A 144179-nucleotide genomic window follows, 5' to 3' on the forward strand; every position below is an offset into this window, starting at 1 on the left:
GCCAATGCTATTTAGCATTCAAACCAATATATATAAACAGGAGACTGTGTTTTTACAGAATTTTCAAGGAAATGGATTCTCATTTTCTGGATGCTTACTAAATTATCTGTTCGAGCAGATTGCTGGAATGGAGATGAATTCACATATTTTGCACAAGAGCCTAAGAAGAGCCTTGCAGCATCTGACCAGGGCTCCAGCATACTAACTCAGAGCATGGGGATTCCATTTAGTGATCATGGCTAACAACCATTAATGAATCTCCCCTCCATTGATTTGTTTACTGTCACCATGTCTAACAGTGCAGTCCTAATTGGAGCCAATCCTAAACAGGGTTACACCCTTCTAAGTCTATTGGCTTCAGTGTAAAAGGTGTAACTCTTTTTAGGATTGGCTGGCCCCTGCGTGAATGAAGAAAGCAGTCAAACCAGGCTACCTGCAAACAAAATAAAGGTGGGGGGGGCTTTACACAACTGGGAGAATACTCAGGTATGCAAAAAGGTTGACTTAATTTACCTTAAAAATCAAAGCCTACCTTATGAGAACTGAAAATGGTTGACAGCTGCTGAACATCAGTTAAAGGGATGGAAGCAAACCTCATGCTTAAGCCCCTGAGATATCACAGAGGGGGTGATACTGGAAGGGGGGATTTCCACAATGTCCCCCCCCCCCACCTCGGGGTTCCAAGACTCCCAGCTTATGCCCTTTTAAAACCATCTGAACCAGTGGCCATCTTGTGGTAATGAATTCTGTATACTGATCATGCATTGTGCAAAGAAATGTTTTATGTGTCTTAAGCAGTGCAAAAAATTACAGGCAGTTATGCTCACATGATAGGAGAAAAATCAGCAACAGTAGCAAACTACTTTTTTTCTGTAAACAGTGAACCAGCTTTGAGTTCCTCAGAACTCTTTTACAGGAGGAAAAGGGAGAAAGGTGTCCAAGGAGGAAATGGAAAAGCTCCACAGTCGGCAGTTTACTTTTCAGCAGTCTTAAGACTGAGTTACAAGAATTACAAACTTAATGGGTTGACTGTTCATACGGGATGCTCATTTTTATAGCAATATGTACTAAGTGCATTTGTAAAAACCAATATGATAATTTAAAAATTCATAGTTCATAATTTAAAAATAAGATGAAGAAGTACTGGAGGAGTTATGCAGGATTACATTTCAGGTTGCTTCAAGGGCTTTTAGAACAGAGAAGCGAGCAGTGGCCTTCTTCCTCTAAACACATATTACAAGCAATAAGTGAATCTACTGCCAGACAATTTCACCCTTTTGACTGAGGTGTAGTACCATGAGAGAGGGAGATTAGTTTGAAAAATCTGATTCAACCGTGATGTAGATCCAAAGATTGTTTGAAGGGTTTGCTTGAACCAATTAGAATCTGTTCCCTTTCTGGAATATATGGCGGGACTTTTACTTCATGCCTTTATCTTATTCCTAAAGCTTTTAAATTTTCTAGTGAAGTTGCACTTCATAACTTTTTAAGGATCTGAGTCCATCCACCTGTGACCTGTGGTCACAACTACACTAGGGAATCTATATATGTATGCACTTGGTTTCCATTCTTCTTGACTGAATCAGGAAAGTACAGATCTGCATGTTGCAGGGCAAAGTCTAATGCTGGCACTGTGATGGAATGTAATGCAAACCTCCTGTCTGTAAATCATTAATAGATCTCTGAAGTAGTTAGGCAAAGTAAACTCCAAGAGCCTTTGGTCTCTTCCAAGTAAGTCTGTCTTCTGGAACACTTTGACAGGTGCATTTACAAACCCTTGAGAAGAGGACACCTCTAGCTAGAGCATGTGAAGGAGAAATTTCACATGCTTCCCACGATCTGCATATCCTGTAGCAAAAGAGGCTGATAGAGGGCTTGCTTTAATGTAGAAATGTTTGCCTCTTTGTGTCAGAATGGTTTCAGTACTCCTTGCTGAATCAGTTGTCTGGGCCAAATGTCTTATTGCCTATCCCTCGCTAGCCAATTGAGAACAAATAGGGAAGGGTTTATGCTTTTTGCCAACTTTGCCACTTTTTTGTTTCACTTGAATGTTAGCATGTACTGACTATTTATTTATAATAAAGTATAAATTGGGATTAGTGCACAGCTGGAGTTTAGTGCCTTCGGTTTTATGAATTTCTCTGTGATTGTACTTTACCTGCTTATTTGCGTTGGTTATTCATGTTACAAACTTGTGTCATAGATAGCAATCCTGTCCACACCTTTTTTAAAAAAAGAAAACGTTCCTTTGATCTCATTAAATTAAAAAGGGGCGCGGGGATCATGTTGACAGGCTGATCTTTCACTTTAGATGTGAGCTATAATCATCCTTTTCCATAAGTAGCTGTCCTGCAAAGGTCAGTTTTGTGTATCTTTTGCTATAAACCAGACAGTACCATCTGCTCCTTGGTTTACTGGCAATACGTATTCCTCAGCAGGGCCAAAACCTGTGAAGGGGGGTGATTTTCAAAGAGGAAAGGTGGTTAGTGGAAAGGATTAAATGTGTTCCCACAGTGGTCATCTCCTGTGTGTTTATGGACAAGTGGCAACCCACAAGAAACTTGCAAAGCAGCTATCCCATTCCTAACCCCTGCTTTTTATTCCTTCCCAATCCCCCTGTTCTTGGATCTCTCACTCTCTCTCTCCTACCACCCCTTTTCTTTCTCTCTCCTCCATGCCCATCATTTTTTCTCTCTTTATGCCCCCCATCACACCCTCTCCCTCCTGGCCTCCCCCCCCCCACCACATAGGCCTGGCCCCAGTGAGTTCTCCCTCCAAATCCAAAATAGGGCTGGCAAGAGCCATGCCCTCTCCCTCTGCCTTTTACTTGCAGAAACTGAAATCTGGAATGTTGTGGTTGCCACTGAAGAAATCTGTTACTTAAAGCCCCAGGCACTCCTTTTATCAATTTTTATCATCATTTTACCTGCCCCCGCATGTTATTTTTTCCAGATTTTATCTTTTCCTGCAAACCTGGGCCAATTTTCAGCATTGTAAAAAGATCTGTCTTGCCCATTTATTATAGCTCCAGTCACCAAAGTTAAGAATCCAAAGATTTGGCCAAAAATATATATGTGTATACACAGAAAGTTGTTAAATTATAATGGGACTACCCATAACATGTAGTTCCACCCTTAGAATAGTTGTACTGAATTCCAAGAACAGATAAGAATCAACTTTGCTTTGGATCACACAAATCCAAATGCTTAGACAATAGCCTACTCTTACAAATGTTAATACTAACTGCATCCTATAGTGGAATAGCAGGGCACCTAGAATTGCCTTCTTGGGATTATATTCAAAATCTGAGTTCTCTTAGAATTCATAGTTAACAAGAACCTTACTGAAGAGACATCAGTATGCCAACATGGCCACCATAACCAGTTACACTGTGCCAGGCTGTCACATACAAATCCACCTGTCTATTACATTATCTCACAAGTTCTCTAAGAAGTCAAGCACAAAGTCTATATTTTTCTCTTCTTCCATTTTACCCTCACAACAACCACGTGAGGTAGAATAAGCTGAGCAAATGATTAGGACAAAGTCACCAAGTGAGCTTCATGGCTGAGAGAGGGGATTTAAACTCAAGTCTCCTTCCCCTTTGCTGTTTACTATAATTTACACCATGCAATCCAGTCAGGGAAGGCTGGAAAAGAGTAGACAATCGCCATTTCCCCATATAATCAAGGGATTGGAATATGTTTGGCATAGAGACCAGTGCCCCCTGCTGACTGAGTTCCCTTTCAGTCTTTTATGCATTCCTTTCCCTATGCCAGCTCAGACATGGAGCTGTTTGTTCTGAGGTCTGCTGTGAAACCAGCTCATGGAAGATTGCCAGCTGTTTTGAAGAGGCAGGTACAACATGCCAAAGAATGTCTGTCTCATGTTATTATAATAATAATAATAAGCCTTTATTTGGCATATTATTATATTGCATTATTACGGCTGAGCAGTGGTGCAGTTATACTTTAAAGAAGGGGGGGAATGCTCTTTAGATTAGATTTCTCTGTAATTAACATCATATTTCCAGTCTTTTTTGAATGATGGGGTATATCTATGTTGCAAGTTTACTGCATTTACGTAGTTTAGGCTCCAATTTTAAGAACACTTTCCTGGAAATAAATTCTTCAACAAAATGGGACTGGCTTCTGAGTAGAATTAGGGTTATCAAGTCCTGGATTAGACTATGAAGAAAACTACACATAATTCTGATGATCCATGGGTGGAATTCCAGTTGTATATTTGACCATAAACAGCAGTTTTTTGGGGGGAATGGACAAAGTAAATTCAGGACACAGTGCTATTTTCTCAGCTGGAACTCTTGCATTCCTGGAGTGTGTGCCTTGCTTGGTCGGTTCTCAGTTACAGAACCTTAAGTGACATAAAGTATTAAATGGCCATTTGTCACCTCTTTTCCCCCTAATCTCTTCCACTGTCATTTGTTTCCCCCTCCCCCCTTCTTCTACAGTGTGAAACCAGAACTGGCCATGTGGGAGGGATGAGAGAGTGAATACGCAACAGCAGTACCTCTTTGAGGGGAATTGAGGAAATGCTGTTTGGCATGCGCAGTTTCCCTACAACATGACTCTTTTAAAAAAAATGTTTTAATAAATTTATTAAATTTCACATAATCATAAAAAACAAAACAAACAATCACATACATACATATAACAACAAAAGTTATATAATTATCAAGAAGTTAATTAAAACATTTCAGGTTTGGCTGCAACGTTTTTGAAAAGGTAAGAGACTGTGGATGTGGTTCCTATCGATTTTCCTATCATCTCTACATAACTTCTGTCTTTTCTGTTATTATTAAACTATTGTTCCATATTCATTTTTATTAATCAAAAGGTCCCCAATCTGTCAAGAAAAAAAAGTTCTGGTTGTTGCAGACCATTTGTACTGTTTTGAGCTAGTTCATTTAGAAAATAAGAATTAAGGTTTCCCCATTATTATACATTCTCTTATCTTTTTAATGATAAATAGCTATCTTACAATTGTTTTATTATAATAAAAAAGAAACATTACTATTGGGGTGGCTGTATGGGAAAGGATATCAATATCAATATTGATTCTTATTTGTTTCTTTCTAATATCCTACAACATGACTCTTAAGGTATTAGAGACCAGTCTTCATCAAGATCTGTTAAATTATAGTCCCAGGAACCACAAGATACAAATAAATTCTTACAGATGTTTTTGTTGTTGTTTTTGGTTATTATGGTATGCATGTGGTGAACTTTTTACATTACTTATTACAAGTTGAATGAGACTTGACCTCTTATCTGTTTGGACCTTGTGGCTGCATCTACACTAGGGGTCTGCAACCTGTGGCTCTCCAGATGTTCATGGACTACAAATCCCATCAGCCCCTGCCAGCATGGCCAATTGGCAGGGCAATATTGCAGACCCCTGTACACAGTTCCCTCATATGCATTTCCTACATTTTGTGTTACCCTTTCCAGTCTCCCTGTTTGCTATTCATGCATTTTTACAATGCCTTTTCAGTTTCACTCTCAACTGAGAACAACCACCCAGGAGTATCAGCAATGAAACTGCAAATGGGTTTAAGGGTGGAGAGGATTTGGGAAATGCTCTCAAGGGAGAAAGGGATCAAGAGACAAAATGCGATTGAATTTCATTATTTTATGCTGATGGGGTGAATCTAGATTCTGTGGAAGTATGAAGTGCATTAATGTAACATATCTATTAAACAAGTTAGGTTTCAGATGCTTAACAGTCTAATAGAGATTCTATCTAGGATCCAAGCTTGATTTTGTGCAGTATTGTGGTCACAGTATCACAGAAGAGTTGGAAATTCCCAGTCAGTCATAAAATTCACTGGACAACCTTGGGACCAGTCATTCTCTCTGCCTAACCTACACCACAAATTTGGTGTAAGGATAACATGGAGGACAGGAAAAGCATGTATGCCACCTTGGAGGTAGGGCAGGATAAGCTGTTCTACAGGCATGATTAATAGATTATAACTTTTTAGTCCTTCATGCTTGTCGAAGCTGTTTCTTTGGGGAAGGTTAGATCCTACCCAACAATTGAGTAACAATTGCATTTGTTGTGCTTTAAAGTGACTTCTGGAAAGCCTTACATTGTTCTGGGCAGAAAAGGACATAGTGCTACCCATAAACCAGGATAGCACCCAATTAATCGCCTAGGTATGAAGAATAATTCTTGTTGTGGTAGCTGAAAAAATCTGTGCTGCTTCAGTCTGTTTATTCAGTTCTCATAATACACAGTGACTGTTTTGTGGTACCCCTGTTTTTTGATTAAGGACCTGCTTTGCAAGTTGAAGAAAGGACCTGTTCTGCAAGTTGAAGAAATATGAATGATGGCTCATTTTGCAAGTGAGCTGATACTTGGGAAAGACTAGATAAGAGAAACAGGCCTCCAGAATGGTTTAAAAGATGATGGGAAGCAGGTACACCAACCCGTTATTTTGTTGTGCATTTGGTCTGAAAAGAAACAGGTGGTGAATTGCAACTGGATAAATTAAAAAAAACACTTTTGTTAACCATATACCTTTCTGGGGGTAGGGGAAGTACTTTGCCAGTCTAGCTGTTACTGATAGATGACAAAAAGAGGAATGTCTTTGCCTAATTTCTAATAGATGGCTTTATGTTTGAACTTTTATTGGGTTTTAGAAGAGAGCAAAATGGTGCACAGGGAAGGGAAAGGCTTCCTAAAATGTTATAATGCTCCCTCTCTCAAAATACTAAAATTCAGGGCCACCTGATGGGGCAATAGATTCAAGACAGACAAAAGGAAATACTTTTCGACACAGCAAATTATTAAAATGTGGAATTTGCTGCCAGAGGATGTAATGATGGCCACAGGCTTTAAAAGGGAATTAGACAGATTTATGGAGGATAGGTCTATCAGTGGCTACTAGTCCTGATGAGTAAAAGGAGCTTCCACATTCACAAGCATTAAGCTTCTGTATCCCAGTGCCAGGAAGCAACATCAGAGGAAGGCCTCAGACTCTATGGTATTCCCTGTTGTTGAACCTTTAGAGGCTGGCCACTGTGTGAGACAAGATGCTGGATTACATGGACCACTGATCTGATCCAGCAGGGTAATATTGTTGTACAAGAGCTCAAAGTATCGCATGAATACCATTGCATGGGCAATGGATGGAGTTCCAACAAAATCTGAATTCTACCCTACATATTACATCACTGGTAAGACTGGGCGCTTGGAGTGACAATATGGAATGTAGCTTTCATTTAAGTGGCATCTTGGAGAAACTTCTTTGCATTTAAGGGCCAACCTAAAAATGACTTTAGGAAAACAGGTGACTGGGTTTTTTAAATGCTAAAACCATCTCGCTCTCTCTTTCTCTCTTTCTCTCTCTCTCTCTCTGCGTTTGTGCGTGCGTGCGTGCGTGCGTGCGTGCGTGCGTGCAGATATAGGTCCATGGCATGGGGAAGTTAACTCTTTCACCTCTGCCATTTTCTAGATCACCCTACCACAACCACAGCGGCTAATTAACTCCTAGCCCAGGTAAACATATCTGCACATGTTACCCAACAGAACTATGTCAGATCTCTATTGGAAACTGGTGGTGGTGGAGGGATTTATAATCAATACAATGACAGCACCCTTGTAGCTTGGTAAACAAATGTGAAATTGCTTCAATCAGGAATAGCAACATTCAAGGTAACAAACATTTAATATAAACACAACTTTACAACTACAATTAAAACCAAATCATAGTGGCTATGAAGATAGCACAGCTGAGATGTACAGGATCTCAAGTGCTTTTCAAGAAAGGCACTCAGAACAATAACAAATACCAACTGTACCCAGTAACAAAAATAAGAAAAAAAGAAATCCAAAATATTAACTAGAAGTGCAGGGCTGCTTCTTCCCCATCTGCTCTTCTGTTGCGGCTGCTACTTCAGGTCTTTCTCTGGCTTGCGCCTGTAAGGAAATTATCAGTTCCCTCAGTCAAGCTCTAGGCCTTCTCTCTCCTGCTGCAGGCCAGATTGACTTAGGAGAAGTGTTTTAAATGATATCTTGAACCATAACATAACAGCCTGATAAACCCTTTTCTATTGTTAGGCCGACCACATACCTGTAAGGAAATTCAAGCTCTGGGCCTTCCCTCTCCTGCTGCAGGTCGAATTGACTGAAGCACGTGGGGGGGTGGGGGGGGGATGCTCCTGCTCAGTGGATTTAAAGTCCAAACATCACAATGGAAATAAAATACAAATTTAAAAATGACATCGGTTACACACATAATATATGAATACTTGTGTGTCCCTCTATCGTTGGGTTGCATTTCTGAGTTGGCAAATTCCTGGAAATTTGTAGGAGGACCCTGAGGAGGAGGGAGAGACAGCCTATCTGCCAAGGTTGGAGATCAGTTGAAATCCCAGGAACTGTCCAGGCCTGACCTAAAGGCCAGTCTGGAACAAATAACAACTATAGGTAGATGACTCAAATCTTCAAAATGACACAATTCAAAAAGATTATACATCTTCCCTATCGGGTGCAGCCCTGCTTGGGCTCCTCCATGGCTGCTTGTAGCATTTAAATAAAAAAGAAGAAGATCCTGATCACAGGAAGTTTGGCTCTAGAAGTCCAGGGCTCAGAGCAGGTTGTCTGCAGCAGATAGGAAGGAAGCAGGCCTAAGAGAAACTGGTCGGTGCTTGGAAGAGTGAGGTAGCATGTCTGATGCCTAGATAAGAAACAATTGGAACTCATTCATACCAACCTGGGAGGAAAGGCCAAGATACAAGCTTGGCTTGGTGATGTTTTAGTTACTTCCCATGTGGTTTATTTGGGTTAATCTGAGAAAACAATCCCCTTGTATATTATCAAACACATAAGCAATTTTTTCAAATAAATTGAAAATAATAGATCTGTTACTTTAATGTACGTATTTGAGGAGCAACAGCCCTCTGGGGGAGGGCAGGGTATAAATACAAATATAAATAAAATATAATAAATTAAAATGACAGCATACAAAAAAGAAAATGAGGAAGTTCACTCACAAACGATTAAATTCAGCCAGTATTTTGGATTATTCTGTCAGCCATGACAGACAAACTTCCCACAAAGACTGAAATGCAATTATGGCTTCCACCATCTCAACAAATGAGAAGCCAACCAAATTCAGCTCCTGCATCTTCCCGCCTTCAGTGCTTTCCCTACAGTTCAGCACATCTGCCTGCCATCATACAACTCAAACTTCATTACACCACTTCCATGAAACTCTTCCTCTGCCTGTTGTGAGAGTGTGTAGTGAATAAAACTGTGCAGGAAATACAGCCAACTTAGACAACTCTGGAAGTCTCTGGAGATAGCTGCCCATCTGTAGGGTTACAGGACTGCAAACAGATGTCATTAGCATAGCTGATCAAATGGAATGGCAGGAAGGAGAGAGGGTGAATAGGACAGAATTTCTTGGCTGTGCTGTTTATAGGCAATGTGGAAACTATTGTTGCTTTTGCAGCAATCTGGACTCAGGAATGCAGGAAGTGTAACCTTCCCCCATGAGCTTTTCACAAGACCCATTTCTGATACTGTGACCAAGCATGTAATTTGGGGTGAGCCATTTCTTTTAATCAAATCCTAAAAAATCAGATGAGTCAAAGGTGTTTTCTTAATTTATATATCACATTTTCTCCTTGAATGGGACTTAAAGAAGATTTTTTTTCGTTCTTCCCTCCAACTTATTCTCACAACAACAACATTGTGAGGTGGTTAGGTTGAGAGATTGTGATAGGCTCAGGGTCGCACAACAAGCATCCATGGCAGAGTTGGAATTTGAGCTTGATTGTCTGAGATCTAAGTGATGTAGTCACACACTGTGCCACACCAGCTCTTGCTGGGACAACTCTCCACATGGGGGGACGGGGTTGTGTGGTTTCCCTATTGCTGCCATGGCTAATGATATAACACCATAGTAATGGAGCTTTCACATAGCACTTTTCCCCACATTTTGTTTCTGCCTCAGTCTCCCAGCAGCGAGTATTTTCCACAACAACAGCAGTGCTTATTTTCAGGCTCTTTTTTTTTAAAATCAGCAGTTGAATATCATTTCAGCAATCTGTATACTAGGTTCTTTGAATTTTCTGCTTCCATTTTTAAAGTAACTATCTAGCCTTTATTATCACCTTTCCCCTTATATCTCTGTGACAAAAGAAACTAGAGACTTACTCAGAATTCCCAGCTTACATTTTAAAAGTATCTGATAAACAGGTGGTTTTAAAGATATTCAATTGCTGATGAAATAAAGTTCTCTGGGAGATAAAGAAGGAAAATGGCTGCCTTGTAGGAAAATCTCAATATTTCACCCACATGGTGGACAATTTTTCACAGCAAAGCCAGTTTAGGAGAAATCATTTTTTATTTTTTAATTTATTTGTTTATTTGATTTAATATACCGCCCAATCCCCGGAGGGCTCTTTTAAAGCCAGTTATACCCCAGGAGGTGCACGAGTTCACCACAATGCTTTGGAGAAGTAGGAAAGAAATCTACTTCCTAACAGCTTCGAACTCATGCAGAAATGGCCACAGTCTCTCCGCTGCCCCACTGATGCTTTCATGATACATGCTATTATAGGTGAGAACGGTTGTAGACCCCTGAAGACATGTTCACACTGCTGTTTTGGAATAGTTTGAAAGAAAAGATTTTTATAAATTGCCCGTAAGTCTTTCATCAAACTTGGTATTTCCATCTTCCCCACTCAATGTATGAGGGTGTCAGTCTAAGTAACATTACATTTTAATATTTTTAATCTCTTTTGTTTTCTTCTGTAACGGCAATGGCAAACCACCTCTGTTCATCTCTTGTCAGCTGCGACTTGATGGCACTTTATACAAATACACACTAACACACATAGTTTGTACCCATCTTTTACAAAAGATCCAGTCTGGATTACCTTTTAGAAGCCATATGCACACTCAGATTACCAACAGGAATTTAGAACCTTGAATGGGGCAGAGAGGCAGCGCTAGGCCTTAATTTTCTTCCATATTGCTCGCATTTATTTTGTGGCTTCTCTGTTAGTTCTAAACAAAGCAGTTAAGTGATTACAGTTGGGAGACATGAGTTCTTGCCAGTAAGTTAAAATCCTCTGCAGGCTCAGTGGAATACTTTAGTCCTACATAAATGTGCAGGGGGAGTGGGGTATGTTAAAAGCCATCCAAAAAAAGTGTAAATGTGTTCTAGCTAGCTGTTCTAAAGAACATCAACTGTGTGGTTCTTCCCACCAGTTGCTGCTGGACAATCTCTGCTCTGGACTGTCTGAAAGAGAAAGAACATCGTGGAGGGATTCATATCACTCAGCAGGTGCATGGCTTGCAGCAACAGAGAAACTGCCAAGGATCCACCATTTGTAACCCTTGAAGACATGTATCATGCAGTGCTCCAGGAGATCTCACCCCACAGTTTGAGAACATACCCTCTTTGGAGAGTTGTAGATCTCTCTGTATACACAGAAGGTCTTGGGGGAAATGACCAGACTCCTCAAGTGCCATTTTTGTGCCTGTTACAAAACTGCTGCTGATTCTTTTATAAAACACAAATAACTTGAAATATGATTAGCTTTCTAGTAAGTGCTGGACTGATGTGGACTGATGTGAAGCTTGGGCAGCCCTTTTAAAGTGAATGAGCTGCAGCTATGGCAAAGTTAGTCCAGTGTTCTGTTAGGACTGGCAGAGCCTTTCCTGCTATTGGTACCAGGCTCCTGAAGGTTATCATTTTGGCTTCCTTGTTCTATAATGTTCCTGTTCTGCTGGCAAAGTCTGGACATTGCAGAGCAAAGAGTTCTTTCATTGCCAATTTGACAGGCACTGAGCAGCTATTGCATTTGGTTGTAGGCAAATTCTGAAAATAATGAACGCATAATGGATGCATTGATGGACATTGGGGCAGCTTACAACTAGTTTTGAATTTAGGACCATCTGTAACAGGGAAGAAGGGGACTCTTAAGGGGTGTGGATGGATGTGATTGATATCTTACCCTGTTTACAGTTCTGGCTCCCCCCTACCCCAGGCTTCCTTTCCCAGGTGGCTCTGTGCCATCCTTTATTATTGGCATGACTGCCATTCACAGACCAATAAGCAGCCTCCACTCCACATTCCAGTTCCTTCTAAACACAGCAGTGTTATTCTGTTAGAAAGTGACCATCTCTGCATGTGGCATAAATTCATTACACAGGTACTACTATATCAAAAAGTACCAGGATGGCTAGGGTCCATATGGGAACCTCAACACAGACACTGATTACTGCAATTAATCCCCTCACCAAAGTCTTCAGTGTACTTTATTTATTTAAATTTAATTTATATCCTGCCCTTTCCTCATAGAATTCAGTCTTCCTTGATAAAAGGACACAATGGTGTCTGTTGTGAAAAAGAGGACGTTTCTGTGGTCACCTGTCGCCACTCATTCAAATTCAACACAGACTACAGTTACTTCTTTTTTCATAGTATTTGTAAGTATTGCTTCTGAAGTCAATCCAACAGGGCTCAATTTGGTTGAGGATCAAGAATTTAATACCAGGTCTAAACAAAGTCCATAACTATTGGGGAGGGGGGAGAGATTGTCAACTCCTGAATGCCTTAGGGCAGTGGTTCTCAACCTTCCTAATGCTGGGACCCTTTAATACAGTTCCTCATGTTGTGGTGACCCCCAACCCTAACATTTATCCATTTTACAGAGGGAGAACACTGATGCAGAGAGTCTTAGGTGACCCCTGTGAAAGGGTCGTTCAACCCTCAAAGGGGTCACAACCCACAGGTTGAGAACCGCTGCCTTAGGGTCTTCTAGATCCTTGCTCTGAGTTTTCAGCTTAAAAATGAAATACCCTCTAAGGGCCATTTTGTCCAGTCATTGACTGAGGTTTAAATCTAGCCTTACCTTCCAGCTTCCATATTAAAATTGTTAAACTATGTCAGTTCTTAGACTTCTTCTATTGAAGAAGAAGAAGAATAAGAGGAGGAGGAGGAGGAGGAGAAGGAGGAGTTTGGATTTATATCCCCCTTTCTCTCCTGTAGGAGACTCAAAGGGGCTGACAATCTCCTTTCCCTTCCCCGCTCATAACAAACACCCTGTGAGGTAGGTGGGGCTGAGAGAGCTCAGAAGAACTGTGACTAGCCCAAGGTCACCTAGCTGGCGTGTGTGGGAGTGCACAGACTAATCTGAATTCCCCAGAGTATTAATTAGATTTCCTCCCCTCCACCCCCCAGCAAATTTCCAACTTTCATCTTGACTGAAACTTGAATGCTATGCAAAATAATGTGCATCTTTCTGTGTATCTTTTTTTTTACTGTCAAGCCATGTCTGACCTATAACAAGCCCTGTGTGGTTTTAAAAGCAAGACATCCCGAGGTGGTTTACCATTGTCTACTTCCACCTCATGCTTGCCTGGGTCAACCCTGATTAGCTTTTGAGATTTGACAAGATCAGAATAACTTGCAGCATTCAGGTCAGGACGAGGAACATATGTGGAGGACCATATGATTACTTGGGAAGAGGTATCCAGGGCAAAGGACTTTCAGACAATCCTAATGTCCAACATTTTTCATTATTACTAACAGTGACGGGATAAAGTTGTTTGCCACATAGTGTAGATTCACTGCATGGTAACTGCAACTGTACGGGGAAAGGAGCCCCTTGCCTGCACAGTCCAGTCTTCTACACCCCCACATCTATTCAGAAGTCTAGGGCAAGCTTGAAGCTCATCTCACCATCTGTCTAGGTCAGGGGTAGGGAACCTGCGGCTCTCCAGATGTTCAGGAACTACAATTCCCATCAGCCTCTGTCAGCATGACCAATTGGCCATGCTGGTAGGGGCTGATGGGAATTGTAGTTCCTGAACATCTGGAGAGCCGCAGGTTCCCTACCCCTGGTCTAGGTACTGCAAACGACTACTTTCCTGCATGACTATAGTAACACCACAGCAAGTTGCAAGCACTAGCATTGTATCTAGCTTTTTTTTATCTAGTCACTATTTTAGCCTCTCTCTTGGAAAACAAAGCTGTCATCAAGCACTTTCCTTGGAACTCTCTCACTTGCCCTTACAAGTCTGTCAGTTGCAAGAGTTATTTGCCTTTAACGATACTCTGTTTCACAGAAAGATGATAGTTCGGTCAGTTGAGGTGCAGCAGTTGAGAAAGTTGTATGTTTCCGCATTAGAATATAATCCTAAACGAATATGAGAATTATCATTCTTGTTCACGCACTGCCTTTATCAAAGCCATTCTTTTGTGCATTATTGAACACGGCACAAGGGCATTTAAGCCAAAATGTATTTTTACTTTCAAATGGATTAGGGGAGCAGGGCTAAGCAGGGCTACAAAGGCACTAGGACCAGGCGGAGCATTCTACAACAAAGATGGCCCAGCATGCTTTGTTCTGGGGCAGAGGAATATACAATCTACTATCGTCTTTTTGTGGAACAGCAGAGTGGAGCTGTATATGCAAATATCCTAAATGTCTAAATGGGTGGGGAGGGGGGCAAGGGAGGAGAGGCCTTCTGACAGCAGATACACTGCACTTGAAGATTGGTGGGATGCAATGGGAACTTGTGGGCCATGCCACTGGCTCTGCCAGTACCTCTGACCCAAATCCTTCCCCCTTGTAGTTGCTTCAGAGGCAAAGTAATGTTGCTTTTTCCCTTCTTATTACTTCACATCTGAATCACTGTGGTGGGAGGGAGAATTGAGCTCAGAGGAAGTGTTCACTTAGCCCATCCCTCCTTGTACAGGTCCGCTTATGGCAGAAGTGAGAAAGGGGGACGAATCATTTAGTCCTCCTTTCTCAGATCCTTCCGCTACACTCTGAGAAGCACAAATGAGTTACCTACTCTTGGAGGAGGAACTGCAGCTTTGCTCAAGTCCCCTCCTCCTCCTGCTGCCATTAAAGGCTCATGTAATTAGGTCACTCATTTAGACACATTCATTTGTTTATTAGAACTTAGGAATTGGCTTAGGATGACTGCTTAAACCACAAGGATAAACACAGTTGAAGTTTGCTGACAAGGCTGAAAAATATTGCTCCAGCCAATCCATTCTGGTGCCAGCAAAGATGGGATGTGCCACTGGCCACCACTACTGGGTCTTGGTGAATTCTGGTTCTAATCCTTCCTTTCCAGAAGAGCTGCAGAGAAGTATCCAGGCAGACTCCTTGGCCTATTTCCTGAGCTGGGCGAGGTGGGGTGAGCAGTGCTATGGTTCTTTGCAGCTTCTTGCATTTCTGTTCAGTGAGCTCAACACAGGTTTTGAAGGAATGTTCCCTTAAAATAAGGATAGCTGACAAGACTACTGAGATCAGGATCATACCCTATGGCACGTTTGCCAACACGTGCAGCCTAACCTCACCTCGGTATACGCACACAGGTACATCCACCGTGCAGGCGCCAGGGCTGTACAGGCCCCAGCAGGCCCTGGCAACCAGCACCTCTCCCACCCTGAAAGACATGTTGGCACACCCTTGGCTTGTTCCCAAAGTCTGTCTCCCGGGGGCTACTGCCTCCTCCTCCACCCAACAGACAGGCTCATCAGGTGTGCCACTGTTGTCCTATTGGATGGTACTGCAGAGGCATGGCCCATTGGTTGCCTAGTGCAGTCCAGCATCCTCAGCTGACCTGAAACACAAGCATCTAGAAAGAAATGCTCTTTCCCTGAATTATGTCAGCAGCGTAGCTGTGTGGACTATCCTACTGTCACACTGGCATTATATGGCTACAAAGATGTCACAGATGATCCAGCATCTTCCCTCTCCTGTGCCCTGTCCTAAATCCAGTTTTGCATGATCCTGTCCTGTATTTACTTAGAACTCTTGCAGGCATGCAATCTGTTTTAATCAGACTGCAGGGGGCAGAGAAAGTTAATCCCCTGGCATGGGGTTCACATTCCCCAAAGGCTCTGTACCAGCCATGTGATATACACACCCGTCTAAAAGGTAAGAGGATTAAATGGCCCAGACATGTCAAAGCTCTATGAGCAGAGAAAACATTGTGATGGGAAAGGTTCCCCAGAAAGCAACAATCTCACAGCCCAATACCCAGATTCTGTCCAAAACAAAACCCCTCCTACCCCTTCAAGCTATTTTTTTTCCAGAGCACTTAAAAATCCCTACAGAATCGTGTTGGATCTCTTTCCCTAGTTAGCAGCTTTGCAATCTGAAGGTTGGATGGAAAAGTTACCTTTTCAGGTCACTGATTCTGGCGTTAATAAAGCATTTTAGACACACATCCTATCTCTTCACCCCTTTTGAACATACACCATTGAACTTTAGTATGCTAGTTTACAGGCTGTGATTGCTAACTCTCACTGAAACTGGCTAACAAACTTATACAACTGGTGAGGACGGGTTGCTGTACAAATAATATGTCTGAGCTTAATTTTTTACAAATATGATTTCCCAGACTGCAGCAATTTTTTTTCATCCCTTTTATTATGGTGGGGGGAGGCAACGATGGTGTTGTATGAAATGTTTGCATATATCTGCATACATGAATGATCCAGCTGTCACACAATGTCATTTATGTAGTGACAGGAAGGCACGTGTTCCTGACTCCTTGACCTGTCGGAGGTCACTGCTGAATGTCAATCAGTTCTCTGAACTGAGCCTGAAAGGAAGTTGAAGATCAACATATCCCAGAGACATAAGCAGTCTTGTGGGAAGGTTCAGAGGTCCAGATATGTAGATGTCAAAGTTTTAGAGAGGAAGGAGACAATGGAGGACCACCACCTGAAGGTCTATTCAGAGCCTTCCAAAGCGCAGCGCTCATCATACAAGGAACCATTATGCAGCTCGAAAATTTTTTTACAGTAGGACAGAACAAAAAGTACATTTGTATGCTCTGAACTTGTTTATTTGTATCTTGCTAATGTAAGTGTTTTTATTTTGTAAATAAAGACTCAAGTACTGAGGTCAAGGATGAAAGCCAACTCTTTTATGCTGCTCAATTTCCTTTATATAAGTCTCTCACCCTAAAGTGTTATCTGACTGAAAAAGTCTGGCCAAGTTGCATTGTGGCTGCCATGGGTAGTGAGTCTCTGGTGGTCACCAGAGGGCCTGTCCCTGGTGAGTCCTCCTCCATCAGGGGACATGACAGGGGAGGCATATCCACTCCTTCCAAACTTCTGCTTTACAGAAACAAAAGCTTGGAAGACTAGGCAATATTGTGTTTGCCTAGCAACCCCCAAAGCAGCCATGCAGGTCTGCCAAGTGAGCACCCCTCCTTCAGTCCTGAAGGTCACTAAGCAGCCTTCTCCAGTGACACTCGTGCGGTTCAGAGGATGGAGGGGAGCAAGCTGGAGCTCTTGCAGCTGATCTACCACCAAGAGGGCTTCCAAGTTGGTCCCTGGCTGTGGCTCAGCATCTGATTCCACAACCAGTGGTAGGATCCAAAATTTTTAATAACAGGTTCCGATGGTGGTGGGATTCAAACAGTGGCGCCGCCGCACACACACACCTCCAGTCCCTATTGGGCAGGGAGGTTGCTTTAGTAACCCCTTCTTGGCACTCAGAAAAAATAGCAACCACTTCTAGAGAAGTGGTGAGAACTGGTTGGATCCCACCTCTGCCCACAACCTTCATGCTGGTTTCCAGTTGTGGTCCTGCGTCTATCTCCTCCTGCGCCGCCACTGTTGCTGGCCAGGGTGGAGCATCCTGCCACCATCTGGTTTCTCATCTGAACAGTCCTCCAAGTCCCTGGCTGGGCCATGACAGCAGGTGAAATGGAGCACTCAGGATAGGCCCATGCCATAACTGGCTACTACAGCAGTGGGGATTACGCTATGCATGACTGCATTAGGTCCGGGCAGCCCATCCTTCAGGGCTCCCTCATAGGGTACCCCCGTGGATATCATTCCACACGCTCTCATTCCATCACTTCATACAGGATGCTGCTGTCTGTCAAGTATGGCCAAGTGCTGACACCTGCTTGGTGGCCATCTGCCAGAAGTCACGACTGTGAGCCATGGGGCCGACTGGCCTGTCCGAGGCCAGGGCTACACTGGAATTGTCCGCCACCAGACTAAAGGAGTACTTTCTTGGCATTTGCCCAGTTGGGCAGGCACTGGCCCTCAGTGCTCATCTGCAAGGCCACAATAGTGAAGGAATACCAGGAGGGGGGTTGAATGGCTCTCTATGGGAAACTCTCCTACCCACAGAGCTGCTGCACTGTCTGCAAGGCCACCATGGCTACAGCCGCTGAACACCTAGAACAGTGGTGGCGAACCTTTGGCACTCCAGATGTTATGGACTACAATTCCCATCAGTCCCAGCCAGCAGGGCCAATTGGCCATACTGGCAGGGGCTGATGGGAATTGTAGTCCATAACATCTGGAGTGCCAAAGGTTTGCCACTACGGACCTAGAAGGACCAGGGGGCCAAGAACCACCACAGGAAGAATGGACTGATGGGACAGGGAGTGGGGAGCCCCCCAGGTAAGCAATTTCCCCCTGTCCAGAGTCTAATGCCCCCTCCTGCTTGCCCACACAGGGTTGGCATGTCAGCACCGTCTGCTTGTTTGATAGCTCCTGTCTGGACCATTTCCAATTGGACAGGATTGTTATAGAGAGAATTTGTGAGGAAGTTGGCCACTGCCTTCAGGGACAGACTATGGCTCTGCAAACCATCCTCATGCTGCAGACGGTACTCCTATCCCTGCTCTTCCTGGCAATGGAACAGAGGTGTCAGAGGTCCTGGATGTCACCCAGTCCTCAGCCAGCCACTGCCTGCATGGGTTCCTCAATATCACTGGGCCATGCAGCCAGAGCCAGTCACCAGGGATGATGCAGGCATTGTTCCTGTGGCCCAGGGCCTCCAAGAATATGGCAGGTGTCGACCACCCCCCCTTGGTTCTCAACCTTCCTGATGCTGCGACCCTTTAATACAGTTCCTCATGTTGTGGTGACCCCCAACCCTAACATTTATCCATTTTACAGATGGAGAACACTGATGCAGAGAGTCTTAGGCGACCCCTGTGAAAGGGTCTTTCAACCCCCAAAAGGGTCATGACCCCCAGGTTGAGAACCGATCTCTGTCGGCCTGCAGCAGGTTGTTGGGAATGGGCAGCCACTCTCCCATGGCCACTCTGCTCCCGTTAAGTCTGTCATGGACTGGAGCAGGCTATCCTGTCTTTCCGTGATGGCTATTTGGTGGAGGCCACGCTGCCCTGACAGGGACAGGTCCATCCAGAGTTTATCCTCTGGAACTGCAAAAGACTTGGGCTGCCTGGTTGTGACGGGCTGGCTGTGTTGCTGGGCAGTAGGGAAGAACTGTTCCCCTGGCAAGCGAAGCCACATTAGTGCGTGGCCCCAATGGCCGTTTGCCCCATTGGAGTCCCTCCATATACCTATCCGTTTTTCTGCCCCAACCCCCCAGTGGCTGCCTTCTTTCCTGGCTCATGGTTGCCAAACTAAGCACATATCCTGGCCCTCCAGGGGAATGGGGGCTTTGGCCCCAGAGATCTGCTTGCCATTGTTGTGTTAGCTGTGGGCCATCTGCGGCCTGCCCCCACCCATCTGCCCTTCCACCCTGACAGAAACACACACACACACTTTTTCCGCTGACAATCTTTTATTAGGAGGGAGGGAGCAGCAACGGCAATTGTAGTGGGACTCCTCTTTCTACACCTGCGGCCCGGCTGGGGAGACCCACTGAACTCATCTGCTGCTGTTTCTTATATCCTCTGTTCTTCAGGTGATGTTAGTTGACAGGTCCATGCTGATGGGTGGTAGGTATGCAGCTGAACCTGTGGGTGTGGCAGTGGGTTGTCAGACTCTGCAGCCCTTCACGTGCTGTCGCCTCCCTCAGCACCCTATTGGGAAGAGGCGATGTGCATGGCCACTTGTGGGATCCTCTGGGATGGTCGGCCTGTAACATCAGGTGCCAAAGGAAGGTGGGGGTCATGGAATTGCTGCCACAAGTCCCACCCTCTCAGCCTTTCTGGTTGCATCTCGGGCCCCTCAAGCTCCTGCCTGGTAGTCCTGTGGTGGGTCCTCCTTGCTGTCCTCTCACAGGGCGCTGGAGCCCCTCTGGGACATGACGGCTGGGTGTTGCCTTTCTGTACACAAAACCCAGGGATTTAATGGGCACTGTTGTTCACCTCCACATCCTCTCTCCATTGCCACTGTCGGGGGCAAATCACTGCAGGGGTTGATGCTCTCCCTGTGCTCTTGCTGTCCCCATGGTTGCCCCCCCCCCCTACAGCTGGGAGCAGACAGGCAGTATCTGGCGCCATGTGCCCTACGTTTAGAGTTTTGCAGGCTCTGGTTGCGTTCCCATGCTGTTCCCCAGCACCAGTGCATGTATGTGCCCCTGCTCTGATGTTCATGCCACTTGTGCCAGTGCAAATGGGATTTGCACCAGCACCTGGGTCATTCTGCTTCCAAAGCCCTCCCTCCTTGTGGACTGCACCCTAATCACTTTATTGTGCCTGAGCATCTGCCACTCAGACGCAAGGGCCATGAGGGAAAGAAAGACGGGAGATCCCTTCAACCTAAATTGATTTCACTAATCCAAATCAAGCTTTCCCCTTTATTATAGTAGCATTTCAAAGACACTGTTTTTAAAATGGCATCTTTCTCCCCTTTTAAAACTACTAAGAACAGCATTGGGAGCTCAGTTTTGACTTGTGAAACTGAGCAGAGGTTGAAGAGTTAAATCCTTTCTAACCTGCACGTGCAGCCTCACTTCAAACTGTGCTCATGCGCACAATTCATTTTGTTGCAGGCTGACGGAGATCAGGCTTGCACAATGTCTGTTTTGGTCCTTAGATGACCCCTTCAGGCTTCTCCCAAAGTAAATTCTGTCCTGCAAAACTTCATGCCAAAATAACATGGTATTGATGGTGCTGCGAGACCCTAAATTATTGAGCAATGCTGCTATTTGTATTTTATGTGCTTAAGAAAGTAATAGTAAACTCTGTGGCTGAGAACAATCTGGCTTGGAAACTTTGTTATCTTTGCTGCCACACAGTGGTGAGCAACTGCTGCGAGCAGAGCTGGAAAAATTAACAAGGAAGAACCTAAAAGACTAGGGACTGGTTGATGGAAGTAAATTAATAGCAGGCCCTAAAAGAGAAGCAGAATTTTGCAAGCCTTTTTCCTTAGAACATTGGGTATGGTTCATTCACAGAAAAAGGACTTGGCCTGATGGACAGCCTTTGATTCTTGCATCCACTGCTAATCTTCAGGTGCAAAGTTCACTCTCTGCAACTTCTTTAGAACTGTCCAAACTGTTTTGGTGGATTGTATTGAAAAAGCACACCAATGGCCAGCTGCTTGGCCAGTAATGTTGCAGGGTAAGGAGGGCAGGTAATGAAGTTGTTCAGATGGTCCCTCCTTTAAAACAAGGGAATGAAATAATCACTGTATCAACAAGCAGACCGCTGGAACCATATATTGCACAGTGCCCGTCTCTTGCTGCATCTGAACTCTGAATGCCAGACCCATTAATCTTATTTCCACATTGCCTTCTATGCCATTTCCTGCTCTGCACAGCAGAGAGAATTGTGGTGACAGTGTGAAGTACTCAGAACATTATAAAGTGCTATACTGATTTTATTATTATTTGCCTTTTGTTCTAATATCTTAGACATGTCCCCTTCCCCTGCTGAATTAATCCAGGCTAATTCATCTGTCATTGGGTAACTGATGTTTGATTGAGCCGTTGCTTGTTGATCACTTTCCTAAACGAACAAACGCACAAAAAACCAAACGCTTTGCTTGGGAAGATTTTACAAAACTGATTATTCAGAAATTCAGACCAGTATCTTGATTGCAAATTATCATGGTTAGGCTAATGCTAAAGTGAAAAACAAGAGAGGGAGTGACCAAATGGGAAATAAATTCGGTCCAAAATGTTGCTTCTTCTATTGAAAAGGGTAAAAATTGAAAGAGGGTACAAGGAATGTGACCAATTCAAACGTCTATAATGCTGGAGTTTTACAGGAATGTCATTTCCCAATATGACACCAGGGCTACTCCACATGGTGGGACCATGTGAGACTACCATATTCTCACATTACTCAAGTTTAACCCTATTAAACTGCAACTGTAGAAAATCTGTAGCTTTGAAGATATTAGAATAGTTTCTCCAACTCAAAACAAATCTTCTGGGTAATATTCAACAAACCACTAGTGAATAGTATTTTCTCTGCATTCCTCCCCCACCCACCCCCACCCCCACCCCACCAGCAATCAGCAGTCCCTTTTGATCCCAGGAAAATTATTCTTGAGATCATTGTTGTAGCACTATTACGGATTTGTAATTAAAACATTTACTATTTACTTGATTGATAAAAGTGAAAATATAGTTCTTTAAGACTCTTTCCCCCAAAACAGCTTATTTTCTTTAAAGGTCAGAGTCTTTTAGAAGCTTGTCAGAGGCCCGTCCATAAAAAGGCCAGAATTGTTAAAGGACAAAATTCCTTAAATCAGAACTTGTCCACAACTGTCAACGATCCCCTGCAACATATAGGTACGCAGGATTTTTCCGGCCTGTTCAAAAGCACGACTGGTGGGTTGTCAGCTCATGGGGGACAAGGTCAGGAAGGCTTGGTCAGCGCTGCACACAAATTGTGTGTGTACCTTGGAACCAGTCAGATGTTATCAAAAGAAGCATCTGAAGGAAAGGAATGACAGTCTACCAATGCAGATTTCACGATCCATCTTTCTCAGCAAAACTGCTTTTCTTCCAAGATAGCAATCTTTTTTAAAAATTCCAGTTGCATCAAGTGGAATATTTGTTTACATTTTTCATGAAACAGCTCCAGCCTCCCCCCTCCCCATGTTAAAAATCTATCAATCAAATAAAACAAATGACACATGGAGGAAGCGGAGGCCATTTCCTTATTAGCTATGTTTATTATGCCGCGGCTCAAGCCGCTCTGTACACAAAGCACCCAGCTGCTTTAAAGCTACTTGGTATACACTGGATTTATTTTTTTAAAAAAGGTTTAAAATGAGCTAGAAATGGTCCTTCTATTGCAGAGGGGTGACTGACCCAGGGCCATTCCCCCACTATGCTACACAGCATCGGAAGGGAGGAGGGAGCAGCAGGCCACACGGGACCAAGGTCCTGCCTAGCCACTGCACCCAACTGCAGTATTTACAGCCAGGAATAGCTGGAATGTACAGGGCATGAGGGGGTGGGGGAGAGAGGCAGAGAGTGAGGAAAACAGGTAGTTTACTGCTGGGCCAGAAGTCTTGGAGAGAAATATTCTGTATTCTTTCAGTACCTTTGATGCGAAAACAAAACACTTGGTGTCGGCAACTGCCCCCAAGATCCTAAAGTACCACAGGGCAAGGAATTTGCCATACAGCCACAGCTAACTTAGGCTGAAGGAAGATTCAGACCACAGTAGGGAGGGAATATAAGTAGGGGCCAAGCATAAAAACAGAGTGGCTCAGAATACCCTGGAGACTGGAAAATCCCCATGACCGTAGCTACCATGAGCTGAAGCTGCTCCCGAAATGGAGGAGTTCAAGGGGAATTTGGAGGAAGGGAATGCTGCAGAATTTAAAATGAATAAATTAACCTGGAATGTGATGAAGTGCCCAGTGTGGAGAGGAGGGGGCTGAGGGGGCAAGTTTGGGGCTCAGCCCTCTGCACAGCAGTGCCAGTCTGGGCTAACGCTGTGTACCCAGTACACAAATACAGTGAGCAGAATCCCACCCCAACATGGTGAGGGGGAAGCGAGTGCTCAACCCAAGAGGCAGCACCACACAGAGGGGGGAGCGAGGGATGCATTTCTCTTTCTGGTCTGCACCGCTCCAGGCCCACTGAGAGAAGAATGGCACAACAAGGCATGACAGTGAATACATTGTAAAAAATAAAGCGTTTGGAATAAATGCAGAGTTTATACAAAAGGGGTTTACTTTTATTTTTTTTTAAAAAAAAGAACTCCCCAGAGACCTAGTTGCCATGGCACTAGGGATGGGGGCAGAGAGCCAGCCTGGACTCTGTGGCAGTGAGGGAACGGGGAGGCCAGGCCTTTCCCCTCCCAGAGCAGGCAAAAAAATTTAAAAAATCTTTTTACACTTAAGTTTTTTTTTCTTATAAAAAAACACAATCTGGGGAACAATAGATCCCCTGAGGCAGGCACAGGCCCCAATGGGGGCCACAGAGGGACACAGGCCCCTGGGATCTGCTCCACCATCCAGCATCTCATGCAAACACCTGCATCTTGGTGGATGGCTCCAGCCAAGCCCAAGAGGAAGCTGTGTGTGGCCAAAAGGGCCACCAGCACTGCACGGGCTGGGTGTTAGACTCCAGACCAACTGGGGACAAGGGGGAGGGGCTGCTCCACTGCTCTGGAGATTCTGGCGAAGGAGTCAGGTAGGGGTGCTCGCTAGGCGGGTGGAGGAAGTGCTTGGGTGTTGCATCTTGCCCCTGTGTGTAACTGTGTTGAGAAGGTGGGGTTGGGTAATCCTCCACCCCTGCTGCCTTTAAGTACTGTGGGGGCCCTGGACGTGGTGCTCCCTGGCCTTCCTGGGGTGAGACAGGTTGGTTGCTACGTATGGTGGTTGCTGGTGGGGGCATGGGTTGGGTTGGCTCCTTGGTTGGTGCAGGAGGTGGGTTGGGCAACCCCTGGGAGCTGTGCCCCATAGTCATGTGGTTAGGCAGAAGCAGGCCTGGTGGGAAGACCTGGCCTGGCTGGTGCAGGTTAGGATGGGAGGCAGCAGGGTGTACTACTCCAATGATTGGTTGGCACTGGGAAGTGGGCACACGGGCATGCCAATCAAAAGGCATTGCCACAGGGCTTACCATCCCCAGGCTGAGCCCCATGCGGCCAGGTGGCACTGAGAGGCGGTTCATGGAAAGAAGAGTGCCATCTCCTAGATCGCTGAGGCGTGCCAAACTGACGGCAAAGGGTGCCTCCATCATGCCATGGACCATGGGAGTGGAGGGCACTGACAGTGAGGCACTGGCTGTGTGGAAGACCCCAGGTGAGACAGGATTGGGCACATATGGGGAGTCCAGTGAGTCAACAGGTGACAGAGTGACCGAGCTCTCCAGGAGAGCACCTTGGCACTCCAGGTTGAGCTTCTTGCCACGTGCCTTGGCCTCTTTGCTCTCTCGTGCCAGGCTGGCACTGCTGCCTGCCGCGTTCTTGGCGCTAGGCCGTCGGCTCTTCTTGCCCTGGGGAGTGGCCTTGAGACTGGGGATGAAGCTATGGGGAGGGCACATGAGAGGGGAGAGGGTGTGGCCAGAAGGCAGTCCCCCCTGTGGACTGCGCACAGTGTTGTAGTCATCCAGTAGCCGGACAATGTCATGGTGCAGGCGCTCTTGAGCTACATCACGTGGCAGACGGTCCATGTGGTCGGTGATCTCACGGTTGGCAAAGTGATCCAGCAGGATTTTGGCTGCCTCGTAGCTCCCTTCCCGGGCTGCCAGGAACAGTGGTGTTTCCTCCTGTTGACCAAGGGACAGATTGACAGGCACATACAACAGGAGTTCTAGAAAAGGGTTGCAAATGAGCATGTGTAGCTTGACCTTTCTCCTCTAACCCTTACCATTAGGACTAGCAAGGATGCATGTACAACAACAGAAAGAACCTGTCCTGCTGAGGGCAGGAATAAGCAGGGTCCTCCTAGCTCAGTGATGGCGAATTTTTTTGAGACCGAGTGCCCAAATTGCAACCCCAAACACACTTATTTATCACAACACGGCAATTTAATCTGAATACTGAGGTTTTAGTTTAGAAAAATCAGTTGGCTCCGAGGCGTGCATTACTTGGGAGTAAGCTTGATGATAGTCAGTGGCTTTGCTTTGAAGCAACCATGCAACTCTGCCAACAGGTGAATCACGACCCTAAGAGGGTTTACTCAGAAGCAAGTCCCATTGCCAGCAATCGAGTTTACTGCCAGGTAAAGGATCGCACTTTAATTCTTCGCATGAAAATCAGTGGGGTTTAACAGCGCTTAACAGGGTTACCTACACTCCCCAAAACTAGGTCTTAGGTTTAATGCTAATAATTGAGCCCAGCGGCCCAGGCCAGCCTAGATGGTTGGGGTGGGCGGGGGTGACTCTGTTTGTGCGTGCCCAGAGAGAGGGCTCTAAGTACCACCTCTGGCACTCTTGCCATAGGTTCGCCACCACTGTCCTAGCTACAGGGGACATATGAAGGTAGGAAGGAAATGAGTGCAACCAATAACTTACTTTGCTGTCCTGCATATCCTTGTTGGCCCCGTTCTTCAACAGTGCAATTGTGGCCTCTACGTTGTTGACTGCTGCTGCCCAGTGTAGGGCTGATTTACCTGTCAGAGAGAAACAGAACACAGTCATTTCAACCTTGCTGGTGACTCTCAGAAGCCCTTCTACTCTCCTAATATTCCTACTTTCCCAATATTCCTAAATTATTTCCCTCTCCACTATCATGACAGATAGTCTCTTCCATGCCTCCTCCAGCCTAGAATTACCCTCTCAACAAATGACAGCCCCTTCCACAAGACAGATATCCAAGCAAACCCCAAGCGATTATAAAGTTCCCAGCCTAAAAAAGCATCCAGGGCACTATGGGTTTCTATCCCAGAATCATATCCAATCAATTGAAGACCAAATACGAAGGCATTTTTGTAGCAAGAGGAATGGTCATGTTGTCCCCCACCACCACCACCACCTCGCCCCACCCCCATCCTGCCTGGGTACATACAGTGCCTGGTTGTGGCCAAGCACAGCCCACCCCATAATCAAAACACATCAAAGCTGGAAGCAGGTAAGTGAATTGCTTCTGCTAGACTAAGGATCTAGGGTTAGACCTAGATAAATTTTTCTACTGCCAGAGAGGGGTGATTTTCACCTCTTCTGGCCGCAGGACACCATTTCCCACTACTGCTGCTACCAAGAGTCCCTGTCCACCCTGGAGCAGCATTTTGGGGAGATCAGGGTGCTGCAGCTGGAGGAGGAAGGCAGGAACTTTATGTTCCGGTGACAGATGGAGGCAGAACTTTTAGTCTAGATCCAATCCCTGGGGAACAGGTGTGTGTGGCTGAATGTATGCCGTCAACATGAGAAAAGCATGCTGTGGCAAATGCAGATAGGAGAAGATCTGCTGAGAACTTGCAGTGGGAAATGTTAACAGAACATAGTCAAGCAAAGGACCCCGCCTGACTGCCACCCAGGCTCTGGAATAAGCCAGTTGACATACCCAACTCATCCACAGCATTGACATCCGCATGGCAGGCAATCAGTTCCTCCACCATTCCCTCTACAGCCAGCCTTGCTGCCAGGATCAGCGCAGTTGAACCATCCCCCATTCGGGCATCCAAGTCTGTAGACCGATTCCGGATTAAGATCTGGTAACAGTAGCAAGGCATTAGACAAGAGTAGTACTAAAATATAGCAAAAATAGACAGGTGACATAAAAAAACAACTCTGAGGTGCTACTAAGAGAGGCAAAAGTAGCAAAAGGGGGATAAATCCTGGATTTAAGATTCCTCTGATCTGCAGAGGGTGGAAAGAATGCAGCACATGCATAGCTCACCTGGAAGACTCCCTGGGCATCAGCAGTCACAGCTGCATGCAGTGGCGTACGCCCTGTGTTGTCCTGTGCGTTGGTATCAGCACCAGCATCAAGCAAACGCTTGGCAGCATCCGCTCGTGCATATCTGGCAGCCAAGTGTAGTGCAGTCTCGCCTGTGCGGTCAGTCTGGGCACTCAGATTAGCCCCCTGGCAGATTAGGTCAGAGATTATATTGGCAGAGGAGTCATCTGCTTCTTCTTCCTCAGCCAGATCACTCTCCATACCACCACCACAAAAGGAGGCCAACATAAGAGGGGTGAAACCATCTGAAAAAGGAGATAACAATAAGGGGTTGGGGGAGAAAAGAGATCCACACACCTATCATAGTACTATACATCTAGTCTGGAGCAATTCATGCTGCACTTCTTGACTGAGAAAGGAAGTCAAACCTATCAGATGTCATCTACAAGGATTACATTCCCCAGAATGCAGAATTTCACACTGACTGCACTGCAAATTGGATCTTGTGGTCTCTGCCCAACACCCCCATTTGTACTTACCTGGCCCACGGACATTGACATCCATGCAATCTGTATCGAACTCGCCCTGGGGTGGTGTCAGGGCCATAGAGGGTGGCATGCGGATATCTGCTGCCACCAAGTGATGCTGCGTCCATTGACGGCAGTCCACTGCGTCTTCACAGTCTATGGCTGGCTCCTCCACCTGGTGGGAAGGAATACAGACTATTCTTACTGGGGAAACCAGGTCTCTGGCAGCATGGAAACCCATGCATGGACTTAAGTATACAGGAAGAGAGAAGTAGGACAGCTCCAAAGATAAACTGGAATCCTTCAGTGATTCATATTTTCAGTCCAGGTAAAAACATGCAGTACCTTCAGTCGCTTGGCCTCTGTGCACTCTGCTTCTAGCCAGTCTTCTGAGTTATCCCCTATTAGGTTCTCCTCTTTGCCAATATTCCTGCAGGGGAAGGAGATGCAGAGTGAAGACAATTCAGGACATACACTGGAGAATTTTGATCTATACCCCCAGGGCCGGTTTTAAGCCAATTGGACCAATTTCTTCCAATTGGACCCCACACTACGGTAATCTACTCTATTCAATTTCTTCCAATTGGACCTCACACTACAGTAATCTACTCTACTCAATTTCTTCCAATTGGACCTCACACTACGGTAATCTACTCTACTCAATTTCTTCCAATTGGTCCCCACACTACGGTAATCTACTCAAGTACACACAACAATGAAATTGTAACATATGCCTCCCACCACATTGCAGGTTTTACAGAGAACAGCAATGATTATAATTTTCTTCTGAACTCTTAAAAAGTCAGTAGTATTTGTTAATACTGTTTATATTTTTGAATTTTTATTACTGTACTTGAATTAAATAATATGTTTATTACAGAGGGATTACCACTTTCCACAAATAAAATGGTCAGCTAGTTTTTTGCAGAGAAAAATATCAAGATAACTTTTTCATAATAAAAGGCAGTAGTTATCTGACTCACTTATGATTTATTAATGTTAAGCATTAATAATAATGTTAAGCAATTTTTAGAAATTTTAAAAAGATAATGTTTCCACAACAATGCTGTTCACTTGCTTTTTGAATAGCTTTTTTCTAAACAAAAAATATTAATATTTCAATAAATCATTTCACACTCACTAAATTAAAACAAACGGTTTTGCAACTATGTACTTTTCAAAAGTGATCTACACATTTTGTTCATTTACTTGCAAGCTTACATGCATGCAATTTTATATTAAATTGTTTGGTTCATCAACTCACAGCATTTTTAAGAGTACATTTGTATTTCTTTTCATTCAACCATAGAGATATGGTTTATATCTCTATAGACTTTATATCTCTATAATTCTCCTTGATTGTGAATCTGGAGCCCCACAAAAAATGTTCCCAGCTGGGTCCTGCAGCTCCTAAGACTGGCCCTGTATACCCCTTGGACCACTCCACCTATAGTTCAGAGTTCTCTATCACCTAATTGAAGAACCAGTATTCAGAATACAATAAAAGAAAGCTGTGACTCCCTGTTATCTGAATATTGGGGGCTGCCTTATAATCAGACTCTTGGTCTATCAGGGTCAGTACTGTCTAGTTTGAGCGGTAGCAGCTCTCCAGAATCTCAGGCAGAGGTCTTCTACCACCCCATCATTTTAACTTAAGATGCCAGGGATCAAGCATGGGACCTTCTGCGTGCAAAGAAGATGCCCTACCACTGCACCACAACCCCTCCTCAAAGTAGCTGCAAACCAATAGAGGGACAGAGGACAGATTTTGGGTAGCACGTCAGGGTAAAGGAACTCCTTACTTCATGCCCAGAGCATCCTGGCCTACAGGCTCACGCCGGTTCTTGTTGCTACTCTCTTTCTTCAGGCCGAAACCCTCAGGAAACCAAAGGGTGCTGTGCTCTCTTTTGCGCCGTGCCACCAACACACCCAGCACGAGGATCACCAGGAGGATCACAGCTGCTACCACCAGCAATGGCAATAGCTTGACAGTCATACCATCCTCAAGTGGCAGCTTTTCACCTGCAGCAACAATATCACCAAATGTAAGAATGTCAACCACTTGCTATAAAATTCCACTAGACATCCCATTTTCAATTTGGGTTGGGGATGGAATCCAGCATTGGATTCACCATGATGGTTTCTTCACACCTGTGGACTGAATTGGAAGATATCCTTGAATAGGTTATGCCTCCTACTGTCAGGGGCTATGCCAATTTAATTGCAAAGACATCTGGAGGCAGACCTCTGGTTCATGGTCTGCCAAGCTATTAAGGTGTAAACACTGAAGAAAAAACTCAGTGAAAGTTGACAGAACACTGTAAGAACTGTTATAAAAAAACTAAGAGGTGTAAAATGAAAGGCAGATAAAGAAGTCTTTAAATAACTGCTTACTTGAACAACCAGTAGCCTCAGATAGATGAAAAGCAGGAGGGAAAGGATACCTGCCAATCTACTGATAAGAACCAAAACCAAAATGGGTCAAATACTTTGTTCTCTATCAGCAGAGGAAGGTGTCACTGAACAGGTTGTGAAAAACCGTTTCTTCCCAGGTGAAAGCATCATGTAAAGCTTGTGAGGAAATGTCTGACAAAGGCAGTTTTAGCAGAAGCACAATAATCTAACTTGCAACGTCTCATGAAAGCTAAGCAAGAAACCCAGGTTTACCCTACGTATCTCTGCTAGAGGAGCATTTGTGGAAAAGGTAGCCAAGACAGCAGCTTCCTTAGCAAAATATGAAGTAATTCTAAAAGAAACAGAATACTGGTAACAGGGGCTTATCTGCTCGGGGACAAAGGGGAACCCCTGTTCCCAGGGGCAACTAATCTGGTCATGTGGGGGTACAAAATCGGCCTCCCACGTGACCAGATGCCTTCGCAAAGACGACAAGGCAGCAGGAAGTCGTCTTCAGAGCCCCTCAGGCCTGCCAACGTCATGGGAGCAACAATGTGGGCAGGGTCAAGGCAGCCCAAAGATGACGAGGTGGTGGCACCCTGCCCCCCTCCCGGCTCGCTTCTGCCCTTCCTAGGCCATGGAGAGAGCAGGAGCCGACGGGGTGCACCGCCCCCAGCCCCCTCCAGGGACCTGCAGGGGGGCACCATCCCCGAGCCCCCTCCAGGCCCCCTGCAGCCCGACCTCTACCCTCCCCAGGCTCTGGGGAGGGGAGAGGTCAGGCTGCGGGGGGCCCAGAGGGGGGGCAGAAGAGGCTTGTTTCCAGGCGCCATTCCCCCTCCCCCATACACCTCTGACTGGCAATAGTTAGTTTTGAAATCTTTTTCTTCCCCCATTAGCAGTAGGATTGTGGGAGACTAAGAGAGTGTTTGAGCTTCTGAAAGGAGCTGTATACCTGAGGCAGATTTTGAAGGAACCTGTTGACTGACATTTGTGCTACTCCAGCTTTTGAGATATGGCAATATGACTTTCTGGTTTCTGTGGAACCAACAATTTACTTTTTGGGATGAAAACTGGATCACTTCGTACACTGAGTCCCTTTAGAAAATAAAGAGCTTTTTCCTTGCTGACTGGTCACCAAACTCTGACACATGGAATAGATGTTATGCCTATCCTACCACTCCCCTGATCAAAGTTTATTAAAATATTTATATTTCCCCTTTCCTTTTGGCCAAAATTTACGCCTTCCTCCAAATTAAGTTCAAGAAAGACCCTTAGGTGGAAGAAGAGTACATGGGGGACAGTTGGATCCACACTTCTGATCCACTAAGAAAGCTATCTTGAATTCTTTTCTTAAACTAAGGTTTAGTGTTTAATTTCCATTCCTCCCTATCTGCGCCTAGGATCTCTGAGCAAGATGAAGAGACTAAATCCCTCTGCTGTCCACTAGGGGCAGGATAGAACACTATACGAACAAGGTCAAAGCAATATGTAGATACTTGGACCCTTCATAGGGGTGAAGTGCTGGCAGAACTCAACCAGGATGACCAGAGTGTCTTTTGGAGCCCCTGATGCATACAGTGGCTCTGGTCAGCCATATGGGCTTTCTGGAGAAATCTAAATTGCAAAACTTTCCAAGTTGACTGAGACAGTTTTGTTTGTGTTGTTGTTGTTGTTGTTTGCATTGTTTTCCAAGCCTGAAATCCTAGTCCTACTCCATTGTCTATTGAAAATCCTTGCTATCTCCAGCCTGGGGCATGGGAAAGTGAAAGGCTTGTACTGGTGGGATCACATTGCCTCTGGTTGTGGCCTGCACAAGAGCCCTCGAGACCATCTTGAGAACAGCACTTGAGGTGTTTCAGCATCTTAGAGGCAGAAAAGACTGGAGGAGAGAAAGAGCCAACAGGCCTAATGAACAGCAAGTTCTAGAAGAAAGTCCAAGCCATAGAGCAAGCAGGGCATGGACTCCACCGAGCTCACAGGATGTGGAAAACTCTGCAATTAAATTTGCAATATGCCATCTGTGGAAAGAGTAGGAGGCCTAACCCAGCAATCCACTTATAAAGATATTGTTTTCTCCAGTGGCCCAACCCACAAGGAAGTATTTTCACCTTTCACAGCCTTGAGGGGGTATGGGAACTCCAGGCGCTCGACGGCTGACAGGGCAGCAAGGTAGTCGGCAGCAGTGTCGGCATCAGGGAAGCACTTGTCTGATGCCTGGTAGCAGAGGCGGTTATCAATCTCCAAAGTAACCACAGACCTGGGTGGAAAGGAAAATGTTATACAGTGCTAAAACTTCCTCCCTGAACTTCACATATATCTTTAGGGCAAAGTAGGGCTGGTTAGCTCCCTATACAAAATCAGCATTTCCTATTTAGCCCCTCTTTCACAGAGCATGGTTTTTTACATTGGTTGTTGTTAGACATTCTGAACATTTGTCAAGGACATCTTTTTAAAAGCACATTATAGAGAAGATTACTTATCCCAGATTCATCTATAGCTTTAAGTGTTCTGATGTATTCATGAGGCATGATTCCTTTCACAAAGTGATGCTGAGGCTTCCTTAACTTATTACAGGTATCTCATCTGTCCAGGGATGGGGCTGCCTCCCAGCACCCGACAGCCCACTCCACCCTCCTCCCTGTCACAGAGGCCCATTCAAGGATTGCAGGACGCTCCACAACTGGCAGCCCCATCCTCAGATTTACTAGCAAGAGCAATGACCTCCAGGAGGCCAGAAACCAGGAGAAACTGCAGAGAACTGGCAGGAGGGCCTGAGCAGCAGGATCAGGCCTCAGCAGTTCCATGGAGAAGAACAGAGCCAGCACAGCTCTGACCAGGATGCAATGAAGGGAGAGGGCCAGGAAAACTGAAATGCCAATCCCAGGCCGGGAAAGCTCTACAGCAGGGGTCTGCAACCTGCGGCTCTCCAGATGTTCATGGACTACAATTCCCATCAGCCCCAGCCCCAATTGGCCATGCTGGCAGGGGTTGAAAGGAATTGCTGTCCATGAACATCTGGAGTGCCACAGTTGGCCACCCCTGCACTAGGATCAGTATCTGGGCAATGTCATATCAGAGTTCTCTGAGAATTCGTCCTACTATTGCAACCCCTCTACTCAATTCTAAAACCTCATCTGTTATCTCTTTTGATCTGTAGAATTTCCTCAGGAACGTCAGACAAACAGTTCAGTTATATACTTTCACAGTTATCTTCTTTTGTAAAGTCAACTGACAATAATGTAGCCAGACCTCTAATCTGCCTCCCTTGCCACTGAGAACCCTACACAAACCCTCCTCAGTGTTCTTTCAGCCTAGAGAAGAAGACATCACAGGAGCTTGTTTGATCCCCTCTCAAACTATGTCAACCTTTGGCTCATCTGTCTACTCACCCAATAATCTCTTGCTCCAGTTCCCGGCGATGTCGGACCCCTGACCCATAATATGGCTTGATCATGTAGTTGCCATTCTCATCAAGGCGGAAGCGCAAGGAGGTTCTCAAGATCGCACTAAGCTTCTGCAGGAAGAGGGTACTCGTGCGCAGCAGCTGGTCAGGGTGTAGCAGAACAGTGATGACCAAGACACCGTTAGCCAAGTTCGCAGGTACTTCCTTGGCACAGTCCAACCCATCCCAGCCGCATTCTTCCTTGTTACAGCCCTCATCACAGCGCCCATCAGCAAAGTGGTCAGAGCAATATTTCTCATAAAACGGGCTGTGGAGGAAGAGAATGGAAATGTATCATTCTTGCTTATTGTATGCTATACCATAATACAGTCCATTTGTGCAATGGAAGCATAGAAACAACAGAACATGCTCTATTTGTGTGCATGATTTAGGATCATGTACAGAAAGGCCCACTGTCACCAATTCTCATTGATTGCTCTGTCAATCAGAGGAAACAGACTGAAAACATTACTATCAGATATGAACCAGGAGTTAACTTATAATGTTGCCAACTATGCTTGGCTTGCAATGAGGATTAGAAATAATTGGAAGAGGATACCCTGATATAATAATCATTGAGTAAAGTTAGATCTCTCCACACTGTTGAGGCACTGCTTATCGTATTTAAATGTAACAATCTGTAGTAGCATTTTAATATTTTGTAGAGGTGTTTTAATGTATTATGATATAGCCTATTTATTTATTGTATTTGTTTGGGTCAATGACCGCAATTAATAAATTAATAAATCTATTTAATTCAGTTTACCTGTGCAGTGTCTGTAAGGTGCCACCAAGAGACACTGTGGGTCTGGACACACAGTGTCTTCTACAAAAATTCCACACAGCTAAACATCAGAGACTCAACCATTTTCTGGCTGGGTGCTAGACTGAAGAAACCACATCAGCCCATTTCTTCCTAGTAGGAAATAAAGAACTACAGGCCTGCGCCTGGCATCCATGTAGGATGTATGGTACTCATTTTGTTAATCAAAGATCAAGCCCAACATGTATGGTAATGTTGTACTTAAGAGATGCACAGCTAGGCCCTCCCCATGCCAAGATATAGGTTAAGGACTCACTTGCAGTTGCCGTAATTGGGCTTGCAGTCAAAGTTGTCATAGAGGCATTCAACACTGTTGCAGAGCTCATCACACTGGCTGTTGTTGAAGAACTGCCAACACTGGCGGAACTGGCACTGCTTCCAGGGATCGTCAACCAGCAAAGAACAGTCACCCCCATCCCAGTGACAAGCGCGGGTGTTGCACATTTTGTCACAGACGGAATCTCCAGCCTTTGCAGCACAGTCCTCCAGGGGGCAGTGAGGTTCTGGGGGTACACGTGGGGTCTGGCAGTGGGAGCCAGTGAAGTCATTGATACAAATGCACTGGAAGTAAGGTGGCCTAGAAATCTCATGGCAGGCAGCTCCATTGTGGCAGGGAAAGCTAGAACAGCTACTGTTGGCACGGAGGCGGCAATCGGGGCCAGCCCACCCAGGCAGGCAGAAGCAGCGAGCACCCAGCTGTGTAGTCCGGCAGGTGCCACCATTGAAGCAGAAAAGTTCACGGCAGGAGAGCACACTGCGCTCACAGTTGATACCTGAGTAGCCCTGGGGAAGGACAACACAGAAGGTTAGCACAGGAAGACAGCCACGTTCAAAAAACCTCTTCCACCACTGATCTAGCAACAGAAAACCCTTCTCTCTTCAACAAGTCTGAGTTTCCCCGTCTTGTCCTCAGAAAGGACAACTTTCATTCCCAGCGCTGATAAATGGAATTTTTCTTCTGGGCTCACCAGTATTCTTAAGAGAGCTACCCTTTTTTGCTGCCCTTTGTAAGGAGCTATTATGCAGAGAGCAAAGAAGCCAGCCTTCTTGCTCCTCTCTGCATGCTCACAGAACGGCATGATAGCAAGATGATGTCACATTAGAGAGAGAATTTGTTCATGACTATGTCCCTTGGCTTGGTCCACATATATGAAACCTCCTAGTACTTTGCTTCTGTATCTTGTCATCAGCATTCCTGATCCACTCACTGCCCATGATCCTAGCACTGAAACTAGAAAGGTAATAATTCTTCCTTATCACATGACTTCCTTATCTCATGACTTCCTGTTATATGCTTGCTGCTCAATGGTTCCAAGGTTCAGAGGATCACAGATCCTGAAAGACTGAAGACCACTGTTATAGATGCTCCACCCCAAAACCTGATTATCAGAATGCCTTCCTAACAGGCACTGAAACACTGCAACAAATCTGCTATGTGGGTCCCCACCAACCAGCCAACCCACTGTCATCATCACTTTAATATAGCCTCATGTGAATTTTGTGATGAATCTCTCCTTTTGCACACCTCCATAACACTTACCGGGGGGCAGTGGCAGGTATATCCTAGACGCAGATTAACTGCCAGTTTACATTGCCCACCATTCTGGCAGGGCTGAGACTCACACACATTCACAATGTTCTTGCAGTGGCGGCCTGAGGAAAAGAAATGTAGTGCATCAGTAGTGGAGACCCGTTACACACACTAGAGGAAGGGCATGGCAAAGCACTCTATCCCCTTCTCTCCACACACATATTGTATTGGCATCTCAGTACCAACTCCAGCAGTTGGCTCTCTCTCCCTTCAGCTAATGGTCAGGCCTCTCCTACAGCCATTACTCTCTTGCACATTCTTCTTACAAGAAGCCCAACTTAGCTTATACACTCATGGACAAGGGCACAAACTCTTCGTCTGGCTTGCACACTCCTGACCTCTTGTTATATGCAGCATGACTTCCCCTAACGTGCAGTTGTAATGTACATGTGAGACCTTAAGAATATGGTAATGGATGACTATAGAACATACTAAACAAGATTCTAGATAAAAACAGATAGGATTTGAAGCTGTGGATAATTTTGAATGCTGTAATAATTACGTTCTTTTCAAAATATGTAAAAAATAGTCAAGAAAGTTGGAATTCCCACCCAGGGCCAAAAAAAAAATGCACATACATTGCAAGGAGATGAAAATATCATTTTGGCACTACTGACTAGTATTATTATTAGAGATGGACTTAACAGAAAAGCAAATCAACTAGAAAGGATTAGAAAAATACAGGACAATTCACACAGCATCTAGCAAGCAGTAAGGTAAGTATATTCATCTCCTTCCATTATACTGCGAAAAACTGACTACACTCAAAGCTGTTGTTTTGGGGTTTTGTTGTATAGGCAACCAAGTCATAGCTGGCATGTTGGTATGATTCACAGTCTGCTGCTGCAACAATTCAGCTCTAAAGAATTCAGCTAGACTAGATGACCTGGAAGGTCCCTTCCAGCTCTACGCTTGAATGTTTACTTCCTCCTATCACACTCGCCACTGTGGTCCACATCACACTTTCTTCCTGCACCCTATACACATATCACATCACAGTCTTCTTTATACCCTCACTCACCCGTGTAACCCGGTTTGCAAATGCACTGGTAATCACTGGCTTCCTGTACACACGATCAATTTATTATTATTTAGCGTGGGTGGCAGCGATGTGGTTTTGCCCGGTAGCATTCGTTTGCCCATGTCCCCTCTGGCAACGCTTCGCCTGCCATAACAAAGGAAGCCTGGTGGGCAGCTGCATCCATAGCCACCCACTCTGTCCACACATGTGCCGTTGTTGAGGCACTTCGGGGCCCAGTTGCCAGGAGTCATAGCACAATCATCCTCATTTATTTCACACAGGACACCTACAAAGACAACAAAGTCTTCACACCAAAATCTAGGAAGCGAAAGCCATGTGCCCCCACCCCCACAGAAATGCTTCTCTGGAGAGACAGAAAAACCCAAACAAACAAACCCCACTCTTTATGAAAGGATAACAGATCGCCCTTCTACCTTAGAGGAACTTATTCTGAGAGTATCTTTCTTCAAAAGCTGCCCTGGGAAAGTTCATTTTCTCTAACCTGCGCTTCAGGAGAAAACCCAGAGTTCCTCTCCATGCTAACTAAATGAGAAAGCCAACTCAGAACCTAGCAAAAAGGGACACATGGAAATATGCCACCAGACCTTCCCAAAGTGTCTTTTCTTAAGTCAGAGAGCAACAGTGTAGTTCCCTAATTCAGACTTGGAATAGTGGCGGCGGCTATCATCTCTGCACAGTTTTGCAGATCAGAATCAACAACCATCCATGCCCACTCCCACACACTCTATTAGCCCTGAAAGGGACAAAAGGCAAGCAGAGAGAGGATGATGGGAGTTCTTTCACCTTCCAATGCAAACAACAGTAAAAGGAAGGATTTGTTTTGATTAACGCTACCGTCAACCCCCTTCTCAGCCCAAGTCACACCTCCAATCCAAATAAGATGTCCTTGCAGGTATTACTGTTTATTTAGACATTTATACACTTTCTTTTTAACAGGGACTCAAAGGAGCTTTAAATATTGCTCCTCTTTCCTTCCTTTTTATCCACACAACTACAACCCTATGATTTTCAAAACTGCATCACTCGAATCCATAGCTACTTCCCTTATTCTGGCGCTGTTCTGAAACAGGGAATATAAAGCACACACTTTCATAGCAGAGATCCCCTTGCTTAGGTGCCAGTGAGCACTTACCCAGAGTCCCTGGAGGGCAAGAACAAATGTAGCGGCCAGTGAGGTCAATGCAAGTCCCTCCATTTTGGCAGGGGTGTGACTGACACTCATCAACATCATATTCACAGTTTTTGCCTTCAAAGCCCAAAGGGCACTACAGTAAAAGAGAAAAACAGAGCCTGAAATTAGGTAGAAAGGACAAGCAGGACTCTGAAGTCTGAAAGGAATCCATTGAAATTACAGGACATGTAACTTAAAACTGGTAAAAATAACACTAATTCATAAGGTAAGGAAAGACCTTTCAAGTCATCATCCTGTTCTTTTACCAGTCAAGAATACTTTTTCATGTTAAAATCATGTACATATAAGTCTGTACAGCTTTATAAAGGCAAGGAAAATATCAGATGCCATACAGAAATATTTCTGCCATACAGAAAATATCAGATGCCATACAATATTTTGAATGGGATACTGATTTGTTTCATTTTGGAAAAGACTTAAGAGTTATCAGAAGAATCCATTGTGTCGATGACATTATGGCTTTTGCCATAAGCCTATCACAGGAAGATTAATTCACATGATTGCAGTTTTAATGATATATGGTAAAAATAAGGTAACTTAGAATAATTAAGAATTCATATGAATACACTAGAGCTGTATGCAGACATCACAACAAACTTCTGTTCATGATTGGCACAAAACAGTTTGTCATCATCCTCCAACCCCACCCCATTTGTCATGATGTCTGAATGGAGTCAAGATGTGCTGCAAGAACTTATGTAAAAATTGACTGATTTGACAAATAGTTTCAATAAAACTGAAGAATTATAGAATGCTATAAACAAATCAAAACTGTCAAAAATATCTATTGTAGAAAGTATCCAAAGCACAAAAGAAGCATCATAGTGAGAACTAAGAGACTCAATGGGAGAAGTGAAACCAATAATTACATTATTGAAAAAATGGGAAAATAAAATTCTGCCCATTTTAAACTCCCCTCCCTCCACATTGTACCATTTTTCAACAGCCAGTCAGTAAGTTGGAGCACAACCACTGCACATCACTCATCGTTCCCAGTATTTTAACAAGAGGCTGGGAATACTAGCCTGACACAATCCCACAAGCCCTTCCTTACCTCACAAACATAGCCTCCAACAAAACTGCGACAGGTGCCCCCATTCCGACACAAACTATGCTGGCAGTGGTTAACTTCACTTTCACAGTAGCTTCCTGTGTAGCTCTTCTTACAGATGCAGTAGTGAGCATTACCAGCATCCACACAACGGCCACCATAATGACACACCTGCTCCTTAGTCACACCTATCCCACAAAAAAAAGAGAGAATAACACACTGACAGTCCAACCACATTTTCCTCCATAAAAGGAATGGAATATGTTGCTGAACAGGATGGGAGGAGACAATTGAGGGTGTATTGTAAGCTGCAGGAAAATATACCCAGTCTCTTGCTTTGTCCTCACTACTACATACAATTCCCTACCCAACTTCAAACAAAAAGTAACATTTTCTCCAATAAATGTTCCTAAGGCTCCCACCCAGAGATGATTCTTTCTGCACCTCTTATTGCTGCTGTGAACTCAGAACCATTCCTAATGGCAATGGAACATCCACATAGTAGTTTTTTTTCCAAGTTTTCCTTGCCGTGTCCTCTTGCAACTGCTATTCTACTTTCCACCCCTACCAGCAGAAGGAGCTTTGGGCCTTTTTAAAAAAGGAATTTGGCAGATAGCTGTAGCACAATGACATTATGATCTATAGAAACAATGACATCCCACTGTTCATTTTAAGACTTTTTGGTGCAAAGGGGAAATATTCAGCATGCACCAATTCCTTTATAACTCCTCAAGGAAAAGGGCTAATTGGTATTTTTAAATGAAATCTAGGAACTAGAACATAGATCATTATAATGTTATTCACAGAACTAAAATGTCAGTTAATAATTTTTAAAGCTCAAAAGAAGTCCTTGGTTGTGTGCAAAGTGGTGGGCGTGGCAGCTAAGAGAAGGAAAATGTACTAAGTACTAAGAGAAGGAAGTACTAAGAGAAGGAAAATGATGTTGGTGTGGGCTGGACATGCAAAAATACACAGTCTCTACGATCTACACTGGTTCCAAGGGTGCGTTGACCATGACCTTTCCAAAAAAGATGATACCAAACTAGGTTTGGGAAAGACTGCAGCAAAATGGGGGTGGGGTGGGGGTGGCACGGGAGGACAACATCGCATGGATACTTTCAAAACGAGCATGGTAGAAAGGGAGCCAAGGCAGAGCAGAACATCTCATTTTGGCTAACAAAGCATATTCCTCATCGTCATTGTACAGGAAGTTTAAAAAGTGAAAAAAATGCACTAAAATTCTCTAACGCAACAGTTGGACTAGAAAAACCAGAACATTTCTCTTGCCTACTAAGCTCCTATTCTTTCTTCATCTTCCTCTGTGATCACACCACTTTGAATACAGGACAGACTACCAACGACATCATGAGAAACACTGGTGCTAATATTGGCTGTGGTGGCTGGCGTCTTCAGAGGCATGTCATGGTTTCTCTCCACGGCACAGGGTGACCTGGGTATCTGTTTTGTCCTCTTCTCAGATGAGACAGGGTAAGGGGCATTTGCAAGTGTCCAAGTAGAATTCATTTGCAATTGCACACTGCATGCGTCCTGGTGGGCGAGGCACATTTGCAAGTGTCAGAATCAAGATGCGAGCCATAGATGCTGGCGAAAATTTAGGAGCAAACTCTACCAGACCACGGCCACACAGCCCAGAAAACCCACAACAGGCAGTTGATTCTGGCCGTAAAAGCCTTCAACAATATGCTGATGCTAATAATTAGCTGGTGTTAATAATGAATGTCACAGAGAAACAAATACTCTTGGATATTGGGGTGTTGTGGGGTTTCCAGGCTTTATGGCCGTGTTTTAGTATTTTCTCCTGACGTTTCGCCTGCATTTGTGGCTGGAATCTTCTGAAGATGCCAGCCACAGATGCAGGAAAAACGTCAGGAGAAAATGCTACTGAACATGACCCTAAAGCCTGGAAACCCCACAACACCCCAGTGATTCCGGCCATGAAAGCCTTCGACAAACCTTGGCATCTTTTATTCTGCCCTCAGCAAGGAAACCCATGCAACACTACATGTAGCATGTTTTTTTAGTTTTTGACTTCCTGGAAACTGCTTTATGATTAGAGCACCAACGACCCAAGAACATTGTCCCAGCATCACTAAAAGCACCATCAGTGTTGCTTCTTCTCTCGCTCAGCTCTGTGGGAGAAGGCAAACTGATGATGTCAGAGAGGGGAAGAGAATACTCTGGGCAGATCCACATGCTCAAGCTTGCTGCACGCAGCCAAGACCAGGAAAGGTGGCAAGATTTATTTATTGATTTGATTTTTTTACCCCACTCTCACCTGCCACAGCAAGCTCAGAAAAGCTCCCAATAATATAAAACAATAACATTTATAACACAACAAAGAATAATGTTCTGAAAACATCTGATAGCACTTGATCTAACTAGGATGCAACAATTCAGAAGTCCCCAACCCTACAACTTAAAAACAAGAACTCAGAAAAAAACCGAACAAGGGAAGGGGGAGAAAGGGCCAGCTAAAATGGAAACCTAATTTTTGGCTCTAGCTGAGGACAGCCAGACACACTTGGGCCAGGGACCACCAGCATAACGCTCTCTGGGGGACCTACTGGAAGAGGCAATCCCACAGGTTTCGCAGATTAATGTACAAGAGACCTTTTGTATCTCTTTTCACAGGAAGAAAGACTTTGAATCTACTGGCCAAAGAGAAGAAGAAATCCTTACCTCTGTTTCTGGCCACCGCTTCACAAGAAACATTGGGGATGTCACAGTAACGACCAGTCCAGCCTCCCGGGCAGTCGCAAGACAACATGGTGCCTCTCTGTAAACAGCGGCCTCCATTCTGACAGGGGGAGTGACTGCACAAATCCAGCAGAGTCTGGGGAGGTCAGGAGTAGCCAAGAGAGTTAGGGGCAGAACCCATGATTTTAAAAAGTCACCCTGCTGCTGCCACTGAGAAAATTCAGACCCCCTCCCCACCCCTTCCCTACGGCAGGTTTCTGTGCTATGTCTCCCATGCTCCCCCCAAGATTGCGACCATAGTCCATCAAACCCAAATAGATCACGACCATTTGCAGATGTTTTGACATAAGCCCAAAATACCTTGAAATACCATCTACATCCCCTCCCAGCAAAGCTTGGTACAGTTACCTGGCACTGAGGACCTGTGTAGCCCTGAGGGCAGACACAGCGATAAGACTGCACACCATCCTGGCACACACCACCATTGAGGCAAGGCTGAGACTGGCATTCATTGATCTCATGCTGGCAATGGGAGCCCATGAAGCCAGCACGGCAGTAGCATGTGTATGAATTCACTCCATCCTTGCATGTGCCACCATTGAAGCAGGAGCTGCCAGGACATGACGTAAGAGCGTCAGGAGTTAAACTAACAAGTTAAGCCTTCATCTAGCACAGCCTAGACATCCCCTCTAGCCTGTATTTGGTTAAATATGCCATGCTGCAGGTTTCACTAAAAACTACTTTAGGGAAGTCTTAATCAAACAGAGGCTACTGTTGGAAGAACCCTTTAACAATCACACACACACACACACAGATCCCTCCTAAAACTCTACAAATCGACTCAGTGATCTCTCACCCCAGTGCAAGTGTCTGAGTCAAGATGCCAGCAACAGATGCAGGTGAAAAATTAGGAGCAAAATCTACCAGACCAGGGCCACACAGCCCAGAAAACCCACAAGAGGAAGTTGACTCCAGTCATGAAAGCCTTCAACAATTTCCTCCTTGCGCAGCACTGGGGCATGGTTTCCTATTGGATTGTTTGGCTGAAACTGACGGCCTGCGGAACTTTTGATCAGGCCATGACAACATGAATGCTTAAGTCACTGTAGCTATCTCGTGCTGTTTTCTCTCAGAGAGGCATTAAAAAACAGGAAACGACAGAACATTCTCAGAACCATTTCTTTACATATATATTACCAGAATGGGGCCAACTGCACATCTTGCCACAGTGTCTGTGTCCCCTGGTTCCATTTCTTTTTAGAGCTCTCTCCTCTGTCTTCATCTGACCTAATTAAAATCCTATGCTTCTTAAAGAGAGAGTGGGGAGTCCACACCAATATTCAAAGTATGAGAACACTGCAACATAACCCCCTACATAGCACTTTCTGCTCTCCCATCTGACTGGCCCCCCTAATCATCAGTTCTGCAAGAGTGGGGTCTGCGACTAGACCCTGGCAGACACCCAAGGGCCCTGTCACTGGCCTTTTAATGTGCTTGCAATGCAACCTCCTCCCACATGAACCTACATCCTAGTCATCTTCAGAGGCCGCGTTTCAGCTGCCCCTACTGCCTGAGGGTGGGCAAGTGGCATTCTGAGAAAGGGGCTTCTCAATCGTAGTGCCAAAACTTTGGAACTCCCTCTACTGTTGTGTCGTGGTTAAGAGAAGTTAGACTCTAATCCAGAGAACTGGGTTTGATTCCCCACTCCCCCCCCATAAGCAGTGGTCTCTTATCTGATGAACCAATTTGTTTCCCCACTCCTACATTCCTGCATTCATCCAACTTTGGGGGCTAGTCACAGTTTGTTCAGAACTCTCCCAGACCCACCTGCCTCACACAGTGGCTACTGTGGGGAGAGAAAGAGAAAGGAGTTTGTAAGCCCCTTTGAAATGCCTTATAGGAGAAAGCGGGTGGGGGGGGGCATAAATCCAGAACTACTTCTTCTGCCAGCAGGTGATTTTTTTTTTTTTTGGAGTTCTCTTATCAGCTCTCCTCCAATTTGGTGTTTTTAATGTGTTTATATTATGCTTTATTTGTTGTAAATATTTGATTTTTAACATTTTTAATGTATAAAATGTTTCCAAGTTGGCCACCCTGAGGGCCCAGATTTGAGAGAGGAGGCAGAATGGAGATGTTTTAAGTCAGTAAATGAATAATATTGGCACAGTTCGGCTTACCTGTCAGTGCAGTCCTGGACGTTGTGCTCACAGTGTAAACCAGCCCAGCCTGGCGCACAAGTACAAATGTAGCTGTTGACATAATCTGTGCAGGTGCCCTCATTGCGACAGGGGTTGCTCAGGCACTCGTTGACCTCAGTGGCACAATGTGGGCGGCCGCATAAAAGCCCTGGCAGACAGGTGACACCGCCAAAGGAAACTGATGCCTCACTGGCAGAGAAGCCACCATTCAAGCAAGGATCTGTTGGCAGAGAAGGGCACATTCAAAAAGGTCTGGTTAGGCTGTCTACCAGCAACTCCTAATATGAACAAGACATGTTTTCCACGAGTGCAAAATTGCATAAATAAATCAAAGAGTGTCTGACGGTCAAGAATGGGGACAAACTATCAAAATGACATAAGTAATGGGCACAGAACAGGAAAAGTAGGACATTTCTAAATTTCTTTGGAATTAACAGGATGCAGCATTCAAACATTTACTCCCAATAGGACACTTACGCCTGCCTAACTTATTCTTGACTGCAGGCTTTCTCAACAAATCTCAAAAGCATTATCAGTGCTAGCCAACAGGAAAATCCAAACATGGTTCAAGCTTATATAAAATGAGCAAGTTTACACAAATTCTTATTGGTTTTTGGTTCTTTTGTTGCCAAGTCACAGCTGATTTATGGCAATCCCGTACGGTTTTCAAGGCAAGAATACTTCAGAGATGGTTTGCCATTGCCTGCCTCCATGTCACACCTCTGGGGTCCCTTGGAGGCTGTTCATCCAAATACTAACAAGGGCTGACCCTGTTTGGGTTCTGAGACCTGATGAAATCTGGCTAGCCTGGGGCTTTCCATGTTGGCAGTGTGCAGACATTTACATTTTGTTATAATTTGAACTGTAGATCAATGAAGTATAACCAGCCAGGCTCAAAGAAAATATAATCTTTTGCATGATTAATATACTAATGGCCAAATTGGGGGGGGGGGGTCTTCTGGAGGCGGCAAAGTGGGGCTGCGCCAACACATTTGCCCTCTCCGCCAGCAGAAGGGGCAGCCGCACTGGCAGAGGGGGCAAAGGCACTGGCTGCCAGCCGCACCTCAGCTCAATGGCGGCAAAAGCCAGATGTCCAAGCTTGTGCAGTTGTGCTGGAATCCTGATTGAATGCTGCTGTGGAAGGGGGCAGGCCTGGGTGTTCCCAAGGTTTGTGGCAAGCTGACCTGCACCCCAGGTCCTGAACTTATGCCAACCTATTGGGTGTCAGAAGTCCTTTAAGCCCTATGGATGTTTTTCAGGCAGTGGGGCTTTTTTGCCTTTTTCTCTTTCCCCGCACTGCTGGAAAGCCCTCTGGAGGCAGCGGGGCAGTCCCATAGCTGAGCCATCCCCAGTTGCCAGGGGCTCTGGATAGGGCTGCTAGAACTTAGCTTGGAAAGTCAGGCAACCACTAACCTTTCTAAACGTCTTACCCAGCACTTTTCAGGATTTCTTATTCCTTTAGTTTTGACACAGAACCCCCTACAGATCTTCCACCTAGGTTTCCTTGAAGTATAGCCCCTGTAAAGCAGCCAACAATGGCTCTACCAGTAGTTCTCGCTCTTATTTCCCCTCTGATTCCTCAGTGAACTCACTAGGTGTGCAGTCATCAATATCTATCTCGCAGTTGGTGCCAGTGTAGCCAGGTCGGCATGCACATCTGTAACTGCCAAGCGTGTTGGTGCAAGTGCCCCGGTTTCGACATGGATTCTGGTCACACTCATTAATGTCTTGGAGGCATCGTTGCCCTATGAGGATAAGCGGGGGAAAAGATTAGTGTTTTTTTTCTAGTTTACTGCTGTAACGTTTGTACCACAATGTCATCCAATGGCAGTCCAGACAGCCTATTCAATTTGAAATTTTATTGCTACAAATAGTGCCCAAAAACCACTAAAACAATGCTAAAATATCAAACAAGAATGTAGGTTTTAACTCCATGATATGGAAGAGAGAAGGAGAAAAGGGATGCATGGTTTACAGCCACCTTGCCAGCCGGGTGCACAACCGCAGGTAAAGCCCTCGTAGTCGGGCGTGTGGTCACAGACGCCGTAGTTCTCACATGGATTGGGGAAACAGGGGGCCAGCACGTTCTCACAGTTCCGGCCTGTAGGGAGAGAGACATGGGACATTTGTTTCTGCCTGTCCAACTATTCTGTTGTAAAGATGGATCTTGGATTCAAAATTGAACACATATGAAGAGCAGCAGCACAAAGCAAAGCAATGTCATGTGTTGGGCATCAATGGGTATTTTGCTTCGACACAACTCCAGGGCCTTTCCAAACAGAGCGGTAAATATTCAGCTGTTACTCATCTGTTGTCCAAGATCCAAATGCCTTTCTTCAACTAAGTGCTTCCATTTGTGCCACATTTACCCAATACACAAACACTGCTTGAACAATGCAGCTCTTTCCACAGTCAGTGGATGCCACTACAATTTGCAATACAATGTAGTTGCCAAATAACAGAAACTACTAAGTATTGCTATGACGCAAATGTTCATAATGAAGTTTAGCTGCAGAAGAACAAAACTATGGGGCTACATGCTTTATTTTGAAGTGGCATTTGCGTTTGATTACATCAGTTTTTAAATCACATTTTAGCAAAAAAAGGGAGCGATTTTTCAGGCAGTTTTGATGCCAGTATACTGGAATTGTGAGTTTTTTTCTGTATACCTCAGGCACATCCCACCTGTTCACCAATGGAAATCTTCACTCACCAGTATAAGGCAATTCACAGTGACAGTCATAGCTGGCAATACTATCAATGCAGGTGCCCTTGTTGAGACAGGGGTTTGATGCACAGTCGTTTATGTTCGTTTGACAGTAGGTCCCTATAGAAGAAAGAAAGAAAATCTTAGGCACAGAGGTGATGGATCTTTCTCCCACTTCTGATGCTGCCTCACAAAACTAACTGTGCAGAACAAAGTAGAAAAGGAAAAAAGGATCTGCCATTTTGCCAGACACAGGTTATCAATACAACCAATTCTCAACATGGCCACATTTGTGGATAGTTGATAGCCGGAAGGGTGTGGTGAAGTGATTAGTTTCAAATTAGGATCCAGAAGACACTGCCAAGGAAGCTCACTTGGAGACTTTGGCCCAATCACACAATCCCAGCCTAACGTACATCACAGGATTGTTGTGGATAAAGTACAGAGCAGCAGAATAATGTCAGTTGCTCAGGTTCCTTCAGTGGACAAAGGTGCAGTATAAATGAAATAAATAAATAAATGATAAAGCTGAAGATATGGGGGATAGGTTAAAAAAAGGCTGGCTCTTGAGTGAGAAGGACAGAGGAGGTGGGTCCCCACTTGTTCCTCCCCAATCCCATGTAAGTGATGTGAACACAAAATTTGAGGTGCAATTGCCTGTCATTCAACAAAGAACTGAACAACTACCAAACACTAATGGTTATAAATGTGAAAGGGAAGGCATGGCTATGAATAGCAAGCCAAGTGTGATCCAGAAGGTGAAGATCAGCACATAGGTAGGTTATGTATCCTGGGGTAGAGGAACAATAGATGGAACTCAGGTACAACATAAGGCTTAGGGTAGGGGTGCCCAACTCTGGCGCTTCAGATGGCCAATTGGCCATGCCAGCAGGGGCTGATGGGAATTGTAGTCCATGAACATCTGAAGCGCTATGCATTTTAGGGCTATACATAAAAGATACAGGCAAGCATACCCTGGAAACCCTCCTTGCACTTGCAGCGATAGCCATTGACATGATCAGTGCAAGTGCCGCCATGCTGGCATGGATTTGATTCACACTCATTGCGGTTCATGTCACAGTTAGTGCCTGCCCAGCCTGGCTCACACTCGCATCTGTACCTAAAAGGAAAGGAGGGAGAAAGCGTAGGGTTCAGATTTTGTATCTCTTCCAAAAAACTCTACCTACAGGTAACTCAAGGCCATTTGACTGGCCTATGAGGAGCAGCGGAACCATCTCCTGTCTTCACAGCTACTCCAAGACAACAACAGTCCAGCAACATCTCTGAAAGTCAGCCTGCTGTGAGATGTACTATAGGGATCAGTCTCACCCGTTGATGTCGTCGTGGCACGTGCCATGCACACAGGGGCTGCTGCTGCACTCGTCCACTTCTGAATAGCAGTGTGGATCATGGAAGCCCTCAGGACAGACACAAGAGAACCCATCTTCACCATCCACACAGGTACCACCATTCTTGCACGGATTGGATGCGCATTCATTGATCTCTACATTGCACAAAGGGCCTGAAGGAGAGAAGGGACTGCTCAGTCATGAAATAGACCCTTTCAAGCAGCCCTTATAATTCAGTTGAGCAGCAGGTGGCTTATGGGTTTTTTGTGTCAACTCAGACAAAACCAGTTTGGCTCCCAGCTGCTAAACAATTTTTTTACCTGTTCAGACAAAGCCACTGACATCCTGTAGGCATCATGGGGTTCTGCTGCTTTTAATGAAAACTGCTTTCTCCCATTTTCAGTTTCCCCCTGAGCTTCTGAATTCCTCCAGTGTGCTGTACGAACTATCTGGAGCACTTCTAAAAGGACCACTATTGTTTTCTTACCTTTTCTGGCAGTGCATTTTTTTGGCTTTTTTTAACATTCTGAAATTTGCACTATAGTACCATAGCAATTAGCAATTCAGTGCTTTATCACCAGCATTTGGATGCACTGTGTTGCTTTAGCACTACACAAATCTCAAATGTACCCCCCCCCAAAAAAAGAACTTGTCACCAAAAAAGGGAGGAAAACAAGGGCAGCACTATCTGAACAGGCCAGAGTACTTTAGAGATGGCTCGCAGACGGATTGAAATGAGCTGTATGAATGCCCTCCACTGCATTATTTTACTTAGAAAAGGACCAATGACAGATGACATCCAGTTTAGAATGGTAATCTGAAAGGGGCCTCAGCTTTGAGGCCCGTTGGATCAGCACAGCTTTGCTTTTTATGCCCAATATGAGCTGAGTTCATTCATATTTGAGCAACGCCACCTTAAGATCTGCCTATGAAGATTCAAGTCCAAATATGGCACTGCTTCTGAATCTAGTGTTGCAAATGTTGAAAAAGCGTCTTCTCTCCATTTCCTCTCTCCACCCCCTAGCAATAACTCTACCCAGTCATCACCTGTGAAGCCTGGTTTGCAGATGCAATCGTAACGGTTGATGCCATCACGACAGATGCCATAATCACAGGGGTTGCTGGCACAATCATCAAAGTTCATCTCACAGTTCACACCTTAGGGAGAAAAGACACATCAGAGGCCTAGGCAACACTACAGCCACACCAGCAGAACTCACAGCAAACAAAGGAATCCCTTCCTGTGAGGTACGGCATGCAGGTGAAGGAAGGAGACACCTCATCATCTACTGCCTGACAATGCAGCACATGATGTAATGGTCCACAACAGACAACACACAAGCAAAAACAAGGACATTCTCAGTAAAGGAAAGAACAAAGTCCTACCTGAGGTACCTGGTTGGCAGTGACACAAGTATTTATTGACTAAGTCAATGCACTTGCCACCGTGCTGACAGGGATTGCTGTGGCATTCATTGATCTGATTCTCACAACGGTAACCAGTATAGCCAGCTGCGCATGTACAAGTGAAGCTGGCAATGCCATCCACGCACTTGCCATGGTGACAGGGGTCTGGTGAGCAGTCATCAATGTTCCTCTCGCACAAAGTCCCCTCAAAACCTGCACAGGGAAAGCAGCACAAGCGTGGTACAAAGCGAGCTAGTTGTGCACACAGCACATCAGGTTAAGCCCATTCCTCCATTTTTCAAAAAGAATCCACTTAACAATATTTTGCCAAAGTCTGATCTCTCAGATCTAGAAGCTGCCGCCTCTCTGAAAAGTAGCATCCAAACATCTGAATTCAGTTGGTCAAGTATAATAACTGTTTGTTCTGAATCAGTTACAATCCCTTAGCAGTCCTGAAGTTTCTAAAGACTGATAGACGTTGTCTGACAGAAAGCAAATTAAATACTGAGCGACTTCACAAAATATGTTCCTCTTTTTCAGTTAGTCAGATGAGAGAAATGTTTTACTCATCTGTACTCCTCTAGCTGACTACTGGTTGAATTCCAGTTCGTCTTCAAGGTTTTGGTGTTAACCTGCAAGGCCTTGAGAGGTCTGGGGCCTTCAGTACTGCGTCTCCGCATATGGCCCATGGAGGACCCTCCATTCCTCCGGTGGCAACCAACTGGTAGTCCTCAGCTCCAAGGACATCCGGCTAGCCTTGACTAGAGCCAAGGTTTTTTTAGCCTGGCTCTCACCTGGTGGAACTCATTTACCAGTAAACATTACGGCCCTGTGGGATTTTAACCAATTCTGAAGGGCCTGTAAAACTGAAACGTTCCGCCGGGCCTATGTCTGAGGCTGCCGTGGAACTGGTACATGGAGTTGGCCCCGAGTCTTGCATCCCCCTCCTTCCCCTGCCCTGACAGTAAAGATCATATAATGGAACAGGGTTGATATACTACGGGCTATAGGAGAGTCCTCTGACTAGTCACCATCTGTGAATGTGTTACTTTTAAAAAAAGTTTTAATGTCTTGATTATGGTCAGCCTTCCCTGAAGCGTGCTTAAGTGATGCCTGGGACAGGATCAGGCCCCCAAAGCCAGAGCTTCTCATGGCTAGAATACGCATGTCTTTAAAGAAATGCAGCTGTAAAGGGCGATTTAGGAGAGGTCTCCCATTGCTCTGTCATGGTGTAATAGTTCTTGGACAAATATCACCACAACGTTTTCTCCTGGTTAGACTCAGCTCCACTCCATCAGTACAGGAGCAGATTGCCAGACGCATATTTCAACCTATAAAGCTGCCTTACATAAAGGCAGACCGCTGATCCATATATTTCACTCTTGTTTGCTCTGTCAGAGATTCTCCAGGGCCTCCAGCAAAGAAAGGTCCTTCCAAGCACCTGTTACTCAAGATTCCTTACCAAGAGAAGCCAGAGGTTAAGCCAGAGGTTCCTTACCAAGAGATGTCAGAGGTTAAACGCAGAACCTTCTGCATGCAAACCATGTATTCTATCACTGGGCTATAGTCCCACCCCTCAACTAAGGTCCTGCTTTAAGGTATCAAAAGCAATAAATTACTGAAGTCCAAACAAATAAAAGTCACCTTCTGTACAACGGCACTCATAGGCATTGGGCCGATCCACGCACTTGGCACCATTCTGGCAGGGTGTACTGGCACACTCATCAATGTCAATCTGGCACATGGAACCAGAGAAGCCTGAATTCACACAGAGAAAAAGAGGTTAGACACATTGGAAGAGCCAATGAAGCAGGAAATGTAACCAATTCTATCGCTGTCATAACCCAAAATAGGGAAAAAAACAGCCTGCTGAGTGTGGAACCACTGCAACTATTTGATCCACTTTGATCCACAAAATCCTGAACCAGCTATGCAAAGGAACTATCTATGCTGAGTGGATCAGTACTGCTCTGGAAATACTGCCTCCCTATTTCCTCAGCTGAGCTCTGTATAGGGCTATGTGAGAAAAAACAAAGAACTCAGAATCTTCCAGCTGTCAGCAAGAGAAAAGCAGTTTGAAGATAGACAAGTACTGTCTAGGGAGAAAAAAAAGAAAAAGAACGAACTAGACTGCCAGGAGGGTTGGTGGGGAGACTCCAAATTAGGTATAAGGCTGGTACAAAATGGACATTTGGACTAGAACTTACAAATACAGAGAGGTAAAGTAGGATCACACTGAAAGGAAAATTTATGTGGGACAGATATTTTTCTCCTTCTCCGGCCAGCTTGCACAGCTCAGCCCTACCACCAGAGGCCCATAGCAAGGGCTCTCACTGCCCCCCCCAACTCTCCACAGGGGGCTTCGTGGTGTCTGCCCCACATGTAAATTGGGTTCAGGGGCCTGTGTGACAGCCTAGGGGAACAAAGATACCATTGTCCTGGCTCCCACACAGCAAGCTATAGGCCTGTCTGTCAATCAACCCTAGAAGCAACTGAATGGAGGACAGGGCCCCCCACCCACTCAGTAACAGAGAGGCTAGGCTGGGCCTAGGGAATGAGCTGACTGTACTTCCAGAGGGCTGCGGCTGTGTCCCAAACACCAACGACAAATTACTCAGTGCAAGTTCCTAACTCAGAAAAGGACTCCTCCGCAAACTTCCCCACAATGCAAGGGATGAGAGGAAGCACAAGGGGCAGTGTGAGACTACGAAAACATCATAAGTCTGCTATGACACTCAGATCCAGCACACCCAGCTGAGTTCATGCCAGAGGCAGACACACCCGAATTTCCAGAGGAAAAAAAATGGTGAAAAGAAGGAACAGAAACCAGCTTCCCTACAAAAGGGAAGACCTTTCCCGGCCTTCTCAAAGTAAAGATTGGACTGGCTTCAGGTGCATACAGATATTCTCATTCTCATTCTCTCTCTCTCTCTCTCTCACACACACACACACACACTCAGAAAGAGAGAGAGAGAGAGAGACAGCGATAACACAGCATTTCCATTCATGTAGGATTCAAGCTTACCCAAGAGGAAAGAAGGTTACTTCTGGTGCTATGGGTCCAGGTTCATTCTTTCCACGGCCAAAAGATGAATCACCAGTTGGCAAAAGGCCTAGGCTTACCTGAGGGGCAGGTGCAGCTGAATCCATTGACAATATCCTTGCAGATCCCCCCATTGACACAGGGGTTACTCTCACACTCGTTGATGTTGATTTCACAGTAGGTGCCGCTGAATCCTGCAACCCAGATTAACTGTGTCATAAACCGAGTCTCATCCCAACAGGGACTCTTTCCACCTCTACCACACAATACTGCGCACAGCAATAATGCTACACGGACCCACCTGGCAAGGTCAAGTCCAAGGGCACTAAATTAGTATATGAAATATAGGCATTCCCTAAACTGTGAAATTTCACTTCCAGTGCAAAACTCACGTCATTCAACAAATCCTTGAAAATCTGAGCCTTTTGCCACACAAAGCAGTTGTGAACCCTCATGACTGCAAGATTAAATTCTAAAAGGTGACGATAGTTTTCACCCTTGGAAAGTCACAAATCCAAATAGGCAGAAACACTTTCCCCCTATTTCAGCTCCCTGCCCTTTTCCATGACTTCCCAATCCCCTCTTCCCTGTCGTTGCCCACTAACTGCCCCTGTGCTCCATCCTTCCCTCTAGGATTTTATGTTCTCACCATTTTGTAACCAGTTCAGAGAGTCTAACTTAGCAGAATTGTGTCATGTAAGCTGTTGCCGCTTCTACTGAGGCAGATTCTGCATGGGCCAAAAACAGCACTGCGGCTACGGTATAAACACCGTTTGGGGCGAGCGCTTCGTGTGGCTGTGTTCCCCAAAACGGGGCTGTAGCACTGTTTTCGGCCCAAACCGCTCTATTTGAAAATCACTGAACAAGCGAGGCATTTCGAATAGAGCGGTTTGGAGCCAGTGCCGTGCGAAGGGACAGGGAGGAATCGTTCCCCTGAAGCCCTCCCCCAGCAATTCCCGGCCCCACCGGTGGGGACCATGCCGGGGAGGGAGACCTCTCCCATCAGCCATGCCAGTGAGGCCAGGCTGGCTCCCGCGGCTGGTTCCCATGGTGGTCAGCTGCCAACAAGCCTTTCCAGTGGGCGGCAGGCTGCAGCTCCCTTTTTTTGATGGTCCTCCGTAGCATACCTGTGCAAAGAAGGAGGAGTGTGGCATAGGTGGCATGGAGGCAGAGCACCTGGAGAGAATCCCGGCTGGGCAAAATGCCCAGGCTGGAGAGGGACCACAGCCCTGGGAGACAGGGTCACAGCTGGTGCTGGCAGTGCCCACCAGTCAAACCCATCTGCAGCCACCAGGGATGACCCCGGCCCTGGGAGGAGTGTCCCAGGGGAGGGGAAAGGGGCCTGAAGGACCACGAAGTGTGCTTGGCAACTGCGGAATGATTGCCCGGGTAGGACAGTGCCAGGTCAGTTTTGCAGAGCACAGACGAACCTGGGCACCCCTGTGCCACCCATGGCATCCTCCAGAGCAAGTGAGGAATGGACACCAGGGCATGGAGTCGCCTGGAGGGACCCAGAGACCCATGCCCTCCTTGCAATCTGGGGGTAGCCAGATATCTAGCCAGAATTGGGCAGCAGCCACCGTAACCTACAGGTCTTTGAAAGGGTAGCCCGAGAGATGAGGCAATGGGGCCACCAGCGCACGGCCACCGAGTGCCGCACAAAAACCAAGGCCATGAGGAATGAGTTCAAGCATGTACAACGGCACAATAGAGGGTCGGGCAACGAGAGGAGAACCTGTCCCTACTACGAGGAGCTGGAACGCATACTGGGGGGAGACCATAGTGTCCAGCCACAGTGCCCTTCAAGATCCTATCGGATGAGGATGAGAGTCATGGACGAGTCCATGGCAGGCCCAGCTGACCAAGCCTCGGTCCAACCTGATCCTGCAGCCCCCACCCAACCAGGACCACCGTCTGCCAGGCCACCACGGGACCCTTACAGCCCCCCGGGAGTAAATTAAGGGGGGAGATGCCCCTTAGCAACCATTCCCCCCCACCTTGGGATAGAGCCCATTCCCATGCCCCCCACCCCAGTCCTGAAACAGTGGGAGCCCAGGATGCTTACATGCCCTGTCCCAGCCGCTCCCCTGCAATGCAGCTGCAGATAAGGGCTGTGAGCCGCGAGGTGGTCAGGAAGGGACCGGCCATGGTCAAGGGTCATGCAGGTATCCAGATCCAGTGGCTGGGCAATGACAGCTGCCACCCCTGCCCCATGCCACCCAACCCAAAGAGCGGCCACATTCTGCACAGCAGATGTACCAGCAACACAGGAGACAGATCCAGATGCCACTCAGATCGAGGGGGACACCCTGCCATCCACCTGTTTGTGCTGCTTCCCCCTACCCCGCAAGCACGAACAGGGTGGACAGGGGTCCCTTCGGGACAGGGAGTCACATGCATGGCATTTCATAGTGGCGTTCCGATGTAACCACCAAGGAGACATTCTCTTACAGGGGGATTATCCGATGAGGAGGAGGGGGCCAACACGGTGGAGGAGGACCCTGGCGCAGGCACCTACTCACAGGCACAACCACCAGCTACAGTGGGGGGGGGGGCAGCTTGCAGGCCCCTGATACAGCAGGCTCCTGGCACGACCATACCTTGGGGTGGGGGAGCACCTAGGCGGCTAACCCAGCACCCCTCCCCCCATTAGAGGGGAGACCCAGCGCCCCTCCCCAGGCACCACCGCCTCCCCAGCCCAGCCATCCCTTATCCCATGGTGGCTGCTGTGGCGGCAGAGGGGGCCAACTCAGGTAGCGCCCTGCTTGCCTGGGCCTTTTAGGGCAACTGTCAAATGCTATGGCATCCCCTGAAGGGCTGGGTTGGAGGGGTGGCCTTTGCAGGCCTACGAGTGTCTAAGCCTTGGAGAAGTAAACATTGGAGCTTCCCCTGTGTGATTATCTGGCCAGCTTGGCCAGCTGGTCGTGTAGGGCATTGGACTGGGGAGTGGGTGCTTAGCATCCTAGCAGGGTGGGGGGTTGGGGGGGCAGGCTGGCGCATGCCAGTCACCTGGAGAAAGAGAAGGCAACACTGGTTAAAGAAATGGAGAACGTTTATTCTGGAACAGAACCGCCCAACAGCAGCAGCGCCCCCATTGCCCAACAGTTTCAATGCCCCCTCCCCCCTACAGCAGCCACAGTGATGTCCCTGGAGGGCCCTCCTCACGGTGCTGGCCCTGGTTCTTCTTTGTCAGTGGCGGCCGACCCTCTCCAGTGCCCGCACCCGCCTCAAGAGGTTCCAGGTGTGCAGCTCCAACCGGCGCATCCGATGGTGCAAGCTGCCGACTGCAAGGGAGGCAGGGAGGGGGGGTTACTGGGGTCCTGGGCATGCAGTCCACCCAGGCCCCACACAAGCACTTGCACTTACAGAGAGTCAGACACCTGTCCTGGAATTCCTGGGCTGGCATGGGGGGCTGCCTCTCCCCTGTGGCTTCGTCCAGCCTCTGCCATTGGGCATGTGGGGCTGGCTCTCTGGAGATCCCTAAAAAGCATGAAGGGAGAGGTTTGGGGGATTGCCCTGGGGGCCGGGGGGCCTGAAGGGGGGGAAGATCTGAAGGGGGGTCTTGCCAGGCTGGGTGGGGAGGGCCGGGTGCCTGGCAGGTGCAATATGCCACCCCTACATGGGCATGCCTCCCTACCACCATCTCACCCTTTCCAGAGGTGCTCTCATCCTTTGCGCCCTTCTCACTGGCCTCTGCGGGGCTGGCCTCATGGGACTGACCGGAATCCCCGGGCGGCACTGGTGCCCGCCGATGTGAGGTCGCACCTTCAGGGAAAGAAGAGATGCACTTCACCTGCCAGGCGCTACTGCCTGTGGATGGTCCACGGGGAACCCAACACAGCCAGGTGTCACAGGTGAGGGGGGAAGAGGCAGCTCGCCCTCCAGCCAGCAGCATGCCCATCGCAGCTCCCCTACCTCCTGCCAGAGCTGCCGCAGCTCCCGGTAGTTGGGGGGAGGTACCTTGCTTGGATGCCCCCCCGCCCCCAAGGCCTCCATGGCATCGAAGAATACCTACTTCAGGGCCTTCCATTTTGTTTGGACCTGGTGGGGCGTCCTGGGGAACCCATTCTCCCAGAGTGCCTGGGACAGGGGTCTGCAACCTGCGGCTCTCCAGATGTTCATGGACTACAAATCCCATCAGCCCCTGCCAGCATGGCCAAACTGGAGAGCCGCAGGTTGCAGACCCCTGGCCTGAGAGATCACACCATAGGCCCTCCTGTTGGGGAGGTGGGTGATCCCCATGAGCAGCAGGGTGAGATGGTTCACCCTGACTGTCCAGAGCAGCAGGGCCACCTCCTCCTCCTGCCAGAAGACACCCCGCCACCAGCAGCCATGGCTCTCCCGGATCGTCTGTCTGGGGCCTGGAGGCCTGGCGTGTCGTCTGGAGTCCTGGCCAGTTGCCCAATTTAAATCTAACAGTTTTGTGTGGCTACGTTGCTACGACGTGACAGAGGCATGACTGCGGGTCCTGTTAGGATTCTGGGCCACTGCAGGCCTTGGTCATTGTACCCCACTCCCAGGCGTCTGCTAGGATCAGGGTACGAACCCCCCCCCCCCCCCGACAGACAATGGACTCCACTGTTTCTCTGAGTCGCTTTTATTGGAAGCCAAACCATTACAGGCGTGCTTAATTGGGCCAGCATCCTGGCCATCGCCGCCATTATTCCCGGGGGTGGTGATGCTGGGATGGCTAGATGGCCTGAGGAATGCCTGCAGTCCCCCTCAGTGCTAGCTTCTTTGGCTGGGGCGCCTTGGCCCCTCGCATCGGTACAGGATGCCTGGCCATACAGTACCTGGCCATGGTGTCCCTGACAATCCAGCCCTCCTGCCGGTGTGCTGCATTTCAGGCTCTGTAGCTGCGAAGGGAGTCAACTGTGATCTTGACCTCCTCTGGTTCCTCCTCGATCAGTTGTGATAGCAGGGGCGTGCAGTTCGGGTCACTCTCGCAGATGTTGTGCAAGGCCTCACACGCCACTATGATTGGGGCCACATTCTCTGTCCTCCTCATCATCACCCACGACGGGATGTACCACCACCTGGCCTTCAGCTGCCCAAATGCACGCTCCACCACATTCCTGGCTTTGCTCAAGTCGTTTGTTGAAGAGAGCCTCCCTGTCATTCTCGGGGGGGGGGGAGTATGGCTTCACTAGCCACTTGCGCATGGGGAAGGCGCCATCTGTGAGCACCAAGGGTGGGATGGTGACCCCATTGATGGTTAGTGTGGTGCTGCCAGGAATGTAGGTGCCCCTGTCCATTGCTTGGCAGAAGTGTGTTTCTTGGAAGACAAAGGCATTGTTGTGGTGGCCGGAGTAGCCTGTCTCTGAATTGAAGAACCTCCCTGTGTGGTCACAGGTCGTCATTAGCAGCATGGAGGACACGTTCTTGCAGTTGATGTATTGGCCAGGGGCCCCTTCGGGTTGGCATATTTGGACATAGCAGCCATCTATGGCCTCAATGCAATGCAGGAAACGCAGGCTTGCAAATCCAGCCATTACCTGCACAGGATGGGGGGGCAGATTGGGGAGTGGCAGTCGGGGATGGCTGCTGAGCCAAGCTTTGGCCGCCCTGCCCCCCACCCACCACCGGGCCTGGCCATGCACTGCGCAGACCAGAGAGTCCACCTATGCAGACCAGAGAATCTACCTACCTCCTCGGTCCTGCGGCCAAACCAGATCACCCTGCTGAACAGGACAGCTTCCACAGCCACACAGAACTCTGGGACCCATTCTGGCATTGTGGCCAGGCCAATGCCGAACTGCTACCTCACTTCCCTGTAGCTGTTGGCGCTGGCCAGGTACCAGAGTGCTATGGCCACCCTCTTCTCAGTTGGGATGGCCCGCCCCATATTAGTGTCATGTCGCTTCAGGCATGGGCGGAGGATCTGTGCGAGGCATATGAATGGGCTCCTGGCCATCCTATGCTCAATGTCCCAGACTTGCAAGACAAACTTTTCCCACCACTCCAAGCTCATGGGGGACACCCAGTACCGAAGCGTCTGGGGGGTGCATGCCAGGGAAAACCAGCACTGTCTTGCGAGCCAGTGGGGCTGTGCCCTTGCGGCTGGCTTGGACGGGGGATGGCAGCAGCAGCAACCCCTGCACACGGAGGGGTTCTCGTGTGATTCGGACACTGGCCGCCCACATTTGGTTGCTCTGGCGCTTACCGAGGGCTACCGCCGCTTCCAGCAGCTCTCTTGGCTCCATAGCTGCAGCTGCATTCCTGTCCGAGCAGCTCACAGCACAGTCACTGAAAGCGCCCTGGCTCAGGGGAGGGCCATGGAGGGACTGAGAAGCACTGACTGGCTGCTGGGGCGGTTTCTGCCAGATGTTGCCAGTGACCCCATCCTCAAGGAGGCCGGCCAATCATTGCGCCAAGCACCCATGTCCCCTATGTTGGGTCAGTTCTGTGTGGCTATGTAGCTGCACAGCCGCAATAGATTTTAAAAAACACACTTGTACGGCATCGCCATGCGAAGCCTCGCAGCCCTGGCAAGGACTTGCTGGGCATGGGAAGGCTGCCCGTGCGAACAGGTTGGAGCCGCGCCAGTGTCATTTACACCATTTATATTGTGCTGTTTTTGGCCCATGCGGAATCTGCCTGACAATGAATGGAGCCTCAGTTATCATATTTGATTAATTAATTTTAAAAGTTTGCATAATCTGTGTAACTGCTTAGTTTATTCTGCGTTTTAATGTCAGATTTGCAGTAAAACAAAGGTTCTTTTCATGCTCTGACCAAAATACAAAAGGCACAACCCTTTCCACTAATTACAACCAGTGACAGAAAAGGAAACTAACAAACATCTCAAACAGGGTACACCCTTTTAAACCTGTTGACTTGAATGGACTTAGATGAGTGTAAGTAAAACAGTTTATTCTTGCTCACATGCTCACAACATTATACACATACATTTCACATGTCTAATACCAAGCAAGGCTACTGGTCACTTTAGTTCAGCACTGTCTACTCTGATTAGCCACAGGTTTCTGAGTTCATCTCCCTGTCTTGCTGCCGCCACAATCCAATTTGTAGTTGGAGATTCTAAGGATTTAGCATGCAAACAAAGAATGTACTCTAATGACAAGGTACAGGCAGCCTTCCTGCTGTAGAAGCAATGGGGTGCTATGGAGATGGCAAAAGCAAGATGGCATCATCATCATCATCAAAAAGGCAAATCACAGGAAAGAGACAGCACGGGTAAGTGAGGGGCAGACTACTGAAGAATGGAAGCCCACTGCAAGACATCCAGTTCTGCTTGAACAACCAGTCTGCCTGCCAGTCTCTACAAATACCAGCCAGGGCTGCTCCAAAGAGAAAAACTCCACTTTAAGGCACAATGCCACATTTCAAGATTTACCCTTCCAAGCAACTATAAAAATATAAAGTATGTTTCTGCTTTGGTTCCAGACCAGGGAGAAAAGCAGAATATAAATACAAAAATAATCTATTAAAATAAACAGGAAGAGTCTGCCGCTAAGCAGTATGACAAACATCTTTTGAGGCACAATCCTTTCCTTTGGCTACTTGCGGAGTATCTTGGCAGACAACTGCCCTCAAGTAGCGATCTAAGCTTCCAAGTGGGACTAAATCACACTTCCAGGCATGCTTCTTTCCATGTTTAACACTGTCAAAGCAAAGTGACAGAAGAGGCAGAATGTTCTCACTTGGAAAATGGACAAAGGCTGCAGTGAAATGTGTAAAGTTTGCTCAAAAACCACAGCCATTAAAACAGCACATACTTCTGCTGTCCCCTCAGAAACTAATAAACAGCCAGGTTCCTGGGGCCACTTTATCCATTACCTTTTTCCTACCCAATATACACTCTCATGCAAGAAAAACCAAACAAATCAACACTATGTAGAGGCTTATATTTGAATACTATGACTAGTAGCTAATGCGAAGAACAGTTTCCAATAACAGGATTCAGGTGAAAAAACACTCAGGCTTATGTCCAACATAACAACACATGTGCTTCTTTCCTACTTCAATTTAGTGAGTTAGAAACAGCACATATGAAGAAGCTCCATCCCGCCTCTTCTGGCGTACCAGAACCATGCTGCCTAAAGCTTGGAGAGAACATAACAAAATCTAAAATGATAATGATACAGCATCTCGATACAGTGCATAATCTGTAATCTCACCGCCTAGAGAATCTTCTTGATGCAGGCATCGACAATGAACGCGCGCACTTCTTGTCTTTTCCAGAAGTGTTTGGAAGAATGAATGAGATGGAAAGAGAAGCCCCATTTCCCCCACTGACAAAATAACCAGTGCTGGGAACTCTGTCAGAGGTTACAGTGACCCACAGGAGGGAGGCAAGAGGTGAGTCCTAAAGATCATATGGGCCTACGGTTTGATGGGGCCATGTGGAGACTTGGGACAGACGAGTGACACTTTTTATTTGTCTTGATGAACAGGGCTGAGATTTGAGACAGACAGAGGAGAGGACAGCCGAAACTGCAGCAACCTGCAGACCATGAGGACCATAGTTCACACCACAGGAGAGCGAGAATTAAATACAAGAGACTAATACATATGTGGATTCACGAAATTAGGGGTAAATACGCAAGGGTATATAGTGTGAGAAAAATATTGCAATGGCAACAGTGAGATCTTGCACAGACTTACGCTAGTCAATAACTCAACGCAGAATTGCACGGCTAATGGCCCAGTCAAAAACTGCCCAGCTTGTGGATGCAAAAAAAGGATTGGCTGGGAGGGAACACTGAGATATTTCATTCCACCTAAAATTTCTTAAGCCACTTATCAAGGCTCTAGACTGAGTGCTCCATATTTCTCATTGCATCCTAATCAGACTGGTTTCAGGACACTGCATTGCTGAACTGCAGCAGAAAAACAACACTAACCCAAATTTACTAACCATTAGTCCAAAGCCATTCCCAGCTAGTAGGACCCACCCCTCCCCCAGGTTTTCACAAAACAGCCAGCATTAGCCAATGAGTAAGCAAGCAAGGAGAATGTTCCTCCCCATATGGGGTAACAGAAACACAAAGCACAGCGAATTCACAGTGCCCGACAGGCCAGCCCCACCATTAATATTCCAGGCACAATGCTGCACTCCCACTGTCTGTATGAACACTGCACTGCTTTGCACAGCACCCCAGTTCCCATTGGATAGTCACAATGGGGATAGCCATACACCCATCCGTCACTTTCCAAGGACTCCTCCATGCAGCTCTCAATACTTGTCTCAGCCCCATAACTGCACCTGAGGACCTCTGAAAGGCTGTCAGCAGAAGCACTGCCCAGTCACTAAGGTGGAAGGCAAGAGAATGGCAGCAGTATATACTCCTCTCTAGCTGTATGTGAACAGCTCAGTATTCACAGTGTTGGTTTCCTCCACTACACAATCCTTCTGCATGGACTCGAGATAGCATTTTCCATTTAAACCGAAAATACTAACCACCTACACAGTGTAGCCAGGAAGATTCCGATTAAACCGCTTCTAAACACCATGGCCATTGCCATGACAATCTACTCGTCCACTCTGTTTCAATTACATTTTATGACTCAGAAGTGCCAGCTTTCAAAACCGTATCTGCTCTTTTCACATTGTTACACAGAGCTTTACAACATCTCGGGAACACGTTATTGACAGTGAATTGAAGCAAGGAAATGAACTGCCTTAGCTCACTCAGCAATTCAAGGCAGGAGAGATTTGACCCCAGGTCTCTGACATCCACGTTCAGCTGCATGCCTGCCTATCCTTCCCATCCATCCTTCTTTTCCCTCCCACTCGTTGCCCACAAAACCAGAGGCTGCACCTCAGACACTCTGCTCCAATGACTGAAGGAACCCACCTGACATGCAGATACAGGTAAACTCGCCAATGCGGTCAAGGCAAGTAGCATCGTTCTGGCAAGGCATGGAGAGGCACTCATTGATATCTGTTTCACACCGTGGACCTGTGTAGCCACGCCCGCACTGGCACTGGAAGGATCCTTGTGTGTTCACACACTTGCCAAAGTGCTCACATGGATTGGCTCCTAGAGATGGTAAAGGCACACGAAGTGAACACAACTGGGTCAAAATGGTATCTCCTCAATGTTCACCTCAAGGACAAACCCAGCCTGGATGAAAGAAGCTCGAATGAATGAAGAAATATGGGAGAAGAGGCTACAGAGAATCAACTTACTGCTGTTTGTGTGACAAAACTATGAGGAAGATGAAACGGGGGGAGGGAGAAAAGGGGGAAAATGTATTGTTTGAAAATGTATGAAGAAGGAAATTATTATAAACTGTAAAATTCAAATGATACAATAAAAAATTAAAAATAAAGGACAAACCCAGCCAAAAAATGAGAAAAGAATTCCCGTTAAGGCCAGTCCCTGTAAAATTGTTTTACTAGCTAACATGCCAACTAGGGCCCAATTCAAAAAACCCTTGAACATCCAAATGGTAGCGTGGTGGTCCTCCCACTTTTCCTTTTTGATTCTGCAAAAATGAGAGAGGGGCATTATTCTTACCAATGGAGCATTCATCTACATCCTGGTCACAGGCTCCTCCTGAGAATCCCGGTGGACAGGTGCAGATGGCACGGCCATTCATTGGGTTGGTGTCACAGATGGCATCTTCATGGCAAGGGTTACTGACACAGGCATCATCCAGGTGACAGAGGAGGCCTAGAAGAAAGTTGCCATGAGAGGTGACTACATATCATGAGCAAGTGCAAACCGGTAGGGATTCGTGAGAGGAGCAATACTGACTTCTGCACATCAGCTGGGCAGCCTTCCTCCTTTCTACAAAGACACTCCATTCATGTTACCCAATGTCCCATCCACCCATTCTATTCTTTTCACGATACTGTCCACATCCTCTAAATGCTGCTATGCATCCGCTGAGCAGAACAAAAAATACACAAAATCAGTACATTATGTGAGAAAGAAGCCAGCTACCTGTCTTGCCCATAGGGCAGGCGCAGTAGAAGGAAGCCACACGGTCGTGGCAGGTAGCACCATGGAAGCAGACCGCTGTCTGACAGTCATCAATGTTCTCACTGCAGCTCTCTCCAGTCCAGCCATTGACACAGACACACGAGTGGCCTCCATCTGTATTGAAGCAAGTGCCTCCATTGTGGCATGCATTGGGCTGCAGCTGGCATTCATCCACATCTTCAGTGCAAAATTGGCCTAGGGTGCCAAACAGAGGACAAGTCTGTCTGTATTAGAAATCTTCCAGACTAGGGCAATAGCACCTTATCTCTCTCTCTCCCTCCTTCATCCTCCCAATTCCAACCTCCCTTTGCTCTTCTTCACCCTGAAATACCCAAGGCTAGAAATACCCAAATCTCATCAACTGAAAAACTGCCTTGCTAAGATTCACAAAGAAACTCTACAGAAAAGAGGAACAGAGGACATGAGCTCCCAGTTCACGAGCAGGACAAAGGCAATTCTTTCAAAACTGTACTCTTGTACTCCAGGCAGAACTCCTGACTTGGAGGCTTTTATTTAGCCAGGATCCCAGCGACAAGGAAAGGAAATGACATTCATCTAAGCCAGAACACCCTCCCCCACATTTCAAAACTCTAGATAGTCTGAATCAAGTTCGGGTTCTCAGACTATGTCAGTACCTGTCCATTCTGGGGGGCACTGGCAGTTGTAGGTGTTGACCCCATCCACACATGTCCCACCGTTCATGCACATGTGGTCCGGGCAGTCATCTATGTTGATCTCGCAGTTGTGGCCTTCAAACCCTGAGGACAGAAAATTTAGCCAGGTTGGTAACCATGGAAAGGCAAAATCCACAAACTCCACACCTATACTGTGCAATCAGGTCTCAAAGTTTTTTTAAAGTTCCAGGCTCAAGCTTTCCCAGCAACTCAACCACAGCAGCAGCGACAAAGAAACCCAATTTGGAACAGAATTATGCAGGTAGTCCCAAGTGTTGTGAGTCACACAGGCAAAGCTGCAGCTTCAGAGACTCCAGCTGCCATCTGCCAGTTCTTCCCAACTCCCCCTGGATTGCTTCCTTCCTGCCTCACCAAAGCCTTCAACAGCTTCCCATGAGCTTCCTGTCCGGAGAACTGAGAAATAAGATGCAGCACAGCATAACAAGCCGGAGAGTTTGGCTTGCATCCCAAGGGCCACTCTATATCACCTAACTCTCCGAATGGATTTCTCACCTTGAATCTGCCTATCCAGCAGTCCTCCCCACTTCCCCATAGTAACATTAAACAACGAATTGCACAAGTTGTTCACTCACCAGGCAAGCATGCGCACTCATAGCTGAGTTCTCCCGTCTGGCGGCAGGTGCCCCCATTAAGACACTGAGAAGGGGCACAGGGTGTAGAGATGCTTTCGCAGAGCTGCCCTGTGTAGCCAGTCTGGCATTGGCAGCGGAAGGAGCCAGGTGTGTTGAGACAAGTGCCCCCATGCTGGCACAGGCCAGGCACTCGACATTCATCCACGTCGCTCCGGCAGTTCCGGCCCTGGTAGCCAGATGGACATGTACAGTTGTAACGGCCATTCCAGTTAGTACAGCGGCCGCCATTGAGACATGGCTTGGTGGCACAGGCATCAAGCAGAGAGCAGTCCTGACCTGAAGAAGGGAGATGAAAAACCTAATGAATCTTAGGTTTGGAAGGATGTTAGGTCTTCCCTAGAAAGCCCACTTCTCATCAATAGTCTGCATTGACCTACTCTGAAGGTCTTCCCACAGTGGGTCGGTTTTTTATCAGGAGAAAAAAGCTTCTAGGACACACACATGAAGCTGCCCTACACTGTATCAAAGCCAGTATAGTCCACCCAGACTGAGAGCGGTTGTCCAAGATCCCAGGGCAGAAGTCTTCCATATCTACTTGATCCTTTCAATTGAACATGCCAGAAATCAAACCTGGGACGTTCTGCACGCTAAACAGCTGCTCTGCCACTGAGCAACAGGCCCTTCCCCCAGAACTTCTACGGGCAGCCCTCTCTCCCAATCCACCATGCTATGGGTCCTTACCTCGGAAGCCCTTGGGACAGGTGCACTGGTAATGCACTGTGCCATCACGCAGGGTACTCTCACAAGAGCCCCCATTGGCACAGGTTGACTGGTGGCAAGGATCCTGAAACTGACAGTGCTCTCCAATCAGTCCAGGCTGGCAGCTGGAAGAAAAGGGAGAGAAAGAGAGAGTTTATGGATGACATCAGGCATTCATTCTATGCCCACAGTATATTAATGACACCCTGGAACCTGAAGTACCAAACCCTACAACTGCCAGGGATGGTGCATGGAAAACAGAAGGGAGCAAGGTGGAGAAATTACACGCAGGATAGTGGAGGACTGTAGTTGGAGCTGGAAGCCTTTGAGAGGAACATGTCCAGGCAACAGCCTAATACTCTCCTACGACACTCAAATTTCCCTTGCTGCACCCCATCTACATTTATCTCTCTGGGAGATAGTAGGCAAGGGAGTTAACATTGCAAAGCTTTTATGTGATGCTGGAGCGTAGGGCAAATGGTTTGAGACAGGAGGCATGGAAAGAGGAGAATGCAGATATATCTCCAACGGGCTCCAACCTGAAATGACACCAGCTCCAGCAATTCTAAAAAGAACTGTCGCAAGAAGCCCTGAACACCCATGAACCCCAGTAGCTTCTTGATACAGAGACTGTCACACCCAGGTGATGAACTAATGTCTGAACTTTCACCTGGCTCCATGCTCCCCTTTCTAATGTCTCATCCGACCTCGTAGGATTCAGCAGCCCCACCCAAGCAACTATAGAGCTCCATACAGTGATCCACTTTTTCCTCTGTTGAGAAACAATTCCCTAAAGACAACTCTCTCACTAGTGTACTTCACTTGTGTCTGTCATCTGCAAATGTATCTGCCCACATTCACCCTTGCCCAGCTGAAAATAGGTATCTTAAACATTGGCCTTCTTTCAGGGTCCTACCCAACCATTTCCTCTCACCACCACATTCTAGGCAGATCTAAGAAAAGACTACTTCCCACCCAGTATAAAATTTCATCAGCAGAGTTCACTGCAAAACACAGGGTGAAGACGGGAATTGAGTGTGGCTGAAGGAAGGACCAGATGTTTATACATATAACAAATTACTGAACCTCACACTATTGAGCACTGCTAACACGTTGGGAATGTGTATGACTTGATGCAGAACTGAAGTCTAGCTTACAGAGGGATGGTAACAGTGACCAATTCATCTATAATTACTACCTAATGGTTTCGGCAACTTCTTTTACAGTGTACAGTATTGTTACAGGACACAAAGCAATACACAATTCTTAAATCCAAAAGTGAAGTATATATACATACAAATATTGAATCTGGCAGCAGTTGCAGAATCCTGTTAAAACAAATGTCTGAGCTTCCAATGAAGGAATGTAGATTTAAGTCGCTTGGGGATGAGTGCCTAGTCTGGGGTTCCCCAATAGGGAAGCCGCCAACATCTTTCCCAGTGCCCAATAAGTAATTTTAGAAAGTGAGTGAGGCCAGGTAGGGCTTTTGATGAGCAAGGCTTCTGATTGGCTGTACTGATTTTTTTTGAAGATGTTGCTTTGGCAGCAGCTGCCACTACAGCCCAAGGATTGTAACTGTGTGATTGAAGCTAAGTCGTGGCAGCAATTTTATGGCGGGTTCTACTTTGTGTGGCTGTTATCATGATGTGACAGAATTTTATTTATTTATTTATTGTTAATTTTCTATAATGTCCTCCCCCGAAGGGCTCTGAGTGTACCCACAAGGTCAACAAGCTTTAGCTGCTTCTCACCCAGCAGAATAGTCTCACTACCCAGAACAGTAGATAGAAATATCTTACCATTGGCCCACACATAAACAATCCAGCAAGGAAAAATGCTGCCCAAGCCTGGAAGAGCAATCCAATTTTAATTAAATCAGTTAAAATAAAAGCAACTTGCACAAATCTAAAGAATGAGGAAGAACAGCCAATCCAAGTGTTCATTTCTCTCATCTCTTCTCTGTAAATCGCTCTGGAAGGCTCTGGCAACTGGCTGCAAACAGGCTCATCTTGACACTCCACTAGTTTGGTTCCAGGAGAGACAGGAAGGTGATGGGTGGCAAAGGAGGGCTGGTGTGGATTACACAGTTCTTCTCCTTAATCCTTGGACAACCTGGAGTGTTTCAAAGAGTCCCCTGATCCAGGCTCAGCAGGCTGCCCCTGTAAATGCTGTCTCCCCAGATCCCTCTCCCCCACCCTTTGCCCACAGTCTTCAATTGCCATGGCAACACAAAAAGCCTGTTTGTTCTTCTGGCCTGAGCCTGAACAGCTAGTCCTGGGCACCGGCTGAGACAACAGCCAGGGCCTTGCAGTCCAAACAGGGATCAGACATGGAACAAGAATATCCGACATGACACCTCTTTGCTGTCAAATGAGATGCGCAGCTCAGTGAGCAAAAAAAATCCAGCCCTGCTACAGGGATTTGTCAATTAACCAGTTTCTCAGAAGCCTAAATCTAAAGTATGGGTTGTGAATTTTGTGTGAAGATGTGGAAAACTAAAAGTTAACCCAGAGTAACAAGAAAACGTTAAAGAGGGACAATTCAAAATCATCAGCTGGGGAGAGATCTGTCTGAACCCAGTGGAGGCTATGTCTGAAAGCTGAGATGATCCTTCCTGAAAATCCAGAGGGAGGCATGGAGAGAGATCTCCACCTTCAGCCTGTGGGAGGAGCCCAGAAAAGGGGCCCAGCATCTACACACAGTAACTGAGAAGAGAAGACCCTCTGCAGACTTCAGGAGCTGTACAAGGGACAGTCACCTCAGAGGAAAGGTGCCAGCAGCACCCAACCCTTGAGAGAAGCCTGCCCTGTAAAAGGAGCCATCAGAAACAGCTCTTCTAGGTGCACATAAAATATTGGGATTGCAGTCTGTGTTGTCTGAATTTATTTCAAAAATTCATTAGGCAAATTGATTAACTAACATATTAGCCATAATATGCGATTAATCTGTTCTTTAGCAACTGAATTATTATACTAGTGCTTATTTACCCAAACCCTGAATTCTAACTTCAAAATAAATCTAACTCCTTTTGTGTAAGCTTCCAGAAAAGTGTTCTTGTCCGGATGGAATCCATTAAGCCTTTAAAAAAAACAAACAAATCCACATAGTGAAGGTTTGAATACTTTAACTGAGGAACTAATACCAGCAAAAATACCATACATATTCTTCTCAAACACTGCACCCACTTTGACAATGGAACTACTTTTCCACAGCATCCACTTCCTCTGCTCAACTAAACCACAGCAGCAGATGTATCCTCAGTCAGACACTCCAAAGTCTGCACAAGTCATGGTAGGTCCAGACCTCCAAGTCACATTCAGATCACTCCCTTATATACACCTCAGACCCAGACAAAATGCAGCAGGCATGCCTGCTTTCCTCTTCCAGCTGGGGTGAATTTATAGGACTTAAAAATGAAGCCTTGTGGGTACAGGATGTTTTGAAAACAAGTGGTTTCTATGATGGAAGAAACCAGACCAGAGGTCATTGGCACAGTTTCTTGTAACCATTTCATATAATGTTTTCATTGGGAAGACTGGTAATTCCCCCAAAACAGAATAGCTGGGTTTAAAGTATCTTCTACTTGAAGGGGGGATGCTGACAACAAACTATGATGATTTAATATAGGATATACTGGGCCCTGGGAAAAAATAGATAGCCTTTGACAAGTCAACTGTACATCTCAGCAAGCAAAAATATTTGTTCATATTTGTCTGCCAGTCCATACTAGACTGCAATAGATGGAGAGTTCTTGCATCCTACTGAAAGACTATCAGTGGCACAGAGGAAGTACATAGGTATGAAGCAAAACATTACCCTGTATAAAAAGGTAAGACCTTGCTCATCTGTTCAGCACTCCCTCTTGCCCTTGGGCAATATGAGGGCAATCTCTCTTACCAATCTGGGGAAGCTAAGTGCCCCAAAGAAGAAGCCTCTTCTTTCAGCACTGGGAGCCAAGCCTTGGCATTGTGTCCCTGAGATTACATCCGAGGAGGAAAACTTCATTTCTATACCTCTCCCCTGGGGTAGTGAATCATCAACTTTGTCTGCACATGTCGCTCAAACTCTGTGACTCAGCCCTTACCCCAGGCCTGCACAGGCAGCAATAGCAGGCCTACATGCCAGAATCAAATGTCTTGGAAGTTTTCTTGGACAACTAAAGACAAGAAGACATTCACACACCCATCCAAGCAAAGGAGAAAGCAGTTTTTCCCACTACAACTCACTGAAGAGAATTTGAATAAAGTCATCAGAATAGAACAGCCACAGGGCAAATAAGAATGCAGGGAATCTTCCAGCCTCCCACTTTCCTTCCCTGGGCTCCTGGGTTTATTGACAGTATTAATGAGTTCATACATTGTATTCTCAGGTATACCATCCCAAGGTATACCATCACAATTTCTAGAACCCTGCTTGCTGGGTGTAGCAGGGAAATACCAGGCTCTTTCTGTCAAGCCATGAGCTGGAAACATTTTCTCAAACCTTGCTAGCCAAGTGAGACCAGTGCTTGACAATACAAGCACTGTTTTCACATGGGTAGTTTGCTACCCATGTGGTTGTGGAATGGGTTTGGGTTTTTTTGCTGCTTCCCCACTGCATTGTAGTGCTTACATGCATCACAGGGTTTTCTTCTTGCTATCTTTCCCAAGCGTGTTTTGCTGCATTGTTAAAGGAAAAATCACAGCCAAGCTGGTCTGGCTGTCAAGTGTGTGGGGAATAGGGCTGACAAGCCCCTGGAGGGGGTGGAGGATACCTTGCTCCCAGCCCCGAAAAATTAAAAAGAAAAATAAGATTTTGTTTGCTTACAGGAAGTTCTTATCATAGAATTCTGGTTGATTCCTAGAGCTAATTGGAAGTGACAAAGATCAGCTTTCAGCAAAAACTCTACAGTAAAAATTTCTTCTTTTGTCACAGAATTTTCAATGAGTCCTAGAGCCATCCTTTGTCACTTTGGAGTACCTCTAGGAATCGCCAAGAACTCTACGATATGAACATGCTGTAAACAGATGAGGCTTCATTTTTCTTGTTAATTTTTCTTCTGGGATGTTGCTCCTGCCCCCACAACTCTCTAGCTGGTTGCCAGGCATAGCAATGGCAACTCTAGTAGGCAAGAATGGATTTTCCTGGTCTAGAAGGACAATTGGCTCTTATACCCTTTTCTCTAGCATAAGAAGTCTCAAAGTGGCTTACAATCACCTTCTGTCCCCTCCCCTTCCAAACAGGCACCTTATGAGGTAGGTGGGACTGAAAGAGTTCTGAGAGAACAGTGACTAGCCCAAGGTCACTTGGCAGGTTTCATGTGGAGGAGTGGGGAAACAAATCCAGTTCTCCAGAACAGAGTTCGCCACTCCTAACCACTATACTCAAAGCCATTTTCCCTGCCCCAGTGCTCACAACAACCATCCTCCCCCCTCCCCCCTCCCCCCCAAAAAACTATCAGGGAGCTTCTTTGAGGGTTTAAAAAGTTATTGGCAACAGGTATATTGCTATGATGATATATTGGTATGTCCCTACAGGTTCAAAATACTACCTTTAAAAAAAGCTCTCCCCACCCCATGGATGGGTGTGAATGGCCACTATGGGAACTGGAACACACAAAATAAGGGGAGTGGGGCTATACAGAGGCAGCAATGGCAACACTTGTGATCCCATGGAAAAGTATTGATGTTTGGAAAAGGCCTAAATAGAACACATGTACACTCCTCTCAGGTACGACACAATCCATATGGGCAAAGGTTTTTGTTATTTGCTGTGCATCCCCTCCCCCCCCCCCAAAAAATGGATAACATACATTAATATGAAGCCAATGGACAGTTGTAACAATCCTTCCAAGGAGTAAAAATGTTACTCTCCATCACTTTGTGGGGAAGAGGACTGCAGAATTCCCTCCTCCTGCTCCTCATCTCAAAGCCAGCCACAGCAATTTCCAGTACTACATCTGCAAATAGCACTCCAAAAGTTAGAAAGATTACCTTGCAGTGCTTGCGGCTGTTGTACCAGAAAGCAGAGAAGAGAGAGAAATTTGGAGTTCGGGACTTTCCTGGTTCTAGGAACAGGGAAAAAAAACTCCCTGCAACTTATAAAATACTGTAATTTTTTTAAAAAAAATCCAATTCGTATACCTGGTTTTCCAATAAAAGGAGCGAGTAAGAAAACTAGATGCCATTTCAGATGTAGTGGGGAAGGGAGTAACTCACAGTACTATCCTAAGCAGTTACACCCTTCTAAGTCCAGTAAAGACAGTGGGCTTGGACAGGTATAATAGGATAGCCCTGATACTCTCTTCTTGTGCTTACTGTAGTCATGCCCAAAGAGGAAACTTGTATCTCTCTTTACAATGAGATGTCTGAGCTTCACATGCTTGTGGAAGTTATGCTATTCACCACTGGACTGATGCACAAGCTTCCTTTTTGAATGTTAAACAGGAAGTATGGACAAGAGGAGCACAAGTGACTCACACCCTCTGTCTGCGTTGTGCCCGAAACTGTTCTGAACCTCCACATTGCATAACAATTCTTTTAGATTGTGACATCATGAACAAAACAGCAATTTGACTTTGTATTGCTTCTCAGCACTCCTGCAAACCCTCATCAGGTGTAATAGCAACACCAAGAAAGCAATAAGCAGTGCAGGACTAAACAGCAAGGAAGTGCCAACAAGGATTCTGACAATACAAACTCCTACCATATGAAATTTGGGTCTAGAGTTCCAATCTCACACAAAAGGCCCAATCCAAAAAAAGGGGGGGGTCAAGTGCTGCTTAGATGCCCCCTCCACCAGCGAAAGGGGAACCCCTCCCAGCAGAGAGGTCAAGGACATCAACATTCAGCCACCCCACAGTTCTGTGGCAGCAAACTCTGGAAGCTACACTAGTGTCTGACCAGGGGGAACATGGCAGGACATCACTGGGGATGGAGCTGACTTTATTTGACTTCCATTTGGTCTTTGCTGCCAGGAACACCGCAGCACAGGCCTCAGAATTATGTCACCCCCTTTTTTGTGCAATTGAGGGCTTTTCAGGGGCCCCAGAAATTTTCCTTTTTTCCTACTTCCCGCGTCACCTGAAAGCCCTCTAGAGGCAGCATGGCAGCAGCGCTATACCCAGCCACTAGAGCCCTTGGATGGGGCTGACTGGCCCCTTCTGCAGTATGGACATTTAATGCAGCGGAAATGTCCCTCAGACAACTAACAGTGGTCTGAACAATTGCTAAATTCTTTTAAAAATCATATATTAATATATGAATTTTGTATTCTAGCAGTTTTTAAAATTAAGAAAATGGCAAGTGCTATGTTGAAAAGATGAAAGGTCTGAATTGAGGTCATTTAATGCCACAGCTGTAAGCAGTCATACAGCTGCAGGCAGCATATAACACATAGTGGGAAGGGGGGAAAGAAGTTTTGAATTTAGTCCACTGCTTCATCTCCTGAACAGCTGACCAAGGAAATTTTAACCTTTCTGAAAGAGCTCCACAGATGCAGAACACCTAGTAGGAACACAGCCAGAAATGTAAGATAAGCAATGCAGACAGGATTGTCAAAGCCTTATATGTTATTAACTGCATTACACCAATGGAGTCAAGTGCAGTTTGACAGTCTATTCCTAAAAGGTTGGCACTGCAATTGTATTGAAAGTCATGAGTTCTAGAGTTCCTGATTGTGTCAGTTGTGGAGAAAATGGCCATTATGGGTGGTACTGCTTCACAGATTAGTAATAGAAGCAAGAACTCCAAGAAATACAGTCCAAACTTACCATAAAGCCATGAAAAGGGAGGTACATGGGTAGTTGCCCCCCCTTACTCCAATACAAACAGGAATTCTGTGTTTTGAAAAAAAGGGGTATTTGTGGGAATGTCCTTCTTTTCTCTGTCTGTAATCATATGAATCCCAATCAAATGTATTGCTGAAGTAAACTCACAATGTGAATGACATCTGCGGTCAAGTCCTCTCAGTAGCTAATGGTCTTAATGCCAGGCTTTGGGGTTTGTTTTGTTTTTCTTATTGCAACTTTACCGCTTTCTGCCGTTTTTCCCTGCCTTGATTTAGTCTTTGCTGTGAATGATTTTATAAGGGCCTCAATTTTAATTTTAAGGTTTCCGCTAATGTAGTCATTGTATTGTCCTGCTTTGTGTCATTTTGTATTTCTGTAAAGATCTAAGTTGCCTTGAGTAACAAAAGGATGGTATATGAATATACCAAATACATGAATCTTTACTTTTTAACAAGATATGAAAACTAAGAAACAGGAAACAAAGTTTGAGCACCAATACTGAAGCAAATTACACAGACACTTCACAATCTTTAGTGGAAAGCAAGTACAAAAAAGATAAGCTTCCCAAGATTTAGCTATCAGTCATCAAAACTTACAAAGAAATCATACCTGATTCAGGAGGGTACAGCAATGGCATCAATGGCAAGCAATGGCAAGGTGTGTCTGGCACTGTATAATTTTGAATTGATGAGGAGAGCAGGGATGGGCCGGCCAGTGGATGGAGGAATTCAGATCTCGGTCTTGGAATTTGTTTTTAGTTATTTACTATATTTATATAGGCTGCCTAAGTCCCTGAGGCTCAAAACAGATTACACAGAGCGAATATACTCTGTTCCACATGAAGATGATAGTAGGTTGTATATTCCTCCAAAGCAGAAAAAAGCATGCTGGACTGTCTTTGTTGTAGAATGCTCTGCCTGGGTCCTAGTGCCGGCCCATCCCTGCTCTCCTCATCAATTCAAAAGTTAAAATACATTTTGGCATAAATGCTCTTGTATCAAAGTACCATGTTCAATAATGCACAAAATAGCGTAAAAATGAGTGATAATAACTATCATCTTTCTGTGAAGCAGAGTATAGATACAATCAGCATGAAGAGACATCCAGTAAGCAATATATTAGGGATATGGGAATCTGAATAAACGTAGTATATTAGACACAATACAGAGTGTAAATATAATAGAAAACGATGCAGCAACAGTTGTTCAACACATGCAGCAAACAGGTAACGTGGCAGAGTCCACAATCCCTAGGTCATAGGGGCTTTGAATGGCCAATTGGCCATGCTGGAAGGGGCTGATGGGAATTGTAGTCCATAACATCTGGAGTGCCAAAGGTTCGCCACCACGGAGATAGACAGTACCATGAACTGAACTCAGCAGCTGATGGACTGCCAGCGAATGATTACAGAGTGAGTGTAATGTGCATGTTCCATCTAGCTACTGATAATGTAAATATGGAATGCCAAAATCTTACAGCCCTGATCTTGAGAAGATTTACTCAGAAGAAAGTACTTGTTTGAATGGTATTTAATCTCAAAGAAGAGGCACGAAATTGCAACCTAAATTGGCTAAACTGTTTCAGACTGAGCCAATAGAAGGTTGCCAAATTAAAGCACCTCAACAGCCCTCTATTGCAAGAGGTACAGAGTTATAAAAGTTAAAAAATATTCTTCAATTATAATAAATATACATATTAGTTACAGTTGTAAGTCTGAAAGTATGTACCATCCCACTCCAAAAATGCTAAATTTGCTTTACTTGACTGGAATTGTTAAAGAAGAGTTGCAAAGGAACAGGAAAGAGATAGTGGCAAAATTTGTGCATAAATCCGCTCAGCTTCTAAGTTTTCGTATAGATGGTGAACATCTTTAAAGGGAGATATTAAAGTCCAAAAGAAGCAGGGGGAGGAAAAGAGTGCTTTATGAGATATTTTCTCTTTTAGACTGGTTTATGCTTTCATGTTGAGGTTTGAAAAATATTTTTAGCTTACTTTTATTCCCTAAAAATGTTTTCTAATACCTACGCAAAATAATTCCCAGTTTGAAGCTATTATACTACCAACACACACAATTCTCAGATTTTTCTTATTCCTTATTTTCTTATTTCAGATTCTGCAGCATGTGAAGGAAACTGGCTTATTGTCGGAAATATACACATCAAAGCTGCATTCAAACATCCCATAATGCTGACACTGTGCCTGAATGTGCACAAACACTGCTTTTTGCCAAGTTCGTACATGCTCTGTTGGTTCCCTTTTCTCACCCAGAGAGCAATGGAAAAATCTTCAGTTTGAAACTAACTTTGGTTTAATCCCAGCTTCAGGAAGGAGAGAAAACTAACTTCCTTTAAGCCACACTCCTAACCAGGATTTTAAATCAATATTCCTGCACTGGACCTTTCCCAAGAAGGAAGCAGAAGGATACATAATAGCCCAGCAACAAGCCACTCTTGAACACATTCAGACTTAATGTCAACTTGGCTGGGCAACTGAATACAGTCTAGCTCAAGAAATCACATTTGTTTTAAATGACTTTAAATTGCGTTTTTATTTTATGTTATGGACAGATTTTGGAGATTGAAAGTATAAATATTTTAAATAAACTAACAAATAAATAAGCGAGCATGTGAGAGTAGAAAAGGATGTTTTCATTCTGGACCATGGAGATAAAAAGGGACATTCAGAATTAGACACACTATTATCTTCCAGAAGAAAACTGATTATGACTGGAGAAACTTGAGATAATATGGTTTTGAAAGATATATTATGTATTGTTTAAATGATATGACGCTAAGTTCACCCACAGTTACTATGACTCTTACACTATTGACCAAGATCTATTATGTTTTAAAAGCAAACTGGAGACAAACATTTTCAAAGCGCAGGAGCAGATTAAAGGTGCTTGTGATACATATAATAATCCCATTGTTGTCCTAGGTAAGTAAACAGGTGATGCAGGTTTTTGTATGGTGTTCTTCAATAAAACTGCAAAGTGTACACAAACAATCTAGTCGATAAGAACTTATTTTTGCTTAGTACAATATTGATAATTTCTGTTTTCAACTCTTATTTTCCCTTGTTTTCTCAGCTGGTGGTCTTAAGTTTGTTGCTTCATTTCAGAACTGGGTATATCAGTAACAATTTCTTGAATCAAACTAAGACCTTTATGTGGTTTATCTGTTAACTGTTATACATATTGTATTTTATGTCTGTAACTACTGAATGTATTTCAAAGGAGAACCAGGATCCTGTACCCCAAATATCTATGCAGTTGGGTGAAATTTATGAAGTGCAACATCTCTCATTCCTGCATGATACCACAGTTGTCAAAGCTATTAAAGCCCTATCTTCCTTCTCTCCTTACAGACACACGCTTCAAAAAATATAACAGCCAAAAGGCACAAGTTAATACAATAAATGTCAAATTAGCATCTGTGTTCCCTGTTTCACGACCATGCATGTTTTCAGTTGCCCACCTTCCACCACACACACACTCCTTAGTTTTAGCCTTAGTTTTATTCAGGCAACACACACATCCTTATGTATCATACCAGGTCACATTCTGGTTTCCCTCCAAGTCCATTCCCCCACCCCCATTAAGATCCAGAGGCATTCAATTTTCTTTCTTACACAACCTTTGTGGTAGCTACACCTCCCATTTCTCAAGCAGTGCTATTCACATCCCTCTGAAACACGTGAAACAAACCCTAATCCAAGCCCCACCTTCGCCACTAAAACACAAGTAACAAGGGGGGTGGGGGTGGAAGATAGAGAGTGAGGCAAAACCAAAACAGGAACCACCCATTGTCCACCTCTTGGCATCACAAAGACCACAGAAGCCAAAAAGCAACCTATTTGAGGCCTCTTTGCAGGTGTTTAGTGGGGGGGGGGGGGAAGGGGAGGGGACTGTGCTTTTCTCTTTAGCTCTGGGCACTCCCAGGTCTCCCCACCCAACCTGTCCAACAGGTTTCAGACCATGCTGCCAGGAGCTCTCTTCCCTTTTCTTCCTCCTTCCTAAATCCCTTGCAGATTATATTATAAATTCCGTGGAAACTTCACCAGCATTGCTGAGCCTTGGAAGGCTTGGCTAAATGCCCATCTCTGTACCGGACAGTGGCACACTAGCTATGGTCTCCACAACAGTGCTTACAGCTGATCGGTGGTGTTTTCATGTCCTATCACATCCCATCCAGGGATCCAGGCCAGGTGTCGGGCCTCCCGGTGATTCACCTGTTCTGGGTGTGGCAGCTGCAGGCAGATCCACCTGTCCTGGATTCCAGCACAGGCAGCTCAGAACTTGCAGTATTAGTTCTTTACACCTGCTCCTTGGAAAGGCAACTGAAGGAATTAGGAGCAGGAACCCCAGCACCAAATAGCCCCATCTACATCTAACGCAGCCGAACTAGAACTAGAAAACCTCAGGCCGTATGACTCAACTAACAACACCTTCAGCACAAATGCAGTCTACTGCTGAAATCTTAATTCTGTTATAAGCATGTGCCAAACTCCCCATTTCAGACTTTGCCAATGTAACAAACAAACAAACAATGTAACAAACAAACAAAAAAGCAATAAGCGTACTATCAGAATCAGCTCTGACACCACAAGCAGCATCAACCACACACCTATTCTCCTCACCCTTAAGCAGGGTATATGCCAAAACTCCATGTATACCCAACCCATGAGATAGTTTAGGCTAAGAGATGCTGACTGACTAACAGTCAGTGTATTAACTTTGTGGTTGATGTTCTCACAGTCAAGTCTAGCACACTGCCCAGTCCACAACACTGGTTGCAGTTGGATGATGTGATGAAATTACTCACAGCACCCACAGCAGTGTCACAGACTTCAAAAGTACAGAGAGGAAGCCAAATTTGCATCAGTCAGCAGGAAGAGCTCCCAGTTTCCACAGGCCCAAGCAGGTTGTAGGTGAGAAGAGTACTTCAGTCTTTGCTCACTCTGATGTCTGACACAGCATGTTGACCTTGCAGGACTAAGACACTGTACATCCCTTTCCTTGAATGCAACTAACACTGATCTCACACTATAGTCTATAAAGAGCTTCCAGGCTCCACACACCCCATACTATTCTGGCACCAGTGAACAAATTAACCTGCTCTCTTAGTCAAATGCAAAGAACAATATTCCACAATGAAAATTTGCTGTTCCCAGACTGTGCTGTTCCCTCAAGCAATGACACCCCCCCCCCAGCCCCAACATATTCAAAGAACTAGATCAGAAGTCCGCAATGTGGTGCTATGCACCATGACACCCACTGACACCTTTTCTGGCACCTGCCAAGTGTTTAGGACATGTGTAGGACTGCAGGGCTTTATCCCAGCAAGGCTTCTGATTGATTATGGGAGATATAATTGGCTGTGTAGATTTTTTAAAATTTTAAGAAGATAAGAAAGAGCCTGCTGGATCGGACCAGAGTCCATCTAGTCCAGCATTCTGCTACTCGCAGTGGCCCACCAGGTGCCTTTGGGAGCTCACATGAAGGATGTGAAAGCAATGGCCTTCTGCTGCTGCTGCTCCAGAGCACCTGATCTGCTAAGGCATTTGCAGATTTGTTGATTTGACAGCAGCTGCCAGAACAGCACAAGGATCTGCACTGGGTCACAAGTTGGCAATCATTTTGTGGCAACCTCTGCCTCCTGTGGCAGCCATTTTGTGGCAGCCACTTTGCTACTGCGCCCACCATGCTGTTTGAGTAATTCCAAAAATACCTGCAGGTTGAAAAAGGAGATCACTTGAGCTTATAGCTCAAACTGTAAGGAGGCACCACTTACATGCAGGCAGCTATCCCATTGGAATAAACAACACAGGTCCCACCATTCTCACAAGGCTTGTCACCATCCAGACACTGTACAGCTGCAAAGGGAGAAGAAAATGCTTAATTAGTGCATGTACAATGGAAGGAATAGCAAAAATAACACTCGGACAATAGACAGCAGCTTTCAACAGCTATGAGCTATGATAGCTCCAGCTGCTGGGAACACAGAGACAGTTAACTTCATGCTACGAGCTTTCAAAAGTAGAGCACACTTGGAAACAGAATGCTACCCTGGATGGTTTAAGGACAGTCAAGGAACATCTTCAAGAACCCCCTCCCTTATCCCAGAATAAAATGAATAGACTTACATCGATTCTTTCAATATTCCTTTCACGAAAAGCATTGTTTGCTTTGAACCCAGGGCATTATTACTCCTATTCCAATGCCATGTGGTTTATAATTGAAGCCTGCAATCCTGGGTGAACATGTTTTGGAATTAACTCTAACCAAAGTATTTATTTAAGGTCTTGGATCACACATGCAATTTTATTACCCCTGAAGTGGAGGATTCCCTGATAAGCATATGGCACATTGTCTACTGTTTGAATTTCAGCCCTACTACTTTTCATGATGCCCGTGAGAAAGTTTATGAGAAATGATAGAGGAATTGGTGATGCATATTGAGTTTTCTGGATCAAATCAAGTCTGAGTTCTCCCTAGAAGCTAAAATGACCAAGCTGAGACTATCATACTTTGGTCACATTATGAGAAGGCAAGACTCACAAGAAATGACAATAATGCTAGAAAAACAAACCTAGGAAGACAAGAATGCTAGGAAGGAAAAGAGGTTTCTCTTTCCCTCCCCATAATTCAAGCACAGCCTTTCAGAAGTATACCAAAGTCTCAACATTTTCCAGCATTTTGTTCAGGTGCTAGCCATGTAGATGTCTTGGCATTTACCAGAGAAACCCATGATGGAATGGTCAAGAAGACCAACCATAGCTCAGTGAGTGGAAGAAGCTGTACTTTGCAAGCTCAATGCCCCGAGTTTAGTGCTGGGCACAGTGGAAGAGTTTGTGGTCCAGTGGTAGAGCACAAGTGGCTGCAGAAAATCCCAGAGTCAATGGCTGTCTTTCTCTATGTGACAGGCCAGACAGCTACTGCTGGTCAGAGTAATCAATCCTAAGTGAGATGGACCAAAGAGAAATAGTTATATATTTAAGATATTGGTCCTGGTTTTATATTATTCAAAGCAGTTTACAAAATTAAAATGCAAAGATTACCTCAGTGAATTACACTATAGTACAGTACAAGTCTAAAATACAGAATAGCGACATAAGTCAAATGAACTAGAATGAAAGAGAATGAAAATAGTAGGGCAGAGCGGGGTGGGGAGAGAGACAATTAGCCAGAAGCAGAACAAAGCAAGAAACCATTTTGCTGGTACCTAAAATCATGAAAATGGGTCCAGCAAATCTCATAGAGGAAGAGTTCAATAGCTGTGGTCCCACCCCCAGAAAGACATTAACTCTGACCCATTTTAATCTGATTTTAGGCTGAGATTCAAGAATGAAACAGCATCATTTGTCTTGAGGGTAATCTTTCTCTACTGAGGGGATAGTTAAAGCCCACCGCTGCTGATATTATTCCAATTATCAACAGCATTTAATACAGTCTATCACAATCATTTATTGGACTGACAATGATGAATGTTTGGGGTACAAGCAATAGTCCCACTATTGGCTTTCATAGGTGAGACGGGGATCAGCCAGTTAAGTGGGCTAACTCAGGGTCTGTTTTACCTACAATGGCCTTTAGACTTGATGTTAAACCATTCATTGAGAGCATAACAATCTTCAGAATGGCTTGTTGCTAATTTGCAGATGACTCCCATATCTCATTATCTAAACCTCTGGAGGTAGCTGTGAAGGTTTCGCACCAGGGTCTTGAGACTGTGATCATGAGGTTGAGGGTAAACAAACTGAAGCTTAATCCAAATGAGACAGAACGGGTTCCAGCTGCGAAGAGTCATTGGCTGGTATCCATCTACCTAACCTGGATAAGGTTCTGTTTTCTTCTGGCAATCAAGCAAAGAACTTGGGGTCCTCTTGGACCCGGCCAGGTTGATGGATTGGCACCATTGCTAGGATCACCTTCTTTCAGCTACAGCTTGCTTGTAAGTGCAGTCATTAATTAGACTCTACAGACTCTTGCCCCCGGCCATCTTTGCCTGCTGCCAGTCAGTGGGGCAGCAGGAAGAAACTGCTGTATGTAATGTGTTGGGGGGGGGGGGAGGTGATGTGTATTTCCCAGGGCAATGATGTGATCGTTGGTGTGATCTGGAAGTTATGTCACAATGCTGGATGACTCTCTAACATTCCCCCTAAATCAATGGTGGCGAACCTATGGCATGGGTGCCAGAGGTGGCACTCAGAGCCCTCTCTCTGGGCACACGCAAACAAAGTGCCCCCCACACACACACACATCTAGGCTGGCCTGGGCCATTGGGCTCGATTATTAGCATTAAACCTAAGACCTAGCTTTGGGGAAGCAGTGTAGGTAACCCTGTTAAGCGCTGTTAAACCCCACTGATTTTCATGGGAAGAACTAAAACACGATCCTTTACCTGGGAGTAAGCTCGGTTACTGGCAATGGGGCTTGCTTCTGAGTAAACCCTCCTAGGGTCGTGATTAACCCGTTGGAAGAGTTACACGGTTGCTTCAAAGCAAAGCCACCAACTACCACCAAGCTTACTCCTGAGTAACACGCGCCTTGGAGCCAACCTTTTTTTCTAAACTAAAACCTCAGTATTCAGGTTAAATTGCCGTGTTGGCACTTTACGATAAATAAGTGGATTTTGGGTTGCAGTTGGGCACTCGGCCTTGGAAAGGTTCGCCATCACTGCCCTATATCATATGATTAAGCTGCAGTTTGAGGCGAATGCTAGAAAATCTCCCCCCCCCCCAACATGATGATATCATACATAGGTGCTTTCCCCCAGAGAGCTATGGGGGCATTAGGAGGATTGCCTTTTGCAAAGGTGCTGCTGGGTGTTTCATTGTTACTTCCCACAACCCGGCTTCCCACGGTCTGTGTTCCCCTTGCTTGAGAAAACATCTGGTGCCCAAGGTCTCACCTAGTCCAAAACTCCAAGACAGGAAAAGTCTTGAGAATTCTGTCAGCATAGCCCCTGCTCAGTGAGCCACAGAAATACGTGGTTGGACTAGCCATGTTTTTCTCCCTGAGTGTGTGTGTCTGGCAGTCAGATGTTTGGAGGGTGGGATTTCAGTGCTTGCCCAGGACACCATTTCCTGTAGCTACATAACCTTGCAAGGACTATGTATATGTTTTATTCATAACTTTAATGAAAGAGACTGAGTGGCAGTGCCACAGACAGCTCCACAGTCCCACCATGCAAGGTATTTCTTGTTCGTAATCAGCTATGGAACAGTTAATAGTTGTTAGTGCCAGGGTTCAGAATGAACATCTCTCTCTCTCTCTCTCTCTCTCTCTCTCTCTCTCTCTCTCTCTCTCTCACACACACACACACACACACACACACACACACACACACACACACACACACGCTCTTGAGAGATGGGAGCGGGGGAATGATGAGCCAATGGATCTCTGCACAGAGCTGCATGATACAAATATGAAAAGGGCACTTTAGCAAAGCTATAGAGATGCCTTTGATGAAAGGATGAACCAGATGAAAATTTTCATAAGTCCCAAGTAGGTTGGCATTGGCTTAGCTAATACAACCTCTTCCTATCTGGAACTGAATCAATCTTACAAGATATTGTATTACTAATCTAAAAGCTAGCCTTATCAGACAAGGAACTACAAAGGGAGAATCCAGTGCTTTTAAATAATTGAATTAGAATTCCTTAACAAATTCCAGACCATTTACACAAACCCACACACCCCTCCTTCACCTGGGATTCCAGGTGAATATAGGTTACTATACAGTTTGCATATCTCGCTGTAGGTTCCAATCCTACCAATCCTATCTTGCATTAGATTTAATCTGAATTCTTCTTTGCCTATCTAACTACAATTGGAGGTGGCCCTTACTCACTCTAACTGAATTAATTACTCTTCTGACTGGATTCTATTTCAAACCAGCCTCTCATTTCTGCTCCTCCCTCCTGTTGTGAATATAAAAGCATCAACTTAATGGATGTGAACTTCAATGCATCTGATGAAGTGAGCTCTAACTCACCAAAGATTATGGTCTTTCAGATGCCAGAGAACCTGTTTTATTTTCTATCTATAAACTGATTTCATTGCTGAAGATCAAATGGTATGCTGACCCAAGCACAAAATCATGGGGAGAAGAAGCAACCTTTAAAGTTGAGAAAATTACTTGTACTCTTAGCCAATCGCCTTATTTTGTGCAAGAGAAAAAATGAAGAGCCCTCAAGGAAATGAGTAGGCCAGGAACCAGGATCTATGTTTTATGGAAGAAACTGGCAGCTGTCTTTCTTTCTTCACAATTGTTGGAAGAAGTGTACAGGTCTCTGGCATACTATTTTGACTGTGTGTATGTGCATGCGCGTGAGCACGGCATGCACACCCCCAATATATCGGTAGACTGTAGGCACCTCTCACATTTCATGCTGTTAAGGCCAACTACCGGGTTCTTCTGCCTCAGCAAATGCACCCTTTCTTCCTAGGGATTACATCAAAACCAGTGAAGGACTCCAGTTGCTAAGCAAGGTAAATCAAGAGAGTTCACCAGCTCTGATATACAACTGAAGCACATGGGAATCCATGAAGTCCTGGCTTGGTGCCACACAAGCAGGACTCCACGCCACATGCAGCCAGAAGGGGTGACAGCAGTTCATGGAAGCAGTACAGCACATTTCAGTGCAGTCATGAGAAGTGTGAGGATCACAGGGCCTACTCAAGATGCCTGAATGCTGTTCACTCCATTCCAAAGCTCCCAATAACCAGAAGGCAGAGAATCATGGAACTGCCCCAGAGTTTCACTACCTCTATCAACAGGCATCAACGAGGCCCTGCAATGTCGGATGGCTCTTCACAGATAAGTGCAGACAGCCTCAGTTGTGACAAAGGAAAGCTATTCTTTTAAGACAACACTCAAACCCTTTCCATACCTCATCTACTAATTAGAGCCTAACAGTATGGCCAAAAGGGAAGACTCTGCTGCCTGTAGTTATCCCCCTCCCACGCCCCCACCCTGTGTGTCGGCATGAGTGGGTAGGAGGAGCCGAATAGTAAATTACTCAAACTAAGCCAAGCACGTTTCTCGATGGGGCCCAGGCTAGGGAAAAGAAATTGCAGGCACCCATTCCCTGCCAGCCGGGTAAGCAGGGTGCTCAAGCACCCTCTGAAAGAATGGCAATTAAGACTCCATTCCACAAGAAACCCCTTCTGCTCAAGAGAGGCACCTGGTGCCCTGGGCTTTCTGAGGGAGGAAAATGCAGCTGGGGCTCAGGAAACAGGCTGAAAGCCCTCACTTCTCAGAGCAGAGAGAAGATGGAAGGAGCTGGGGCCTAGGCATTTCACTCATTCTCAGCCATTTTCTAGAGACCCACTTGTAGCAGAGTGCGTGCCCAGCACACAGATCAGTCCCAGACAATGCCTCTCTCCCCTCCCCCGCCACCCCTTACTCTGTCGGCACGCAGAGCTAGGACTGGACTGCAGCAAAATGCATTCCCAGTAACCCCCTGCATGTACACTGTATTAATACCCACACACATCCGAAGATTTGTGGCTCTAAGGTTCACATCATCCCAATAACTTTGACAAGATATCCAAAGGCCATACAAAAAAGGGTTCTGCTGACGTTCCTGAGTGTGTGCGCGAACACACACCAACCTTGCTAAAATATATAAACCACAGTCACATCCACAGAATGAATCAGTATTCTCACACAGCCAGCAAGCACAATTACTGATAATACTGCAAACACATTTGCATAAGCATGCACGGACACACACTTTATCAGGGTCTCATCAAGGCAGAGTTCCCTGGGTCACAGATGAAATTTCAAAATGCTCATCACCCTGCAACTTTCAACATGCTGAGACACACAAAACTCTGCAAATGTTAATAGCCACACACACACACACACATAATCTTACAAAAGTACAGAAGACACATGCATGCATAAAACCCAGAAAGGATGCCAGTAGAATGCATTCCTGACACACTCAACAAAAATCCCACAATTTCCTCTTTTCCAATGTATAGAGCCAAGTCTGAGCCAGTGGAATGCACTCTTGTATCCCTTTACACTCACAAAATTTGCAATCCATATCCCTGCACACTCAACCATGTATGCACCCAACATTCCAACACACACAAGCTTTTCAATGTCTGTGCGGTCACCCAAACATAGACGGACTTGCTTCCACAGCATGATGCTAAGCTCTGGCTCTCATCTCCTAACCTGGACAAAGGAAGGCCCATCTAGAACCAGACAGCCAAATGAGTGAAGATTCAGAAAGCCATGAAAAGGTGCTTTGGGACCTCCGCTGCATATATACATCAGATGGAACTGCAACATGACCCGATGCAGAAATGTGAAAATGCTCCCACTCCAGCTTATATACTCAGGGTTGCCAACTCCATCCTGGGAAATTCCTGGAGATTGGGGGGCAGAACCTGAGGAAGGCAGAATTAGGGAAGGGGTGTAATGAGGATGCCATACAGTCCACCCTGTGTCCTCCAAGAGAACTGATCTTTGGAGATCAGCTGTAATCCTCAGAGAACTCCAAGCCTCACCTGGAGATTGGCAACCCTAATTTACACTTCTCCCAGTACAAAGAATGGCAGGACAGGAGCCCTCAGACCACAATGAATTATGATTTCCCACCTTCTGATAAGAAGAACAAAACCTTGCACTTAAGGACCTGACAAAACTTCCCTGATCAATCAGCACAAGCGATGGTTGCCATCCATTTTATTGTTTAAATGTTGTATATCTTGACATGTGGTATCTTACTGTGCATGTTTTAATAAGGGAGTTTGGCTTCATAGTGCTATTAGGATAGCTCTATCAGTATTTCTAAACTGCACTGAAAAGTGGTATGGATTTTTAAAAAATAAATAAGTAGCCAGCCCAAGGATGTAGGTAAGGGGGGGTTCTCGGGTTCAGACCCCCATTACCACTATCTGTCGAACAGCTACGTTTGTGTGGGTTTTGTATTTTTTAAAAGAAGTTTTTTTTGTTTTTGTTTTTGGCCTGCAGGGGGCGCAGTTTTTAGGCTAGCGGCACCAAAATTTCAGGTAATCGTCAGGTGACACTCCTGATGATACCAGCCAAGTTTGGTGAATTTTGGTTCAGGGGGTCCAAAGTTATGGACCCCCAAAAGGGATGCCCCATCCCCCATTGTTTACAATGGGAGCTAATAGTAGATGGGGCTACCCTTTTCAGGGTCCATATCTTTGGACCCCCTGAATCAAGCTTTACTAAACCTAGGTGGTATAATCAGGATAGTCTCCCAAAGGTATCCTGAAAGTTTGGTGCTGCTAGCTTAATAATTGTACCCCTGACAGCAGGCACCCCCAAATTTTCCCAGGTTCTCTTTTAAAATCCACCCCCTTCGGCATGGATTCAAAGGGAGAATCTGAGGTCCCCAATTTAAACATTAAAAGAGATGCCGTTTCAGGGTGGGGGATAATCCACCCCCAAACAGCATCATTTAAATATTGTTTTATCTGGGGACCTCAGATTCTCCCTTTAAGATGGATTTAAAAGGAGAATCTGGGCTCCCTAATTTAAACACCATTGAAAGTGATGCTGTTTGGGATGGATTCCAGCATCACAGCAGTCGCCCATGGGGGGGGAGGGGCGCAAACCTCACATTTTGCACTGAGCTCCATTTTCCCTAGCTACCCCTCTGCCTGGAGGGGATCGAGAAGGGACTGCCGGCTGCCACCTGGGAGCCCATCCGGTGGGGGAGGCAGGGCGGGCGAGTCACGGGAGTCTGTCATCCCTTTTATAAGCACTTAGGCTGGGGGTGGGGCTTGGGGAGGTCTGGCCACGCCCTCAGAGGCAGGTGGGGCGTGGCCTTGCCCCCGAACCCCCCCCATAAAAATATATACCTACCTCACTGAGCCAGCCCCACAAAAGGCTCAGCTCTGGAAAGATCTGGTTTTCTATCAGACTGTCCAATAAAAAAACAGAAGACAATGCAATTTAATGCAGTTTAATCAATGACCTGGATTTTTAAAAAACATTCTGTTGCAGCCAGCTTATAGTTGCAGCCAGTTTATAGTAACCCCATGCGATTTTCAAGGCAAGAGATGTTCAAGACAGTTTACCACTACCTGCTTCTGCATAGCAATCTTTGAGTTTCTTGGTGGTCTCTTATCCAAGGATCAACCAGGGCTAACCCTGCCTAGCTTCCAAGCTCTAATGCAATCATGTTAGTCTAAATTATCCAGGTCAAGGCAACCAGGACTGAGAAGGAGCAAAGTCACCCATCAAGGCTTTGGCAACCCAGGTGCCCTGTGGCTTTGACCTGTCTTTGCAAGGACAGACCAGAAACCAAATGGCAAGCTTCTCAACCCACCACCACCATTTCATCCATCAGTTCCCAATAGCAAACAGCACAGTTCTACCCATACTAGCAGTCTTAACCTCCTCAACATCATTTTAAAAAGAAAAAAGTACCTCACTCTTAGACTCAGAAGTGCCTGCTGCAATCTTAATAGCCAGGAAGGCAGGACCAGCAGCATTTATAGTGGACAGAGGACAAGAATTTCTTGTCCCTCTTCAAAGCTAGCAGAAAATCCAGGTGAAGTTAGCAATTTTACTCAGAGTGTAGACCCAGGAAATGGCTGCCACATAAAATCCTAGAAGAATGCATGGTGTCTTGATACACGTGCAAGAAATTATACAAGTGTGGGTAAGTAGATCACACATTTGTTCTGTAAGCAAGGACTTGTGTGAAATGGCTTAGACCAGTGGTTCTCAACCTGTGGGTCAGGACCCCTTTGGGGGTCCAACGACCCTTTCACAGGGGTCGCCTAAGACACTCTGCATCAGTGTTCTCCATCTGTAAAATGGATAAATGTTAGGGTTGGGGGTCACCACAACATGAGGAACCGTATTAAAGTGTTGCGGCATTAGGTTGAGAACCACTGGCTTAGACATAGGTCTGCCTGTTAATAATTTTGCTGTGCAAAAAATGCCTGCGTAAGAAACTTCAAACATCCTTGTCCTCTTTAGCAACAGTTTGTAATTTTCAGAGCTGTGTATGCTGAATGATAGAAATGCATATGTCTGATGGAGAGTCTTGTAATGACCAGAAGTTGCTACAAATTACTTTATAAAAGTGAAGTTTATGTACTAGAAGTGTGACCATACTAGCTACAATGAAACTGACCTAGAACTTACTAACATAGCATGCATCCACTGTATCAAATGGATAAACTGTAAATCCATAGTTATACCCTTCTGAATCCACTGATGTCAGTGGGCTTAGAACAGGGGTAGGGAACCTGCGGCTCTCCAGATGTTCGGGAACTACAATTCCCATCAGCCCCTTCCTGCATGGCCAATTGGCCATGCAGGAAGTGGGGGGGGGGGGGGGGGGGGGGGGTGGGGGGGGGGGTGTGGGGGGGGCCTGAGGGGGTGGGGGGGGGTGGGGGTTGGGGGGGCGGGGGGCGGGGGGGGGGGGGGGGGGGGGGGGGGGGGGGTGGGGGGGGGGGGGGGTGGGGGGGGGGGGGGGTGGGGGGGGGGGGGGGTGGGGGGGGGGGGGGGTGGGGGGGGGGGGGGGTGGGGGGGGGGGGGGGTGGGGGGGGGGGGGGGTGGGGGGGGGGGGGGGTGGGGGGGGGGGGGGGTGGGGGGGGGGGGGGGTGGGGGGGGGGGGGGGTGGGGGGGGGGGGGGGTGGGGGGGGGGGGGGGTGGGGGGGGGGGGGGGTGGGGGGGGGGGGGGGTGGGGGGGGGGGGGGGTGGGGGGGGGGGGGGGTGGGGGGGGGGGGGGGTGGGGGGGGGGGGGGGTGGGGGGGGGGGGGGGTGGGGGGGGGGGGGGGTGGGGGGGGGGGGGGGTGGGGGGGGGGGGGGGTGGGGGGGGGGGGGGGTGGGGGGGGGGGGGGGTGGGGGGGGGGGGGGGTGGGGGGGGGGGGGGGTGGGGGGGGGGGGGGGTGGGGGGGGGGGGGGGTGGGGGGGGGGGGGGGTGGGGGGGGGGGGGGGTGGGGGGGGGGGGGGGTGGGGGGGGGGGGGGGTGGGGGGGGGGGGGGGTGGGGGGGGGGGGGGGTGGGGGGGGGGGGGGGTGGGGGGGGGGGGGGGTGGGGGGGGGGGGGGGTGGGGGGGGGGGGGGGTGGGGGGGGGGGGGGGTGGGGGGGGGGGGGGGTGGGGGGGGGGGGGGGTGGGGGGGGGGGGGGGTGGGGGGGGGGGGGGGTGGGGGGGGGGGGGGGTGGGGGGGGGGGGGGGTGGGGGGGGGGGGGGGTGGGGGGGGGGGGGGGTGGGGGGGGGGGGGGGTGGGGGGGGGGGGGGGTGGGGGGGGGGGGGGGTGGGGGGGGGGGGGGGTGGGGGGGGGGGGGGGTGGGGGGGGGGGGGGGTGGGGGGGGGGGGGGGTGGGGGGGGGGGGGGGTGGGGGGGGGGGGGGGTGGGGGGGGGGGGGGGTGGGGGGGGGGGGGGGTGGGGGGGGGGGGGGGTGGGGGGGGGGGGGGGTGGGGGGGGGGGGGGGTGGGGGGGGGGGGGGGTGGGGGGGGGGGGGGGTGGGGGGGGGGGGGGGTGGGGGGGGGGGGGGGTGGGGGGGGGGGGGGGTGGGGGGGGGGGGGGGTGGGGGGGGGGGGGGGTGGGGGGGGGGGGGGGTGGGGGGGGGGGGGGGTGGGGGGGGGGGGGGGTGGGGGGGGGGGGGGGTGGGGGGGGGGGGGGGTGGGGGGGGGGGGGGGTGGGGGGGGGGGGGGGTGGGGGGGGGGGGGGGTGGGGGGGGGGGGGGGTGGGGGGGGGGGGGGGTGGGGGGGGGGGGGGGTGGGGGGGGGGGGGGGTGGGGGGGGGGGGGGGTGGGGGGGGGGGGGGGTGGGGGGGGGGGGGGGTGGGGGGGGGGGGGGGTGGGGGGGGGGGGGGGTGGGGGGGGGGGGGGGTGGGGGGGGGGGGGGGTGGGGGGGGGGGGGGGTGGGGGGGGGGGGGGGTGGGGGGGGGGGGGGGTGGGGGGGGGGGGGGGTGGGGGGGGGGGGGGGTGGGGGGGGGGGGGGGTGGGGGGGGGGGGGGGTGGGGGGGGGGGGGGGTGGGGGGGGGGGGGGGTGGGGGGGGGGGGGGGTGGGGGGGGGGGGGGGTGGGGGGGGGGGGGGGTGGGGGGGGGGGGGGGTGGGGGGGGGGGGGGGTGGGGGGGGGGGGGGGTGGGGGGGGGGGGGGGTGGGGGGGGGGGGGGGTGGGGGGGGGGGGGGGTGGGGGGGGGGGGGGGTGGGGGGGGGGGGGGGTGGGGGGGGGGGGGGGTGGGGGGGGGGGGGGGTGGGGGGGGGGGGGGGTGGGGGGGGGGGGGGGTGGGGGGGGGGGGGGGTGGGGGGGGGGGGGGGTGGGGGGGGGGGGGGGTGGGGGGGGGGGGGGGTGGGGGGGGGGGGGGGTGGGGGGGGGGGGGGGTGGGGGGGGGGGGGGGTGGGGGGGGGGGGGGGTGGGGGGGGGGGGGGGTGGGGGGGGGGGGGGGTGGGGGGGGGGGGGGGTGGGGGGGGGGGGGGGTGGGGGGGGGGGGGGGTGGGGGGGGGGGGGGGTGGGGGGGGGGGGGGGTGGGGGGGGGGGGGGGTGGGGGGGGGGGGGGGTGGGGGGGGGGGGGGGTGGGGGGGGGGGGGGGTGGGGGGGGGGGGGGGTGGGGGGGGGGGGGGGTGGGGGGGGGGGGGGGTGGGGGGGGGGGGGGGTGGGGGGGGGGGGGGGTGGGGGGGGGGGGGGGTGGGGGGGGGGGGGGGTGGGGGGGGGGGGGGGTGGGGGGGGGGGGGGGTGGGGGGGGGGGGGGGTGGGGGGGGGGGGGGGTGGGGGGGGGGGGGGGTGGGGGGGGGGGGGGGTGGGGGGGGGGGGGGGTGGGGGGGGGGGGGGGTGGGGGGGGGGGGGGGTGGGGGGGGGGGGGGGTGGGGGGGGGGGGGGGTGGGGGGGGGGGGGGGTGGGGGGGGGGGGGGGTGGGGGGGGGGGGGGGTGGGGGGGGGGGGGGGTGGGGGGGGGGGGGGGTGGGGGGGGGGGGGGGTGGGGGGGGGGGGGGGTGGGGGGGGGGGGGGGTGGGGGGGGGGGGGGGTGGGGGGGGGGGGGGGTGGGGGGGGGGGGGGGTGGGGGGGGGGGGGGGTGGGGGGGGGGGGGGGTGGGGGGGGGGGGGGGTGGGGGGGGGGGGGGGTGGGGGGGGGGGGGGGTGGGGGGGGGGGGGGGTGGGGGGGGGGGGGGGTGGGGGGGGGGGGGGGTGGGGGGGGGGGGGGGTGGGGGGGGGGGGGGGTGGGGGGGGGGGGGGGTGGGGGGGGGGGGGGGTGGGGGGGGGGGGGGGTGGGGGGGGGGGGGGGTGGGGGGGGGGGGGGGTGGGGGGGGGGGGGGGGGGGGGGGGGGGGGGGGGGGGGGGGGGGGGGGTGGGGGGGGGGGGGGGTGGGGGGGGGGGGGGAGGGACAATGGTGCTGCCCCCAGGTGAGGATTAGGCTCCAGGCGCTTACGCTCCTCTCCTTGCGTAGCCAGGTGAGATCATGCATCACATGATGATCTCCAGGTCTCCCGGTCTCCCGCTCATCTCCCTACCCACCGCCTTTACACGCCCACAATGAAACCCTAATAAAAGGTGCCAGAGCCCTGCACAGGAGAGAGTTGTGGGATCACGAAATCCAGCGCTTCCTGTTGCTGGCGCTCTCCACCAGATGAAACCTCCTCCGCGTCTCGCCTATTCCTTAGCGACGACCCTGCGGGGATGACTACAAGCTGGTGCCGAAACCCGGGAATCCTCGAACCTCCACCCTGCTCACGTGTCGCCTGGGGAAGGGCCGCTGATACCGAAGTCAGCTGGATCGGCGCATCCAGGGACCACCGTTTCGGTATCGCCTGTCCTCTGAATCGGCGCATCCAGAGACTGGCGATCTACCAGGACAGCACTCTGCGTCGGACGGAACACCGGTGAGTATGGGAGCTTGCAAAAGCAGGGCTTATGACAAGCTGCGTTAGCGAACTGAAAGCGTTAAGCGAAATCACGGCAGGAGTCCCATTAAAGAGAAGGGAGCTGCGCAAATTGGTTGAAGGGATTGAAGCTCGGTGTCCATGGTACCCAGAGGGGGGGACATTAGATCTTAAGGACTGGGAAAACATCGGGCGCACTCTTACGCACAGAGCCTGTGGCAGCGCCCGATGTCACTGCTACTGGCGGTGGAGACAATGTTTTGTCGCCCATCAGCCTGCAGACCTATGGCTCCCTTGCTGTAGGCCGCCCTCGCACCGATCTTTCACCTTCAATTTCAGCAGCGGAATTTTTTTCTCTATCCGCTAAATTGGACGCCTGTCCTCCTTCTGCCCCCCTTGCTCCTTAGCCCATTTCAAACTCTCCAGCGGCTCAGCCGCCCCCTCCCCTTGCTCCTCCTTCATTTTCCGAAGCCACTGCACCTCCGTCAGCGCCACGTAATGGTAGCGGGTTTCAAAACTCTCATAGGCAGTATTAGCCACGATCTGCAGAAGAAAGAAACCCTGGCGGAAGGCGATGCCGATATTCTTGCATTGTGCCCCGTCCATTTCACAGATACCCGGTGGCGCCATTCGGCGAGTTGTCGAGTATCGCCCCTTAAGCATGGCTACAACATCCTCACGCAGAGCTCCGTAAAGCTGATTAGCGGGGGCCGTAGAAGTCACCAGCCCCTATGTGAGAGGCATGCTAGAAGCGATTAGCGAGGAATCACTTAATGGTTCCGGACTGACTGGAAGACCACCTTCCGCTATGCTCCTGGAGCCCTGCACAATTTGTGATCTGGGAGAGCGAGAGTTCATAGCAATGCTTTAGCAGGGCAGCCGCCTCCGGTAGCGCCACCACAACCGCTCAGCTTTACGGCTTTGATGCCTTCAGTAGCTTAACAATCCAGATCGTCCTGCCGGTGTACCCTTCGCGATTAAAAGCCTCTGAATGCGCCACCACAAAGGCGTTTTTGAAAGAGAGAGATCCCCGATGCCGGACAGCCAACCCCGAGTTTTTCTAGCACCCGGCAGAAGCCTCAAAGAGCCCTATGCTGGAAGGTTTGTGAACAGGCTCCAGGAGGCCCTCAAGAACCCGGATTGACAACGAGGCCAAAGGCCGAGGGCGAACTCCTTAAAAGCGCCTTGCCAAGGAGAACGCCTCCGCTGAGTGCATAAAGCGATCCACAGGCCTAGGAAGGAACCCCGAGGCTGGCCGACATGCTCAAAGCTTGCCAGGATGTCGGGTCTTTTCGCCCATCAAGCCAGCCTTCTAGCCGTAGCCCTCTCCGCTGCCATGAAGGACGGCCCCGAGGCGAGTGTCTCAATTGCGGCAAGCCAGGACATTTCAGGAGGAATTGTAGGCTGCCCGGCGGGGGGGCCTACAACCCTGACGGAGGAGGGTCTCTCCCCAGAGGGCGAAGACCCCCAGGAAAGTCTAAGACGAGTGGCTCCCAATGCCCGCTGGGGAGGCAGCGCCCGGGCTATCTCCCCAGCCCGGAACCAAGATCCAGCACCTCCGACCCTTCCCCCGGAGCTCCCCCATGAGATCTTGGCACTTTAGCTCAGTATAGTGACCCCATCCCCACGGAGACCATTGGGCTGGTCTTGCCAGCTTGCTCCCCCCCTACGTCTATACTTCCTGCTCCTGATAACCCCTTCTGCGTCCAAAGTCCACCATGCCTCCGCCCGGAGTGCCCCCCAGAATGCTTACGCATTTCCGTCTGCAGAGTCCACAGTCACTTCCGAATTACGCGGCAGAAAGGAATGCTTGTTGAAGAGGACTGCCCGTTTTGAGCCCTCCTCAGAATGCCCCATAGCCAATCCTACAGGACAATAGAGGGCATGGAAAGGGGAAGATGTCTTTCGCACAATGGCCTTGTAAGCCAAAAAGTCCTTCGTGAAGAAGAAGCCCCCCTTGGCCCTCTCTCCAGCTGTTAGGTTCAAACCAGATCTCACTTAGCCTCTGAGCCTGTGCAAAGCCCTAAGCTCAAAGCTCCCAGTGGCAGCAAGATGATCCCAGCACCTCAGAGAGAGCAAAATCTCAAATCAGAGTTGCAATCCTCCTCATTACTTTATATATTGCTCTGTATGCCCTGCGTATGTTCTGTATGTCTTGTCCCCTTTCAAAGAGAGACCCCTAAAGTTTTCCCCTCACTTAGAGGGGATTTTTCCATTGCTTCTAAGCTATGCTCTTGTGCTTCAATTAAAGTTTTTCTCCTTCTGATTATGTGTGCCCAATGCCTTGAAAGGCTTAGCCCATTACAGCATCCATGGAAGCGGACACAGCTTCGTCGCGTGCTCCCCAGAATTCTACGATGGGACCTGCTTCAAGCCGCCTCCATCATGGATCGTTAAACCTTCAAAACTTTTCTTCAAACCTCTCCTTGAGAACCTTTTCCTTAGGTCCATCTGAGCCTACACTGCCACATTGGCGTGGCGCAGGTTTACATATGAAGCCAAAATCATTTTCATGCTCCCACATTCTCTGCTGAGCGCTCCCTGGCTAGTCACTGTGCCAAGGGCAAGGGTCTCTCAGCCACACCTATCTTACACAGCCTCCGCTGTGAAGGTAGGAAGCGAGCTCAAACCGGCCCAAGGTCCCCTTACGCCACGGGGAGGTAAGAGCTGACACCAGAAACCCTTCCCCGCCCCCCCCCCTTCCTTTCCTGCACACCCTCCCTCTTTCTATTAGGCTGACGCACCCCACCTCTAGATCTAGGATCTGATAAGGGGTTTTACCGAACCCCTCTCAATTTGCTCCTGTGATCAAACCTCAAGCCCAGGAACTGTTTTCTTTGCATCTTCTCCTATATCTTTCCTATAGGCGGCTATATTACGATATGACTATAATTGTGAATTATTTCAGGTAGCTTTGCAAAAAACCCACACCTTAGACGGTGATTGGGATTGTTTTACAAACAAACATCCGACCTGGATATGACCTCTCCCTTCTCCTAAGCCTTCGGGCAATTCCCTGCCTTGTATCTCTTAACGCATTGAATGTTGCAAGTGATCGTTGTCGGAATGGGCCAGCTGCGCCTAACGAGAAACATGGCCAAAACAAACAGAAAGAAAGGGGAGTAGTTCCCCCCCCCCTATTGACCCGATCAAGGTCTCATCCAGCAGACCATATCCAAAGTACTCTTCTTTATTCTCTATCAAAAAAATTGCCTTTACTCAGGGCTTAGAGCCTTCCACTGTCATCTATAAGGACTAACAATACGGCGCGCAAAACCCCTAGGGGAAAAGCGTTGCTTGTCTTTTCTCTTCCATACAGGAGTCCAGCTGCGCCATGCCAGACCAACCCCATCGAGGAGATGGAGCGGGGCCTCCCTGGAGGATCAAGCCCGCCGCCCTGTCGAGAGGGCCCGATTGCCCCCCAGCCTGGGCCGAGATGGGAGGGATCTCTCTGGAGCCAGCACACCCATTCTTCCACAAGGATCACAGCCCCCGCTGCGTGTACCCTATGGGGGGAACGGCAGCCTGGGCCAGCTGTGGCTCAGAGGTTGATGCCGATGTTGCTGCTCCTCATCTACAATGGCTATTCTCTCTCCCTCTCTTTTAGCCCCTGGCTGAAGCTTGGAGTTGCAGCCAGGGACATTCCTGATAGATTAACCCTTGGGACTCTCCGGCTGTTCTCAGCGGCAGAATATTGTTGGAACCAGCCTTCTCTCCACAGCCTTGCTCGTGAGAATCACTGAACCTGCAATGCTAAAGACTATCAGTAGCTCTCCCTGCGGCTCTTGAGAAATCCATGGACTCCCTGCGCCATCGCTCTGTAGCTTTGGTAGTCCAGGCAACCCAAGAGCCATGCATTGTGGACAATTATGCAGCCGCGGGTTGCCTTCCTTCATTAACATCATCCAGCCTATGTATCGTTTAGCCATGTTTTATTGTTTGAATTTATTGCATGCCCTAATTTTTTGAAGTTATGTTATTTGTTATTGCTGCATTTCCGCCTGTCTGTCTGCCGGGACTCTCTGCTACCCCAGGCTCCACCCCAGGAGCCCGCGGCCGGGCCGCCCGCCCGCCGCTCATCTGCCTTTCCCGATCCGCACCAATCGAAGCGGCCCGATTAGCCTCTCCAAAGGCGGAGCTTGTCCTTCCCACCACTTAACTTCCCTTGTGGGAGCCCCCGGACTTGTTTCCTGTAACACCAAGACTATTGGCCGGCTGGCCTGTGCCCACGCGAAGTCCATCATGCTACCTCCACCGCTCTGGATGCCCTGGCCTCCGAGCAGCTAGAGTTTCGTCAAGCTGACCCTGAACAATCGTGCCGCTATTGATTACTTGTTGTTATTACATCACCAAGGTTGTGAGAATGTACATAATATGTGTTGTTTTAATCTTTCCTGATAATTCCCCGAATTGATTCATATGTAAGTACGTGAGCTGCAAGAAGTTATTATCTAATCTGAAGTATGATGTTTTGCCCCATTGGTGGTCAGCCACTCTGGAACTGGCTGCCGGGAGGATAGTTGAGTGCTATTATTACGAAGCTCTGCATTGGTTTTAATTATTGTGCCCTCGTTATCGGATCTTGTTTAAGTTCAATGGAGTGTCTAATATTGCCTGTATTATTATTAAGAAGCCCCTCGAATTTCCCTTACCCCGCAACCAAGTTCTAATGTTACACAAGCAGCTTGGTCGAAGCTTGACCAAACGGCGTGAAACAAAGCGATCCCTTTAAATCGCATGTAGCATTTCGGTCCCCCTTTTTCTCGTATAAAAGGAGGAGATGTAGTAATGCACTGCTGACCTTAGCACCGTGAGTAGGGCGTTAAGGGACGTAGCGGACCCTCTGTGCTTGCTGAATGCATACCGCTTTTCCCCTTTCCCTCCTCCCCCTATGAGTCGCGGGTCATGAACTGTCTGGCTCAGTCACCGGGCGCAGGGACAATGGTCTTGCCCCCAGGTGAGGATTGAGGCTCCAGGCAGCAGTGGCTCCTCTCCTTGCGTAGCCAGGTGAGATCATGCATCACATGATGATCTCCAGGTCTCCCGGTCTCCCGCTCATCTCCCTACCCACCTCCTTCTGGCGCCCACAATGGCCAGAGCTTCATGAAAGGTGCCAGAGACCAGCACAGGAGAGAGTTGTCAGGATCACGAAATCCCGTGCTTCCTGTTGCTGACGCTCTCCACCAGATGAAACCTCCTCCGCGTCTCGCCTATTCCTTAGCGACGACCCTGCGGGGATGACTACACCTGCTGCTAAATGCCCCCAGCCCAAACACCAAGCCAGGCCAGCCAGACAGTGGTGGCAAGACGCCGCTTTCTCACCCAGGCCTGGTAACAGCCTCCCCATTTCCCCACCCTTCCCCACCAAGTCAGGCCCACCTGCCTTCCCACCCAACTCACCCCTTTCTCCATGGGCATATTTAGCCACCTGCCCCTCTCCTCCCCAACTCGCTCTCCCATCTGCTGCCTTGCTCTCCCACCTGCCCCTGCTTTGGAGAGGTAGGGGTGCAATTTTGGAGAATGCTATGATTTGGGGGGGGCACGGGGGACACAGTTTTAGTTCTTTTCCTAAGTGACACTTTCTGGTGGTACGCCACTGGCTCACTCACTCACTTCCCTGCTCATAATCCTTTGGGACTATTTTCTACTGCAGAAGTGCACACTTCCACTGCACCACTAGCAACCATACCTTTATCTTTCTGTGAGACAGAGTATATCAATACAACATGTCTGTGAAATACATATACAGTTCTATTGATTATTTTTCTTACAAATTAAACAACATTTGCTAAAATTTGGTAAAGCCTCCAGGTAGCTAAAGCTGCTATGGAGACTGAATCTGTTTCTCAGACCCCTGTTTAGCTGCCTCTGAATTATATATGAAAGCTAGATCTCCTGGGTTTGTCTTCAGCTCAAGATGCAGCTAAAATAAGGAGCCAACATGGTGTAGTGGTTAAGAGCAGTGCACTCTAGTCTGGAGAGCCAGGTTTGGTTCTCCACTCCTTCATACACGCAGCAGATTCTTATCTGGTGAACTGGATTTGTTTCTCTGCTCCTGCACATGAAGCCTGCTGGATGACCTTGGGCTAGTCACAGTTCTTCAGAACTCTCTCAGCCCTACCTACCTCACAAGGTCTCTGTTGTGGGGAGAGGGAGGGAATGAGTTTGTGAGGAGAGGAAAGGAGTTTGTAAGCCGCCTTGAGTCTCTTTACAGGAGAGAAAGGTGAGGTATAAATCCAAAATCATCATCTTCTACTTGCGCAATAAAGTCCTACCCCTGGTCCACTTCTGAAGCAAGGATACCTCCCTTCCCAAGATATCCATTTTCAGAAAGTTCACTGACGAACAGCTACTGAGACCATTATCCAAGCAAGAGGGAAAACTGTTATCTATACATCTATCTACTTCTCCAAGCAGATCAAGGCAATGCAAAATGGTTCTCCTTTCCTCCACTTTATCTTCACAGTCTGTGAGGTAGATTAGACTGAGAATGTGTTGCCCAAAGTTCCCCAGAGAGGCTCAGTGGATGAGTGAGGATTTTAATCTGGGCCTTCTCCATCCAACACAATCTAACTAGTTAACCGTACTGGCTCTCAAGCAAGTAAGGGTAATATGAAACGCTGAAGAAAAATAAGAATGAGATCATCTCTTCTGAAGGGTTCATTTATGCACCTGATATTAAATTTGGATAAATTTCTTTCCCCTCTAGGAAATACAGCCTGTAACCAGGTCCCAGTAAAGAGGCCAGAATGGAGAGTCACAGTTGTTTCACTTCCTCAGAAGAGTTAATGCCTATATGGGAAGAAGGGACAACTTCCCCAGAGAACAAATTCTTGGTCCCATCAAGCCACTCTGAAAATTCACAAAGAGGAGATCAGTAATGGTACACAAACTTCCCTGAAAGTCAGCTTGCATGCCACTACCAATCCTCCCTGTAATGGCACACTGCAATTGAGTAATGAGATTTCAGTTGTTGGTGGGGTGACAGTGAAATTCAACAGCCTTACCCAGTGGCTCATGTGAACAAAGTATCCATCCTTCAAAACACACTCCAGAATCATCTGCAGCATTCCTGGGTTTCCTAGTGGCTGCCGGGGGTTCATCAGCAGGCAAGACAATATAGGAAAGGTAACTAGAAAGTAAACAATTTTAAACCTGCTGCCCCACAGCTATAACATCTATTCTGAAAGCTCACTAGCACCTTGCTAAAAGACATCCAAGGCCAACAGAATAATTTATCAAAACAACAACCCCAGTATGAGAGTCTCATGGGAAAACCTTCCACAATTTGCCATCTTCCTTTAATACAGACCACACAGGACATGTGTGCCACCCACATTTCTTGGCTACCACAAAGGGTGTGGCTGGGTGATCTTAGGTCCTTCCAGCAGGCTCTATGCCAAGATATACTGAAATCTTAGGCCATAAAAGCTAAAATCTAAAACCTGCATAAATTATGCAAATTTACATAAATTTGCTTTTGTAATACATACAGTGAAGTCCTGAGTTGCACCCTTCCAAGTCCACTGAAGTCACTGGGCTTGGAAGGGTATAACTCTTTTTAGGACCGTATCGATAACTCTCGCTTTGTTAGCAATAGGAAAGAGTAAGCAGCAATGAAAAGTTAATTTCCCCAGTCCCTGACAAGTGGAAGTTCTGCACAACCTTTTTAGCAGTTTTTGACATATTATCAAACTCTGTCCAAACCCTGCACATTTTTAAACTTATCTTTGAAGCTCTAATGACTATTGTTTTATAATTTAAAAAGAGATTCAAAGGTTACTAATGCAGGACCCAGGACCCATCTTTATGCTCCTACAGTATATTCGTAAAGCCTGCCTTGAAAGCAGTGCCAACCCTCAGTTAAAGGACACTTAACCTTATCCTGCCCAAGTACAATTCAGATTAGGAAAGGCAGCTAATGATGCAAGTCTAGAGGGCAATTCCCAAATGTTGAGGACAGAAAATGCTCTTTCCAGCAGTTCCATACACAGTCCCAAAGACAACTACTATATGTCAGGCCAATGCAATGATGATGGCTTATCCGAGTTTAAGGCCCAAGTTACACAATCAATTTTTAACATATTTTTGAGTCCATTCTAACTTCATTACCATGTCTAAATAAACAGATGGGAGCTGCATCACTAGCACCAGTCTTGATTTAACTTCACACATTGCTCATATTTTCAAAAACAGGCTTGAATTTGCACATAAGGATTCTTAATGGAACCACCAGACTGCTTTTGTCACAAGCACATTCAATCCAGGATGATAAAAAATGTGGATATATATGGGGAGAGTGGGAAATGGGCCTTCAAAAGTGGCTGCTTGCAGTAAGACTTTGAAGAGACTCCAAGCTCTCTCCAGCTGCCTTTGCAATGCTTTTGTTAACTGGCTAGCGATGCGGGCAGAATAAAGGGTGGAGAATTGAATGGCCACCCGGCTGGCCTGCTATTGCATCTGGAGGAGCTGCAGCAGGGAGGCAGCTGCTGATCTCAACAACTCTCAGCTCTGAGCATATACTGCTGCAGCTAAGAGAATCTGTAAGGAGGGGGGGATCTTCACTGTGCCCAGGAAAAAGCACCAAGGAAACTAATAGGATTGGTCAGGCAGGACTGAGCCTCTCAAAAGAACCATAATTCCCCCTTCACAAGGTTGAAGGGAATACCAAATGAAATCTCCAAAACTAGGACCAAGACTGAGCACTGGAGGTCAGGTTGACATTTTATTGGTTCCAGAAGGAACAGAATGTCTAAATTATCATTCACAGGTGCCTTCCCAAGGGCTGGGAAATCAAAGGGAAACATTCATATTTACACAGGGACACTTGTAATAGCAAAACTGCATTGCTTCACAGAACTGGGGACATGTTTCCCAACCTCAGATTTCAAAGCATGGATCTGGTTTGAGTCAAACTGAATTCAAAGAATCAGTTTCATGAATGCATCTCCACATTCACTGTTGGGCTGTAAGTCAATTAAATTAACTGCATAGCTGTGGATTTTTTTAAAATGAAAGCCACACATTTTAAAATGCTAAAATTAGAGTTCCTCCTCCTTCCAAACACTGTATACTGATTGATTTTTAAGACCCGGATTTCTGTTCTTCATGAAAATATTACACCTATTTTGGAGGGGAAAGCTGAGGCAATAGCAGAGGACACTTCGTATAATATAAAATCCCTACACAATTATGCACAGGGATTCACATGCATATCCTGATTGAGTATGCACTGCTGGAAAGCCAAGGCCAACTACATCAAAGGGGGAGGGGAACGCAGACGCCTGTGTGCTGGATCATGTGAAGCAGCCCTCAGATGGAGGGCTTCATCAAGAGAGGCCCTTTCCTCCAGGTCATCACATTGTTATCAGTGCAACCAAGCAGAAAAGAATGAGCAGCCCTGGAAGAGGCAAAATGTCTGATGTGCAGACATTAATCTGGATGAGACTTAAGTGCCTGTCCCAAAGTACAGCAAAACTAGCAGTGGAACCCAGGACTATTTCTCTCCCACGCAGCAGCCTCCCCACTAAAGAGGCTTCCAACCCTTGAGTGACCCTCCTCTGGCACAGCCCACACCAACCAGAGCCTCAACCTGCCAACCCAAGCTCAGGAAACCGGGCCAGATTCAGCCCTATTCTCCATGCCCTAAATCTTCAAGGCCCTCTAAGCTGCTGTGCTGGAAGCTTTAAGGACCATGTCACTAATCACTTAGCACTATTTTAGAACTCTCTGGTAGCACTGAAAGTGACCGTGTGGATAAACGCAACAGCTTCAAGCCCCTGTCTGGTGCAAGACCGCCAAGACTTCGGCAGGACTGCAGTGGAATTGCTCAACCAAGAACAATGCCCTGCCTATGTCCAGCCAAGCAGCAAGCGCGCGGGGAGGGGAGGAGGGGATTCATATTCCCGAGCATCCACAATTCACAGCATCTCAGCCTCATGCATGGGACAAGCTTCACATTCCCACGCACTGCAGCCCCAACTGGCTGGGAACAGTGTAAGAATCAAGGCCGGCTTCACTAAACCAGTCAGGTGGCTTCATGGGAGAGTGAAACCCATGCTGAATAATAGCTCTACGTTCTATTTACCTTTTGTAGCAATTATCTCATCCCTGGCATAATACTGCACGTTTCATTGGGCAAAGCAAGTCACTGCATGACACCCAATTAAATCATCTTATCTCCTGCTTGGATCTACCTTTATTCCCAGGGCACAAATGGGAAAAGCCAGCTGTGTGGGGGAAGTATGTTTCATAGCAGACAGAGCCACTCTGACTCTCCAAAGCCTGGGAACCGGCTAGCCCAGTTGCTGAGCTGTGCACTCCCTAGCAGAGCTTCACGATGTAGTTCTTGTTTCACAGGCAAGGATCTGCAACTTTGAGGCAAGTCAGTACCTTTGCGTCTGGATCAGCCATGCCTGGTTTGTAACACACAGCACAAGAACCTCGGCTCAAAGGGCACTTGGACAGTTTCATGGGAGTTACTTTCAGTAACAATAAAAGTTTGTACTTCTAGCAGAATGTGAAGGGGGGGGGAAGAGGGCCAACAGCTGCTGTTACATCTGTCCAGATCATCAACACTCTTCTCTCACTATCCTGTTCACACAATGCACAACAAAAGCACCGTCAAATTCAATGTCAATGTGAGGACTAGCCTTCCAGGGAAGACATTTCAGAGGCAAACTCAGAGGAGAACCTGAGGCATAAAGAAAACACTTATCAGCCCCTACCCACCACTGTTCCCATCCATATGTACATGTCTCGTAAACATTCAGACAGAAATCCATATACAGGCCTCCTGTAAGTTGTTCAATAGCTAAACTACTGTGCGCCTTCTCTCACACAGAAACATTTGAGAAGCGCCTTGCTTGTATAATGGTAGACACCATATACAGTGTGCACATTCCAGCACATTTTGAACATGCTAAATGCCTGCATATCAGCACAACTGGCACATATCCCAATCGCTCGCCTTGTCCTCCCTGTTACACCAGCACACATTCATACACGCACCATACTATGGCACAACGACATTGCATGCTCAGTAAACGACAACAGGGTCTAACTGAAAGCAGTATATTTGTCCCTCCACTAGCGAGACCAAGCAAAAGATTTCATTTGCTTTCAAGGAGCTAAGACAGAGAAGAAAGCCTAGCGCGAAGCCAGATCCTTCCGAAATCCACTCTCCGGGTTTTCTAGTGCGCCGGGCTGGGAAGCTGAAACTGGCTGGCGAAGAAAGTTTGCTTCAAGTAAATAAAAAGTGTTAAGATTGTTTCTCCCGTAGCTCAAATCAGTGCCGGTGACTTACTCTCCCCCCCACCGCTGCGCCGTCCCAGTCTAATCACCCCCCCGCCCCCAATCTGGAATTAAACAATGATCACTTATTTTCTTTGTGGTCGGGCTCCGGCTCAGTAACCCTTTCGCCTCCCCTCCTTCTCAAGGCTGGGGGGAGGGGGAGAGGGAAAAGACAAGGAATAAGCCGAGAGGGGGGGGGGGGTAACTTCAGGGTCTCCACGGCCTGAATCGGGCGCTCAAAGCGCGGCGGAGAGCCCAGAAGCGGGGGAAGAAGAAAGCCTCTGCAATGTCCTCGCGAAGTTTTCAGAAGTTTTCAAAGAGGAAATGAAGAGGCCACAGCCCGTCGCAGTGCGGGCAGAACTCTCACCAGGCACCCCCCAAACCATCCCAAATCTTGGGGACCCACCCCCGCCCGACACAACGCGGCATCCCCAAAGCGCCCTACCTGCTCCCAGTGCCAGCGGCGCCAGCAGCGCCATGCCCAGAAGGCTGCAGCCCAGCCATGCCCGCCACGGGCCCCCGAGCCGGGACGCCAAGCCCATGCCCCCAGTCCTGCCGCCACCCTATAGATCCATGGAAGGGGCCGAGCTCGAGCTCCAGCCAGGCACCCGAAAGCGCGCCGGAGCCTCCGCCTCCTCCTCCTCGTCGTTCCCGGACCCTGGGAAACTTCTCGGAGTGAGAGCGGGGCGGGGCGACCCCGCTGCCCGGGGGCGGGGTCCGCACCCAGCCCGCCTGGCCTGGCTCGGCTCGGCTCCCACGCTCCCGCCCTCCTTCTCCAGCAGCTCCCGCGCTGCTTCCCCCCCACCGCCCCACTTTTCACTCTATCGGGCCCCCCCGCCCCGCCCGCGCAAAGTTGGGCCGCGGGACGAGAGCACGAAGTTAGGCAGGGCCGTCGCGCGGAGGGTGGCGCGTTGCTGAATTCCGCGGGCCATCCCTCCCATCGCGGCATTGCCAGGAGCGAGAAACTCCCCAGAAAGTGATCCCCTCCCTCTACAGATACATGTTTGCACACACACAGCAGTGCCCCCCCCCCCTCCGCGCAACCCCTCCAAACAAGTGTGAACTAACTTTGGGGAACTTGTGTCTTGAATTGTGGCCACTGGGGCTGATGTGGGACGTTGCTTCTTTTGGGCCCCACCAAGGAGATTGGTTTTGTTTTAGAATTTCGAGCGAGGGTAAAAAAAAAAGGGGGGGGGGGACTTGGAAATACAGCGGTGGGAGTGGAAAAAAATAGTCCAGGCCAGGGAAATCGCGGGACGGGACGGGTCGGCTCAGCTAATCCCTCGAGCCACCAGGCCGCCTTGCATTTTCCCACACACGATCCAGCAACAACCCTCTCCGAACGGGACAAAAAAGTTGCTGTTTTCATGAGCATCCAAATTCCCCAAGGAGAGGGAAAGTTTCCATCCGTCCCCCAGCTGAGGGGCGGAGGCCTAGCCCAGAGCAGCGTCTGCTGTTTCCAATGGCAGAAACCCAGGAGCCCCGGCTCGTAGCAGCCGGAGACGAGGCCACAAAGGAGAGTCGAAGCCCCTTCCAAACAGTTGGTGTTTCTTAATCGTTTGAAATCTCTGAATGGTTGAACATTTTTATACTGATCCCGCATGAACAGAAATTCATTGAACAGACCAATGGTGGACAAGGAGTAGGGAGATTTAACAATGACATGGATTTTGGATGTATTAGCGACTAAAGCATGGGTCCACATTTCCTGATGGGTTTTCAGAGAGTGGGCAAGGTCATGGGGGGCTTTTTCAATTTTCCGTGTTTATGATATAATGTGTAAATCCCTTCACTTGTGCAGAAAGTGGAATGATTGTAAAACCGCAGGAAGACTGGATTCTGACTTGGGCTGCTGGGCTAAAATGCTCAGTGGATCTTCCGCTGGAGTAATAAGAGCCTCACAGTATTTTATCATTCAGGCAGAAGTTGCTAATAAACAATCTCACTACGTCTCGTTTTGTTCACTTTTAAAAAATAATTTGTATTCATGCCATAATCCAGCCAGAATGACCCTTACTATATACATGTGCAAGGAACAGACACCAACAGCACCAACTGTTATTAGTAGAAGTAACAGCGCAGGTTAAAAATGCCTGGGCTCATGAGAGGAGGGCTCAGGTAAAGGGGACAGCAAGGAAAAGAAACATTTTCTCCCTTTTGCTTAAGTGCATTAGATTCCTGCAAAATGGTGGTAGATACTACCAGGTTTCTTAAATAACTCAATATGAATATTCACAATTGGGAATCCACCAAGACTTGTGGGAGGTTTCTCATTTCCTCTCCCACCTACTATTTACTATTTCACTTTCCTGTAGTCCCCATGGCTTCACACTCTATAGCAAATCTTCTTTTGTCTGTCTTAAGCTTTCCATTTCACCCTTTCCTCATCAGCTTCTACCTAGGAAAAGTGGGGCCCAGTTGCGCGGTTCCAGGCCCCTTGCATGGTAGGGAACTCTTGAGGATCCTCTGAAGATGCCAGCCACAGATGCAGGTAAAACGTCAGGAGAAAACGTCAGGAGAACACGGCCATGTAGCCAGAAACCACACAGCACCCCAGTGATTCCGGCCGTGAGAGCTGCCAAAATTACAACTGGACTCCAAACAACAAAGATCTGCTCCCCTGTAGAAAATGACCGCTTTGGAGGGTGGATTCAATGGAATTACATATAGCTAGGGTCTTTCTCCACCCCCAACACTGCCCTCCCCAGACTCCACCACAAAATCTCTCATCCTAGAGATGGCAACCCTATAGGGTTGCTATAAATTAGCTGTAACTTGACAGCACTTTACATGTAGACACTCTAGCAGAAGGTCTTCTCAGTCATGGCACCAAAACTCTGGAACTCTCTCCCTGGGGAGATTTGTCAGTCCTTTTTTGTTGCCATCTTCCACCAGTCAGTGAAGACCTTTTTATTTTGTTTGGCATTTTCATAGTGATCCTGCCTTCCTGGCCAGCATTTTAATGGCTGTTTTTATGTTTTTGTATGTATTTTAACTCTTGTTTTAATTGTGGATTTTGATTTTAATTATTTTAATATGCGATTTTGTCATGTATGTTTTAAATTGCTGACACCCTTCAAAGCCTATAGTCCAAATTGAACATCCAAATGTGGAATGTTCAAGTAGTCCAAGTGGTCCAATGCCCATTTCATAGTAGGAACATAGTGCAATAGAACAGCATTCAGTTTGACTCTTAGCCACACACTGATGGGACACACTTTGTAAGAATGTTTCTACTGTGAACATGAATTGTATTTACTACACTGTGATCCCAGGAAAATTGCAAGCGAGAACCTATAATCAATGCTGAAGAACTGGATTTAATAGAAATGGACATTGGACCAGGGGGCTTGTCCACATGGACTACTTTTGACATTCAACATTTAGATGCTCCATTTGGACTACAGTTTTTGAAGGGTTGTTTTCTTCCCCATTAACTTTGTGTCCATATTGCATGTCTATCCATTTATATGTGTATCAGAATCAGTGGTGGGATTCAGCAGGTTCGCACCACTTCGGCAGAACTGGTTGTTAAAACGGTGCTTGTAAACAACCAGTTGTTAAATTATCCCACCACTGGAACCGGTTGTTAAATTATTTGAATGCCACCACTGATCAGAATTATATATAACCTCACTCCCTGATAGTTTGTGGTTGATTCTGCCTCCTTGGTAACCATTTCTGGTTGTGTCCACCACTCCATATCAGAATTCCAAAATTGCCTCAAGACTAGAAAAGTCACCCATTCCCACCCTCACTCTTGCCTGCGCAAAGGAGGGCATCGTTAATCTGCAGTGTGAGAGGCAACACAGGACCTTCAGCCCCTTGTCCAATGAGGATCAGTTAGGTAAGTTGGGGGGGGGGGGTCTGAAAACTAAAAGGGAACCTCAGAGGCTTGGTTCCTTTTTCCACCACTTACTTGCTGTGGGACCTCACGTCAAGCATTCAGTTTCTCTTGCTCTGATCCATTAAGATAATGTCTTGGCCTAGACTCACAACCACTGGAGGGAAATCCAAACTGAGACTCTACAATGCCCAAGTGACAAACCAGATCTGCGATTCTGCCTGGCATTCCTTCTTAAGGCACAGGCAAACTCAGCTGCTATAAATTCTGACTGTTGGCATGAGGTTCCATGATTTACCCAGACTATAGAGATCCATGATACTTCATGCTAACTAGATGAGACTCTGGGATCCATAATCATATGTATTGTTATAGCATTTCCCCAGTCCTTCACTGTTTGGCCTTTTTTTAAAGCAAAGGGCTTTGCAGGACCTCGGTTCAGATTGGAGGGGTGGTAGGGGAGCCGAAATTCTAGCATCACCACCATCCCAGTCCCATTAACCCTGGAATACTATTTAGCAGGTTGATAACATGCCATGTTTTCTGAGTGCTTTATGTGCGTTCGTAATTCTTGGCCCCTACCACTCTATCTCTGTTTATTTTTGCTCTGAGTTCTTTGCCTTAAAAAAAAGCATCAAATATCAAGCTCAGGGTAGCTAGTTTCATGCTTTTGGGGAGTGAAATCCACCCATCAGCAAAAGTAGCAATAACAATAACAAGAAGGTCCAACCAAGATTCACAGTGAAATGTGTGTGCTTTTGAGTTTTATAGAACTATTGCCAGGCCAGGATGTTAGTTAAAAATTGTGCCTGAGGAAGAGATGTCACACAAACATGCGTTATGTATCTTGGGTGGTCCTAACAAAAGTATTATATTTTGTCACTGCTCGTAAAGTTTAAACACTTGCAATTTTGCCCCCTTGAAGCCCCACATTCTCTGATGTTTCTATCTGCAAAAGGCCCTGAGCCAATGGGCCAACTGTGGGAGAAGGGATGGCTCACGCTTTAGTGGTGGACTCAGTCTCAGCCAGCCCTATTCCCTGCTACATGCAAGTTACTTACTTCTGACTGCCTGGCTGCCTTCCATAGGAATGAACAGAGAGCTGGGGCCAGGGTCTTTCAGGAATGTTTAGGCTGCCACTTTGCATACAGAGTTCCCACTCATTTTTTGCTAAGGCTCTCAGAGGGAAAGATCACACTGCCTATCCCAGAGTTGGGATTCTTGATCCACCAGACCCTATTTCTAGACTAGACCATAGTCCTTCCCAGTCCCAGTATGTGACAATACCTACCCTACATTCCAATACTCCTTGGACTGATTCTCAAGACCCAGTCATACATAGATTCAGTGAAGAGCTGCTTCACAGTAGCTGGCCTTGTGGAGAAGCTGCTTCTGAGTGAGCAAGCAGCAGTACTGATGACCAAGCAGCAAGAGCCACAATTACACCACCTGCTTTTGTTTGTGATTGAATGAGAAGGGGAGGAGAAGGTGGTGGTGATTTGTATACTCCACTGTTTGTGTCCAAGCTAACTTTGGATCCATGGTGACGTAGCCTGAATGAAGATTAGGCCTTTTCCGCACACGCCACTTCAGCCATTTCAGACTTTTTTTATCCTAACATTAACAACAGAGTTTGTCTGCACTCCCCTTCTTAAAACGTTGCTTCTTTGTCACCATTCCCCCCACTCCCCATGCATGTGTTGTAGCAATGTTTCATAGTATCGCTGATTCACTGATGCCAAACAAATGGAGGGGAGAGAAAAATGCCAGAAATAATAAATGTTGATTGGAGAGGGGTGAAGCTGTGAGGTGAGGGACCAAAAAAAATGACAGAGCGCTAAAATTAAGATTTGGTGACCACACAGGGGGTGTGGAAAATGGTCCATGATTTTGGTGGGAAAAATAAAATGTTTCAGCATAATTGCACTGTAAGGGAAGCTGGCCCAAAAACATTTCAGCAAAAAAGAAACACTGTAAAAATGTTTTCAGATATCACAGAGAAAAAGTTGTTTGGAAAAGTTTCCAAAACCTATAGGAATAAAAACAGTGCAAAACTCCACAGTTTTGTTTCCAAACTGGAAACGTTTTCAACGACACGTGCAGAAAAGGCCTTACATTACCGTATTCCAAAAGCCAGATTTTTGACCCGTGCATCCAGATCTGAGAGCATATTGATAGCAGTGCAGTAACATACATGTGTTCATTTAACTCATTTGAATCTCTCTATCAGTTTGAGGAGGCAAACCGCCAATTAAAACACACAGAAACAAACACAATATGGAAATGCAGTGAAATAAGCAGATGTGGTGATAGGCAAAAAGGTTACTTGATTTCTGCAGCCAGATTCTATCATGTGTAGAATTACAGAATGAGCGCAGGTCTGGCTGGCTATAGACACCAACTCAAAAGAAGCATGTAAGAGTACCTTTTAGAGAAGGAGTTCAAGTCATGTGTTCCCCCCACTTGTGAAATCACTGAGGTTAGGTTTGTGAGCAAGAAAACTGAGAAGCAAGAGTTCTCGACTCCACTCTGACAGAGCTTGCATAATTCTAATCAGCTGCATCACAATAATACTGCCTATCCCACCACTTGTGTTTGGACACCAGTCAGCTACAAAGAAAAGATTAAACTTGGAAAGAGATTGAGCTGGATTAATTAGGAGGCTTTGAATGTCCTGGAAAACTAAAAGAATAACCTAACCATGCATGATTCCATTTTCAAAACAAAATTACATAGAACAGATCAGAACTACTGATTGTGTTAGAAACATTAAAGACTAATAAAACTTTTCCCAGTATGAGCTTTTGTGAGCCAGAGCTCACTTTCAGTGCATTTGATGTGAGCGTTGACTCATGAAAGAGTATGGTGGAATAAATGGTGTTAGTCTTTAAGATGCCACTGGATTCTTGTTTTATACGACTGATCACAAAAACTGACTGCTTTCGGGGCTTTGTTTTATTTATTTATTTTTATTTATTTGTTAGATTTGGGAACTGCCCACCCCCGAAGGGCTCTGGGCTGTGTACAGTAAATATAAATACAACAATACATAATAAATTAAAATTCATAATTCAGTTCTATAAAACATATAAAAAACATAGCAGCATTCAATGTAAAAATGGTGGCGCCTGATCCGAAGGCCAGGAAGGGACAGGCCGTGCTGACAAGATGTTATGCCGGATGTGCCAAAAGCGGTATGGCACTCAGCATGAAGGCATCCAGGTGAGGGAATCCACGGCCAGCCTCCCCAAAAGCCCAGTGGAACAGTATGGTTTTACAGGCCCTGCGGAATTCACCGAGGTCCCGCAGGGCCTGCACATCAGATGGAAGCATGTTCCACCAGGCAGGGGCCAGGGCCGTAAAAGCCCTGGCCCGGGTGGAGGCCAGCCACATCATGGAGGGGCCGGGGATCGTCAGTAAGTTAGCCTCTGCTGACCGCAGAGGCCTACCTGGGACATATGAAGTGAGACGGTCGCAAAGGTTTTGATGTTCTTATAAAATAATTAGTAGTTTGTAGTTTCAGAGGGTATCCATGCTGGACTGCAGTAGAACAGCTAGGTCCAATAGCACCTCAGAGAGTAGCAGTAAAAAAAAATTGGGAGTTTTGACTCTTAAAAAACTATGCCCCCAAAATCTTGGCTGTCTCTAAGGGATCTACTTGTATTTTGTACAGTTAGCAGTGGACCAAAATGTCATTTAGAAGGTTGCCAGTGGAGTTCCTTGTGTTATGAGACAAACATTTAATGCAATTTTTATTTATTTAATTTAATTACTTAAAACATTTTAATGTTGCCTTTCCACCCAGTAAAAGTTTCTAAGGTGGTGAACATGAAAACATTTGAACAATTAAAAAAAATTAAAACTATAAAATAATTCAGTGACCACATACCGCTCCAGACCAGTGGCGTAGCACCAATGGGACTGGGTGGGGGCTTAATGCCCTGGGCGGAGCAGCAGAGAGGGCATGGCTGGGTCACGGAGGGGGTGGCAGGGCGGGGCATTCCGGGGCAGGGGCAGACGGTGCTGCAGTAGGAGCACAGGGCATGCATGCACCCCGGATGCAGTTCCTCCTCGCTTTGCCTCTGCTCCAGACTCATGAAGGAGGCCAATAACTCTTATTGAGAGTATTGCGAAGGGCGGGGGAGTTTTCACTTGCTGATAGAGGGAACAAATTAATCTCCAGGGGGAGGGAGTTCCAGAGTTTTCGTGCCACGACCAAGAAGGCCCTTTCTTGGTTTACCACCCACCTATTCTCAGCAAGAAAACCAAAGCAAGGCCTCCAAAAATAACCAGAGAGAACAAGTAGGTTCACATGGTTCACAATATACAGCAGCAACAATGGTAATGGAAGCAGGAATATGTTGATGGATTTTGTGATATCATTCACCTAAGAATTTGAAGTGTTAAGATCCAGAATCCACAAGAAAACTGTAAAATCATACAGAACAAATTTAATAGCCCCACGAATGTGTATAACAGATCTAGGATTGCACTAGGCTGCCTCCAGACCAGCACTTATTTAATTTCTCTTCAGCTTGGTTTCCTATCTCCCTAGACTAACTCTTTACCCAGTTTCTATTCATGCACACTTCCCAAATTTCTTAATTTTTCTTGATACTGAGTTGCATTTGTGCACATATATAGCTATGAAACCAGAGTACTGCATGAAGTACCCTGGAAAAAGAGAGGAAACCATGGCAGATATGTAAAGTAGAAGACTTCAGAGACCATAAAGTGGCCAGGCTTTAACTTCTGCCAAAATAAATTTGTGGATAGGTTAACAGCCATTTTGTATCTTCTGCAACAATGGAGTTTGCCATTCATCCACTACTTCTTCCCCAGCAACAACCCATAAGGGAAAGGTATGCTTGTCTTGTTTTCCCAGTGTGTTTACAGATGTGTTTCCTGTTGACTCGTTACACTGGACAAGCAGCTAACTCATGTGCTGTGTATTATGTGAATTGGCCCTAAACTGAATGGATGAAAGATTGCAATTTCGCCTTAGAGATAATTAAAAAGATCCCAACAATGAAGGAAGAAGAAAGGTAGAAAGATGGCCAGAAAGACTTCTGTTCAGACCAATTGTGGAAAGGTTTGCTCCTCTTCAAATACTAAAAGCTTTCACGCAAATCAGGAAGTGGTACACAGCGAGTGTGCCAGATCACAGAACTGTGCTGCAGACTAGAGACTTTCCTTGTTCATTTTTCTATAGTAGACTCCCTCTCTCCCTTTCACACACACACACTTTCTCTAGTAGTAGAAAACGAAAGGTCATGTGCTGAGTGACTAATAATAAATAGTCAGAAAAGTCAAAGAAAGAAAGAGACTTGCAGGTATGGGTCAATCATGTTATGGCCATAGACCAGGCAGATTACATTTTTGGATGTTTCATTTCAAGCAGGAAACATGTCATATTAACATAATTATTCAGTGCCCTGTAAAAGAACACTGATGAGTGAAGTAGCAAAATTTGCAAATACGATTTAAGGCAATTTAGCCTAAATCTGACAGTGAGAATGTTACCGTCCGCCCCGGTAACTTTTATAGTGATTTCAGAGTGATTACAGCTTTGGTGGCAATGAGTGAATGCAGAGGCAGGCTGTCTTTAGAGCAGAGATTCTTTATTGTGATTTCAAGCTCTTTCCAGGCCAGACTGCCCTGCGCAGAGCAAAGCCCAGTCCTTTTATACAGTTTTTCACCCAATCAGGAAAGGGGGCGGTCCCCATCCCCACAGTACAAACAAGGAAGGGGGCAGTCCCCTGCCACATAATAAAACAAAGAGGAGGAAGACAGTATTTTGCTTTTGCTGATAGGATTAAGTCCCAAAAGAAAAGGCTGCCCCTTCTTGCCTGAGGCTAGTTCCTTGGGATTCTGTCAAAGGAAAATTCAAATTGTCCAATGGGTCTTGAGATCCTGTTAGTGGAGAGCTCAAATAATCCAATGGGAAGTAAGGTGATGTCTTCCAAACGGCCAAGGCACACCTTAATCCTATCACTTGTAAGTACAAAAAGTCTTTGGGGTGCTGTGTGGTTTCCAGGCTGTATGGCTGTGTTCTAGCAGCATTCTCTCCTGACGTTTTGCCTGCAGTTGTGGCTGGCATCCTTCAGAGGATCTTAGACAAAAAGTCTTTTGTTTATGTTGATGGGTTTACCTGCCAGGCAAGTGGCAGGAGAGTGTTGTCCAGTTACATATCCTGGCTGACTTCTAAAACTCTGCCAAGGGATCTACAACATATCTAAAGGTATACATATATCAAAAATAAAGACAAGAAAATAGTTATTTGAGCAATATCCTTATTTCTATGCCTATTTCTTTAAAAGTCTAAAAAATTGCATTCTTCCAGGCAGATGCTTGGATTGGCTTCATGGGGGAGAAACTTAAAGGCCTGAACAAATCCTTTATTAGTACTAACATATACATACATATATATATATCAAAATAAAAAAGAAAAAGAATTAAATGAATACTATTCTCATTTGTACATTCCTAAAGTGTAGATACTTATATCTTCTCAAGCACACATACACATTCACTTGGGCTGGCTTCCTGGAGGAGAACATTAACAAATCCTTTATTAATTCAAATGCCTACACATCTCTAAATATGTGAGAAGGGTCAGGGTCAACTAAAACATATTTTAATAAATTCTGGGGGTTCACCGGTTACAAGAAGCGTTTCATTGGGAAGCATTGGGACAGTGATTCTAAGACCATGAAGTCATATCTAGAGACAGGCGAGATACAAAACGATATCACACCTATAATATTATATAACAATCAAAGCACAGTTACTAATAACTATACTTAATATGAATTCTAATAATTCAAGATATATAAAAACAGATTAACAACTTTTCTTTTAACTTTCTAACATTATGCTGAGGATATTCTCATTTTTCATAGCATAATTTCATAGCAAAATACTGTTTCTTTTTCACACACACCCCTTTTGGGTTCTTAAATGACAACCCTTCAAACTAAGATTGCCCACCTTGTTTTATGGACCTGTACTTTCAGTAGCAGCCTAGCATAGAAGAGCTCCTTAGCCAGTGAAGCTTTTCCTATCACTTTATTTCCATGCTAAGAAAAGCTTGACCTGCTAACTCTCTCCATGACAGACTGTTATTAAAGAGTAGGGGCAGTTTTAGAAGTAGCAAGTTTAATCCCAATGTGTCTCCAAGTGCCAAGAAGAAGAAGAAGAAGAAGAAGAAGAAGATGATGATTATGATGATGATGATGAAGAAGAAGAAGAAGAAGAAGAAGAAGAAGATGATGATGATGAAGAAGAAGAAGAAGAAGATGAAGAAGAAGAAGAAGAAGAGGAGGAGGAGGAGGAAGAGGAGGAGGAGGAGGAGGAGTTGGATTTATATCCCCCCTTTCTCTCCTATAGGAGACTTAAAGGGGCTTACAAACTCCTTTCCCTTCCCTTCTCACAACAAACACACTGTGAGGTATGTGGAGCTGAGGGAGCTCAGAAGAACTGTGACTAGCCCAAGGTCACACAGCTGGTGTGTGTTGGAGTGTACAGGCTAATCTGAATTCTCCAGCTAAGCCTCCACAGCTCAAGCGGCAGAAAAGGGAATCAAACCTGGTTCCTCCAGATTAGAGTACACCTTCTCTTAACCACTACGCCACTGCTGCTCCTAGGAGACTCACAATTCACCACTGACCCCTCACAAGCAGTTCAATGCCAGATGCATTAACTACTACAAGCGTGAGGGATACTTGTGGCAACCCTCTCTATTTTTTTGGGTTCTTTTATTTTTGTTTTGTTGCTTTGCAGGTTTTCCTCCTGCAAGCCCAGATAGAAGCCTGTTCCCTCCTTTTTGCTTTGATCTGCCTGCCCCAAGGCCAGGGCAAGAAGGAACATTGTCAGCTGAACAGATCTTTGTTTTGTCTTGCATCCTGACTCTAGACAAACTCACATGGAAGTTTCACTGAAGTCAGTGGAGATTACAACCACATCTGCTACAAAAGCATCCTCTTTATCCTATTTGACAGAGGTGGAAGAAACGGTTCATTGGTTACTTACTGAGAAGGGGCCTTCTACTGGAAGGATAGGAGGACATCTTGATGGGTGTTTTCCAACCCATTCTCAGGGAGGCAGGAGCTTCAAAACTGTCACTTCCTGTGAACTGCTTGGTCGCCCATCTTGATCCCCAGTAAACGACTGTCAAAGCAGTGAGAATCTTTTGCTCTAACACAGAAACTACCAGTAGGAAGCGACATAGTAACAATAGACCAGGAACAGGAAACGTTCAACATGAACCTGTAATATTTAACAGGAATAACTCAACTCGCGTAGAGGAGTTTGGAACAGGTCATCGGAGACTAATGCTGATCCAGGGAGGGCCAAGATGTCCTCCTATCCTTCCAGTAGAAGGCCCCTTCTCAGTAAGTAACCAATGGACCGTTCTACTGGAGACGGAGGACATCTTGATGGGATTTCCCAGTGCAGTCCCCAAATGTGTGGGTCAGATCTGTCTCCGACAATGTATTCCAGCACTTGTCTACCAAATTTGGTTTCAGAGGCTGCTAAGGAATGTAGCTTGCAATGTCTAATGAAGGATGACACTGATGACCACATGGCCGCTTGGTAGATGTCTAGTAAGGGTACCTGTTTCCTAAAAGCTGCGTTGGCGGCAGCACTGCATGTGGAGTGCGCGGTGATTCCTTGGGGAATAGGCTGGTTAGAGGCCTTGTATGCCTCTATGACACAGGCCTTGATGGTGCGGCTGATGGCTGCCTTAGTCATTTGTCCCCCCAGGTTAGGAGGGGAGAGATTTATGAAGAGGCTATGCGAAATACTTATGGTCTCGGTTCTAATTATGAATGCCTTCAGAGTCCTCCTAACATCAAGGTTATGCCACAACCTTTCCTTTGTGCATGTCTGATTGGGGCAGAAGAAGGAAACTACGATCTCCTGAGCTAGGTGGAATCTGGAGCACACCTTTGGAATGAAGGTTGGGTCTGGATAAAGGATTACCCTGTCTTTAGGGAGGTTGCAGAATTCTGAATTAACAGAGAGCACATTAAGTTCTGAGACCCTTCTTGCTGAGGAGATGGCTAGGAGGAAGAGGGTCTTCATCCGGAGCCACTTAAGGTGAATGGTTTGCACAGGCTCAAACAGCGATTTGGTCAGGGCAGAAAGAACTAAGTGGAGGCGCCAGGTGGGAAAACAGTGCACTACCTGAGGTTTGATTTGCTGTAATCCTTTCAAAAATTTTATCACGTTGGGGTGTCTGGACACAGAGATACCCTGAAAAGGTGGCAAAACAGTGGCTAGTGCCACTATTTGTCATCTTTGTGTTGTGCTACATAGCCCCAAGTCAAATCCCTCCTGGAGGAATTGTAGAAGCTGAGGTAGCGACGGGGAGTAAGAGTCTACAGACTTTCTCCTACACCACCTGACAAAGGCCTTCCACGAACAATGATAAATGTTCTTGGCGGATGTTCTTCAGGATGCCAAGATGGTATCTGTGACTTTTTCGGAGTAGCCTCTTTTTCTTAGGATTCTCCGTTTAACAACTACGCAGTTAATTTGAACCATTGTGGGTTCGGACGTTGCACTGGGCCCTGGGTTAGAATGTCCAACAGAGTCGGAAGCTTGAAGCCAGGTTCAGTTGCCATCTCCAGAATGGAGGATAACCATGGACGAAATGGAGGAGAACCATGTGGGAAATTCAAAAACTCTCCTGCCACCCAAATAGCTCCATAGACCAAATAGGCTTTCCAATGGCATAAGCCTGCAGCCAGGGAGGGCATTACTTGACTGGAAGCCTGGTGGAAGCGAACTAAACACAGCTCCACCCCTGGGAATGCCCCCTGCCGCTCCCCCATGCTGGTGTGCTCTCCTATGCTGGTGTAGTTTTAGCAGGGTGGGTCTTCTGGGTTTGGGTGATATGGAGCTGTGCAGTGCCTACCCACCATCCTCTTTTCTCCCAGCTGGCATTGGTGCCTCTTACACCAGTGGGATGGGCAAACATGCTGGCACATACCCACACCTCTCCCAGGACTCCTCCCCCGCACCTGGATTGGGCTATTAAACATGTCTCAGAGACACCCATCCCAGGTGAGAAGGCCTGCCCTTAATTCCAGAGGTGTAACAAACCAGTTTTCAAAGTTGTATATTCTAAGAGATATTCTTGATCATTCTGTCACAAGATTCAGAACTGAAAAGAATTTCTTCTACAATTCAGGGCACATTCAGCTGTATGAAGTAAAAACTGTATTAGCTACCCTTCTGGTTTTGTCTAGTATCAGAATTCTTAGGTCCTTCAACTTGCAGGGTTTAAGCTCACAGCTCGCAGGCTCGCATATGGATGAGGCAGTATGGCTGAAGGTGTTGTGGAAGGACATAAGTGAATGGTTTGACTGGGCTTCCTCTTAGAAAGGTTCACCTTGTACACTCTATAACCTAAGATTGTGCCCATAAATCCAAATTCTAAGCCAACGGCTGCTGCATTCTGCATTTGTTGTAACGTATGTACATCAAACAAGTTCACATAGTTACTTTATTCCCATAATTGTTTATTTTGATCGTAAACTTTCAGTTGCTGCAGAATTTGGATTTCCCCTGCAGCAATTTAAAGAGAAGAGCGATTGCATGGGGCGGCAAAGGCACAGAGCAGAGGAACAAGATGGAGATCTGTAACCAGATCAGACTCCCTTCTTTTGGAGCATTTAGCAATGATTTCTCCACCCCCACCCCCATCCTACTTCAGCAGGTTTTGAAGCTTGCCTTCACAATCATGAAGGCTAAAAACTGTTGTTTAAAGGAAAGCTGATGCTTAGGAATCCTGGTTTTGTGCCAGACTGTGGATTCAGTATTTCACTGAGCACATACAAAAGCACAGAAACAAACAATAAATGCTCAAGGTGTTGCTGCCTTTCATTATGCCAGGTGTTCCATAATGGGCAGCAATGCCAGCCTTTGTGCTGTGTCTAGGCATCTATGCCATGGAGACCCTGTTGCTAGTGCAGGAGATGGATAGAGAAGCACCCTGAAGGTCCAAGATCTCAACGCAGTAGCCTCTTTCATCCACATCATCTCCATCTTTCCTAACCTTGAACCAACCAGCCCATAACCCCTTTGTGTGGAAACACAGTGGTAACAGGCAGCAGAAACAGACAGAGAATACCAGCAAAATGTCATGGAGATCTTACAGGATATTCCCTCCATGGTCATGATTACCGAATTCAGAACATCAGTATAGCGTTATGGGAGTTCTAGGGAGGAAAAACAGAAATGTTAACCTCCCTCATCATTCCATTCTGATCTCAGCATCATCCAGGCACTGCCCTCTGCTCCTCCGGGCACCCTGCCCAGATCTGTCTGTTTTTCTTTGTCATTTGCACCAAGAAAGGGACCAGCTTATTGGGGGTTGGGGGAGAGAGAGAGACTGAGCAACAAAAAGCACCTATCATGCTCAGAAATGGAAATCAAGAAGAAATTAGCAAGAGGTATATGTCAAGTTCCGATTCCCCAAAGAACAGTTGTGGGTACAAGGGTCTCAAAGGCAGAGGCAAACTCTGGTATGAGAAGGGCAGGCTATTGGCACTAGAGGCAGAAAGGAGGCCGACACTGACCATATGTGGGTTCTATCAGACATTTCAGAGTGTGTCAGGCAGTGCTCAGTCATTAATTTTTGTGTCTTTGCCCTCCAGTATATATCAGTGCTCAAGCCTAGCTGAACATGCTACTTTAACATAAAAGTCTTACCATTTAAACAGAAAGTATTCAGGTGCTCTATGGCGAGGAAAAGGCACTTTGCCCATGTGCAGATATATTCTCTTCCTTTATTATTGTTTCTCATCATCCACTGCTGAAATCTGGCCCTAAAAATATCTCTGTGTTGAGCCTTAATGTAGAATAAGTCCTACTGGTATCGAAGGAAGATTGACCAGTTGCTAGGAACGTTAAGGGCAAGCTTTGCTTGGTGCCAGTCCAGGTAAAGTAGGCAGAGAGAGGCATGAAAGCTTTTGAGGCCCCACTCAAGGTCTCCACATGCCTGCTTTTATGTTTAACACCCTCTCTCTGCAGGCTGGTCCCAGCTCAGCGGGCCTTTGGCTGGAGCTGCTGCAGCTGTTTCCCATTTAGGCATGGATGAAAAAGATGCGTCTTTCAACTTTTAAACACACTCCCCTCCCTACCAGGCCTGGCTTCTGGCCCATCCAAAGTCTAAATTCCTCCCCCCCTCCCCAAACCTGCATAACTGCGAGGGCATTCAACTCTCTTCAACTCAATGGCAGTTTGGTGGCACAGTGATTTTTGGGATTTGCCAGAATATACTGGAACGCAGTTCACTGGCAGTGGTCAAAGGAAGTAGGCACTGTCACCCGAATACTGTTCTTGGGGTTAGTTCTTTTGTCAGATTGACCAGTAATCCTCTCTTGATCTGGAGTCATATTATAATTAGAGACTGGGAGAAGAACTAGCTGTTATCCTGGCAATTAGTGTATGTCTCCACTCCATGTTTACCAAGATAACACAAATGGAGAAGTGGTAGGAGCATATGCCAGGAACAGGGGGAGCAGGGGTGATTAACCCCTTCCACGCCCACAAATTCAATCATGCAAAGATCCCTCAAATGCCATTTTTCTTCTGTATAGTTTCCAAACTAAGCAGCAAGTCTAATAAGTAAGGAGGAAAGTTTAAAAGTAGCTGGAGGGATAGATTTAGAGAAGAACTGCTATGTAAGAGATACACATCCTCCTCCTGCCCATTGATTTTTTTCTTGTAAATGTCAGGGGGTAGCTCTATTATAGTCTGCAGAACAGCTAGATTTGAGTACAGTAGCACCTTAGAGACCAACAACATTTTCGGGGTGTTAGCTTTCAAGAGTTTTGAAAGGGCGTTTTAATTCTTGAAAACGTATACCCCCAAAATGTGCGTTTTTAATTTGTTATTCTAATGAACAGAATGTATTATTGAAAAAGAAACATTTTCCATCTATCTTGAAATTGTTGATTTGGTCTCTTATGGTCTGCTTCACATTGTGCATGCATCCCCTATGGCAGTGATGGTGAACCTATGGCACGGGTGCCAGAGGTGGCACTTGGAGCCCTCTCTGTTGGCACACGCACACAGGGTTTGTCATGTGGGGGGTGGAAAATCACCCCCACACACATCTAGGGTGGCCTGGGCCACTGAGCACGATGTGTGCACACCACGGTGAGCAAGGAGGACTCGGCTGGTGGGCCTGGTGCCTGTGCTCCAGGTGGCTGCTGCCCAAGGGGGGGGGTGCAGAGGAGGCAAAGATGCTAGAGAGGCATAGAGTGGTGCGCGGGGGACTTGCTGGAGGCTAGAGCAGGCTGGCCCTTGCTTGAGCAGGTGGGGTGGAGGAAGAGGGAGCCAGCCGTTTTTTGCTAAACTAAAACCTCAACATTCAGGTTAAATTGTCAGGTTGCCACTTTGCAATAAAAAAGTGGGGTTTGGGTTGCAATTTAGACACTCGAACTCAAAAAGGTTCGCCATCACTGCCCTATGGGTTGGATTCTCTGTAACACACATATTTCCCTCTCTCCAAAATTCACTGCACCCCATACCAGAGAAACCCTGTGGCTTCTGAAAGCTCTGAAAGTGTGACTTTTCTTCTTGCTTTGCATTTGGCCTGCACTGGGTTTTCTCACTCCTCCCTGCCTTCTTCCACCTATGCAACAGCAGCTCCTCCTACTTTTTGGGGCAGCAGTTCAGAGCAATCGGAAGAGCCTTCTTTCTTTAAAAAAAAAATTAATACTGCTTATCTATTGTTGGAGCAATACACCAGTGAAATCTACATAAAATTTACATGGTCTAGCAAAATAACACTTGACCCAAGAGGGCACTCAAAAAAAGCAGAAAAAAGGCAGCAGATAGCAACCTCCCCAGCTGGAGGTTGCATGGAGACAATGATGGGTAAAATGGCAAATCGGCTTGGCCAGGGACATTTCGCAGCAGGAAAATCCCATTTAAACAAAAAAGCGGGAAAAACCCACTGGGAAGCTGATGGCCGCAGGGTAATCACTGCATACTTAAAGGGCCACAGAATTTGTTAGCTTTGCCATTGTCTTCTGTTCCCTTAATTTATTTTCCCAGTTTTCTCGGCTGTGGCATTCTTCTGCCTTCCATTTTGTTGCAAATACCACTGTAGCTGCTGTTGCCAAATATCTGCACGATTCTTTTGAAATTCTTAGGATGTTCTTTGGCAATATGCCTAGTAGCATTGTCATGGCATCCATGACAAATTTAGTTTTTACGATTTTTTGTATTTCTGCATGTAAATCTTTCCAGATTCCACCCCCCACCCCCCCACCCCCACACACTTTTTTACATGATCATTGCATATGATAAAAGGACCATACCACCAAAAATATTTTTGGTCTCGAAGGTGCTACTGGACGCAAATCTAGCTGTTGCCTGAAAATGTTCCACCATACCCATACATTACAGCATTGTGGAGTGAGAAGCCTAGAGTTTTTCATATAATATGTACTTATTTTCTAAGGCTTCAGGAATTAGGTGTGTTGGGGACAATTTTTTCTATTGCTTTTGTGGCTGCCGATGTAGGCTTACTTTATTTTTTAAAACCCTGAAAGCGGGGGTTTTCAGACTCATATCAGACCTGAGGACTTTTAAAAGTCATGTCCAGGTTTTTCTAAACCCAATTAATATTTCCTGCAGTCACACAACAGCTGCAGGGAACTGCCTTTTAAAAAGTCACAGAGCCTGATTCTGCTTGGGAACATGGGATGGAGGGAGAAGGGGCTCCTGCCTCCCCCCATGCTGTTTCTGAACCAAAACATAATAGGGGTGTTATATGCCTAGATCTCCTGCTATTACAAGTGATCTCCAAGCATCAGAGATAAAATGGCTGCTTTGGAAGGTGGACTCTATATTCCCCATTGAAGATCTTCCCCTCCCCAAATCCCACTTTTCTCAGGATTCACTCCCAAAATCTCCAGATATTTTCTAACCTGGAATTGGCAATTATATACATATAGCTCCAAAATGGGACAAATAACCCCATCATGCTTGGGAAAATGGCATGATGTGAAGGCAGGAGCCTCTCCTCCCATCATGCTGTAGTCGTGAGAATAACTGGCCCTTCACAGCTCTTTAAAAGGCAGTTTCACATAGCTTCTGTACAATTGTGAGAAACACACGTTGGTGCAGTAGGGCCTCAGAGACTCTAATATCCAGCAACATAATGATATTCAATTGCCAGTTAAAATAACAAGCCCCTTAATGACAGAGGTAGAGAATGGCCACAAAACAGCCATTTTGGCTTTTCTGTTATATTTATCAACATTTTGTAGCAAAGCAGGATTGGGAATGATAAAAGAAAAGCTGAGGAAAACCTGGGCAGTGCACAATGTCCCACAATGCTGTGGGGAGAAGAGTTATGATTACCAACCTCCAAATGGGGCCTGGAAATCTCTTGGAATTACAACCAGTCTCCAGACTTTAGGAATAACTTGCCATAGAGAAAATAGCTGCTTTGAGAAGAGGGTGGATTGTAGGGCATTATACCCTGCTGAGGCCCCTCCCTTCCCCAAACCCTGCCCTCCCCAGGCCCCACACACAGCTTGGATTTGGGGGCAGGGTACTAAAATGGGAAATCCCCCTCTATCAGTGGGAGGCAGGCAACCATAGCCTGGAGTTGGCAATCCTAGAAAGATAGGGGGGGAAACCACTTCCCAACACCAGTGAACCCAGGGCAAATCATCTGAGGGGAAAAGGTGGAAAATTAATCGGGATGTGGGAGAGATGTGCTGACACTCTCAAATGTTTTAAAAAGTGAGACACCTTCCCATATCTTCTGAGGATAGGACAAGAAGCAATGATTTTACACTGTAAGGAGGTACGCGAAGGTTGCATTTTACCAGGTCTATATCGCTTCTGCCCTCTAGCACAAAAATGCATCTCACTAGCTATGCTTGGATGCTTCCCCCACTCCCCCCGCCCAAATATATACACAGTGGGAGTTTGGCAACTGTCCCACTTTTACTGCCTGCCCATGCCTGCAAAGCAGGGTGGGGTGTCAATAACCTTCCAGGGTACAATACACACATGCGGGGGTGGGGGATTGCCTTAGTAGATCTCAACTTGCACAAGTTTCTGCTGAACATTTTAGTTTCAGCAATAGAATGAATTTCTGATGGAGGCTGCAGGATCCAAGGGTGGCTGGGAGGGTTTGGTGGTGGGAGAAAAGGATTCTAGAGGTGGGTGTTTTGGAGCCCCACTACGCCTGCTGGACAGTTACTCTCCTTTTTAATGAAAAGCAGCCACAGGAGGCTGAAACTGAAAGTAGAAGATCAATGTGGGGGTAAGGGATGCTTTTTCTTCCTGCTATCTACTTGCACTAAATAACCATTCTCAACTTGCTTTCCTGTGTGGGGTTGGGGGACAGGATATTAAGCTCCTTAATCTTTTCTTCCACAGGGAAAGCAGCACAGTAAGAGCAATTCCGAGTGGGCAAACAGAACCAAAATGGGTTCATCACTTGCTGCTGGTCCTCTGCTCCTCTTTTCAGCCTTGTTGCCTGCTTTTCATTTTTTTTAAAAAAAGGGAAGAATTCCATAATTGTCCATTATGTCTACTTTGGACCTTAAGGCAGATTAATAAACCTTTATTGTTTATCCTGATGGTTAGTTTTTTTATACAGTGCAGCTCCAGGACCTTTGCTTTATGAGGGGAGACCTGTGTGGGATAAGAGGGGCTATTTTACAATGTGTAATTTTCCTGACTCAAATTAGCATCCCAAGCTGATTTTATCCCCATTAGGAGGGAAATGTGAGTGTTTAAATTTTCCTCAGCCTATATCTGCCCAGATGGTTAAGAAAACATAACTTCTTTGAAGTTTCTTTCTAGGAGGGGGCAGATTACCTGCCAGAATTTTGGTTGGGGGGTGATGACAGCAAACCTTCAAGAACAGCATACAAACAGGTTATAGTGGAAGTGGAGAATCAGTAGAAATCGCCACCCTCTTGTAAGTGTATTTAACATTTAGGAAGTTGGTTGGATACAGCACAGTAAAACCATCTTGGAGGAGGGTGGGATTACTCAATGAAAAAGTTCCTTTAAATCATAATCTATGTAGATACAGTATGTTGAAAACAAGCAACTGTTCACCCTTTCACACATACCCTCCAAATATACTGCACAACTGGACTGGGACCCTAGTGGTATTTTCTGTGACTGTGGTAACCTGGCTTCTTTTCATCAGGAACCTGTTTAGAAATTTATGCCAAGAGGAGGCTGATAGGGAGATTATTTGGTAAGCCTGGGGTTATTGACAGAGTTGATGAAAAATAGGTCCTGACCTATTGTATCATTCTATTTATTTAAAAATGTGTATTCTACTTGTTTAATATGAAGACACCTACCTATGTCACAAAGCAAAAGTCAGCATCTAATAACAAAGAACGACAAATTCAGATGGTGCTGTCAAAAAGTCTAGTCATGAAGACAATATGATCCCAAAACAAGAAGCACAGCACAGGTTATATAACAGGAGGCCCTATGGGAAAGCTCCAACTTGCATGCTTTTCTCAAACTTAAAGCAAAAGTTCCCTATATTTTTGCTGGCAAGCTTTTGCAATGTGTTGGGCTGATGACTGAAAATATTCACATTCAAGCAGAAGCACAGCAAATAATTATGTGAGAAGGGATGCAGAGGAGACAATAGTCACATAAATCTAACTATCAGCAAGCCAGTTCAGCCACTACCTGTACCCTGACTGGATCCCCCCATTGGTGGGATTCAGCAGGTTCGCACCACTTTGGTAGAACCGGTTGTTAAAAGGGTGCTTGTAAACAACCAGTTGTTGAATTATTTGAATCCCACCACTGGAACCAGTTGTTAAATTATTGTAATCCCACCACTAGATCCCCCACCTATGTGGTCAATATTCTTCCATACATGCTCTATGTATTAATTTTGATTTCTCTTTTGACGATATAGCAGAAACCATTGTCTGCACAAAAAAACCCCAGGTCATACCTTGCCACCTGCCAAACTACACTTTTACAAAAATTAATTTACATGTGTACCATTTTAGGTTCCATATCCACTGTATTTTGCTGTTACGTACAGATGTAACCTATATTTTTCTTAATGAATGTTCATTAACATATTGAGAGTGATTGTACTTCTTGCTCACAGTGACTCATCTCTTAGGTAATATATCTAATTTGGTACTTTGAACTTTTAAAACTCATATGAATTTAACAGAGGACTACACAAATTCATGGAAGATATATCTATCAGTAAATGTTTATCTACAACACTAAATAGAACTTCTATGTTCAGAGGTATGATACCTCTAAAATATCAGTTGCGAAGGAACAACAGTTGGCATCATGCCTTACTTGTATGTTTCTCGGAGCCATATACTTTTCCACTTTAGGATAGCAAACAGGATGCACAGCTAGGGGAATCTTGATTTATCTACAAGGGCTGTTCTTGTGCTTACTTGGTTCACATAATATTACCAGGCCCTCGGTGCCAGAATGTTTTTCCCATTATGGGGTTATGCTTCTTCTTATCTGTTACATGTAGAAACTGAGGGATCAAAATGGTATGAGGAAAATCCAGGTTCAAAGTCCACCTTTTGCCATAAAAGTTTGCTTTTTTTTGGCTGGCTGTTATTTGGATGAGAGATATCCATTATTTGGATGAGAGATATCCTGGCTATTATTTGGATGAGAGATATCCAAGGATTACCAAGGTCATTACACTGAGACAGGCAATGGCAAATCACCTCTGAAAATCTATTGCCTTGAAAACCCTACAGCAGGGATGTCAAACATGTGGCCAAGGGTTCAAATCCAGGCCTTTGAGAGAGCTTACCAGGCAGGGATGTAGGCATAGATTTTTATGGGGGGTTCAGGGGGCGGGGACATGCCCCAAGCCCCGCCCCATGCCTCAGTGCTTATAAAAGCAGCTCTCTGAGGCCAAGGATGGCAGACTCCCCTGCCCACCCGCCCTCCACTGGCTGGGCTCCCAGCCGACAGCCAGCAGTCCCTTCTGCCCTCCCCTCCAAGCAGAGGTGTAGCTAGGAAAAATGGAGCCCGGTGCAAAATCTGAGTTTTGTTCCCCCGCCCCATTGGCGGCCACTGTGATGCTGGAATCCACCCTCAGACAGCATTACTTTCAATGGTGTTTAAACTAGGGAGCCCAAATTCTCCTTTTAAATCCCCCTTAAAGGTAGAATCTGAGGTCCCCAGTTTAAACAACATTGAAATTGATGCTGTTTTGCGGTGGATTATCCCCCACAGCATAATTTTCAATGTTTAAACTGGGGACCTCAGATTCTCTCTTTAAATCCATGCCGAAGGGGGTAGATTTAAAAGGAGAATCTGGGGAAATTTGGGGGGGTGCCTACTGTCAAGGATGCAATTGTTAAGCTAGCAGCACCAAATTTTCAGAGTATCTTTAGGAGACTCTCTTGATGATACCACCCATGTTTGGTGAAGTTTGATTCAGGGGGGGCCAAAGTTATGGACCCTCAAAAGTGTAGCCCCCATCTCCTCTAAGCTCCCATTGGAAACTATGGGGGATGGGGCACCCCCTTTGGGAGCCCATAACTTTGGACCCCCTGGACCAAACTTCACCAAACCTGGCTGGTATCAGCAGGAGAGTCTCCTGAAGATACCCTGAAGTTGTGGTGTTTCTAGCCTAGAAATTGCATCTCCTGCAGGCCAAAAACCGAAATAACACTGGAAAAAATACAAAAAACCACAAACAGGGGGCGGAGCTTCGGACATGTAATGGGGGGGTTGAACCCGAGAACCCCCCTCCTTGCCTACATCCTTGTTACCAGGCCTGCAAGCCATCTGAGGCAACCCTGCCACCTCCTGATCTGGCCTGGCAAGTCTGCAGCAGGCTCACTGATCCAGACACCCAGCCCACCCTGCTGCAGTCTCGCGAGTTAGGCACCCACTCCACTCTGCTCCCAATCTGGCCTGGCAAGCATGCTGCAGGCTTGCCAGTCCAGGCACCCACCTCATTCCACTCCCAGTCTGGCCTGGCAAATTAAACGTTGCCAGTCTAGGCAGTTACCTCACCCGCAGGAGGTTTGCCAATTCAGGCACCTACATCACCCCACTCCCAATCTGGCCAGGCAAACCCACTGGGGGCTTGCCAGTCCAGGCACTCACCCACCCTGCTCCTGGTGCCAATCTGGGCTGCTGCAGCTTGCCAAGTAAGACAGTCACCCTTATGCAGTGCCGACCACCTCCCCAAGTGCTGTTCTGGGCTAGTGAGCCCACTGTGGGCTCACCAGCTGAGGCAGTCACCCTCCCCAGACATGCAGTGCCACCACCTCCCCCAGAGCTTGCCAGTCAAGGTAGTCGCTCCCCCTGAACTGATGAGGCTGCTGTGTGCTCACTAGCTGAAGCAGCCACCTCCACCTCTTCCGCAGACCACCTTCTCCAGTGTTCAGGGGTGACGGGCCTGCTAAACACTCAACAGCTGAGGTAGCCACTCCCTTTCCCCAGTGACGAGCCTGCTGCAAGCTCAACCGCCAAAGCAGCCACCCCCACCCCCCCTTTTCAGGCCCAGCCCAACTGATCAAGCCACATTTCACAATGATTGCAAAAGGGAAAAAAAGACTATGGGGGACAGAAGTCCACAGCTGACCCTTAAGATGCCACTATCTGTTGCTTATCTGTTCCAGCAATCCAAGGGAAGCAAGTGGATCAGCATAGTTGTGGGCGCATCTGCAAGATGTTGTGTCTTTGACCCTTCTGTGGCACAAGTATTATCAGCCTGCGAAAAGCCAAGTGACTGCTTGAATCTTCTATTCCAGGGGTCTGCAACCTACATGCCAGTTGGCCATGCTGGCAGGGGCTGATGGAAATTGTAGTCCATGAACATCTGGAGAGCCGCAGGTTGCAGACCCCTGTTCTATTCATTGCAGCTTCTCTTTGCTTCCTTGGGGTGTGTGACAGTTTGTATCTACTAACACAGGCAGATAGCAAGACCTGGACCACTCGCTAAACAACACAAGTTGAGGATTCTAAAACACTTCTACCATCTCAGTGCCCCAAAATGGTTCCCTGTAGTCCTCAAAGGGTCTCTGAGCCCATGTCTTGTGCCTCAAGTCTGTTCTATGCCAATGGCTCACAGCCCATTTTCCATCAAATTCTCATGCCCTTTAGAGGCCTCTGATATCAACAGCCCTTTTTTCTGCAACAGAAGCACTAAGCTTTTACAGTCCCTGCTATGGTATGTGCGTCTTTACAGAAGCAACCTTACCATGAGACAATGTACAGTCAGTAGCTTCCTTAGGTGGCAGATTTGTTATGCTGTTAGAAAAAAAGCAGGCAACATCTGCTGCGCTTAACAAAAAAAGGCATTTGGGAGGGCAGCGCTGCATGAGTGTGTGAGAAAAGGGAGCCGGGAAATAAGTCAAAGATGATGGCAGGCACACACTGTAAGCACAAGTTTGCTAGAGTGATTAGGCTGCATCATTTCGAGCTATTCCCGGATGCTCATATAGGGAGTCTGTGCGTAATGGACAAAACTGGGGGCCATTTTGGCAGGCATGCCTACACTACTGGAGGAGAAAGATCCTGGTAAGGTACCTGAACTAGGGACAGGGAAGAACAAAGGCAAGATTTAAAGTGATACCCAAAAGATAAGACATATATATACAATTTATTTAAATTAAAAATAAATCACCAGTTGTTTATTTAAAATATTACATTTTTACCCTGCCCTCCCTTCAAGAAACTCAGTGTCATTGTACATGATCCGCCTTCTTGTATCCTCACAACAATATTCTGAGATTCCGTTGCCAACTCCAGGCTGCGAAATTCCTGGGGATTTGGGAGTAAGGTTGCCAATTTTCAGGTGGAGCCTAAAGATCTCCTAGATAGTTCCCAAGGGCATCTGGTGGGCCACTGTAAGTAGCAGAGTGCTGGACTGGATGGACTCTGGTCTGTTCCAGCAGGCTCTTTCTTATGTTCTTAATGATAGCTGATCTGTAGCCTACAGAGCTCAGTTCTCCTGGAGAAAAGAGCTGGAGAAAAGGTAGACTGTCTGATATGTGCCATTCTGAGCTCCCTCCCTTCCCAGACTCTGCCCTCCATGGATCCCCCCTGCAAAAAAAATAATCCTAGAATTTCCCAACCCACAGTTGGCAATAATATTTGTGAGCAGAGCCATACAATCTATTCTCCAAAATAGTCATTTTCTCCTGGGGAACTTATCTCTGTGGTCTGGAGTTCAGTTGCACTTGGAAAAGATCTCCAGCCAACCTCCAAGCTGGCAACAGGAATGGATCCCAATCTCCAGGTAGACCCTGCGGAACCCCTGGAATTGCAGCTGATCTCCAAAGTGCAGAGATCAGTTCCCCTGGGAACAATGGATTCTCTGAAGTGTGGACTGATGGCTTTGTACCCCACTGAAGTCCCCGTCCTCCCCAGGTTCCATCCCCAAATTTCCAGGAGTTTCCCAACCTGGATCTGACAACTCTATCCCCCCCACCCCCTGTCAGTGGTCAGGGAGGTCCTGGCATTCCTAACTGGCAACCCTCCACTGAGGTAAGCCACACTGAGGCAGAATGACTATTTAAGCCTGGGTTTACCAGGTCATAGTCCAACAGCCTACCCATCATACCATTTTGGGGTGGAAAAAATAAAATATCTCGTAAGAAAATGTTCTTGAGCTCCAGGGAATACTTGAGAAACTACACCTTGAAGAAAGGTGCTTGAGAAAGTCTGTCTGTCTGTAGGCATGACTTTTTATTTGTTTGACCTTTGGGTGCAACCTTACCTCCAGTTTTGATTGTGGAGTAGGGAAGGCAATTGTGTGTGTGCACAAGCGCACATGTGGGAAAAAGAGGGTGAAGGAAGGTGACTGAAGGATGTGATGGCTTGGCTTAGTCTTTTCCCCTCAGGCAGCAAAACGCTGACAGCCAGACTTTTCTGGTGCAAGGAGGAGCTACCAGATCAGACAGGCACTGGAGAGTACCCTTTCCAGGCTAACTACAGGTATCTGCTCAATCTCCTGCCAGGCCAAGCACTGAAAACAAGGAAACCTATGTACACCAGCTATGCAGTCATCCTCACACTCTGCTTGTCTTCATCCTTATCTAGTCACAAATAAGGAAGTTAAGCAATGCTAGTAGCAGTAACTTACTTCATAGCAGCCGGGGCTGTTGAATAATGCCTCCAGTGGGACCATGTGTTAATAAGGATATGACCTCAGACTCTGAGTTGGTTCTAGCTTACAGTTGCCAGAGCATCACCATTTAAAAATATGACACATTCCAGAGCTGTGGTGTTCATCCAGATAGCAACAGCATTCTAAAACAAATGACCTCAAAGGGTCTTCTAGCAATTTTTGGAACCATCCTTTAAAATAAAAAATTTAGCAACCCTGTACTCCACTGACCCATGCCCCCTTTTTAGATGTTGCTGAGGCTACTTTGGGTGTCGAAATATTTGGTTGCATTATTATTATTTCCAGCACAATTACTTCATGTTTTACAGATCTCAAAGTGCTTCAAGTGTTTCCCATGCATTGTTTTAGTAAGGTAACAGACCAATATTTAAAATTCTTATCAAACTGCCTACAGCTGGAACACTGTAGTTTTCCTTCTTCCTGTCCTGATCTACATTGTCCAAAGGGAAAGTAGCAAGCAGGATTTTCTGATAGACTAATTTTCCATACCTAGAAACCCCTTCATCTCTTCTTTGATATGATTGGTATGATTTGTAGCCATGTTAGATTGTAGCAGCAAAATAAGACAGACATCCGGTGGCACATTGAAGATTAACAACACTGAATCCAGTATAAGATTTTTGTCAGTCAGCACTCACTTCTTCAGATGCACAAAGTGTATCTATATCACATGCAAGTATTTATACTCAAAGATGCAGATAGCAGAAAGGTGGGTGGGCAAGATATGTTACAAAGAAATGTGAATTTAAAACAATATCTAACAAATACATAATCAGTTCTTTCTGCATGAAGGATGACCACCCCCAACTGTTAACAGAAAGGCAAAATGGTATACTGAACCAAACTACCTTCAATAACACGCCCCTCCCCAAAAACAATAGAATTCCACAGTTCAAACCAGTCCAGTACATCATCAATAACCTGTAGCCACCACCCAGTAATTGTCACTTACTAGCCTTGTAACAGATACCCCTACCTAAAACAACTCACCTTTAACAATGTACCACTGAATTAACCACCAACAGTTCTTAAAGAACTACACTGGCTGCCGGTTGACTTCCAAGTCATTTTCAAAGTATTGTTATTGACCTTTAAGGCCTTGAGCAGTAGTGGGCCTGCATATCTTCAGGACTGCATCTCTCCATATTGCCCTACAAGGCCCCTCCATTCATCAGAAGGGAACTTTCTGGTGATCCCCAGCCCAAGAGACATCTGGTTGGCTTCTACGGCCCTGGCTCTGGCCTGGTGGATGTCAGAGCCCTGTGTCAGAGTCGTAGCTCCAAGGGGCCAGGGCAGCGCGACACACTGGGCACACATCCCTGTGGGGGCATGGTGATGGCGTGGTGGGGGCGGGATGAGGGCAGAGGATGCACCAGTGCACTGGCACTTTTCCCCCTTGCTACGCCTCTGCCCTATGTGAACTATGTCAATTCCATAGGGTCTGCAAGACATAGCTGTTCCACCAGGCCTTTCCCAACTAGGCAGTTGGATTGATCAAATATACCAGATCATCTTTCGATCTCATGGGGGAAGGGGGGAAGGAGGGATGGAACCAGCGGGAAGGATTAATTTATTAACCAACGTTATTGAAAATTTTGTAATTGTTTTTAAAGTTTTAAATTAGGATTTATATTTTAAAGTTGTATGATGTTTTAAATTATGTTGTAACCCTTCGGGGTTGGGGAGGGATATAAATCCAACAAACAAATTAAATAAATAAATAATATAAAAGGCCAAGTCTAACATTCCATTCACTTCATTGGCTCACAAAAACACACAGTCCAACTGACTTTGCTAGCAACCCTTGTGAGTAGGTGGCAAAGGATAGGTAATATTTGAAAAGAGAAGGGAGAGCCAATTGCATAGCAAATACAGAAAAAAATGGGCCTTGGATACCAGAATGAGAGGTAAAGAAAGAAAAGAGGCCAGTAGTTTGCAAAACAGTCACAGCGAAACCCCTCCTGAGTGTGCTGCCTTCCAACAGTTTTCCGTTTTAAAACCCTTTACATTCCCTTACAAATTGGAAAGAACAAGGCTGGAATCTATCTCTATTGGGTCAATGCTTCATCCCCAACTTTGTACAGAAAGAGCTCCTGCTTCACGGAAACAGAGTGGGGGAAGCTCAGAGTTGTTCATACCCTGCCCAGGGCCCCCAGCACGAAGCCAAGGACCACTCCACTCTCTCTTCTAGGCAACCAGCTGTTCCCATCCAGCTGCCAGCTGTGTAAGACAACTCAAGACAGCAGTCCATTGTAGTGTGAGACTGGAATTCTGCCAAGACACGGAGGTGGTGTGTGTGTGTCTGTGTGTGTAATCAAGGGTACTTTTCCTCCCCCATCCTTTACTGAAAAACACTCTAGGGTAGCACCACAGCTTAATTTTAGCCATCAGCTTTTCTTATTCAAAGCAAATGTTCTGAAGATCAGGTCTCAGTCTGCTTTATACAGCATGTTCTGCCCTCCCTTCATTTCCCTACAGATAATCCAATTATCCTTCCCAGTTTCTAAAAATGTAACAAAACAACAACAAAAATAGCCTCACTAGAGGTGATTACAACTCATCATTAATCAGTCCTTCCTTACTGAGTTTCTGTCTGAAGTGTTTCCCTTATCTCTCTAATCTGGCCTACGTAGCCACCTCTGATAATACGATGGTTTACAGCCCCTCCTGAATGTTCAGTGTATTCCTTTAGATCCCAAGTTATCCTTGCTAAATACTTGAAGACATCAAACATTCTGAAGGACAGCAATTCCCTCTGCCTGGTCACAGCCCAATTCTATGCAGAGTTAGGAGTGGGTGCCTAAATACACTGAAAATGTCAGCTGATCACCATGCCCTCTCTCCGTTGCTATAGTATACTAATAGAAACTTCAGCATTGCCCCACACAATCCAGGACATTTCCAGCTACGGCACTTAAAAAGGTTAATGCATGTCTCCTCCAGAACTCATTCTGAGCTGCCTAAATTCTTTAGCTTGTTTATGCTTTCACAGGGAGAATAAGTACACATTTACAGCAAGAGTCTTGTTTTCCCATGCAACTCCACTTTTGGATGTTTACATTCACATATAAAATAAAGTATTAACGATTATTCTGAACTTCCCAAGTGACCTTCCTCATGATTTACAGCTAGTTTAGTTTCTGTCACCACAACCACGATCCACGCCCATTGTCTGGCCTCCCCTTAGCATCAGCACTTTCATATCTGGCTTTTGTGTAGTTCAGGTATGCATGTCATGGCTATATTACAACTGGAATTTCTGTGTGAGTGTTCCCTCCTCTCTGAGTGCTACCTTGGAAAGCCATGTAGGGGCACCTAATACTAAAGTCGGTTGTTTTATTTTTCTACCACAAAGGCAATTTTCATAAATACAGATGCCATACAGTTTCCCTGCCCCCGCCCCCCAGAGGTGGGGGTTGGTCTTCCATTTATCTTTCCACTTACTTTTCCATTTTTCTTTTAAGATTCTTTCAAGTAATTACTTAAAATCAGTATTTTTAAAAAGTACTATATTTCATATAGGAACATAGAAGAAGGAGGAGGAGGAGGAGGAGGAGGAGTTTGGATTTATATCCCCCCTTTCTCTCCTGTTGGAGACTCAAAGGGGCTTACAATCTCCTTGCCCTTCCCCCGTCACAACAAACACCCTGTGAGGTAGATGTGGCAAACAAAGGTCAATTCCCCATGGTCGATTAATCGCGTGATACGAGAAATATCCAGGTTTCAGCAAGAACTCCCCACTGCTTGAGCGACGAACAGGGATTCATCCCGTTTCTGGCGCTCATTCTCCCCCTTATCTCGTGTCCTAGCAGAACCTGCTTGCAAGTACAACTTTTTCCCTCAACACACTTTCGATCCAGTTTCTTGGGGAGGAATGGGGGTCCAATCTGTGTTTGAAATTCCCGCCGTGGAGCGTGATGCAAATCTAGCAACCAATCAGCTCTCGGCGGGCGCTGAGCAGCTTCTTCCGGGTTTCGATTCCGCCGTTGGTCTTGGCATTAGAATAGCGAAAAACCACATAAACGATTAACTGTTCACCCTTCCAAATGAGCGAAAATCCACTTAGCGCCTAAAGACTTAAACGTTCATCCTTGCAAATGAGTGAACCTCAGGTTAGCAAGTCGCAGGGAGAAATTTCCCACCACAACACAGCATGCCAGCCAATCAGGAGAGTCCCACAAAGGAGATCGCGTGGTAGCAACCAGAGGCTTAGGAGTTATTTGTGGAAAGTTGTTGATGGTTGAACGGAAAGTGGTTGAGGCCTTTTGCACCATTATTCTGTTCACATACCTCTGGATGGAGAAAATAATTTAGTGACTGCCTTTCCACTAGTACCTCAGCAAGGTTGTACTGCTAGAGACTGCAATATAAACACTGATGAATTATATTCTAAGAGCCTGTTTCAGGGTTTCTTTTTTCTCCCTTCCTTCCTCACTCCGACTTAATACAACTAGAGTGGTTTGGCACCAGTGACGTAGGTATAGATTTTTTATGGGGTGGGTTCGGTGACTGAGGGCTTTCCGGCTGTTCCATTCCATGCATTGTTTCAAGCAAGCCAGACATGTAATGGGAGGGGTTTGAGCCCGAGAACCCCCCTTACCTACGTCCCTGCTTGGCACCCTCCTCCATCAACTCCACTGGCCCACTATGCAGGCCATGCTGGGGCAACAGAGTCAGTGTTTGCTCCAGGTGCCATTTTCTGTAGCTATGCCCCTGCTGGGACTTCATTTCCTCTTATCCATATGCCTGCAATACACATGAATGTTATTCCTCCTCATGCACAGCGGAGGACAGATACAGGGCTCTGTGGTCTTTGTTCTTGCTCTGCCTCCTTTCTCCACTCCACCTCTCTGAAAAGCTACCATGTTGAAAAAAGTGGCTATGTTAAAAATAAAGGAGAATGGAAGAAAAGGTCAGAAGGGAGCAATGCCCCAAGTCGTGGGACACAAATAACTAACAGGGTCAGGAAAGGAACAACTAATGTTGGTATAAATAGCCCTGAAATGCGGCTTTTCCCAGCATTTGGGACTTTTTCTCTATCCAACGACTAGAAGCTTCCTGTGAAGCTCACACCAGTATACCCCACTAGGCCAAGTCCATGGCACAAACCCAAACATAGCATTCTTTCAGCCTCCAGTGGAGGAATCAGGCTTCAAGTACAGAAGTCTTTTGGACAGATTTTGCAGTGGAAGGGGATGTAAACAATGTTGAAACCTAAAAGAAAACCGTGGAAGTGTGGATGTTTATTTACCAATACTGTGCTCAGCCAAACTGGGCAGATGTATTTCTATACCAGCAGACAATTCTACAAGGTTCTATTGTACTTTCTCAGCACACATTCAAAACTCAGAACTCCTGATTCACAACTCCACAAATGTCACTGAGTATTTTCGTATTGGCAGTTGTTCAAATATACTATTTTTTCGGGGTCGCCTTTCTACAGCATCTGGGCTAACTTCAGTATCCTAAAAGAACAAGTTAGCTTAAAGAGCACAACATATGAAACAAAATAAAACTGTTCCTCTCAGTCAAGTTAAAAGAACAATGTCCCAGCCTTTCCTTGGGCTATTCTTAGTGGCTACACTAAGGGGCTACACATTAGGCCTAACCACTGAACACATGCCCTGAAATTAGGCATTTTTTAGATGGTAGAAAAATAATACACTTAAAGGTTTAGTCCACCTCTTTGCCCACTATTGCTGTGCTATTATATTTGTAAAGATTTTTTTACAAGAGGGTCAAACATTTCATTTTAGGAATTTTAGAACAAGTGAAGAAAACTTATTGAAAGAGGAATTTTCTGAAGTATGACAATTTTAGTAGATTTATATGACCAATTGATCCAATAAAACAGATTTTATTGATCCTGCATAGGAAACTAACACAGCTACAAACACACTCCACCCCACCAGATTTCCAATTGATAATTTAGCAGATGCTGGAGTTAGTGCTCCTCCTTCTGGACTTGGCATGCAATTGTCAAGCAGGCTATCATGAGGAAACTAGCAAAAGCAGCAAACTGAATTGTCATTACATCTCAGAAACTGATTTGCCCTAGTCCCAAGCAAATTAAAATGGTAGTTCTGTATGGTGCAGCATTCTTCCCCTCTCCCAACAAATGTTCTGGCTGGACACTTTAAATACATTAATTGGACAGGCCCTGACCCTAGTTTACCAGTGGTTGGGTTAATCCTGCCTTTCTGTTTTCCTATCAAATCTTGTGGTGGCTAAAGTAATTTTCTATCCCACACAACTAGAATGAGCTAATGTGTGTATCAAGTCCTAAAAGAGGGTGAGTCAAATTACTATGGGAAGAAGATTCAGATGATAGGTCAGCAGAGCTGACTGACACATAAACAAGCTGAAGGGAAAGGGAGAAGGAAGTTTATGGATACCCTACAAGATCCTGGCCTCCCACATGAAAGGCAGATGCTTTGGAGGCTGCCTTAGGCTTGATCTAGACACGCAATAGAATGAATTGGTGACAGGTGACAAGGTGCTGAGGAGACAGAATGAATGGACTATGCTATTTCACACTGCAGATGGAAGGGTCACATTTTGTAACATTCTCCCCATTTAAAAGCTTCCTGCAAATAAAAATTGAGCCCATCACAGAAAAAAGTTCTATCTAACCCTGCCCACATTTTTCTATTTTTCTGTTTATAGTGAATTATTAATGTAGGAGACCTTAAAGAGCTATAATCTCTCCCTTGCAATCGGAAGTGGTACAGTCCATTCTGCTGCATGTGTAGACCACACTTTTGGTTATGCCATGCTTGGTCATGCCACAAGCATAACCATTGCGAAGGGCAGAAATATAAATTACATTTTACCTTGAGGAGCCTTCATTGTTCTACTGCAATTAGACTCAAAGCAGCTATTGGGTGGGGCACCGAGATAACTAATCAACTGGAATATTGACTCTGTGGAGACAGTGATAGACCCTAAATGTCTTTAGCTTTAGGACAAGCACTCCTGGAGAGTTTTGAGGCAGTGCTAGATGGTAAAAATTTGAGAAGAATTTGTTTGATTGATAGTGGAGGGATTAGAATCTGAAGGACTGAAGGATTGATAGTGGAGAGATCAACAAATAGAATCCAAAAACAAATTGTCATATGATCTGGCTGCTTTTTCTAGGGTGGGAGTCCTGTCTTTGGGTAACTTGTTTTCATATAAAGAAAAGAGGAAAGAGTTAGAGCCCTGTAATCAAACTACAGCTACAGAAGAGGCAGCTGCTTCCAAGGATGTAGTTTTTTGACCTACGATTAGGCAAAGTCAAAGACCCAATGCCAGCAAAGTCTCCCGAAACAGTATTCTACCTCTTAGATTTGATGGCATGCATATCTCCCTCATACATCCTCCCAGCCTGAAACTTCCAGATATTCCACATGCACTAGCCTGTTAGTCGTCATACCTCCAGGGCTAGGCTAAATAAACATCTTGTCTATATTTGATAAGATTTCTTCTGTAGCTGGAGCCAGCGGACATAGGATTCCACCAGAGAATTTTTGAGGGAGTTCCCTGCTGGAATTGTTCCCTAAGTGAGTACACAAGGAAGCCCCTTTCAACATGGTTGTCATGGAGACATTCTTTTGAGGTGGAAATTGAGGTGGAAATCAAACCAGGAAAAGTGCAGAATTCAAATTAGGCCTAGATTGTCTCTCTATTACTGTCATCCTTTCTAGATGCTAGTCAAGCTGCCAATATCCCTCCCTCTCCATAAATATACAACAGAATGTGGGCTAGGCAACATGACTGGAAACTTCAATTCAGTGTATCACTGCCCTCTAGCTCACTATTTTTCCTTCATGCATTCTGTTTCACTTTGGCTTAAAAACAAACAAGGCTGTTTTTGCCCAGAGTGAAACAGCAGTTACGTAGGTGGAGTGCCTGCTCCAGTTTGGGACATTCTTGGAGAATTAGGGGTGGAGTCTGGGGAGGGTGGGGTTTAGAGAGTAGAGGGACATCAATGGGGTGTAGTGCCGTATAGTCCACTCTCCAAAGCAACCATTTTCTTCCCACATGGAGATATGTTGTGATTCTGGATGATTTCCAAGCCCCACCTGGAAGATGGCAAGCATGATACTAGGGTTATCACACACACACACAATCACAATAACCTTTATTGGCATTAAATATGAGACAGTGGTTATACACTATTATTAAATTATTCAATTTAAAATCATATGTTACATCTATGGATTTTGCTTTCCAACTTGACAGTTCATTAGTAAAAATATAAAATGGATTAAAAGGGGACTAGGGTTATCATCACCTGTATTATTCAGCTGGGTCAACAGTTTTACTCCAAGCTTCTTATGTACAGTAACAGGTTTCCAAAGGTGCACACTCCACTTGAATAAAAATGTGAGATTTGAGTGTCTCTAGCTCCCCCCCCCCACCCAAAAAAATGTTGGGCCTCCCCAAGCCATGCAGTCCTTGCCACCAGTAAATTGCATCATGTGAACAGCCAAAAGTTTAATGATGCCACTTCCAGGTGGGTTATGCCATAGAATGTAGCTGACTTACATGGACATTTCTGTGGTCAAACTGTTTTAATTGTTAGAATAAAGCATGGAAGATACATGCTACTATGATACCTTGCCATGCACAGAAATCCTGTGGCACCTTAAAGACTAATTGATTACAACATAAAACTGGGATGTTGCTGCTACAGTCTAACACTTATGAGGAATGACAAGGCAGTTTCCAAGTAGCAAGGAGACACACCTCCAGGTGGTTTGTTCTGGAACAGAACCCAGTTAGTCAGTCTGGGATCTGGGAGACTCAGGTTCAAATCCTAAAGCAACTTACTCCGTTCCCCTTTTCTCCATTTTATCCTCACAATAATTTAGTATGCAGGATAGGCCAAGAGTGTACAGATGAACCAAGGTCACCTATAGGATTGCCAGCCTCCAGGGAAGCCCTGGAAGTTTCCCAAAATTACAACTGATATCTGGACTACATAAATAATTATAACAATAATTTATAATTATAAATAATTATACTTGGAGAAGATTGTTTTGGAAGATGGACTGTACAGCATTATACCTTGCTGACATCCTTCTCCTCTCTAAACCAGACTCTCCCCACCTCCCCCACCAAATCCCAGGTATTTCCCATTCCAGAACTGGAAACCCTAGTAATTGAGCAGGGATTCGAACCTAAGTCTCCCAGATACCAGACTGACATTGTAACTACTATAGACTATACCATGTTGGCTGGCTAAGCAACAAATATAAAGGCTTTGAAAGTAGGCTCAGTTTTCTCAGAGTTTAGTCCTATGGCATCAATAGCTTCTAGTTGTCTGAAAACAAACCTGCTCGCTCTAGAAACAAGCCCATTTCTCTTCCTGCCAAAAATGGTATTCTTGTATAAATGGTAGCCATATTAGAGAGAAATTTGCTTTGCAGGACTGAAAGTAGATTCCCCTGAACAATAGCCCCAGAAGCAGTTGCATCTGAGCATTGCAGAAAGATTTTGCTATATCAAGAGCTGTTCCAACACAGAAGCAGATCACATCTCAGTACAGTCAGTCTCTTTCTGTAGCCACCAGAACAGAATGAACTGACATGTCTGCTTCATTGACAACTGAAGGCAAGACCAGGTTTTGTGTGTATATGTGTGTGTGTGTGGGGGGGGGGACGACAATGACACATTTGTTTCCCCTCAAACAAGCTGTGGATTTAGGGCTGTATTAGTCTCTACCTTAACTTACCTTTGCCTCTTTAAGAGGACAGGGCAACGTGTTCAGCTTGCAGTGAGGCAGTGGGCTTTGATTCGCAGTAAAAGGAGGCAGAGTTCCCATGTCGTGAGGGAGACATGTGACGTGAGCAGCACGCAGGGCCTAAGCTGCACATTCCCAGGGCCAGGCCCGCCCACCATGTGCTAGTTATTAGGCCGAGCAGAGCATTTCTTGTGCTTGAGTAAGAATGTTCCCACAGCAATACAGGGCAGAAGGGGGAAGACAGAATGCTGGCTGAGAGCCAGATGTGTGGAGATAAGTTGCAGGCTGGCTTGGTTCCAGGCTCTGCAGAGCCTCATTCACAGCAACCTCTGGCCTAGCTCTCTACCCTCTCTGGCCAGAGGTCTCCACTTCCTTCAGACATTTTATTTACTCATAAGGTCACAGCTGCCCATGCTCTTTGGCAGTACACAAGAGAAACTGATCCAGGCAGCTGTGCTTACTGGTAGATGGGCACAAACAGATCCGCAACTGCCGAACAGGGTTTGTACTAGAAGCAAGTAGGCTTTGGTTAATAGGGTGCCTGTGTTCTAAAGACACTAGCAGCTCTGCCCCAAAGTGAAAAGCCTTTAATAACGAGAGAAACCACAGGATGTTTTTTGCTCCTCTGACTCACCACCTTAGATTCCAAACACACTTCCTGCTTTTCATTTGCTGCAGAGATACCTTCTTCCCCTTAAATGTAAACCATCCAGAGCCCCTAGGGGGAGGGTGGTATATAAATTGAATAAATAAATAGATTGATCGATAGATAGGCAACCAACTCTAAAGAGAAGAATATCTGTGCTTTGGAACACAATGTGAGTTCCCATTGAGGTACCACTCAAGTCCACACTTTCCTAACTTTATTAAGTGACCTTCAAACATCATTGGGTCAACTCCAGGTTGGGAAATTTTAGGAGATTTGGGAATGGAGCCAAGGGAGGGAGGATTTGGGGAGAGGAGAGAACTCAGCAGGGATGTGTGACCATAGAGTCCACACTCTGAAGCTGCCATTTTCTCTGGGAGAACTGAACTCAGCAGAGAGGATGACTGCTTGGAAGAAGTACTAATTACACTCTTGCTCAGAGGATTGGGAGCAAGTGAGCCACTGCTACAAGGGTACCATTTCTCCCAGCACCGTAACCACTTCAGCAAGGGCAGGAGATGCTTCTACTTCAGAGACATGACACCAATTTCTGTCTCTGTACCAATCCAGTTTGTGGTGCTCTTCAATTTACCAGGCATGCTGGTTGCAGCCAAGTGAAGGGAGAGATGAAGTTCCTACTACTGTAGAAAGTACCCTGGCCTCATATGCAAGCCTGTTAAGATTATGTCTTCCCTATAGGGTATCTTATCATAGCTCAGTTGTACAAGTTGGCTCTAAACCAGATATGCAGAGAAAAAGAGACCCAAAGTTACAAACAGTGATGGTATATGACAGTTCCTACCCAATCTTCACAGTTAGATTATAACTACGCCCCCACCAAACAAACTGCTCAGTTCCTTTACTCTTATTTATATATCACTTTTCTCCCACCAGGAGCCCAAAGCATTCTCCCCCACCTTTTCTGCATAACAGCCCTGCGAAATATGTACTAATTCCAAGCTTAATAGAAGACTTCTTGAAGATGGCATAAGGATAAATCTGAAAAGGCCAGATTCCATGTCTGCAGGCATAATTAGACACTTCTCTAATATCTTTCCAATCCGCTGTGAATGTTTCTGTAGCCAAACTAAGTAGATTAGGCTACAGTATACCTGTCTTTTTATAATTGATATTTATCAGTTTAAACATTGAAAGTGATGCTGTTTCAGGTTGGGGGAGAATCCACCCCCAAAGAGCATCACTTTCAATGTTGTTTTAACTGGGGACCCCATATGCTGCCTTTAAGATGGATTTAAAAAGAGAATTTGGTCTCTCTAGTTTAAACACCATTGAAAGTGATGCTGTTTGGGGGTGGATTCCAGCATCGCAGTGGCCGCGGTGGGGGGGGGGGGGCACAAAACTCAGATTTTGCATCGGGCTCCATTTTTCCTAGCTATGCCTCTGCCCAGAGGGGAGGGCAGAAGGGGCTGCTGGCTGCCGGCTGGGAACCCAGCTGGTGGGGGGGCAGGACAGGACAGGGGAGTCTGTTGTGCCCGGCCTCTGAGAGCTGCCTTTATAAGCACTGGTGCTGGGGGCGGGGCTCGGGGAGGCATGGCCATGCCCCAGGGTGGATGGGGGTGTAGCCCCGCCCCTTGAACCCCCGTTAAAAAATCTATACCTACGCCCCTGTGGGTGACCAATGAAAGCTGGGTCACTCAGGAAGAGTAGTCACACAGACAGGACAAGGAACAAATCCTCTAATTCAGAACCATTTGCAATAAAATGATGCATGTATGGGTAACAATCTAGTACAGACCAGAGGCTGTGCCAAATAAACGGCCAACATCACAAGCTGTGGCAGTGTTACCCCCTTAAAAGTGAGGCAAGGCAAAGATGGAGTCCAGCTTTCAGTTTCCATAATGAAGCCCTCCTTTAACTGTTCCCACCAGTACCCCCATGAGCTCTCTGTCAGAAATGACCAGGACTACCAAAGTGATCCCAGAGAAGTAGTAACAACGTGGCAGGATGAATTAAAAGTTCAGGAAAAATAGTTTCTGCAGTCAAAATTACAAAATCAAGGCAATTCCAGACTCAGAGGGGAAAGGACAAATGTGATGTGTATGTTTGAAGCTGTGATATAAACATTTTGATAGTGGTAGCATTGGAGTGGTGGAGATAATAAATTAATCACAAGCACCTAAAAAGGAGTGAGGCAATCCTAATATGTAAATAATTCACACACATTAGTGATGTTGGAAACACTGGCGCACACTGGGATTATTTTTGCAGGCAATCCCTATTTGAAGGTGGTTGATGGATAAGTCACAAGCAAGCTGGATGTCACAGATGCTTCAAAAGGATATAATCACCAAGGGAAATTGTTTCATACCTTAAGTTGACTGGCTTCTGTACAAAGGTCTGGTGCTGGCATTCCTAGAAGCTTTCTGTGTCTCTTTCTGCCTGCCTGCCTTTGGTTCATATAAGCAGAGGTCAAATCACAAACAAATCACAAACAAAACTTCACCAAACCTGGGTGGTATCATCAGAAGAGTCTTTTACTAATACCACCCAGGTTTTGGGAAGTTTGGTCCAGGGGGCCCAAAACTATGGACTCCCAAAGGGGGTGCCCCATCCCCCATCGTTGCCAATGGGAGCTAATAGATGATGGGGGCTACATCTTTGAGTGTCCATAACTTTGGACCCCCTGAACCAAACTTCACCAAACATGGGAGGTATCATCAGGAGAGACTCTTTCATTTCATTATTCAATTTATAACCCGCCCTTCCCCATAGGGGAATTAATTAATGCATTTTTGGAACAGTTGCTTATTGCAGCATAGCAACAGATCCATGAACTTAACAAGAAATGGCGAAGGCCATGTGTAAGTCCATTCTTTATGGATCTGTAATAGTACAAAGCACTCACCCAATTCCCTGTTGAAAATATCACATTGTTGAAGGCTAGACTGGTCAAGTGATCCAGATGGTGTAGCGATTCCACTCCTTCC

The 144179-nt window shown here is 46.8% G+C and overlaps 1 protein-coding gene across 1 annotated transcript; it reads right to left on the bottom strand.

The window, feature by feature from the left end:
- Nucleotides 1-22841: 22841 nt before the first annotated feature.
- NOTCH3 (notch receptor 3) lies at nt 22842-104554 on the bottom strand. Its single transcript, XM_048490062.1, is given in 35 exon segments — nt 22842-25412; nt 26160-26257; nt 27148-27295; nt 27484-27788; nt 28023-28185; nt 28356-28440; nt 29813-30032; nt 32513-32661; nt 33794-34114; nt 34926-35452; nt 36210-36322; nt 37282-37396; nt 37398-37567; nt 38435-38567; nt 39549-39733; nt 42246-42399; nt 42672-42873; nt 44441-44681; nt 46054-46206; nt 46443-46562; nt 47175-47288; nt 48143-48288; nt 48498-48690; nt 49565-49675; nt 49904-50137; nt 51569-51682; nt 53048-53161; nt 62789-62974; nt 63455-63610; nt 63884-64117; nt 64558-64680; nt 65190-65525; nt 65931-66073; nt 79509-79590; nt 104287-104554. Coding segments are annotated over 35 exon segments (7233 nt in total). The 5' UTR covers nt 104384-104554; the 3' UTR covers nt 22842-24164.
- Between the last annotated feature and the right edge of the window lie 39625 nt (nt 104555-144179).

Source organism: Sphaerodactylus townsendi, linkage group LG03, assembly GCF_021028975.2.
Source record: "Sphaerodactylus townsendi isolate TG3544 linkage group LG03, MPM_Stown_v2.3, whole genome shotgun sequence".
Lineage (NCBI taxonomy): Eukaryota > Metazoa > Chordata > Lepidosauria > Squamata > Sphaerodactylidae > Sphaerodactylus > Sphaerodactylus townsendi.